This window comes from Curcuma longa, chromosome 21, assembly GCF_044706935.1.
Source record: "Curcuma longa cultivar G26 ecotype Majalengka, Jawa Barat chromosome 21, ITB_CL_G26_1.1, whole genome shotgun sequence".
Lineage (NCBI taxonomy): Eukaryota > Viridiplantae > Streptophyta > Magnoliopsida > Zingiberales > Zingiberaceae > Curcuma > Curcuma longa.
The window spans coordinates 13,059,163-13,161,361 of NC_133881.1; the positions used below are offsets into that span (position 1 = coordinate 13,059,163).

Sequence of the window (102,199 nt, forward strand, 5' to 3'; positions counted from 1 at the left end):
TGTCAGGAGGACATTGGATGATTCGGCCGGCGCGCACGTGATCGGCATGGTGTGCGTTACTGCGGCGGGGTGTCCGATGGGACAACCGAATCGTCGCCATAATTGCACCGTATCACGCCTCGGAAACGTGCATCATCAGACGGTCGCCAGGAGATCCCGCCTTTTTTCGCCTGTCTGATCGGACGGCTGAGCTTTGCTAGGGTTCGGTATAAATAGGGAAGGGATTGGCGCACAGCGCCCCTCCTCGCCGTCTTGCTCCTCTTCTCTGCTTTCTTCTCCGGTTCTCTTCTCGTCGCCGCTTCCTTCCTTCCTTGCATCAAGTAAGCACTCTTCTCTGGTTGAGTCCCTTTTTCCTTCCGTAGTAGCGCCGTTCTAGATCTTCTCTGGTCGGTAGCGATGGCTTCTGAGGGATCTGTGCCGTCGACAGACGCACCGTCTGTGAGTGCCCCGTCAATGGACGAACCCTCCGCGAGTGTTCCGTCCACTGGTCCCTGGTACGAGTCCCGAGTCACCACCTTCACCGAGAGGTCCCGCTCGAGGATTCGTCTGAAGTACGAAATCCCGAGCGAGTATAGGATAGAGGTCCCCGAGAGTCACCATCGTCTCCATACTCCCCCACCCGGATGTGTCACCTTTTTCCAGGGTCAGTTAGAGGGGGGACTCCGATTCCCGATTCCGGCCTTCTTCCAGGAAGTGGCCGAGTACTTCCAGCTCCCCCTGAATCAACTAGCCCCAAACTCCTTCCGACTCCTCTGTGGAGTCGTCTTAGTCTTCCGCATGTACCGAATCCCCTTAGACCCCGCGGTTTTCCATTTCTTCTTTTATCCGAAGAAGATGAAGAAGGAGGGCGTCTTCTTCTTCAACTCGAGACCGGGTCTCCCTTTCCTGACCGCGTATCCTTCTTCCAACAAGGGATGGCATCCCCAATTCTTCTACATCTCCCCCCCCCCCCCCCCCCCCGAGTCCTTTCGAGTTCCCGACTGAGTGGCAGGACGAGCTTCCGGCCTTGCCTGTCTTGAAGAATTACAAGAAAAACAAAGTCTACATAGAGGCTTTTGAAGTGCTGAAGGGCCTTCAATTTGACGTCACCAAGCTAGTCGGGGAAGAGGGGCTTCTCTTCCGGGCCGGCTTGAGTCCCATCGCTGCCGAGCTCCCGGCAACACTCGGTAAGTTGCTTATTTACTCGGACTTCTGTAATGACTAACTTAGCTTTCTTCTTCTTTTTTGGCAGACGACGTTTGGATGGATGCTTCAACGAACAAGTGCCTGAAGTGGACTCGGGCACACCTGGAGGCGCTGGTCACGCCCAAGAAATCGGCCACCGTAGAGGCAGCTGGGACTTCTGCTGCTCCCGAGCCCGAGCTGGTGGAGCCACTGGCGACGATGGTACCTGAAGGGGAGGGTCATCTTCCCGTATCTGCTGGGCCCGAGACCGCCACTCGGGAAGAAGAGCCGGTGATTGCGGAGCCGAGGGACGTGCCTCCTTCGGCCAGCAAAGGCAAAGAGACAGCGGAGGGGGAGGGTCGATCAAAGAAGTCCTCCTCTTCCCACAAGAAGAAGCATCGCCGCTCCCGCTCGCCCGACCGCGAAGGGAAGCGTTCGAAGAAGTCCAGCCCGATTCGCCGCGAGGAGAAGCGGCTCAAAAAGTCCAAGGCGTCCAAGGGGCATCTTCCTGCCTCGAGTGCTGCTGGCGCGAGTGTGTCCGACCGGGGCCAGGAGACCACTTCCTTGGTACCGCCGGCTCCGACTGAAGCGGCGACCGTGGAGTCGGGCGCCGTGGGGGCGCCGATTACTTCTGCTGGTGCGGTACCGCCGCAGTCCGAGCCGGTTCCGACAACCGAAGCCGCCGGGACGACTACGGCTTCCCAGGCCGAGGGGCCGACTGAGGGAGGTGTACCCCCGACTGGAGGATCTTCCTCGAGAGCTGCAATGCCGACCAGCTCGGGGTCGGCTGGCTCGGGGCTCCGACGCCCTTCGACGGCCGGAGCCGACTTCTACACGTTGCCTCTGACTCGAGTGGCCGCCGATGAGCCCTTCGACCCGGCAGAGGTGCAGGATCTGATGACCCGGGTCCGAGCGCTCCGAAACAGTGACTCCTTCCGGGGGATTAATACCTCCGAGCTGAGTTATCGGGGGAACTTTCACATTCTGCGGGTGAGTGTTTCTGCTTTCCTTTAACCTGTTGTTTTCTTGCACCCCTTGGTCACTAACCGCCTCACTTATGCAGATATGGGTTGAGCATATGGAGATGCACACCCGATTCCTTTATCTGAACCGCGAGGTCAAGGTGATCGACCAACAGCTGCAAGCCCTAAAGGCGCAGGGTGCCGCTCGCGAGCAGGCAATGGCGGAGGCAAAGGCAGCCGCGACCAAGAGTGGTGAAGAGGCCGCCCAGTATCGAGCCGAGTTGCTGAAGGCCCAGGAGAAGGCGGAGGCCTTTGAGCAGGAGACCGCCTCGGCTCGGGCTAAAGAGCAAGAAGACCTGAGGCAAACCCGAGAGCAGCTAATTCAAAGGGGCAAGGAGTTGTCCCGGGCACTCGAGGACTCGGCCACATGGAAGAAGCGGGCGGAGGACTTGGCTGTGGAGAAGAAAGCGGCAGAGGACGAGCTTGCCGCTTACCAGGAGAAGGAGCCCGAGCGCATAAAGGCAGCCCAAGAAGCCTGGCTGTCGTCTCGGGAATATTTTGACCAATATCAGGAGAAGACTGCCCGGATGTTGGAGTACGGATATGACGGGGCGCTGACACAAGTGTACGAGGCGGGCCTGTTTCCAGAAGGGACCTCGCTGGATTTCCTGGATATCAACAAAGTATGGGCGGCGCTGCCTGAAGAGGCTAGGAGGGGCCATTAGGACATGTAATTCTCCTCTAGCGCTTTGACGCTTTTTGTACTCCTCTTCTCCCGCGAAGTTGAATGAAACCCACTTTTGCCTTGTTATTTGCCGAGCACTCGTGTTGAATTTTGACCTTGACATTTTTGAAGTACTAATTCCATCCTGACTGCGTCTGAGTCGGGCGAACTTGTACCTTGCGAAGGGCGATTATCGACTAGGAGCAGATCCGAGACCTGATCGCTCGATCCCGACTATGTCCGAGTCGGGAGAGTTGGGACCCTGAGAAGGGCGATTGCTGAAGGAGCAGGTCCGAGACCTGCACGATCCCGACTATGTCCGAGTCGAGTTTAGACCCTGAGAAGGGAGATTGCTGAAGGAGCAGGTCCGAGACCTGATTGCTCGATCCCGACTATGTCCGAGTCGGGAGAGTTTGGACCCTGAGAAGGGCGATTGCTGAAGGAGCAGGTCCGAGACCTGATTGCTCGATCCCGACTATGTCCGAGTCGGGAGAGTTTGGACCCTGAGAAGGGCGATTGCTGAAGGAGCAGGTCCGAGACCTGATTGCTCCCGACTATGTCCGAGTCGGGAAAGTTTAGACCCTGGGAAGGGCGATGAAGGAGCAGGTCCGAGTCGGCTCGATCCCGACTATGGCCGAGTCGGGAGAGTTGGGACCCTGAGAAGGGCGATTGCTGAAGGAGCAGGTCCGAGACCTGATTGCTCGATCCCGACTATGTCCGAGTCGGGAGAGTTCGGACCCTGAGAAGGGCGATTACTGAAGGAGCAGGTCCGAGACCTGATTGCTCGATCCCGACTATGTCCGAGTCGGGAGAGTTTGGACTTTGAGTAATTGAGTGGCGCCTGAAAAAGTCATTTCATTATCAGCTTTGATTACAGCCGAAGATACAGGCGATCATAAGAGGAGAAAACTTCCGCTTAGTGGCTAAGTCCGGTAAGGTTGAAGGTGAGTGGAGCTCCAAGGTCGCACCAACTCTTTTCCGGCCGAGTCCACTAGGTAGTACGCGCCTGAACTGGTCTTCTTGACTACTCGATAGGGGCCTTCCCAGGGGGGTTCAAGCTTGCCGACGACATCTCCTACGGGCTTGACCTTCTTCCAAACTAAGTCTCCCACTTGAAAGGCTCGAGGGATGACTCGCCGATTGTAAGTACTGCACATGCGCTGTCGGTAAGCGGTCAACCGAGCGGCTGCTTGGTCTCGGGTCTCGGATATGAGATCCAGCTCCATGAGTCGCTTGCCGTCGTTGTCGGCATCATAGTGCTGCCGGCGGTCCGACTCGACTCCTACTTCCATGGGAACTACGGCTTCCCCCCCATACACTAGGTGGAACGGGGTAAGCCCAGTGCTTTCTTTCAGAGTGGTGCGGTATGCCCAAAGGACACAAGGTAGCTCTTCCACCCAACTGCCGCCTTCGTGGTCCAGCTTAGTCTTCAGTCCTCGCACTATTTCCCGATTGACGACTTCGGTCTGGCCGTTGCTTTGCGGATAAGCCACCGAAGTGAAGGCTTGCTGGATGCCGAGTCCTTTGCACCATTCCTGGATCTTTCTGCCTTGAAACTGCCGCCCGTTGTCCGAGACAAGCCGATACGGGATGCCGTAGCGGCACACGATGTTCTTCCACAGGAATTTGAGCACCGCCTCCTCAGTGATTCGGGCCAAGGCTTCAGCTTCCACCCACTTCGAGAAGTAGTCGACTGCTACTAACAAGAACTTCTTCCGTTGAGGTCCGGTCGGGAAGGGCCCGACTATATCCATCCCCCATTGGTCGAATGGGCACGAAGTGGTGGCCGTCTTCAATTGCTGCGTTGGTTGTCTCTGGAACGGCTGGTACTTTTGGCAGTGGAGACAAGTGGACACCAATTTCGCCGCGTCCGCCTGAAGAGTCGGCCAGAAGTAACCGGTTAGGAGGACCTTCCGGGCCAGGGATCGTCCTCCCGCATGGTTACCGCAACATCCCTGGTGGGCCTCCTTTAATACGTACTCGGCGTCTTCGGGACCGAGACACTTGAGTAATGGCCGAGAGAAGGCTCGGCGATACAATTGCTCTCCCTATCAGCGTGAATCGGGTGGCGCGTCTTTTGAGGAGGCGGGCTTGCTCGGGATCGCCAGGTACTTCACCGGTTTGGAGGAAAGTGAGTATCGGCTTCCTCCAGTCGTCCGGGTCGGTCGTCTTGGGGGGTTGATCTATCTGAGCTATCCAAGCCACTTTCGTGATCGACTTCTCTCCGTCCATTCGGTAACTGAGCTCGCCAACTTGGCTAGCTCGTCAGCTTTGCTGTTCTCGCCTCGGGGGATCTTGCTGAGAGTAACCTCCTTGAACTCCATCTTCAATTTTGCAAAGCCCTTCGCGTAGCGACGGAGCCGCTCATTCTTGATCTCGTAGTTCCCCTCGACTTGCTGGGACACCAACTGGGAGTCCGAAAAGGAGCTGCACTCGGGTAGCTCCGACTCTTCTGGCTGCTTGCAGGCCCATGAGAACTGCCTCGTACTCGGCCTCGTTGTTTGAGGCCCTGAAACCCAACCGTACGGCCAGCCGTATTTCTTCCCCTTGTGGAGAGACCAAGACCACTCCGACTCCACTTCCTTGCTTGTTGGAAGCACCATCGACATATGCTTTCCATTCTTCTTCGGCTTCGCCTTGGTGTGCTTCCGCTAGGAAATCCGCCAACGCCTGCGCTTTGATGGCCACGCGAGGCTGGTAATGAATGTCGTATTGGCTGAGCTCCATCGTCCATTTCGCCAAGCGTCCCGAGAACTCGGGTTGAGTAAGTACTTTTCCCAAGTTGCTGTTGGTCAAGACCGTCACCGGGTGAGAGAGGAAGTACGGCCGAAGCCGCCGAGTCGACAAGACTACCGTCCAAGCCAGCTTTTCCAAGCTGGTATATCGGGTCTCGGCGTCTTTCAACAGCCGACTGAAGAAATATACCGGTTTTTGGCCCTGCTCCTCCTCCTTTACCAGAACCGAGCTGACTGCTGATTCGGTAGTAGAAAGGTACATCAAGAGCGGTTCATCCGGGAGTGCCTTCGCCAGTCGGGGAAGTTGGGTCAAATAAGCCTTCAATTCTTCCAGGGCCCGGTCGCAGTCGGCATTCCACTGAAATTTTTGAGCCTTTCTGAGAACCTTGAAAAAGGGAAGGCTTCGTCCCGCCGAGTGAGAGATGAATCGAGACAAAGCCATGATGCGCCCGACCAGCTTCTGGGCTTCTCTCAGGTTTCGGGGCGGGGCCATTTGAGCTAAGGCTTCTAATTTTTCTGGATTGGCTTCGATTCCTTTCTCGGTGACTATGTAACCGAGAAACTTCCCGGCTCGAACACCGAAGAGACACTTAGCCGGGTTTAGTTTGAGCCCGTATTGCCTTAAGGTGCTGCAGGTTTCCTCGATGTTGGCTATAAGAGACTCCTGCCCGAGCCGTCTTGATCAGAATGTCGTCGACGTACTTCAATGTTTCTTCCTTGCTATTGCTGAACACCCGATCCATTAAACGTTGGTAAGTGGCCCCCGCGTTCTTTAACCCGAATGACATAACAGTGTAACAGAAAGTGCCGTCGGCTGTTATAAAGCTAACTTTGTCCTGGTCGATTACATCAAGCGGGATTTGGTGATAGCCTTGATAGGCATCCAGCATACATATGTACTCAAACCCTGCCGTGGAATCCACTAACTGATCTATGCGGGGCAAGGGGTAGCAGTCCTTGGGGCACGCCTTGTTGAGGTCTCGGAAGTCGACGCACACCCGCCATTTGATGTTCGGCTTCGGGACGAGCACTACGTTGGATAGCCAGGTCGGGAAGTGCACTTCCTTGATGTGTCCAGTGTAATACCCGCAATTTTCCTTCAATAATTCTTGGGTAATGATGAATGATTGATTTAAAGAAATTTAGTAAAAAAATTTCTAAATGGGCCTTGATGATTAAATGGGCTAATTCCATGTGGGCTTTGCAAAAATAAAAGAGAAAAATAATGGAGGAACCAAGGATTGATCCTTGGACCTCTAGGAATGGCAAGCCTAGTAGAAGCATGGGATAACCAAATGGGCTAGCAAGTTTATCTTGTTAGAGACATAAGGGGAAATAAATTTGAATGAGAGATGACATCACCCTCATTTAAATGGCAAGGAGTTACACATGGAAGTGAATCCCTTTGTTCCTTTTTATTTCATTTCCTCTTGAACGAAATGTTTATGATGAGGTGGCCGAAAATTCATGGATAAAGGGGAGGATAACTTCATCATGAAATGGAAGGTTATAGAGAATAAAGAAGGGATTAAATGGACTTAAAGAGGTGTTATTCCATACCATGTTGAGAGAAGAGTAAATGGTAACCTCCACCCCATCAATTCCTTATGAGTTTTCCTATTGCCGAAATCTTCATTCCTTCCTCATTTTCCCTCACCGAAAGCTCTCTCTTTTCCCCTCTCTTCTCCTTGTGGCCGAGAGTCTCAAGGGAGGCGGCTTCATCAACCAAGCAAAGGGACCAAAGGGAAAGGCTCTAGGAAGGCTAGGAGAGTCTAGGAGAAGCAAGGAAAGGGTTGAGGCTTTACAAAGGCTTCATTATCTTCTTCTTCTTTAGGGTAAAACCTCTCTAAAGGCTAAGTAAGTTCCCTCACCCTGCAACATAATGGCTAAGATGAAATATCCATGATTTTTCTAATGTTTTGTTGGTTGAAAAGCATGAAAAACTCTTCCTTGGAAATTCGGCCATGGTAGTAGGTTAATGTTTTCTTTTCAAGAACATGTTTGGATATATTATGTACCATGTGATTTATAAACATGTTAAGTAGAAACCTCGTTGTTATCATGTGTATGGTAGTAGGTTAATGTTTTCTTTTCAAGAACATGTTTGGATATATTATGTACCATGTGATTTATAAACATGTTAAGTAGGAACCTCATTGTTATCATGTGTTTTAAAGTTTAGGGTTTTCTATGCTAAGTTTCCAAGTTTCGGCCATGTATGTTTTAGTTTCAAAGATGTGTTTATAAGCATGATAAGGTTTAAAAGTTTCATGATAATGTTATGTGAGTTAGGTTTTGTTTTATGTGAATGAAACTTAGGGTTTTAAGCCATGTGTAAGTTTCGGATATAAGAACCTTAGGGCTTAAAGTATTGTTTTAACCTATCTATGGGTGAAATAATAGGTAAGGTTTTCCTATGGAATCTAGGGTTCATATGGTTGAAGTTGACAACATGTTTCCATGTCTATAGTATTCGGCCAAGACATGTTATGAGGTTTAGATTAAGTATCAAACTTGGTTATGGTACCATATGTCATGCAACAAATTCCTAACATGTTACAAGGTTTTATATGTCTTGGTTTGAGGTTAATCAATGGACCCATGTGGGTTGTAGGTTTCGGCCACTTGAGGTTAAAAGGAACAAGTAGGTTTCAAACCTAAGTAAGGTGGTAAATGCCTTGTAATAAACTTCTATTGTGGGTTAAGTTCTCATATGGTTAGATTTAAACTAATCAATGGGTTCTTGCCAAGTGGAGGTTTCGGCCAACTATGGAACAAGAGGTTAAGTGATGATTCTAACCCTAACAAATGGTCTCAAAGTTTGTGCATCTTGTGATTTTGACTTTGACTTTCACTTCCACCTTTCCAACCTGTCCCAGCGACCAGCCACGTGGCCTCTAACTATCCCGGCCATATCATCGTATTCACCGGCCGGAGTTTCAGTTTATTTTATTTTTAAAAAAAATTAATTGACGTGTATGTCTTATCCCATTTCCCATTTGTCGGACGACAAAATCTACCGATCTATATTTTGCTGTCTGCTGAACTGTGGAATGACCAATATGCCCTTCCTCAGTCAATGGGCACATGCAACGTCGGGTTTTAGTCAGCCAATTCCATCATCTCCTCGCTTTCATAGATTGGTCAACTGAACAAAAAAAACTCATTTAATTTCTTTTAACAGTAACTGCATGCATTAAATGCATGTCTTCATCCTCTCAAATGTATTCACTCAATAGTCGGTCAACTTAAATCTTCACATCTACATTGATAATGACTTAATTAGTTTCAGGACGCCTTCTAGCTACATACCTTTCCTTATACCTTCATCATACCAATAAACAGTTGTTGCTTCTCCATCATCTCTGCATTCTTCCTGCAATAGTAGCATTCAAACGTAAGCCCCATAAGTCTCTTCATCCAAGATTTGGTCAGCAACAGGAAAATCTAGGGAAATCTGAGAGAATCCACCAAGGATTTGTAAACATATGACTGCAGCACTGAACAAAATAATGATCAGTACTACTTCCTCAAGTTTCAATCAGGTCCAAACTAAATGTAATCTCATTCTCATTTGTTCCTATGTAAAAGTATATTCGTGACAGGATAAGTTTTAATTAGTTTGAACGTATAGTTGAAGCTATATCTATATCTGTCTTTCATTTTCTCAGTAGATCTGGTGCAGCAACGCATGGATTCTCTGAGAGGTACCATACAAGTGGAAGAGAATCTTACTGTATCTTTGCTGATGCTTGCCTAAGTCTAGAAGCAAGTTAAGTAGATTCAACATCTTTATAAATATAATTATATATAGAGATAGAGAGAGAGAGAGATTTGACAAAGATATTTTCACAAAAATTCAATCAGTTTGGTAGATTACCATCATAGACCTTTCTTTGTGCTTGTGAAGTCAATGTTTGCCAAAGTCTCCAATGGCGTGAAGCATCCTTATTAGTTCTGTTAGAACGTTGACTCCATTTCATCTCTAAAAATGAAATTATTTAAATTAAAAAATTAGCAGTACCTCTTTAAAGTCCCTGAGCAAACCAACTGACTTTTAAAAGAAGAAAAATACTATTTTCGGCCTATTAATTTAGCGGTGAATAATTAATTAAGGTTGGTAAGTCGTTATTTTTGCTATTTTTGCTATCATTAATAACTAATTCATCTTCTTAGAATTTACTTAGTAGCCAATTTTAATACTATAAATAGTCCCCGACTTCGGCCACTAGGCAACCAGTCATCGCCTTATTAATTAATTAATTAATTAGAACTTAAATGGCCGTCGGGATAGTAATTAACCGCCTCGTTCTCGTCGTCGCATACTTCGCCGGCGCAGCCGTAGTCTCGTCGTGGTTAGACGATGTCCCGCCCGAGATCGCAAGCAAGCTCGATTCCGGCAGCAACGCCACCGCCCGATTTGCCACCGACTACGGCGGCGTCACCCGCGCCGCCAATCCGGCGGCTGTGTTCCATCCCTCGACGGCAGACGACATCGCGGCACTCCTCCGTTTTGCGTACTGCGCCGAGTCGCCGTTCCCTGTGGCTGCCCGCGGCAACGGGCACTCCGTCCGCGGGCAGGCCCTCGCGCCCGGAGGCGTGGCCATCGACATGGCGGCTCTCGGCGGCGGGAGGAGGAGGATCAACGTGTCGTCAGCGGGGATGTACGTGGACGCCGGCGGGGAGCAGCTGTGGATCGACGTGTTGGAGGCGGCGCTGAGGCAGGGGCTGTCGCCGCAGTCGTGGACGGACTACTTGTACTTGACGGTCGGCGGCACGCTGTCGAACGCCGGCATCAGCGGGCAGGCTTTCCGGCACGGCCCGCAGATCTCCAACGTCTACGAATTGGACGTCGTCACCGGTATCGATTAAACAATAGTTTACATGCTTTCATGAATCTCTATTTTAAATTTTTATTAAAACGACAATCAATCTCAAACAGGAAAAGGTGAGATGATAACATGCTCCAGTCAGTCGGACCGAGACTTGTTCTACGGAGTCCTGGGCGGGCTCGGGCAGCTAGGCGTCATCACCCGTGCCCGGATCGCCCTTCGGCCGGCGCCGGCCAGGGTTAGATGGCTGAGACTATTCTACACCGACTTGGGCGACCTAACAAGGGACCAAGAGTTCTTGATCTCGTTGCCGGAGACGACCGGGTTCGACTACGTGGAGGGGCAGGTGCTACTGAGTCACCAACGAGTCGGCAACTCTACCTTCTACTCGAAACAAGACGTCGACAGTATCAATCGCCTCAAGGGCGAGTTGAATATCATCTACTTCCTAGAAGGAGCCTTGTACTATGACTCTCCCTCGATAGCAGACCAGGTAAGCACCTAATGATCTCGTACGTGCATGCAAAGATCAAAACAAAAATTACTGTCTATTAATACGAAGGGTTTTGCTGTTGTTGATCACAGAAAATTGAGGACTTGCTGAAACAGCTGAACTTTGTCCCTGGCTTTGTCTTCAGCAATGACGTGACCTACCTTGAGTTCCTCAACCGGGTGCACAATGAGATACAGAAACTCAACTCCACGGATGATGATGACTCCAGCAGTACAGCTCCTCTTCATCCATGGCTCAATCTCTTCTTGCCCAAGTCTGGAGTCAGAGACTTCCAACTTGGGATCCTTGAAAACATTAATCTCACAGGCCTTATACTTCTCTACCCCCTGAACAAGAACAGGTACGTACGTACGTACGTCCACAAGCACATGAATTGGTTAAATGATTATCAGAGGTTAATTAATTGATCATTTAATTGCAGGTGGAATGATATTATGACTGCCACAGTTCCTAATGAGGAGGTGTTCTATACCGTAGGGTTTCTCTGGACGGCCACAGTGGAGGACTGGGGGACCTTTGATGCCCTAAACAATGAAATATTAGGGTTCTGCGATCAGCATGGGATCGAGGTCAAGCAGTATCTGCCTCATTACACGTCGAAGTTGGATTGGGCGTGGCACTTCGGATCAGATAAGTGGGAAAAGTTTGTCCAGCTGAAGAGGAGATACGACCCAAAGGCACTGTTGTCCCCAGGGCAACAAATTTTTAATTAATGCATGCATGCATAAAAATATGACGTAAATATATATACATGGACTGGTATATATATGTACTTTAACAACTATGTATATGATTTATATATGTTTCATAATATGATGCAAATTAAGAGTTTGTTCTTGCAAGTAACGATAGCTTCTATGTTTGAACATCGCACTGTTTTTTTTTTTTGGATATTTTAATTAAATTAATTAGTTCGATTGTTTGATCAGCAATCGAAGATTATCTTAGAAATATAAACATTAGCTGGCGCCAAATAGTTGGCTGTATCAGTACTGGTGCCAGAAGCATCTTTCGGAATATTCTAGAAATTTCCACGTATTCTTTTCTTTCGATTACTTAGACGGTGGGATGAGGGAACCAAGCCAATCAACGGGGCCCACGTTGACAATTTGAAAATTGCAGTTCATGGTTTGGGTCCCAGTCTGCGGATCCGCTGCTGCTGTGGAACCCTGATCCTTTTGTGCGAGGCTGCGTGAAGGGTTGTTTATTGCTCCGAAGGGATGTACTGTGTTTGGATGCATGCATTGGATCACTAATCGCTAGCTGGCTAGCTCGTTATCTTTATGGTTCTCGACTGTTCACGCAGGGAATTAATTTAACTACTTCGCCTATTTGCTGTTTGCCCTCAATTGTGGTGGTGGATCGCGATCGATCGCCGGCGATGACGACCTACGGCACGATCCCCACCTCCACCGCCCCCTCCGCCTCCTCCTCCTCCTCCCCGCTCGACTACATCTCCCGCGCCAAGGAGCGCGGCCGATCCGCGCTGGCCACGCGGCAGCCATGGCGACAGTTCGGAGACGTGCGAGCCCTCAGCCTCCCCCGGAGCCTCGGCGACTCCTACATCCGGATCCGCACCAACGCCGCCTATTTCGCCATGAACTACGCCATCGTCGTGCTCGGCGTCGTCTTCCTCAGCCTCCTCTTCAAGCCCGTATCACTCATCGTCTTCATCGTCTGCACTGTCCTCTGGTGTTTCCTGTACTTCTTACGAGACGTGCCCCTCGTCATTTACGGCCGCGAGATCGGCGATCGGGCGGTCCTCGTCTTCCTTTCCATCTTCACCCTGGTGGCTCTCCTGCTGACCAAGGCAACCACCAACGTGCTTGTTTCCCTGATGATCGGCCTGGTTCTGGTGTTGATCCACGCTGCGATTCGGAGGACGGAGGATCTAGTGCTGGAGGGGGAAGCTGAAGGGCCCGGGAAATGGTATACCCCCCTGCCGTAGCGAACTCTCCAGGCAGTACTGTCTCAGCCGTGCCTAGTAATTTCTCTCCCCTCTTACCCCTGTCGATTCTGTTGTTGTATGACTGGATTGATCTGAAATCTGCGGTGTTTTGCGCGCATCATTTGTTTGTTAGTTTGCCTGTGTATGGTAAGATTATTTTGCCATCCGAACTCGTTTGTAAATTGTTCCTTTCCTGTTGATTTATCTGATAAGATGGCTCGCCACAACAAAACTCCTGCTTTTACCAGTATTGCTCAATTCATGATCTTTTTCTACACTAGCATAATACCCATTTGTTTGTTGTAATGTGACAACCATAATTCATTGATCATCTTGAAGGTTCAGCAAAATTAGCTGCGTAGAATCCCTATGCAATCTTCAGAACTAGGAATAGGGAATTCTAAAACCTAATTGTAAAGTATTTTGATAGGTTGGTATCATGAAGTCTTGGTTAGACAATCTGTCAATTGCTAAGGCATTTGTTCCTGTTGAGATCAGCTTCTGGACACCTTGCTGGCTTCTCAACACCAAGACGGAACCGAGTTGAGTGAAGAGGGGTCGGGAAGCTTGCAGATCCTGCGAAAAGAGCAACTGTGAGAAAGAAGGTTAGGGGTGCCCTGGCGCGACCACTCCGATGCTTAAGTCAGTAGGTGATGGAGGAAGAAGAAACAGGAGGAGAGAACAAGAAGCACAAGAGAGGTTATGAGCGTGTGTGTGAGCCTCTCTTTCTCTGGAGAAGAATGAACCTTATATCTCTATGAGATGGACGTCATGTCGCGTCATAGGTAATGATTTTGTCAGAAGGAATGAAGTGGTCAGAAGAGAAGTCCCATCGTTGACATGCAATTGTAGGGTCATATCGCATGTATCTGTCAGAGTATAAACCATAACTAGTGTCAGGGGTCTGTCAAGAGAAATAATGATGGGAGGAGCGATCTTAGATAGGGCAGGGCACCGAGGATCGTCATGAGGATTCGGCTCGAGCCTAGGAGGCGGTTTTCATGCGGAGTCGGCTCAACTTGAATCTAGGAGTCTGTCTCTCCGAGGTCTCGGCTCGGATTGGGAGCCCGTTTCTCCGAGGTCTTGGCTCGGATTGGGAGCCCGTTTCTCTGAGGTCTTGGCTCGGATCTAGGAGTTTGTCTCTCCGAGGTCTCGGCTCGGATTGGGAGCCTGTTTCTCCGAGGTCTCGGCTCGGATTAGGAGCCCGTTTCTCCGAGGTCTCGGTTCGGATCTAGGAGTCTGTCTCTCCGAGGTCTCGGCTTGGATCTGGGACCCTGTTTCTTCGAGGTCTCGGCTCGGATCTGGGAGCCCGTTTCTCTGAGGTCTTGGCTCGGATCTAAGAGTCTGTTTCTCCGAGATCTCAGCTCGGATCTCGAAGTTTGTCTCTCCGAGGTCTCGGCTCGGATCTGGAAGTTTGTCTCCCCGAGGATCTAGCTCGCTCGGACTTAGGATCTGGAAGTTAAAGTCGCGGCCAGAAGACTGATTCAGGTGACCCGTCGATTTGGCTGCTCAGGGCCGGCACAAGGGTCGGATCAAGTACTCCGAATCCGAAGCTTTCAACTCGGTCAACTCCTCACGGCCGTAACAACATTCTTGAAATCTAGATTGCAAATAACAGTTTTGAGATCTAGATTGCAAATAACAGTTTTGAGTTTACCGGTCCACTTTGCTTTTATGCCATGAGGAGGCTGTTCTGATCAATGAACTATACAATGAACACTCTTATCTTGTTTTAAATTGCAAGTGTACTATACAATGAACTATGGCAAAAACATGTTTTCATCTACTCTGTGTAGTGAAGATACTCCAATAGTTAAAAAGAGTGATTGAACAAAAGAAGCAAAGAAATTTGCTTCAGATTAACCCCTTGGGAAACAGCTTCTCATGAATTCCAAACTGAAACTGAAATGTCTTTCCCTAATCAACAACCTTGAGCCAAAAGTAGTAACCATAGATAGAAGAGGTGATACAAACTGTACAGCTACAATATCAACAAGGCTGCTACATATGACTTAAGTCCCCGGGGCAATGGTGCAACGGTAGGACATCCGGGTTGTAACTCAGGGACCCGCGGTTCGATCCCCAGCTACGGCGTATTTGCAGGAATTTTCCTCCAAATGGGGAACGCAATCAAAGGATGCTGGGCATCTGGATTGGCCGCCGTATGCGCTTCTCGATTTACCCTGGTGGTCGGTGGGAAACTTCTATGGGATCGGGCTGACCACCCCCAGAGATGTGGCTACTGAGATTATCATTTTTTTTTTTTGGCTACATATGACTTAAAGATCAGTTAAACATGATTTCAGAATAGAAAAAAAAAACAAACTGTTGTGGTAGAAGATTTTTAGTTGGATTTGTTGGTTCAGTAGTAGTTGTCCATATCTATGTTAGAGACAATCAAAGATGACAATGGAATAAAGTTCTGAGCTCATGGACAAGCACATTAAGGTGGATCACATGCCATGCCTCTACTGAAACAATTGCATGCTTCCAATGGTACAAAGCATAGATCAACATTTGATTTGTAAAATACATTTTGTTGAATCGATATTATTTACAAAAGGATTAAATGATTGGGCTATGGGATAAGAGCAAAACTCCAAAGCATGGAATCAACTAAGATAGTGGAGGCAAGAATCTCTGTTTCTACTATTTTCCCCTTCCATTTCCATTTGAATTTATCTTGTACTGTTCTTACCAGAAATATGGGAGGATATATTGTTGGTGTGCATTAATAAATTAAGGTCATTATAAATCTACTTATTAATAGAAAATTGATAATAAAAATATATTATGAGCAATAATAGAATTGTATAGTACAAATTGCTTAGCTATGCTACATTGTTAATATATTTTTAAAATAAAAATGTTACTAATCGGCATTCAATATATAGAGCTTAAGTTTTTTAAGGATCGATCTACCATCAATTGCACTAGAAGAGGGACAAGCATAGAATTCATTGCATGAACAATCTGTATGGAAACACACATCAACCAACAATGGTAGAAGCTGTAGATTTGTCCAATACATCATTCACTGCCTCCACCACAACTTCCTTGAATAACTCCTTATTGAAGTCACAGTCCTGCCAAAACATATTCGAATAAACAAGGGCATTATTGTTAAGTCGTAAAATTTGATGATACCTTAACCGACACTGTGATGCTTGCTTTCATGTGAATATTTGGTCGCGGAGATCTTGTGCTTGCCTCCATCGATACCATAGTCAAATCCGCCTTCTTGTTCAGATATTCAAGTACAGAAAGAATCAAATTTATCATGTTGCATTCGGTCCTCACTAGTATTGAGAGTGTGATTTGCTTGCTTGTAGATGTCGATTCGGATGTTGACTCGGCTACATGAACTTCCACTCTTTCACCATTTGAATCATGCTCATGCTCATGAAGTTTAAGTTGCATCTCTAGCTGTTGATTCCTCTCCTTGAGCTCGGATATTTGGGTTTTCAATGCGTTTAGAAAGTTCCTAGCATTTGTAAGCACTGATGCCTTGTCCTTCTATCAATTCCAGAACAAAAGTTAACAAGTTGACAATGCAATCTTAAAGCCTTTTCTTTTTCTTATGATAATCTCAGAAGATTTGATGCATACCTTGGTCCCTTGTGGGAGTACCATTCTAAGAGTCTCAAACTTCTCATTGAGTTTCTTGCGACGCTGACGTTCTGATATCGTGTGAAGCAAGTTGTTGTCGCTACTCGTAGCGGCTCGAACCTCTTGCTTTTGCACTACAAACTCTGCCTTGCTTATGTTCCTCAACAGGCTAAACACCCTTTTAACCATCCTCTGTCCATCAGTAATAGGTGCAAAACATGAACCTCTATCGGTATTATCGTAAGGTTTGAATGCTTTTGTAGCAGCCTTAGACGATAGCCTAGAAGAGGTATTAGTAGTCGAGGAGATGACAGTGAATATGGCTCTCGCGATCACTGCATCATCTCGAGAGGTGTTCGAGTAGGCCTTTGCAGTGATATGGTGTGGCAGAAGAGAAGATACATGCTCTGGGCTTTCTCCTCTGTTAGATAGAACTAGTGGCGATGATATGGACGATGAAGAATTCGATCGGTTGTGGCCTATAAGTGGTGTCATTGGCAGCAACTCCTCTCCGAGTTGCGACTGTTGTATGAACTCCCGAGTGAACACTTTTCGGGCATTCATATGCAAGTTTGCCTACCAAAAGTTACAAAAACTGAGTTCATGTTGCAGAGAAAATAAATAGTCATATTCTAGCAACTCAAGTTCTGAAGAAGTTGAGCATGTATCATATCTTTGGCATGCTAATAGAATTGGCTCAAGATTTAACAAATTCCTAGGACTATTAGATCTCTTTTCAACGAATTATGAACTTACATAATTTCTAGAGATCGTTGTGCCGATTTCTATTTCTCCACTCGGGCATCGCAGAAAAATTGCAGTCTATATCAAGGAAGAAGTGAGTTAGTTGGAACCTTAACAGATTAAACAGTGAGTTAGCAACAATTGATCGACAATATTCAACATTTTGTAGCCAACCTTAATTCCAGCTTCCTGAAACAAACAAGTGTATCAGTAATTAAGTAGTTGCAACCAAAGTAACACTGGTTTTTGAAGTAGTACTAGACCTGATAAGTTTTAGTATTTCACCTGATAGAATTGTCGTTGAACTCGCAACGAAGCCAAGTCAATGAGCTCCGAATCGCCAAGTTCAACATAGGGAAGGTTGTTCGTGTATGCCAATCCTGGAACAGAACTGAACAAGCACAAATGAAGTTATTGAAGATGGTCTGTCTGTTTCCAACTCAAAGCACTTGAACAGTTGATCGAAGATTTGTAGGCAGTCCTTTGTATGATCTTGTTACTAAGAACATCCAAACTCAGATGAGTTTTCACCTAGAGTGCTGGATGTCGATAAGAGATCCCATGTAGGCTTCGAAGAGGCTCTTAGTGTTCGAGGAGGTGCCCGAAGAGGAACTAGGCCGACCGCCATTGTCTTCATGGTGCCAACCATCCTTGGACGCCAAGTAATAGCTACTAGAGAGAAGTACTAGAAATACATTAGAACTCTTCATATAGTTGAGTGTAAAGGACTAAGGATTACATGTATCTGTAACATACTTGGTAGCTGATAAATAGTGAAGAGGAAGAGGAGCCCATAGGCAAATATAAGAGCATCCCAACGAGCCGCCGGCGATGCAAAGGAACCGCCGACGGGCATTGGGGCTGAGGAGAAAGATGGAGTCCATGGTGACATATACTCATTCTTGCACTAATAAGGCTGTGAAGTCTAGAGCTAATGAAGAAAAGTAGTCGTTCAAAGTCTTCGATACAGTGAGGTGGGTCAGACGATTCAAGTGGTTAACAAGTCTAGAATTAAAGAAAGAAAAGTAGTAGGTCAAAGTCTTTGACCATGTGTGAATCCATGTGCTCACTGTAGAGGACAAAGCTCTTGACATGGATCTTTAGATGCCATGAAAAATTTCCACGTTGACTGACTGCGAGTGTCCAACTCTCCACATTGACTGTAGTAGTCAATAGTTTTGTCGGATAACAAGAATTTGATTTAAATAACACACTCACACTCACTGCCTGATTAAGGTACACTAGTTTTAGTTTTCGACGATTTTCTTAAAGCTCTCCACTTTTTCACACAAACATATGCAGTAACTCCAACAAAATTCCAGCGTGAAGAAACAATAAAATTCCAACAAAAACTAAGCCAAACAAAAGGGCTGTGATCAAGCATTTGATTGAAAAATAGTAGCTAATAATATTTTTAGAACAAAACACAAAAGATATATATATAAAAATAAGCATCAAGATGGCGCCGCCATACAATCAGTATAAAGCTCTCCGCTTTAAGCAGAATGGAGTGGTGCATGAGAACATATTTTTACAAAAGGTGTGCTTGCAGGCAATGATATTAATAATGCGAGCAAAAAGAACAATCGAGATAAGCAAACAAAACAATGGAGGGAAAACAGCCTGAGTTTCTGAGCTTTAGTATACCAGCAACTTATTCATGCAGACATCCATGGAATTTGAAGTTGTGAAAGGAAATTAGTGTGCTGCCTCTCTGCTGTAATACTGATCTAAGGTCTTTGCAGGAATACGGTGGAGAAGCTCGCGAGGGAAAATGCGTAGTAGAGTCCATGCGAGATCGAGGGATTGGAAGATGTTACGGGTGTCGTAGGCCCCTTGTGCGACAAATTTCCTTTCGAACTTGTCCAGGAACTCCAGGTAGAGCTGCACCACAATGATTGAAAAATGGTAGTGTCATGGTTTCGGATGAAGGCCATACAAAACAGTGGAAGAGGAAGAGAGAAAAATACCAAGTCCTCAGATGAGAGAGCCTCCTCTCCCACCACTGCTTTCATTGCTTGCACATCCTTTCCGATGGCATAGTTCGCATAGAGCTGTATAATGAGGAAAGCAATAGAATGAATTGAGATTCAAATGCAAAAACATAAATGCAATCAGTGTAAGAATTTACGCAGACCTGGTTAGAAACATCCGCATGATCGCGACGAGTCATGCCCTCACCAATAGCACTCTACGAGCAAATTAATTAAATTATAGAGGAATGTAGAAAGAGTATGATCTCCATGATTTGGAAACAAAAATGTAAAATCAGTCAAGAAACTAACTTTCATCAACCGAGATAAAGAAGGGAGAACGTTGATTGGAGGATATATCTGCAAAGAAGAAAAGACTAATCAGTTTAAACCCCAACGGCAAGAGTATTAAGCTACACTGTAGTTCTGCTATTTTAGGAACAAATGTACAATGTAGCCACGTAAATTACCTGACGATTATGGAGCTGCCTATCGATATATATTTGACCTTCAGTGATATAACCAGTAAGATCGGGAGTAGGATGTGTTATATCTGTCAAGAAATACAAAATTTCAAACCTGACACTGTAGTTTTTCTGCCTAAAGATACTGCAAATGGGAGGAAGCATAGATGTTTCCAGAGACATTCAAAACATAATGAAAATGTAGAGTATAATCTCTTCTAGATATCACATCCATTTCTTTGCAAGAAATTTACTAGCCTAAACTTGCATTTGGGAAGTGAATGAGAAAAGAGAAACCTAATAAGTTACCAAAAGTGTGTAATTCTGTGCATACCATCATTTGGCATGGTTAAGATGGGTATCTGTGTAATGGAGCCTTTTCTTCCTTCTATGCGTCCAGCTCGCTCATATATAGTTGCCAGATCAGTATACATATACCCTGGATAACCACGTCTACCTGGCACCTCCTCTCGAGCTGCTGATACCTAAAAGCATTAAGACAAAAAAAAAGAGGCATTTATCTCATCATTTTAGTCACATAATAACAATAGGAAGGGCATGAACCAAGACAAGAATCATAAAGTTAATAAAAAAAGAAGTAATTTGCCTAAACACAAACTAATTGGAGCTAAGAAGTGCTTCATTGGTCGAGCAAGATGAATGAGGAGTACAGGCATTTGTACAGAATGAAACTCCACTTTGGATGATGCTTCAGAGATATGGGCTGAAAGTCGCTACATAGAATGCTATGTTTAAAGTGTGCATCTTCATACTCTTCAGGAAATAATGGTAAGATACAAGTAATGAGAGACAAAACAATCAAGGGCTTGCAAGATAGCCATGGCAGATAACAAAACATGAACTAAAAATCATGAAACACCAACTTCAAAAGTAAAATCAGAGGATGAGTGATTATGCAATCAGATGAAAGGCTTCACCCTTTTATCATAGATCATAAAACATTATTAAAAAAATAAAAACCTTTACGGACTTATGGTTTAAATTTAATTTCTAGAAAGTTTAACTAACTTTGCACTATATAAAAAAAATTTCAAAAAATTCTGACTATTTTCCTACTGTTTAGATGATTTTGGATAAATACAAAATAACACAAACTTATTATCACACATTTAATGGGTTACACCATAAGATGAATTGAGAGGCCATCACCAACAGATTTTGATGTGATAAAGAATGTTGTGAACATTCAGAAGAAGCACTAGAGTGGAGTTTTACCTCACGAAGAGCATCTGCATATGAGCTCATGTCAGTTAAGATGACAAGCACGTGCTTCCCACACTCATAAGCTAAATATTCAGCTGTTGTAAGAGCAATTCGTGGAGTGATAATACGCTCAATAGTGGGGTCATTTGCCTGGACAACATAGTATGAAAGTGAATACATCCTTAACCCATTTATTGTACGCAAAGCATTGCATGGCCAAGGGAAGATGTAGTAGCATAATTATAGAAATATCAAAAAACTTACCAAATTTAGAAAGAGTGTTACTCTTTCCATAGAACCGTTCTCTTCAAAGTCACGCTTGAAAAATTGTGCAGTTTCCATGTTGACTCCCATGGCAGCAAAAACAATAGCAAAGTTATCTTCTTCACCATGCTGATGGAAGGAAACAAATATATGAATAACTTACATCAAAATGCCTAAGCAGAAATTACTAGATTTAATGATGAAAACCAGTCATGCTTTTATGGTTATTGTAACTGATCTCATCACCTCCTATATTACCTATATCTGCAAGCTAAATAAATACAAACATAAAAGTTCTTCTTAACCATGTGGAAGATATACCCAGTAAACAACTCATAAATTAAGGATATGAAAAAGCATAATGGCTAGGGCTTACATGATGTATATCTAAACATAACCAACTTCTGATAGTTTGTTCATTGCGATTAATAGCCCAATCCAAGACAGTTTAGGATTTGTGCAACCCAAGCACCAAGCATATATCTTAAGCAACTGTGCAACTCATTTGGAATCTTAAGTTTGGTGGAGATGAGAAGTCAATATTATCAATTATTATATTGGATATTAAGAGATGAAAGGAAGGTGCCAGATGCAATGCAAATCAACTCTAATTCTTCAGCTCTTTATCAACTCATCCATACCCATATGAGACATTAACAGTCTGAATGATACCCAACACCTCTATCACGGGGAAACAGTTTTAGAACCATCATCTCAGATGTTTAGATCTGCATATTGTCTAATCACACACAATAAACAAAAAAAAAACAGAAACAATAACCAATCCTTGCTTTGTGAAAAATAAGAGTGAGACAAAAGCAAAGCCGTATAGAAATCTAATACTCCTGTAATATTGCTATAGTCCAACAACCATCAGCTGATAGAATTAGGTAGGTTAAGGCACAACATTATGGTCTTGGCAATAAACAAATTTTACAGTCTAGAATGTATTTGCATCAAGTGTCAATAGAACTTGTAACTTGATTACAAGATATCATATAGATCTCATTAAAAAACCAAACCAAGAATTACAGCATACAAAATTAATCACCTAAAAATGACAATAAAGTTGAAATACCTCCAAAAGGTTGTCAGTTTTTTCTAGACGCTTAACAAGACCAGCCTGACGACAGATTTGAGCAGCTATTTCATTGTGCGGGAGACCAGCAGCAGAAAAGAGGGGGATCTTCTGTCCTCTAGCAATAGAATTCATAACATCAATGGTCGATATTCCTGTTTGGATCATTTCTTCAGGATAGGTTCTTTCACTGGGATTGATGGAACTTCCTGGAACAAAATGTCAGTTGTTGGAAGTTAATAATCCTTTCCAATGAAAGAATTAGTGAACTGTCAAGGTTTAAAAGGAAAATCCATTTTTATATTATCTCACCAGAAATATCCAAATAAGCCTCTGGCAAAATAGGAGGGCCATTATCTATAGGCTTTCCAGAACCATTAAAAATGCGTCCAAGCATATCAAGAGATACAGGGGTCTTTAGAACCTGAATCAAGAAAAGATAGAAGTCAGCATTATGCAGTAAGCCAAAAAACACTTAAAAGTAGCATAAAAGAAGTAAAAATTCATATGGTTTTACATCATTTGACACAAACAGACATTCAAATTATGCAACATAAATTGTCAGACGTAGATAAATCTCATCTTCATGTGTTGTGCACATTCTTCAATAACAAATTAGTGAAGAATGATAGGTATGGGTGGTCGGGGTTGAGTCCGTTCAAGGAAAAGAGATCCCAAGCCATTCCTTGAGAAAAAATGACCCAGTCAAATTTTCCCGAATCAAGTTTTTTTTTAATGTGTACCAAAAAAATTAATTGTATGAATTAAAATAGATCATATTGGTAGATTTGGCAATATGGTAGATTTGTTTTTCTAATCTTTAAGTTTATTAAAAAATTTTGGAGATAAATACTTTTAAATACAATTTGGGTCTTGATAATTTTCAGGTTCAGTAGATCTTCTCGAAATTAGACCCGAAATGTGAATCTTCTTAATTATAAAACTTGAAAGCGACTAGAATAAAAACTACAGCCTAATAAGAAAGAGATGGAATAAAATAAACCAGACCAAGTCATTTGTAGCGCACATTGTGAGGAACAAGGGAGCAGTTTTTCAACTCAACTACACACGGGAATATTCCTATTCATTAAATTGATTTAACTAGAAAAAAGAATATCATATGTTCATAAGATAAATGTTGAATGGGCAACTAGACTAACACAAACTGACTACCATGGTAGTAGAAGACTCGCATATGTTGCCTTCTACTTTGTTTGTTTGAGGCTTGAAGCTATAGCATCATATATAGTAATCTGAATGACTGTAAATTTTGAACTTCATGAATGGAAACAGAAAAATCAAGCTCAGATTGTTCAATAACTAAAGCTCGAGTAAGTGACTGGAAGTAGTTGTATGTTAGCTTAAAATTGAAGCATACATAAGGCATATCAGTGAATAAAACTACTCGCCACACATATGGATTTCCCATCTTCTATGTGTACCAAATTCATAACTAAATCTAATACACTTTAAAAAACAAAATAAATCATGTTAAAACATATTCGTGCAGAAATATGCATGCGCAAAAATTTCATATAGGAGATCAAAAAGATTCACCTCCCCAGTGAATTGAACAGTGGTGTATTTGTTGTCAATTCCTGAAGTTCCTTCGAAAACCTATGCAACAGTGTAGAAAAAGATACAAATAAGATAAGCTTTAAAAACAGAAGTATTTCTTGATCCTCAACATCTTTGGTGAGTTCCAAAGCAGTATGAAATGTGGTACTTTACCAAACAAAATGAGACACCGGTGATTAACATGCTTTATGTGTAAGCATTGAGGAACAACAAAAGTGCTGATTTTCAAGCAAATAATGAATACTTAAATTCCTTGGAATATGAAGTTAAAAGATACCATTCCCATTCTAATATCTATAAAAATAATACCTTGGTAGAAGCAAAATCTCTAAGGTTCCATCTGCTATGATGGATTATTGCAATTTTCTACTCTTCTCTTTTGACAACCCAAATCCTGGAAATACTTCATCCATGTGATGCAGTTTAAACAAGAAATTTTCAAATTTGGAAGTACTGAAGTAGAAAATTTTAAATGTATATGGGATTTAAGTCCATAGAATTTGTAAGATATTATTTTGGTTAAGATATAGTCAACCAGATAGCTTTTAATTATTAGTTAGGGGAATAAGTTAGTTTAAGGACAATTTATTAGCTTACCAAGTTTGCACGGTTAAGATCATTTCCAAGATTGAGTCATCATTCACCCTTAAAAGCCCCCAATATCGCCTTGTTTGATTTTCTTTCAGTTGATGAAATCCGGGTCTCTTTATGAGTTTTGATTTTCCTATTTCCAAGTTTTGTTCACGTTAGTCCTACATCAAAGGGTAACAGAGCAGTTCACTACTCTATTCTAGTTCTACCTCTCCCACACAACTACCATATCCCTTTGAACCTTTATGATCCCTACCATTTAGAACCTGTCTTGCAGATTTGTTCCCCAATAGATCTGAAAACACCTGCACCTTTTCGTTTGGAACAACATCCCAGGATACCCAGATCCCTACTCCTGCTCCCTCTCCCACACCATGGCACCTTCCTCTATCATCTATTGTTGAAACTTCCCATCACCGCCTATTGAAGCCGACATTCTCTTAGCAATATGACTGGTGTACACCACCATGCATTCCCGAACCAACAGCTCATCCTCCACCATACAGGGCTATCACCTTGGTCTCTGTCACAAATAGTTGGCAATCTCGCTGCCACCATATCGTCTTCCAAACCAGTAAGGAGCCAGGAGCTACTGCCTCGACAACAGACAAGCACTCTCTGCACAGACAATAGCCACTAACACATTCTTGGTGGATCTGACATCATCACCAAATCATCTCCATAGATCAATACCTTCCACCTGCCGTTCTGGACAAAGAGATTGCACACCCTTCTCCCAACCCATTAGCACTCAGTGGCGCATTTTCCTCTTACAGAGTCCTCCTGCAGCATTGCTAAAAAATGGCCCCAACTTCAGAGAAAACACTCAAAACTCCTTAAACACGCTTTTTTTTTTTACTCCAGCAAAGTTTCTTTTGAATTATGTAACTTAAATTACGAAGGTGCCATACGATGATTTGATGCGAAATTTCAATATTTGTTCCCTAGTAAGCTTGGTTCGTTAATGTTCATGAACAAAGTTCATGAACAATTTATAACTTATTTATCAACTCACGTAAAATTTAATTGTAAATTTGTTTCTAATTTTTTATTCAAATACATAAAAGTATAATATTTTATAAATGTTTATAATCTTAAATTATTCTTAATATGTTAAAAATAAGAAAATAATATAAATTTCATGTATTAGATAAACTTTAATATAATTTATAAGGAAAACAATGTTATTAATTCAGCTCAATCTCAATAACATTTTTAATAAACAAGTTTGAATAAGCCCGATAAATAAAGCTTGAACACAGCTTAACTTGGCTCAGCTCGTTTACACCTCTAATAAAGTGTGATACTCAAATTCAACTTCCTCAATTTTGTACATACTACATGTTTACTGCAATATAAAGAAAACATCAATCAATTCTGCAATCTGTCTTCATGTGGATTTCTTTTACCATGATCTAAAATTGTATTAGTAACTCCTGCCAAAATTATGTCATACATAATGTAATATATTCCTAGGTTCTTAGATCGAAAGACACCAGCTAAGATAGAGTAAATAAAAAAAAGGGCAGCCCGGTGCACGAAGCTCCCGCCATGCGGGGTCCGGGGAAAGGATCCATTGTACGCAGCCTTACCTTGCCTTTGGCAAGAGGCTGTTTCCAGGATTTGAACCCGTGACCTCTAGGTCACATGGCAGCAACCTTACCGTTGCGCCAAGGCTCCCCTTCCTAAGATAGAGTAAATATTCAAGAAAATTGTTTTTAGTGACTCTAAATGCCCATTGCCATGCAGTTCTGCAAACAGAATTGATTAAGCAACTAATTTGTGTCTTTGCCATCCTCTGTTCTGACTTTTTTTCACACAGAATTTTTATCTTAGGGGCTAATTTTGTTGTTTCAATCCTCCGAAGGCCATAAGTAAGACAATAGATGCATGCAAAGATATGACAAATAAGAATAGGCAATGGTATCAAAAACTGATGAGACAGAATTATTATCAGAGCCTTCTACAACTTAATCCATGCAAGTGAGCAATGGACAGTATGTCCACACTTAGTCAACAATAATAATACAGAAAAACATAAAAGAAAAAAAATTATAAATGCTCTACAGAACTTAAATGGAGTGAATATCTAAAATCATACACACCTGCACAACAGCTTTCTCACCATCAACTTCCAGGACTTGACCACGTCGAATAGTGCCATCTCCTAGTCGAATATTGACAATCTCCTGGTACTTGGGACCCTGAAAGACAATTGTAATAATGAGAAAATTAAGTGTGGGGAACAAAGAATGGAAACCAACGTACATTTTCATAATGGAAAATACAAGAGCTAAGAGAATGTAAGACCTTCACTTTATCCAAGATAACTAGTGGTCCTGCCACTCCAGAGACTGTCCTGTACTCTGTGTCAACAAAAAGGAACATATAGGCCCACAATAATTGCCATTCTCAGGCCTAAGAATGAAGACTGAAGTAATATAACAAAGGCCATTTTGAGTTTAGAAGAAAAAATCTGAAGAGACCCAACTAGATTTCACATCTTGTATTGAGTTGAAATTTTATAAGCCAAATAATGGTCAATTCATAATATTTTGTATTACACAATGCATGTTTTAAATGTAAGAAACCAACACAAAATTATGCTTGTTATCATAAAAGAACAATTGATATCAATTTAAATGGTTAGTGATTTCTTTTATTTCTACTATCTTTAATCCTAATCGGAAGCAAAAAAGGAATCGTCCACTGAGGTATCCCCTAAGGTTTTTAGGTTGTCCAATAACATGGATATGAAGGAAATGACTCGTAATGGTGTTTATTATAAATTTTCTTTTTTTCAGGACGTAAAATGAAAATGCACATAAGTACTGAGGATTCAAATGCTTCTGAAAAGAAATACCAGCTTTAAAAGCAACATGAGTAAACTCCATGTGATAGATCAGCTAGCCAAGCAAAAATGCACAATCAATTATCAATCAATCAAGTAAAGTAGATACAGATTTTAAATATGGGGAGGCCAACAGATAGTACAACAACATCGAAAGGAAATTTCCAACTATTTATAGCAAGATATATGGATCTTATGCAGCCATTGCACTCTATGTGAGGCCATACACTTTGGTACAAGGCCCAAGGCAATCTCTCTGAAAAAGTGGTCATTTATATATCTGTGGGCATTGTAAGCAATCCACAACATGTTAGCCTCAAGAAGATTAAAATTTAGTGAAAGACAACTAGAATTGTTGAACTCTCTAATCCAAGATATAACAACATTTAACTCAAGATAGTTTTTAGTACACCCTTCATCCACAGTTTGCTGATGCAGTTTAGCCCTATTTTACCTTTTTTCTTAATTTCATAATGTAAAAAGATAGTCAAATCACCTGATCAAAACTATATGCATACAACTCTAGAATATAAAACATGGTTGAAGCACAATTATGGCAATTTTCTGAAGCCTCAGATTGGTGGGACTCAAAGGATGTTGATTGTTGATGCTATTCAATAGTTCAGACCTTTCCACGTACAGAAAACTAATCAACAGAAAAATACCCATCAAATTTCTTTATAGTTTATATGGTCAGCACAAATCAGACTATACAAAAGAAAATGTAAGCAGGTGTATGATGATATCTCCATACCCATGCCAATCTCCAGTGATCCCTCCTCCATGTCGACACCCTTCTTTTCACCCATACTTGAAACCTGACAAAGTTAAGAAGCAACAGCTGTTAGCATAACATTTATTAAATGTAACCATGTGTTTAGTATCCTATCATGCACTAATAGACGAAAATAAGTTTTGTTCTGAATTATAAAGAAAAATATAGAACAACAGCGCAGAATGGACCTTTTGGCTTAGGCAGTCAACTTATTATGATAACAAAAGAACAAAACGTTGAAAACTTTTCACACAGATCCCACCGAACTTTTTAACTCAACTGTCAGCACAAGATAGAAATTTCAAGAATAACAAATTACATGCTCTACAAGAGAAGAGAAAAAGGAAGCCAAGCATGATCTAATCCGAGGCTTACTTCTAAAAGAAAATTAATAATAATAATAATAATAACAACAGAAGAACTCAAATTCTACTACCTACGAGTTCAGCTTACACACGTGTGCGTACATGCTTCATCCAAAATCAAAATTGAAGAACTCTGCTAATAGTTATCAACTCAGATTTCGCTCTCTTGCCTCCAAAAAGTCCTCAAACGAGAGATATCGATCGAAATATAGCACCGTAAAGAAAAATAAAGAAGAATTGTCATATGCAGATCCAATAAAACGATATGCTAGGTCATTTCTCTTCTAAAACTGGAATCAATCGAGACGAACAGATGAAATCAATCCATAAATCCGATCCGCCAAACCAGAAGATCGTTCAAACGTATATATGACTGCAAAGATCACGAATCGGAGGACCAACGAGACGAGATTTCCTCTGAGGTGGCCAATCGGAAGCATACCTGAGAGTGGATCACCGAAGGGGGTGAGGAGGCAGAGCAGTGGGCGAAGAAACAAGGTGGGAATCTGATGAAATCCGATAAGGCCAAAGCCTAACTGAGGAACCGAGCCGGGTCCAGTCTCGCAGGCTAAGAAAATGGACCGATTGAATCTGAATACAAATCGCGGTCCGACTGTTAATTATCTCTACATGATTAAACAAACTTTGATAAAGGAATCAAAGATAAAGTAATACATGTGAAAATTAAATATTTATTTATGATATCCATTAAATGAAAAATAAAAAGTTTTATAACTTTGACTATATTAAATTAAATAATTAAAAAAAAATCCCACTAAATTAAAGACAAGCCTCGAGATTGATAAAATGGCCTCTAATTTTGTTGGAATTAGCGCACTGATTTTTAAAATTTAACATTTTAAAAAAATGTCAAATTTATTCAAATCTCAATCAGACATCCTTGCATTCACTTAACCAAACAACTTTGGTTTTAATCAAAATTAAGTCTTCACTTACTTACGAAGACTCAAATTATGAATTCGAGGATATCTCCTAAATGTCATTATCTCGAATTTGAGATATTGATCCACATGCATCTTGCGGCACAAAGCAATTCTTTAAATCGATTAATTCTGAAGATGATCTTCAAAATGCTATTTATCTTCATGAGTTAGATGAAATAAAAAAAATGAAACAAATATGAGAGAGGTCATTCATTGTTTTATTTTCCAAGGATTAAATAAGCAAAAAATCAAGCAATTCAAGCATTATTCATTCGTATCTTTGGATGAAAACAAGAGACAGGTGGCTAACATAGAGTGTTCCAGGAAAAGAGTAGTGAGAAGAAAAAAATAACTTCTACTAATTTCCGAAGTCATTTCTCTCAAATGTTTATATATATAAATATAAATTTTCCCATCGATCATAACTTTATATTACATCAAATACAAAAAATCAAAAAACATTTCTAAAAGGTACACTGTATGCGCAGCAAACGCGCTGAAGTTGCCCTGACACGTGAATGACAGCGATAATAATAGACTCGAAGATTTTTTGGTTTCTCAAAAATATACAGACAGAATCGAGTGCACCAGCAACTAAGTTCTGAGCTTTCGTACACCAGGAACTTATTCACGCAGACACCAATGGAGTTTCAGATCTGCGAAAGGAAATTACTGTGCTGCCTCTCTACTGTAATACTGATCTAACGTCTTTGCAGGAATACGGTGGAGAAGCTCGCGAGGGAAAATGCGCAGTAGAGTCCATGCGAGGTCAAGGGATTGGAAGATGTTACGGGTGTCGTAGGCCCCTTGTGCGACAAATTTCCTTTCGAACTTGTCCAGGAACTCCAGGTAGAGCTGCACCACAATGATTGAAAAATGGTAGTGTCATGGTTTCGTATGAAGGCCATACAAAACAGTGGAAGAGGAAGAGAAAAATACCAAGTCCTCAGATGAGAGAGCCTCCTCTCCCACCACTGCTTTCATTGCTTGCACATCCTTTCCGATGGCATAGTTCGCATAGAGCTGTATAATGAAGGAAAGCAATAGAATGAATTGAGATTCAAATGCAAAAACATAAATGCAATCAGTGTAAGAATTTACGCAGACCTGGTTAGAAACATCCGCATGATCGCGACGAGTCATGCCCTCACCAATAGCGCTCTACGAGCAAATTAATTAAATTATAGAGGAATGTAGAAATAGTATGATCTCCATGATTTGGAAACAAAAATGTAAAATCTGTCAAGAAACTAACTTTCATCAACCGAGATAAAGAAGGGAGAACGTTGATTGGAGGATATATCTGCAAAGAAGAAAAGAGAAGTCAAGTTAAATTCCGTAGGACAAGTACACTTCTGGTCCGCTATGCTACGAACAAATGTACAATGTTGCCATTTAAATTACCTGACGATTATGGAGCTGCCTATCGATATATATTTGACCTTCAGTGATGTAACCAGTAAGATCGGGAGTAGGATGTGTTATATCTATGCAAAAATGCAAACCGTCAATCCTGACACTCTAGTTTTTCTACCTAAAGATACTGCAAATGAGAGAAAGCACAGATGTTTCCGGAGATATTCAAAACATCATGAAAATGTAGAGTATAATCTCTTCAAGATATTACATTAGGATTATTTGCAAGGAATTTACTAGTCTAAACTTGCATTTGGGAAGAGAAGGATTCTTAAGCTACCAAATATTTAATCCCATACATACCATCATTTGGCATGGTTAAGATGGGTATCTGAGTGATGGAGCCTTTTCTTCCTTCTATACGTCCAGCTCGCTCATATATAGTTGCCAAATCTGTGTACATATAACCAGGATAACCACGTCTACCTGGCACCTCCTCTCGAGCTGCTGATACCTAAAACCATTACCATAAAAAGAACCTTAAACTCATCAATTTAGTTGCATAATAGCATTGGAAGGTTTGAGACAAAATGAGAATTAATGAATGTAATTTGCCTGAATATAGACAAACTAGAGCTTAGAAGTGCAACTTAATTGCTAGAGAAAGATGAAATAGGGAGTAAAGGATTTTGCAAAGAATGAAACTCCATTAGGACTACACTTCAGATGGCTCAAATTTGCTATGTGGAACCAATGTTTAAAATGTGCAGCTTCATATTCACCAGGAAACAATGATCGATACAAGTGAGTGAGATGATGGAAAGCTGGCCAAATAGCCAGAGATGATAACACAACATGAACACTAAATATCCTGAAACATGAACTTCCAAGAAAAATTTAAAAAGTGACATAGCATGAATATTAAACTGGTGACAGGACTCAATCCATTCATCATACGCCATAAAAATCATGACTTTTACAAACAAAAGATATATTGTGTGAATCAAATGCCATAAAAACTTTTTTTGATAGAAAGTGTGACTTTGGACTGTATAAAATAACTTTCAAAAAAATCTATCTAGTTTAATACTGTTTAGATGATTTTGTGTGAATACACAATAACACAAACCTATTAGGATACAACTGGGATGCCATTACATGGATGGCCAGTTCATCAACATCTCAAGGGATTAACAAAATATAACAACAAACAGTACACTTCAATAACATAAACAATTCCTTTAAGCATGCTACATACATTCTAGACATGATATACAAAACATACATATAGAAATAGATTTGATTATATAAACAATGTTGTGAATATTCAGAAAAAAGAATTAGAATGGAGTTTTACCTCACGAAGTGCATCAGCATATGAGCTCATGTCAGTTAAGATGACAAGAACATGCTTCCCACATTCATAAGCTAAATATTCTGCTGTTGTGAGAGCAATTCGTGGAGTGATGATGCGCTCAATAGTGGGGTCATTTGCCTGGACAATAAATTCTACACTAGTTTATTCATGTTAATCATTGGCAGGGGGAAAAGAAACAGTAGCATAAGGAAATTATATAAATAGTAAAGAACCTACCAAATTTAGAAAGAGTGTCACTCTTTCCATCGAGCCATTTTCCTCAAAGTCACGCTTGAAGAACTGTGCAGTTTCCATGTTAACTCCCATGGCAGCAAATACAATAGCAAAGTTGTCTTCCTCACCCTGCTGATAGAAAGAAGAAATATATGAATAACAATACACACCAAAGTGCCAAAGTAATATGGTTATTGCAACTGATCAAACTACATCCTATATTACCTATACATGTAAGTTAATTAAATACAAACATAAAGGGTAATCTTCTTAACTATTTGGCAGTGCAAGTTATACTCGTTTAACAACTCATTAATTAAGGATATGAAAATAAGCATAATGATTAGTCCCTGCATGTTAAATGAATATCTAAGCATAACCAACTTTTGAGTTTGTTCAATCAATAGCCTAATCCTAGACAGCTTAGGATGTCCAACCAAAACACCAAGGATATATCTAAAGAAACTAAGCAACTTATTTTGAATTAAGTTTCATGGCAATGGTAATCAAGGACTATAGTCTATTAGGTATAACATTTATGTTCTTGACAATAAAAAAAAAATACAGTCTACAGGATTTATTTACATCAGTGTCAATGGAACTCATTACTTAATTAGGAAATATCTTGGTACTTTTATCAAAAAATCAACAACCACAATTAATATATAGAGGTCAAGACAGGTCAGGCCATGGGCATCTGTGGTGGGGAATATTTCTTACTTAATTCTATTATGTAACATGGGTGTATTAGCATGAGCATGTCAGTGCTAATGTTTCCAGAAACAAATTTGTATGTACCCATGCTATAAACCTAAAAACCTTGCTCAGATAAAGTTATTTCAAGTCTTACAATGTGCTAAATTAGTCACCCAAATGATCATAGTACTAGTAGCTAAATAAGATCAGTGGGGTTGGGATACCTCCAAAAGATTGTCAGTTTTTTCTAGACGTTTCACAAGGCCAGCCTGACGACAGATTTGAGCAGCTATTTCATTGTGTGGGAGACCAGCAGCAGAAAAGAGGGGGATCTTCTGCCCTCGAGCAATAGAATTCATAACATCAATGGTTGATATTCCAGTTTGGATCATTTCTTCAGGATAGGTTCTTTCACTGGGATTGATGGAACTTCCTGGAACAAAATGTCAGTCATTGAAAGTTAGTAATCCTTTTCAAGGAAAGAATTACTCAACTGTCAAGGTTTAAAAGGTAAACCCATTTTTAATATCAACTCACCAGATATATCCAAATATGCCTCAGGCAAAATAGGAGGGCCATTATCTATAGGCTTTCCTGAACCATTAAAAATGCGTCCAAGCATATCAAGAGATACAGGGGTCTTCAGAACCTGAATCAATAAAATATTATGTGGTAAGCCCAACAACACTTGAAAGTAGTTAAAGAGTAAAAACTATAAGAATAATTAGACCACAAGCTACTGAAACTTTCAAATGTGGATAGAAACTAAAGTTGAATGGTTGCTGCACATCCACATGACATAACAACGTGACATGAATATGACAAAAAATTGAAACACAAACTATGGAGAATGTTGCAAGAAGATAAAAGTAGCAGAAGATTCAAATTGACACAACTACTGAATAAATTATTTTACGTTAATTCCAAGCAGCATGAGAAAGTTTGAACTTTTAACTAGATTAACATTTATAAATTTAAATTTTGGAAGTCTTAACTAATTTACATGGTTTGATAGAGAAAACTCATGTTTATGTGTTGTGCACATTCTTCATGAACTAATTAGTGCGAGTAATAGGTATTAGTCGGTAGGGTTGAGTTGATCAGATTTTGTGAAAAAACCCAACACAGTCTCATGGTTCATGGAAAAGAGATCACAAACCATTCGGAGAAAAAAATGACCTATAGAATATTCCTGAATCAATTTTTTTTAAAGCATACCAAAAGTTTTAATTATTTGAACTTCAAAATAAAGTAGGATGAAGTTGTAGCTTTGGCCATATGGTGATTTTTTTTAAAAAAAATCTCAAGGTTATTTTTCAATTTCTATATATAAATACATTTTATATTCTATAGAATTTGGATCGTGATAAATTTTTAAGTTTTTCTAAATCATGTCAAAATTTGACACCAAAAATCAATCTTATTGAAATTTGAAAGCAACTAGAAAAAAATTCTAGGGTTTGACAATAAAAAGGAATGGGGAAGCGATTTTTCAACTCCACAACACATCTAGAACAAAGCTTGCTCTAGAAATTCCTATCCATTAAATTGATTGGACTAGAAAAGGAGCATATCATATCTTCATAAGATAAATGTTGTGTGTACTACAAGACTAAAACAAAGTGATTGATATGGTAGAAGCCTAACATGTTTTGACGTTTGCTTTTTTTTGTTTGACTTGAAGTTATAGCATCATACATAGATAATCTGAAATGACTGTACATTTTAAACCTCATGAATGGAGACAGAAACATCATGCTCTGATTGCACAATAACTAAAGCTCATGTGAAATAACTGGAAATAGTATGTTGACTTAAATTGAAGCATAAAGAAGAACATGTTAATGCATAAAACTAGTCACCACACATAAGGATGTGCAACCTTCTATATTTACCAACCTCAGAACTCTAAAAAATATATATCATGCTAAAACATATTAGTGTAGAAATATGTGCATGCATAAATTTCATACAGGAAGGTCAAAAAATATCACCTCACCGGTGAATTGCACAGTGGTGTATTTGTTGTCGATTCCTGAAGTTCCTTCAAACACCTATACAACATAGTGTGTAAAAGAAGATACGATTAAGACAAGCATTAAAAACAAAAGTACTTCTAGATGATCTTTGTTCAATTCTAAAGCAAGAACAAAATGAGTTATTTTTACCAACCAAAAATGCGTTAAACTATGCAATTTGGATATTATAGTATAGCCTAAAGCATTGAAAAACAATAAAAAGTACCGGTTTTCATGCAAATAACAATTACATAAATATTTGGAATATGAAGTTAAAGGATACTGTTTCCATTATTCTCTATCAAATAATCCAATGGCTCAAGCAAAAGCTCTAAGGTTCCAGACATCTGTAATTTTTTTTACAACAACACAAATCCAGCAAATACTTCACCCAGGTGAGGAGTTTTCAATAAGGAAATTTCAAATTTGGAAGTTTAAAGTAGGAAGTTTCAAAATTTATGAGTTTTAGAGGTCTTAGAATTGTAAGATATATTTTGATCAAAACATAGATAATTTGATAACATTAATTATTATTTAGGGGAATAAATTATTTTAATAGTAGATTATTTGATTACCAACTTTGTAGGGTTCAACTTATTTCCAAGATTAGGTTATGGTTGTTAGTTTACCAAGTTTGTAGGGTTGGGTTTATTTCCAAGATTAGGTCATGGTTGGGCCCTTGAAGAGACCACAATTCCCTCTTGTTTGCTTATTTTTTAGTTAATAAAATTTGAGTTCTTTTCATGAATTTTGAATTCCCCTTCCTAGGTTTCGTTCATCTTTGTTGTTACATCAAGTGATATCAAAGTCAAACTTGGTGCCCTGTTCTCATTCTTCATTTCCTATACAATTACCCTATCCCTTTGAGCCATTCTGCTCCCGACCTTCCAGAACCTGTCTTTCTGATCTATTCCCCCATACACCGCATGAGGCCACCTGCACCTTCTTGTTCAGAACAACAACCCTATAAAACTCAGATCCTTAATCCGCCTCCATCACTTGCACTATCACCTAGTCATGTATTGCAAAAACTTCCAATTGCCACATGCTAAAGCCAACATCTTTTAGTGATGCGGCTGATGTAGGCTGCCATGCATTCTCATGCCAACAATTGATACTCCATCACACAATTCACAAAATGACCAAAAGGAAAACATAGATGCAATTATTCCTTTTATTTATTGGAAGAGGGGACCGAAGAAAAAGATAATGCATAATTATGTTATGCTTCTTGAAGATCAAAATTCAGATGATGTAACAAGAATTTCTTATTCGTTACAAAGAATGCCCAAATTGAAGAAGTTGATAAATCGCCTCAAGTTGACTTCTCTTTGGTAGGGGAGATATGATATAGAAAAATTAAGGGATTTTTAAAATTGGAACTTTGAAATTTTACAAGTTTGAGAAGTTGTAAGATTTTACTTTGGTTAAACATGACAACTAGGCTAATTGGATTCTTCTTTAGGGGGATAAGTTATTTTAGGTATGAGTTATTTATTTATCTAGGTTGTAGGGAATTATGCTTATTTCTTCTAAGATTGGTCATGGCTAACCCTTTAAAAGAACCCAACCATTCTTGTTATGTCATCTTTCAATTTAATAAAATTTAAGTTCTCTTCATCAGTTCAAGTTTCTTCTTTGTGAGTTTGTTTTTCCTACAATGTTATCACAAGGAATTCTCCAACAATGACAGAAAAATAATAAATTTCCCATTGTAGTCATTTCTTTCTTGGTTCTTGAACATTTGGGAATCTTCATGACAAAAGAATATATGTGTGCTCAACATTTTTATAACCCTAAAGAAATAACAGGAATCCCCAAAAGTGGCATTTGACAAAGTGTTACACATTCATACAACTTCCTCAAATTAGTACAGATTACATAGTTTACCCAAGATTTTGCAATCTGTCTTCGTTGTGAATTTCTTACCATGCTCTAGAATAGTATTAGTCAATTTCAGCCAAATTATGTCAGTCATAATGTAATATATGATATATCCCTAGGTTCATAGAACAAAAGACACAAGATAAGATCTAGTAAATTATTCTTAGTTACTGTTAAATACCTATTTCCTTACAGTTCTGCAAGGAGAAATTATTTAGTGATTAGTCTGTTCTATTACCTTCAACTGTTCTGACAGTTCTTCACACTCAGAATTTTATCTTACGAGACAATTTGGTAGTTTCAATCCTCCTAATTCCTGAGGTCATCAGTCAGATAATGGATGTATACAAAGATATGACAAAGTAAGAATAGGTAAAAGTATCAAAAACTGATGGGACAGAATTATCTTCAAGCCTTCGGCAACTCAAACCAAACAAGTGAGGAATAATGGATTAACTTTCATACTTGATCAACAATAATCATGCAGAAAACTGTAAAGGAAAAAATGACAAGTTCTCTTCAGATTTTAAATAGGACGAATATCTAAAATCATTCATACTTGCACAACAGCTTTTTCACCATCAACTTCCAGGACCTGACCACGTCGAATAGTGCCATCTCCTAGTCGGATATTAACAATCTCCTGGTACTTAGGACCCTGAAAGGCATTTGTAATAATGAGACAATGAAGTATGAGAAACTAACAATTGGAAGTTAGTGTACATTTTCATAATGAAAATACATCAGAGGTAAGACGATGTAATACCTTCACTTTATCCAAAATAACTAGTGGTCCTGCCACTCCAGACACTGTCCTGTACTCTGTCTCACCAAAAAGAAAAAGAAAATCAATATGAACTTCTAACACATTATAATGTTACAAAAAACTCATTGACACTTGAAAGCGTCGTGAAATCATTACAAAAAAAATGTGCAATAACAGAAACCAAGAATAAAGCCCACTGCACTTCTCTGTGTCATTAATAGCAAAAAAACTCATAGAAATTCACAATACATCAATGTAATTATAAAAAAATCTGCTAGAAATAGGTGGAAAAGTTCAGCATAATTGCTCATTCGCATGCTTAAGAATGGAAATAAAATATAATAAAATCCATTTTGAGTTTTGATGAATTAATCTGAAGAAGCCAACTAGATTTTGCATCAAGTAATCAGTTGAATCATCATATAAGCCAAATAATTGTTAATTCTTAAATTTTTTTTACACATATTGCATCTCTTTAACGTAAGAAACTACATAGTTTATTTACTTCTAAAAATAAGACTATAATAATTAGAAAATGAATTGAATTAAAAATTCTATTACATTATATCATACTGATATTCAATATGCTCCACATATGTTAAAGTGTATTGAAATGAATTTAAATGGATTTTACTCATTTAATCCCTACATTTTCTCTTTTGATAACACCATATCTATTAGATAATTGAATTTTTAAAAAAATCTTAATCATTTTTACTTTATGTATATTGAAACCAATTTGTATAGATTTTAAAGATATGATTATAACAATTAAATTACAATTTTGGAGAAAGAAACTACAAAAAGTAACAAATATTACTTGAATTCATCTTGACATATACAATGAAATATGCTAAAACATGTTGAGTGTCAGCATAGTAGAATCCTCATTAGCACAATCAATGTAGGTGGCACATAAGAGATTAACAAGGGTACATTTTGACTATGTCGCCTTGCATGACGCATAATTTCAAAACACAACTTTAGTAGACCATTCATCCTCAATTTGATAATGTAGTTTAACCATATTTTATTTTTTTCCCCTCTCAATTCCATTATGCAAACCAATAGTCAAACAAGCTAGTCAAAGCATGGTGAGCTCTGGACCAAAACTATATGCATACAACTCTAGCATGTCTATAATGATTGAAGCACAATTATCAATTTTCTGAATCCTTAGACTGGTGGGCCTTTAAGGTTCAAGCTCAAACAATGTTGATTGTTGATGCTACTCAATAGTTCAGACTTCTTGCACACAAAAAAACCCACCAAATTTTTAGTTTAAAAGCATAGATCAGATGATCTTAACAAAGGAAAATGTTCAGCTAGTATAAAGTCAGACTGATGATGATAGCTCCATACCCATGCCAATCTCCAGTGATCCTTCCTCCATGTCAACCACCTTCTTTGCCTCGCCCATGCTTGAAGCCTGAGGGAGTTAATAAGCAACAGATCTATCATAATTTTTAGTAAATGCAACCATCTATTTAGTATGACTAATGCACGAAGATACGTTTTCCTCCGAATTATAAAGAAAATATAAAACAACAGAGGAGAAAGACCTGGAAACCAAACCGTGATCTAATTCGAGGCCTTAATTTCAACTTTGAAAAAACAAAAACTCAAACTCTAATGCCAAGAAATCTACTAACAGTAATCAACTCAGATTTAAACGAGGAATATCGACCCAAAATATAGCGCCTTAAAAAACTAGCTAAGCAAGAGTCATCGTATGCAGATCCAAAGTAACGATAAGATAAATCGTTCCGTCTACCATTAATATCAAAAAAAAAAACCGATCCGCCAAACCAGCAGATCGCTCCCAATAAAAAGCACACTTGGCGACGAAGATCTCAACAATCATGAACCAGAGATCAACGAAACGAGATCTCCTCTGAGGAGACAGATCAGAAGCGCACCTGAGAGTGGATCGCCGAGGGGGGTGAAGCGGCGGAGAAGCAGGACGCGACGGGGACGAAATAATTAGGAGGAAATGAACGATTTCATTAAACTTCTCCCACCGCGGCGATGGCAATCAGATGGGCAACGAAATGGCTATCGAAAGCCGTCCGATCGAGAAAATCAAAGCAAGTAGATGATCCTAATCGTTAGATCTGTGACTCCTCCCTCGCGATACTGTAGACAACATGCTTCTCTGTGTTGGTTGTAATATGAAAATACATAATAAGCTTCAGCATGCATTATTGCTTTTTTTTTAATCGGGAAAAGAAAATAAGGAGAGAAAAATAGTTGAAAGTAAAAATTCCTTTCAACATTTTTTGTTTAGTGTGAAAACTATTTATTAAAAAAAATTGCTCATTTTCATTAGAGAAATTTGATTTCTCCTTAAAAATTCTCTCTTCGACATTTTACTCCCAAAAAAATAAAAACATATATACATATATATATATATATATATATTTTCACACGTATAAGAAATACTTTCATGGTCTTATCAAACTTAAATTGTTGATAAAATAATTTGATTGATTGCAAAATTCAAAAATAAAAAGAAGAATAATAATATCATAGAAGACATCCAACTTCAATAAAAAAAGTAAAATCTGCAGTTGACTATTACATAAAAGGATATTAACTAAATTTCGTCAAGATTCGACCCTTGTCCACTTCAGCAAATCTGCTCCGTAATAATCAATTCAACCATATCCCAAGAACTACATCCAACAAACATAGAGAATGGGAATACAGAGGCTGCTGTCTTTGACCAACGGCCAAAGTAAATATTTACAGCAAGTACAATTTAGCTTATGAATATCATGAAAGCTAACAACAAATGCAAGTTAGCGAGCAATTTTGTATAAATCGTTCCAAGTTATACTCATCAAATATGAACAATAAACAGATTATTAAACAAAGAAAACAAGCTCAAAGATAGGTTGAAACTAGTCCACAGTACATGAGACAAATAATGATACCAATGAAGTGAACTGACTCAAGGAAAAGCAACAATAAAGATGACAACGTACTGGCTGTACAAACTATTTCCATGAAGCTTGGTACAACAACTTATATGATACAGCATATGGATTTATACATTCAGGGGAATCACTAAGCGAACCCTATAAGAATATTATGAAATGAAACGATTTAATTATCAAAATTGGAGAAAAAGAATTGGAAGCCATAACTATAGCAAGAAAAGGAACGTTATATACTAAGAAATAGAACCTCAGATGAGCTACTCTTCTATAGCTTGAGAAGTCGACAGGGCTCTCTTGTTTAATCGCTCCCTGAGATGCCTGATCTTCGCATCCACCCTGGCAGTAAAACCAATCTTAGTCTTCTGTCTGGCCTTCGTCTTTTCTCTCTTCCACATGCATGCGTCCTCAATGTCCTTCTTATAATATTTGATTTCCTGAATCACATGCTGATCCTGTGGGTTGAAGGCCCTTTGGAATGACTTGTGTATCAGATATGGAAAGTTGCAGGCAGCTGTGACTACGACTGTTGCGATCCAAAATATTGGTGCTGGTCCAAGAGCCTCCAAGAGTATCTGATAGGCATTTCCAGAGATTGTTGGCGAGGACATTCCATAGGCAATCAAGAAGAGGTACCATGTAGCAACACTGCCCCACACGAAGAGATGCTGGATCCATGTGAAGTGGCTCATAATAAGGGCAATTTGCACATTGACAGTCCAAATAATTGAGGTGAACATTGTGGTTCCAACGACAGCCATATCTGCGATCTGCCCTCCTGAGCGAAATGCCTGATGATAAAGCATCCCAATGCTGAGGAAATATATGGCAATGGATGTATAGAGGCCATTGAACATCCATCCGATAATTCTGTACCAATCAAAAAATAGGTTCTTTTGCCCTTGTTGGTACAACGCTGGGAACTGCAAGACAATAGCCATTTATGCTGTCAAACTGGTTCAAGCTTGCAGTTGTGAATCAGAAAAAGTTTGCAAGTGAAGGATAAAGATGTTAGACACAGAAAATTGCTCTCAATAGGAAATTCTGAGTACTAGTATTTCTTTATCTGACATTAGAATACGGAAAGCATATAATTGTAGTATAAGAAAATAAATTTACAGGTATACCTGCAAGCAAACTTCAGAAGAGACGTCTTGCTCAAATACACCCAATGTAATGACTGGCAATGAAGTGAGAACGACATTGAATAGAAGCATATACCAGTCATCATATACTGACTGCCCAGAGAACCCCGTATATGCCTCAAAGAAGAATATTGTGAGTCCAAATGCTATGTTTTTGTAGAAGAAATAGCAAATCTGGGGGGAAAAAATGCTTAGTTGGTAAAGAGCACACTCTTGCAGTAGAACAGGTAACTAACAAATATTATTAAGTGCAAAAGTCCTAGGATCTCACCATGAGTGCTATTCTCTTGTAGCACCAGTGACCATGGACAACAAGAAGTCGTTCTAGGAATCTAAACTGAGAAATGGAGAAATCACTAGCCATAACAGCCTGCAAGAAGTCAAGTCATGTAAGTTCAGGGATTGTTAAATCAAGCCCACCTTTTGGTAGCTCAGACAATTTTGAAACAAGGGACCTCGTAGTTGCTGATAAGCAAGTGCTTAATATGTAACATTACCCACCTGCATCCCTTCTACACCACTTATACCTACACCAATATCAGCCTCTTGAATCATGCCCACATCATTTGCACCATCACCAACGGCCAGAGTGACTTTTCCAGTGCCTTCTTTTACTAACCTAGTAACCTGAAGCAAGAGAAAAACAATGAAAACCTGCAACACAATTTCTATGCATGTAAGTCAGCCAAATGAGATAAGATACCAATGCTTTCTGCCTAGGAGAGACACGGCAGCATATGACAGAAGCACAGTTGACTGCCAGATTTAGAAAATGATTCTTCATATCATCCTCTAGGGCATATGTTAGTGTTTTTCCATCAATTATTAAAGCAAATGCTTCATACGGGTCCTTCTCCAAATTGATCATTTGCGAGGCATTAGTTATTTGCAGCAAAAGGCTCTCTTTGGCTGCCTGGTCAGTCATCAAATATAAATTACAGCATACTGTCCGATGCTTGTTCACAAATCAGAACAGTTAACCTAACTCAAATAAAACACACACACACACACATTTTTAATTGAAATGTTAAAGATCTACCTTAGCATCCTGTGCTACAACATTGTTTATGGTGGATAGACAAATTTGTTTCATGCCTTGCCTAAGCAAACTGCAAGCAAATCTACAAACAAAAAAAAATAATGTCAACAGAATATTTCTTTGTGAATACAGAAGACAAATCCCACAATTATGGTATGTGGTTTTAAGTAAAACTAAATGATATAAAATGTAACTTCAATATCAGAAATGATATTAAAATTTTGACTTTGGAATTCAACTAGATATAATAAAGATCTAATTGATAGAATAAAAAAGGATGGTTGAACCGGTGAGGAGTTCCTGAATAATTTTGTGATTGGCATGCATCTCTTAAATTAAAAGATTTTTTATATGTTATAAAATGCCATACCTATGGCTCAGAGCAAATAGAAAATTAGGAAACAACACATAACAAAAGTGAGAATGCGAAGGTGGATGTGTGGAGTACAAGAAGGATAAAAAAAAACTAATTTCTGATAGCAACTTGATGTATCCGTAATAGATGATAATATCAGAGAAAATGAATTGAGATGATGTGGAAAAAGTTCAAAATGAATAATAATTCTCTTACTAGACAAATTGAATCCATAGGAGTTGAAAAGTAAAAGAGGTAGGATAAGACCAAAGAAAACTCTCAAGGGAATAGTTAAATATGATTTAATACAATGAATAATTACTAATGATATAGCATAAGTTCAGTGGATGAAAGATTCATGTAGCTGACAGCTGACCCCAAATAGATGAGTGGGCATATAACCCGAAATAGGTGAGTTAGCAGGTGATGTAATGAACATAAAAGACTTATAATATCCTGTCACTTAGGAAGACTGCATATGCATACCCGATATTAATAGCAGTTTCAATCTTATCACCTGTCAGCACCCAGATCTTCAGACCAGCCTGTGCTAACTTATCTATACACTGAGGAACCTACACAGGATAGAAGCAAATTAACAGACGAACTTTAAAAAAAAGCGAATGATATAGAGAATCCCATAAAAGAATACCCCTTTCTGTAATTTATCTTCCACAGCAGTTGCACCAACAAGAATCAAATCCCTTTCCATTAAATCTGAGATTCGCTCAACTTGAGCTTCTCTATCAGGTCCAATAGTAGTTTTTGCTTTTAGAAATTCTGCATTCCAATCAGAATACTCAGATTCATCTAGCACCCTATATGCCAGTGCTAAGGTTCGCAAGCCCGCTTCCCCATATTCAATTAAATGCTTGTTTGTTTCACTCTCGTACATTCTTCCATTTTTTGCCAGTCTATCAAAGATGATGCTGCTCAACAGAAATAATTTTTTTAAAAAAATAAAATATCAGTAACAATTCAATTCGTATTTACCACCTACATCAGTGATTGCAGATCTAACTAGGCATAATTCACACAAACAACATCTCCAGTCACAAAAAAAAATCCTTCGAATAAAAGTTAGGCATACCTATCAGCACCTTTGCAAAGAAGAAAAATTTTCCCACTCCCATCACGCACAATTACAGACATTCTCTTCCTTTTGCTGTTGAATTCCAACAGATTAAGAATCTTGAACTCCCTATGTCAAAATAAAATATTAAGTTGCCAAGATCTTTATTAAAAAAGAAAACCCGTTGATTAAAACATGCAAACTGAATTGTTACCTCTCAATAAGATCTTCAGAAGATGTATATTTCTCCCTAATGAATACACTAGATTGAGTCCTCTTACAAAACTCAAAGCCAAATTCCCTGGCAGCAACAAGAAATGCTGCTTCATCTGGTGATTCTGCTTCATAAGTAAAGCCACCAGTTGTCTCATCTGGTTCAGGAATCGCACTGTGACACAATGCAAGGATCCTGAAGAACAGAAGAATGGTATCAGCTGTGGGTTCCTTTGCCCAATTTCCATGCATAAGCCTGTCATCTTCAAAACTGAAACCTTTAATCGCAGGTTTTCTTGGATTATCACTATTGAAATTTATCTCATGATCCAACTCAACTTCATATGACCCATAAACACCTTCATCATCTCCAGTAGCTTCTGATTCCATATGCTTGTTAGCTGCAATTTCCACTTCACTAGAACGCACACCATAGGAAACACCAGCAATTGAACACTTCAAAAAGTCCATCTGATTGCAGGTTAAAGTTCCTGTTTTATCAGATAATATTGTATCAACTTGCCCAAGCTCCTCGTTCAAGTTTGAAGTTCGAGCCTGTGCATGATTTCCTGTATCCTCATCATACATGAGGATATCTCCATTAATGAATGTGGCTTGTAAGACCTTGACAACTTCTATGGAAACATAAAGAGAGATAGGTATCAGATATCCATAGAGAATAAGAGCTGTGACCAGATGGAAGACCCCAGAGAGTGCTGCTCTATCTGGATCATACAAGCTTGTAGTCTGATCTGGTCGCAAATACCACCAATTCGGCATCTTATCTTTGGTGATAACAGCAAACCCTATTGAGCTAATCACTGAAATGAGTACAAGAACTGTAAAAAGAACATATATGATTCGATCCATTTTCTTCTCTATCCTGCTCCTCTTAGAAGGTGACTTGGTTGCATTTTGCATAACTTTGCTATCGTGACCAGCGAAGATAACTACCCCATAGACGTAACTAGTGTTCCTTAGCTTTGAATCTCTGAGCAGAATATGATTTGGCTCGAGTGCATAGACTTGTCGTTCATAATCAAAGTTACCCACAAAAGTGTATAGATTAGGATTTGGGTCTTCGCACCTTATAGTAGCTGTAAAGTCCCTGAAAGCCTCATCATCATCCAAAGCTAAGGTCACTTCCAAAGATCTTTTGACTTTCAAATTAGTTTCACCATCCAAATTCATCGTCTCCACATAGCAAATTCCATCCTCATAGCTGGACGATAGCAGAAGTAAGTCAGCTGGAAAAAATTGGTCCTTCTCAACCTTCACAACATCTCCAACACGAATATTTTGCCACTGCTTGTAGCCAAACTGTCCCTCCCCCTTGTGAACATTGACCTTACGTATATTTACTTTCATGTCTTGCATAAATCTCCGCCAATCTTCCAGTGCCTCTTTTGCCATACTCAACCCTACAACGAAGGCTAAAGGAGCAATCATGCTCACCGGAGTGAATGGGGAAACAGGGGTAAGAGAGAGGGCCGCAGTCAAGAGAAAATAGATGTTGGCTACACGGCGGAATTGCTCAAATAGCGCTTTTGGAAGGAATGTGACGACATTATACTTTGTGGTGGTGATGTAGTTGCTAGAATACTTGAAGGGCTTCTTACGGTGGAGCTGGGGCTGGTTGCAGTGAACAATGCGGGAGGAACTAGGGCCTCCTTGGAAGGAAGCTTGCTCATCACCTGACACGGTGGGCCAGAAGCGGGCAAAGGTATAGATCTTGCTCCATCGTAGTCGATCCCTTCTTCTTCCGCCTGGCATCACTATATTTCTTATTTTCTTTCAGCTCAAGCTAAGTCGTTTCGTCCTTCAAAATATGGGAACTTTCTCCTTAATCTCTAAAAACAATATAGCCGACACAGCAACGAAGAAAATTTGCAGAATGTAATGTTGGGACGGAAACGTTCCAGAGATTATCTGAGAATTTCAAACATAAATGAATTAAAAGCAACTCAAAACACTGCGTTAGTCATTCAGACAATTGCTTAATAGCATTCATTCAGACACGACTGAAAAACATCAGATTTGGGCATTCCAATCGCTTAATAGCATCGATTACCAAATCGGACTTCATATTCACTGGCCCGACGACAAAAATCAAAATCGTGTAGCTCGAACGACAAAAAGCTGAAAACATAGCTACATCATCGATCTGCAAGTTAGACGAACAACTCACACCGGGACGGTATCATCCCAAAGCTCCGCCAGTAAGAAGAAAACATGAACTAGATGGAGACCACAAGAGAGGAAGCCAGAAGAAATAAGAGATCTAGGATTAAGCCGAAGCTAGAGGAGGCTAAACCGCACCTAGAAACGTCTTCCGTGAGGTCGAGCGCCGCGCAGATCTCCTCCTCCTCCTCCTCCTCCTCCTCCTCCTGCGCGATCTACCAAAGGGCGACGAGAAATCGAAGTACGTACTTGTGCAGAGAGACGGAGATCGAAGCACCAACAAACGAAGTTGTAGCCTCTCTCTCTCTCTCTCTCTCTCTCTCCGCGTGTTTGTCTGGAAGCACGCAGACGGAGACTAGTCTTCGTCTTCGCAGACGAAAATGTGTACGAATTTTAAACAGCGTGTTAGAGCCAGTCTAATACTGTAATTAGTAGATAAACTCAGACCATCTGAACGCGTACCCATCCGAACACCCAGTCTCTTTGACGGAACCCGGTTCCCTGACTCTAATCCAACCAAAACACGGTACTTTCTGAGTAGCAGTCTTCTGGTGACGATGGTAAAGCGGGACCCACCGACATAATCGGAGGTGGGCCTGGCGACGGTGATCGCCGAGGCGGCCCGCTACCGCTAGAATTAGACTTGACCGGGTCATCCAACTTTTCAAAGTCACCGACGGAGCAAAATCTAAAAATAGCATAATAATTAAAAATATAAATAAATGAACAGAAATTAACTAATAAAATTAAATTAGTTTTTGAAATAATTAACTTATTTAATAATTATTAACTTATTTAAAATTATTAATTATAAAGTATTTTATATTAAAATATTATTTATTAACTTAGTTAAAATTTACATAGGTACGATTTGTAGCTGTGTTATATATTGTTACAATTATACGGACGACAATTATCAAGAAGGAAAATAAATAAGTTTATGATTATTTGCTTGATTATGTTCATTAAGCCCCCACAAGACGTGCACTGCACTTAAGCACTTGGCCGCCGTGCTTTTTTATTTATTTATTTTTATTTTTTGGACTCGAATGCTAATTAATTCGAATTGATATATGGATTTATAGATTTGCTAGAATTTAATCTAAATTTTAAATAATGTGTATCAATATGAGCATATATTTGTGTTTTTGTGTACACAACGTTAAGCTTTGTTTCCCACGGAAATAAAAAAGGGCAATAGTCATTCGTATTTATGTTCGATAATATTCATGTTGTAACAATTATAATTTAAAATTTATCATATTCAATAATATTTATGTTATAATAATTATAATTTCATAATTATTATAGATTTATCATATTCATATAATTAATTGATTAGTTCAACATTTAATATGTATGATAGAAGAAAATAATATCGAATAATATATTAAAAATAATTATATTTTACGGATCGAGTGCATGGAGGAGAGAAGCATGCTTTATGTTGCTCCCTTTTCTTCTGTATAAGATGAAATCCGCCATCCATACGGTCGGTCTCATGATGATATGTGAGGAGGTAAATTGAAAAATTACAGTTGATCACGACAGAGAAGGGTATTGCTTGACTTCGTTGAGATTCAAATCCTTATCCTCTTTTATAAGTCTGTTTCATTGTAATCAATTCAGCTTATGTCTCCAAGAAGTTTTATGTTGCTTCAGATCGACCTTCCAAGAAATATAATCACCTGCATCGCAGGTTGAACCGGTCGATTCAGTTACAATGACTTTTCTGTCGCTCGTCATTTTAAAAAGCATTGACTCCTTGGCTTTGACCGACGTGCATGCTGGAAAACCTCGTTGACAAGCAATTAGTGTTTGACTTGCCTCGTCGTCTCGACGGTGGTTTTGACCAACTCAGCTTCCGAAAGTCCATTCCCGCACGGAATCGATTAACAAAACCGTAAAAATGACTGAACATTTGTTAGGTCTCGATTACTTGTTTGAGATGCAAAGGATTGAGATTGACCTATAATAAAGTATTTCTTTTTTTTTTTATGATCTAGATATCTAGATCCGATTAATCATGGTCAAAATTTTCATATCCTTGAAAGAAAATACTCTACAATATAACATAGCTAAAATACCGCTCTACTAGTACCTCTAACCCTAAACGTTGAACCTAATAAAGCGTTTCCATATCCACGACCTCCTCATATTCTAAGTGGTTGATAAGTTTTTCTAGTAGAATCCGTCACCCCAGCGACTCCATACAGTCGGTTCCACGACCATCTGTGAAGAAGTAAATCGAGAAACTGCAATTGATCCTGACGGAGGAGAATATTATCTCAACTTTATCGAAATTCGAATTCTTATACTTTTTTATAATTTTGTTTCATCGTAACCAACTCAGTTATATCATATGATTGACAAGTTCAAACAAACACCTCTTGGGTTAAATCAAAATACCTTTTAAGCAAGCATGAAATAATACGTGTGAACATAGATCAATTGCCTCCTTTCCTAAATTTCCAATGCAACATTAAAGATTATTAATTTTATTAATATATATATAGTATTAATTCTGATACCTTGTGTGTCTTATGTGTGAAGATTTTGAACCTCTAAATAACAATGTCATTTTTTTATTAAGTTATTTAAGATTTTTTTCTTTTAAAATTTAAGAGTTAGATTATATTATTAAGTAAAAAATTTAATTACTCATGAGTTGTGCCAGATAAAAAGTGCGAGATAATAATCTGACACACCGTCAAAGGCGGAGCCAAGCATGTTTCTACGCTTTAGCCCAGGGCCCAATGGGTTTAAAGAAGAACTATCATTTAAATTTACTGTAGAAAAAAAATGAAAAATAGATGTGAGAGAGGAAAATAGCCCGAAAACTTTCAATTAAATCGGGATTAGTCTGGAGACTATAAATTTTCTAACTTCGCCATTGCACACACCCATGAAGTTAATAATAAATACTATAATAATTTTATGATAATTTTAATTATTTTAAAATAATTTTAATTATTTTAAAATAATTTTAATTTATAAAAAATATTTTATATATATAAATTTTTAATCAGAGTTAAATCGAGGTATTTATAACCACTGTAGTTGCTATTTGCTACTACTACACTGACATCGAAATAAAATTATTGTTAAAAAAATATCCTTTTAATTTTTTTATCGAAAGGAGATTTTTCATTTTTTTTTTTCAAATTGCTCCTATAAAATTAGTTTAATTAAAAAAACATATTACTCAAACCCGGTTAGTTAGTGGATATTTTTTATAAAAATAAAAAGATTAAATTTAACTTCACCCAAAAAATAAATTTAAAAATTTTTAGGAATAATTTATAGAAACCAATCATTTAGAAAGAACGTTATGTTCATTAAATAGAATGAAAAGGGTGCTTTTGTTGATTTTGAAATTTAGAGGACCCTATTAGATTTCCATCAATTTGATTAATTAGAATTGGCAAAGGGCCTAAACGCAAAGAGGGAAAGGGAGGGCAAAAGAGTCATTTGGAGTTTCTTGCAGGAGTCGTCACTGGTCGGAGGGAGGCCGCCGATGGCGAGTGGCCGCTTCAAACCATTTGTCTTCTCCTTGTTCACTTCCTCCCGACCAGAGCCATCACATCGTGCAGAAATCTACTCATCTGACCGCTTCCTCCAGTCATCTGCATCGAGATTGCTGTTGGCGATCTTCTCCTTCAAGGAAAGGACCACTCCAATCCTCATGCTCTATTTCCAACTCTCCGACAATGCTTTGAAATCTTCTTCGTCCATTATTTTGGAGCTTGCAAGTCGCGCTTGACTCCTCTCGCCTTGGCATACGGCATCGCCATGTCTGCCTTCGACAGTATAAGTAGGAACGGATCAGCCGCCAGGTGGTTGTTCGCTGCTGTCGGTTTAGGATTAGCATTTCCACGCCCCTATTTGTGAGTGCTTCTTCTCTTGCTTGCCACAGGGTTGCTCGCCTTGTATTCTGGGATTCAGAGGTACCACCAAAGGAGCCCCTTTTCATGTTGTGTTCGATGCATTGATTTGCTGTAGATGTTAGGGATTGGACAGTTAGATTGCGAGTGTACCACCAAAGGAGCCCTTTTTCTATGAGTATTTCGAGTGATCCTTTTGAAGTTGACCTGTTCCTTGATACAAACTTTGAGCTTATTTCAGATTGCACATGCAAACTTTGAGTTATTCATACAGTGAAATCCTAGGATACTGATTATGCTTGGGCTACTTGTGGCAGGAGAATAACTGCTTCTTCACTATTGTTAAATCAAGGTTTTGGAATTCCTTTGATGGGCTTATAACTTTTCTTGCTGCTGAGTGTATGGGTTGAAGTCTTGAGAAGCTTTTTTTTTTTTTTTTTTTTTTTGCTTTGATACAAAAGGTGAATGGTGTCAGGTCTTTAAGCTGCACGAAGAGTGATGTGAAGACAACTAGTGGAGAGGCCAAATGCAAACAAAATGAGTCTCATAATGAGACTGGATCAAAAGCATCACTGAAAAAATCATTAAGCATCAAAATTTCAGTTCAGGATAAGCTGGACATACTGTTTCATTGAAGAATCAGGATATGGAATGTGTTACAAGGAAACCTTATTCCGCAGAGCATACCAGAAACAACGCATATATGAAGATGAACTCATCTAATTGTCATTTAGTGTCCCCAAGACCAACAAGAGACCTGGATGCAGCAGCTGTTAAGCTGCAAAAGGTGTACAAGAGTTATCGAACTCGAAGAAATTTGGCAGATTGTGCAGTTGTTGCTGAGGAATTATGGTTTGATTCTCTATTCTATGCTTCTGGAGTTGGTTTTGGTACCAGTTAATCAGGCATTCTCTCATCATTCTTTTCTTACACTAATGTTACAGGTGGAAGGCACTGGATTTTGCTTCTCTGAAACACAGCTCAATTTCATTTTTCAATGGTGGGAAACCAGAAACAGCAGCTTCACGCTGGGCTAGGGCACGAACAAGGGCAGCCAAGGTATCGCTTGTATTTTTTATGCCTTGAAAAATATAACTTTGTGTACTGATAGGTTCATCAAACTGTCACTCCTCTGTTGAAAGCTCAAATGCACTATTGTTGCCAGGTCAAGTTGTGATTCCTTTTTGGATTTTTTGCATAGGTTGGTAAGGGTTTGTCAAAGAGTAAGAAGGCACAAAAGCTTGCCATCCAACACTGGCTTGAAGCTGTAAGTTAATTATCTCTACCTTCCAATTGTTTATCTACCAAACATCAATACATTCACCTCCATAGTAAAGTAACAAACCAAGGAAAATTTATGGCTTAAAACCACAAGTTTTGATAAACTAACAAAACATGCTTTCCCCTCAATGCCACTCAAACAACTATTATGTATATATAATTTTTATAACAAAAATTGACATGTAATAAAAAAAACTTTATGGTGCAGATACAATGTTTGGCATTGATAATACAATGAACAACCATTGTTTTATTTGTTTACAGATTGATCCACGTCACCGATACGGCCACAATCTGCATCTTTACTATGATGTGTGGTCTAAAAGTGAAAGCAGACAACCATTCTTCTACTGGTAATTACATCTTTCCATCCATACTTCCACTTCCTCTTTTCTTATTAGTGGAATTGTTTTAGGTGACTTTAGTTCTGACATATCTTTTTGTTGGAAAAATGAAGGCTGGACATTGGTGATGGCAAAGAAGTGAACCTTACAAAATGTCCTAGAAACAAACTTCAGCAGGAGTGTATTAGATACCTTGGACTGGTATATTCTGTACTAGAAAAGAAAATCCCCTAACCAATGCTGAATCTTCATTGATTGTTTCTGCATCTTTTCATGTGCAGAAGGAGAGGCAGGCTTATGAAGTTACTTTGGAGGATGGAAAACTCGTCTACCAACAAAGTAGAGCATTTGTTGACACTACCAAAGGGTCTAAATGGATATTTGTTCTGAGCACAATGAGGGCATTGTATGTTGGAGAGGTGAATATCTGATTCCTAATTTTGGCATTCATTTCATTCATAAAGCATGCATCTTTATCCTTGACTATGAGGTCTCATAAAATTGTTCTTTATTCTTCAGGCTTCTATGCTTGCTTGTCTACGTCTTTGTTTCATCATACTTGGGGTTTGTCTTGGAGTGTTGTTTTTTTCCGAGCACCTATTTCTTAACTTTCTTTTATGCATGAGTAGAAAAAGAAGGGATCATTTCAGCACTCAAGTTTTCTTGCTGGTGGAGCGACAATAGCCGCCGGAAGATTGGTCGTGAAAGAGGGTGTTCTAAAGGTAATGATCCAAACTTTTTAATGCTTTTGCACCTGAAGAAAACATCCAATAAATTCATTCTTACCAATTATTTTTTGTAGGCTGTTTGGCCATACAGTGGACATTACCTCCCAACAGAAGAAAACTTCAAAGAATTTATCAACTTCCTTCAAGAGAACAATGTGAGCCTTACTAATGTCACGGTAAATTTCTCATTTTCCTTCACTGATTCTGAGGAAAGTAGTACTACTGCAACCGAAAATTTCTTCCGGCATATTGAATATATTCATAGATGTGAAAGACTTGTAGGAAAGTTCTTTAGCATCTTGGTTAAATCTATCAACAGTCCAAATGACTAATTGATCAATTTGTTCTGCAGAGACGTCCCACTGACTCTGAGGATGATTACTCTTCACTGAAGGTAACCGACAGTGGCTCATCGATGGATGCCAATAAGAACATTGAGGTATCAGGAGAAATTACAACTCAGGAAGCAGGAGACTTGAGTGAAACTGAAACAGAACAGGTTCTACTTTCTCCTTTGGCTAAGTTGGATGACCACTCTATTGGGCTGGTGACCCTCCACCGCCATCGGAAATGGATGACTGGAGCTGGTCCTCGAATTCAGTGTGTCCGAAACTACCCAACAGACCTCCAGATCAAGGCGCTTGAGCATGTCAACCTGTCGCCACGGGTTGTATCCTCCCCCATTGGAAACAATGATCCAATCCCCTCGCCTCGCCCAAATTCTGGCATGAGGCTATCCCCCACGCTTGCCATGAGCCTTCCTGCTCCCACAAACTGGTGAGTCATCTACTACATTCGCCACTGCCAGGTACCTACCTCCACATTGCAGAATGTGGCTTTGCCTATGTTTGTTGCTTGAAAGATGAGCAATTGCTGGATGTGTTTTTTGTATATATAATTTTTTGTCATTCTCTTGTATATATATATTGACTGTTCTTATTTATAGTGCATTCGTTTTCCTCCCTAAGGGAGATAGAAATTAGAATTGATGTAGATATACTTTTTGAAGAGAAAATAAAGCTCTTTTGTGTCTTTCAATTGTTCATTTTCGATGTTGTGTGTGACTTTGTAAAATGTAGAGAAAATAGGGGTAATTGCTAACCCACGGTAATATTAACATGATAAAGTTAAAAATGCCTCGATTAATTAAATGAGTTGATACTTAAGTAGCCAATGGACAATGATCAATTTCTACTAAATTCATTCTTTTAGGATTTATGTTCTCCCATCTAAGAGGTCGTTCGATATCGTGATTTATCTCTTTTCATCTTGTTATGGATCTAACAATAAAGAACATCCAAGGTGAGCGAAATTATTTTTTACTATTTCAGCAAAAAGATGAAATCCGTTATCTGCCACCTCAACGACTCTACACGATTAGTCTCATGATCATCTGTGAGGAAGTAAATCGAGAAATTACAGTTGACCACTACGAAGAAGGGCATTGTCTTGACTTCGTCAAAATTCGATGCTTACCTACTTCAGTAAATCTATCCCGCATCAACTAACTCACTTTTGCTATGATAATATGAACGATTGCAAATGAATATAATATCCATAAATAAGCTCAGTACTCCGACACTGATAAATAAACTTGATTTATTAATGTTCACAAACAAATCAGTAAATAATTTATTCATTAATTTGTATAAATGTTAACTATATATATATATATATATATATATATATATATATATAAATATAATAAATTTTAAAATTTTAAATTTGTGTATAATAGGTAGGCAATAAAAAACAGTATGAGTTCCATAATTTAAATAAACTTGATTTATTAATGTTCACAAACAAATCAGTAAATAATTTATTCATTAATTTGTATAAATGTTAACTATATATATATATATATATTAAAATATAATAAATTTTAAAATTTTAAATTTGTGTATAATAGGTAGGCAATAAAAAACAGTATGAGTTTCATAATTTAAATTAATATTTTAGTTCTAAATAATAAGAAAAATCAGGATAATAATGCCGAGCTGAGCTCCATAAAATGTTAAAGCTTACCTTGAGCTAAATAACTTTTTTAATAAAAATGAATTTGATAAAATAAATAAATAAATCTGCGCCGTAATTACAAGGCCTAAAAAACACTTGAGAACGAAGTGGGTTGTGTACGAGCGAGCATTCAGTGTGTTTTTTTAGCTCTGATAGTACAAGCAATAATTTTCATTAAAGCTATATAGAAAATGAGGCAGCATTAAACAGATGGGTAACTTACCAGGAGTCTGATATCCTTGGATTACACCAATACATGTAAAACGTCATCACACCACATTTAGAGAGGAAGAATTCGCGGTTCTAAGATACCAAAAGCAGAACACCATGGATTTCATTCCTATGGACGACCTACCAGACTATCAGGTTCCAAATGCCTTGGTTGCAGTTGCACTGCCATTAGAGGGGACTGTCAGGGTCGTCGAAGTATAAGTCCCTCAAGCCGCATTGTCACCAGAGTATGCAGGAGGCTGTGAATGACCACCACTAGCATGCGAGTCATTGTATGGCTGCTGCGGCTGCGGCTGTGGCTGCTGCGGCTGCTGCACATAACCTTGGTTATGTGGTGGCATACCATAGGGTTGCAGTTGGCCATATCCAGCCTGGACAACAGCAGATTGCATATAGCTACCAGGAGGGGCTGGAGCTTGCTGACCTTGTCCATGAACTGACTGAGAAGCTGGTGGCTTCTGGACTTGAGGAGATTGTTCGTAACTAGGTGGTGGCGCTTGACCATATCCAGTTGAGGCAGGGGGTTGACTCCCATATCTTTGCAGTGATGTTGGAGGAATGCCATAACCAGATGCAAGAGTTCCTGGATACCCAGCAGTAGTAGTATTATTTGGTGGTTGACTCAATGGAGGTTGTTGAACCGCAGGTGCTTGAGTTGACCCACCCTGAGCAGCATAAGCAGAGGTAGATCCATCTTGAGATTGGGTGCCATAACTAAGAGTGGATGCATAGGCCTGCTGATCATACCCACTCTGTGGGTTGGGTGCTGCCTCGGAATAAGCCGGAGCGCTGTATCCACTAGAATATCCATCTTGCCCATAACCTTGTTGTCCAGCAGATGTCTGAGAGTAAGTGGCAGTACCATAGGAAGCCTGATTATTGTAATTAGGAAGTGGCTGTCCGTAGTTGTAGCCTGCAGTACCATCAGTAGAGGATCCTCCAACAGTCTGTTGCTGCTGTTGGGATTGCTGATTGTAGTAATCATATCCAGAACCTGGTGCAGTTTGCTGAGTAGATTGATTGGAAGTTTGATCCCATCCAGATGGAGGATAGCTTCCATAAGTTGATTGAGGCATATTATACTGGGGTGGTGGACCAGGATAAGCTCCAGGAGGCATGTAAGCATAACCAGGTTGCTGCACAGGTGGCGCGCTAGGTGGACCCCAGCTTGTTGGAGGACGGGGTGCATGGTAGCCTTGCTGATATCCTCCAGAGGTAGCTGAATTTCTACCACGAGGCTGCATTTATATATTTATTTCATGTGAACTAGTGCAGCAGTTTCAAGTGTACAACAGAAAAAGCATTAGTTGTGATAAAGAAATAGCTATAGCATAATAAAAAGGCAAATGAAAAGAACCGGAGGAGCAATGCAAGCATTCATTAGATACTAAGAACAACACAACTTACCACGAGGAGAAATAAGTTCAAGGTACATTGAACGCCCACCTATCCACTCCTGATATGAGACCTAACAGACTACCAAAGAAATCCACAAATCTAGGCAAATAGTCTGAACACAGTAATTTATAATGCTAAACATAACAAAAGGTTTAAGTCTAAGGTTACAAAATATTTCAGAAAGACAATATCGGTGAGCAACTGGCTTTTTCAAAATAGTTTAGAAGTATGACAATTTTTAAAAGATTTACCAGTAGATCCGTTTCCAACAACCATATAACTAGAGATTGTGGAATAGTTTGCAACTTTGAATTAGAAAAGAAAGATCGAGCAAAGCCCTTGCACTAAGAAGCTTTGGACATTGTCCCTTCCTCTTCGATAAGGCAATAACCCTCCACATCATATGTAGGAAAAATCCTTGATCCAGAAGAACCATTCTTATACGGTTTAAAAGCACATTAATTATTTTACGTTTATATATAATAACAGATACCAGGATTTCATGTATGATAAATAAAAATGTCGCAAGCCATCATCATAAATAGACAAGCTCACACCTGACAATTAAAAGGTTCCAAAGAAGTTGCCTGCAGCAAACAGATTGCAATATGAAGGACAAACAAAGATCATTTATAGTTCAAACGGCAACTGAACACCTATAAGATGAGAGACAAATAATCTCATAACCAGAAATATTGCAACCCAACTGCCAGGTAACTATGGGAAAAAATTCTCAAATTTATTCCAATGTGGACTATCAGCTATAACCAACTTAAATGCACTAATCTTTGTGCTTCAAAATGTCCTACAAATTCTATGCCCACTCAAATTTTACCCTCCATTTTTCAGAAATCTCCATGAAAAGTTTGTATATTGACAATCAGATTTAAGAGAAAGTAATACACATGGAAATGATATCATGCCACCTACGACAATGCCATGCAAATTACCCTCTTAAATATGATTAAATTTGTAGAACTCTTGAACTTGAGAGGTATTCTGTTTTAAGGTATTCTGTTAAAAGGGTACCAAAATGCTAGTACAATAGAAAGGGTTAACATGAAATTCACCTCCAATATAAACTTTGGAGGAAACAATCAGATATCATCAATATAACGTGTTCAATAACAACAAAGCCTTGCAGGATGCACCTAAATGTCAATTAACAATCAAAGTGAGTTAAAGCTCAATACCATACCAGAGCCAAGCCAATTACATCCTCGCCCCACAAGTTATGCCTAATAATTAGAATAGTTCAATAACAAAGTTCAAATCAAGACACATAAGCACATACTTTTGTCCAGTGACCCCTTGATCTCCATCTAAGGCCTTGGATATTTAACCTGGGTTGATCCAACTAATTATGATATTAATACAACCTAGAACTATATCACAAAGAGAGGGGAATCTGACAACAATATGTATCAAATGAGTATAAAGGTTCAGTGACTAACAGATGAAATGGAAAAAGATTTGCCCTTTCAGTGCTCGAGCAGAATCAGAATCTCAGAAATATGTTCATTCTGATACCAATAAATCAATAGCATTGATAAACTCTATATCAAGAGAAATCTAAAGAGAAGAAAAAATCTCCTATGAACAACTATAAATTATTAGTCATATAATTACAGAGAGATGGCCTAATCTATTGTTCCCTTACCTGCTTAAATACAATGCAAAGCAAGAAAGAAAAAAAATGTATGTGAAAAAATGTATGTATATGAATATTTTTTAGAAAGACTTTTCCTCATCTTCTTTCATTTCATTGAGAGAGATTGTAAGAATGTTAAGCAACTACAATTAGGAACAACCCAACAAGATAGCTACTTTTCTTGTCATGTAAAAGGCCACTGAACAGAAGATCTGGACATATGAAATCTAAATATGATTCAACAACCTCAAGCCACATTGTGCGGTGTCTAGGAACTGATAAATGATAGGCATAGGAATAATAGATTTTTTGCTATCTTCAAGGAAGTTACTTTCTAGTCTTCCATCCAACAACAAGTTGTGCCTAGCCTTCCAGACAAGCAGACAAAATATAAAATTCTAATAATATCCAGACACGAGAGGCATCAACACTTGAGATAGAATTTAGTTATTTAGGACCAAGAAGTCAAAATGTATGGTTAATTTCATTCCATCCATATGACAAGCTGTCTCTAGACTTCCATCCATGACAAGATAAAATAAAATTCAACTGATATTCAGTCATGAGAAACATCATCATTTGACATATAATTTAATAATAAAAACCCATAATGTGCAGTCATTATTTCATTCATAAGAAGTATTATCTGATCATTGCTATTAAGATTTATAATCTCCTCATGATGCTCTATAAAATCAGGATCTTCGACAATAAGAATAAACTGAAAATTTTTACGCATTAACCAATGACACTTGCTCAGGAAAAATAACAAAACTGAATTAAGTAACTATTCTCAACATTGTCGCAATCCACAATTGAGGAAAATATTATTTTGACTACTTATAAAGAGGAAGGCTTGAAGAGAGACCAGCTTGGTACACACATATCTGTTGGACAAACTATCAAGCTAACAAGCTGAAAAACTCCAGGAGAATAGTACAAAGCGCATATTAAATCAAACTGGAGAACATCCTGGTAGTCTCAATAATAATATACCAGATATCATCACTTCACGAAGAGAACAACTATGCATGTTGCAATAAAAAACATAGATGATGCGAAAAACATTAGACCATATAACAAAACTACTCAAGTCAAATGCAATGACTCCAATTGAAGTTACAAACACCATATATGACAACCTGGTCATACAAGATAACTGATCCAAAAATACAATATGTACAGTGATTGGCCAAAGCTTCTGAAGCCCAAGGTGATGATAATACACATATCTAAATCTTAGCAACCTCCCTTATCCTTAACTTCCTAAATGGGACTAAATTGAGATTTGACCAACTCTCCCACTTCATGATGTCCTGCATGATTACCCAGCCTCATACATAATTCAAAATTATCCCTAACCAACCAGTGACATGTGAAGTTTAATCCAATGAAAGGTCCACCACAATAGGCATCCCGGAACTAGGTTGCACTGATTCTAACTATGTTAACTCATACAACTGTGAAAATATTTATTGACCTGACAAGACCAACCCCAATATGAAATGCTTCAACAAAAAGCTGGTGATATTTTCCTTTTTATCTAAGACTCTTCAACATCTTTTTCCTTTTCCATGTGTGACTAATCTGAGATGTCACGCCACATTTTCTACTAACAAAATGACAAATTCCATGTTTCTTAAACAAACATTTTGGAAATTAATACTAATATGGATGACTGTAAAATCAAAGGAGAAAAGCACAAACTAGAAGTTTACAGGATACGTGGTATAAATTTCGTGAAATGGTTTTATCAATTCAAAATTAGTAAAAAAGTAAATAAATAGCATTAAATAAAGCCAAAAGTTTAGAGTTAGTTACTGCAAATACATTTGAAGAACTAAACATGGAAATAAGTCATAAAAGGACAAGTGCAAAGTGGTTAAAAAGCCAACCTCACAACAATATCTGAAAAGTTATATCAAACTATCATAGGTCTTTTATCATAAAAATTTAGGAATAAGTCATACCTCACTAATAATAATTTCATTGACCAACTGTTTTGCTACTTCAATCTGCTCCTGCGTGCCATCTATATATACTGTTCTTTCAGTTGATGTATCACCAGGAGGCAGATGGAGAGGTATCACCTACACAACCAAATGTCCCAGATTATCATAGATACAAAAGCATCATGACTACTTAATAATTTCCAAAACATTTATCAAGCAGCAAGGAGCAACAGAATAATGACTTGCTAAAGTTCATTCCATATACTAGAAAAATCGAAAGAGCACACAAAGTGACTTGCTAAAGACAATGTAAGAAAATTGCCAAAAGCATCACAACTGAGAAAGGTTAAACAAGAAAGAGCACAAAAAGGTACATCAGAGCATGCATTTATACATAAGCAGCGCTGATATCAAGTGTATTTAGCAAATAGATCTCACATATTGACAGAAATTCAAAAATATTTTAAAGAGGCAACAAAAAGTCCTCAGGAGAGAAGAGGAAGACAATATTGAGCAAAGAAAGTGGTAATTTATTCTCTTTCTCTACAACTGCACTATCTAATCACAATCCTATTTAATTAGTAAAGAAAATACGAAAACAAGATTCCAGAATCACTGCATCAAAAAGTATAAAGAATTAAACAAGTCAAAAGCAAGATTGGAGCCAATAGCAATGATCCTGTGAGAACAGAAATATGTCCTCATGAAAGAAGAGGTTGAGCTAAGACTACAGGGAGGGGTGGGAGCTGGGTAAATATAAGAGATTAGTGTTGGCGGAAGAGAGATGGTCATATATTACATATAAAGAGAGAAGTTGATAGGATTTAAACATTTTATTGAACTATGAATAGGTAATGAATTAGTCAAATGTGACAATGTTACTAAACCAAACATGGAACATTTCTATGGAGGTCATGAACAGAATGACTCATTTATAAACTGAACATGATTGAACTCTAACCCAAACCTGTCAAGGGTCATGTCAAATAGTCTAAATTGATGATGTAAATTTCTCTCAACCTAGCATCAAAATAACTAAGAAAATCAAGGAAATGAGGCTCATACTGAAATAATTAAAAGGCAAGCTCAAAAGGCACAATCACATACTGTGAGTGAGGCAGTAATATTTACTAAAACCCCAGCACTACCTAACAAGATTTTGACACACAATGATTGAAGATGAAACAAGTCCTAAGAAGACATTAAAGCAACCAATCAGGATTTGGTAAGAGTTGAAAATTTAATCAACTATATGAACAAGTCCCTCACCAAAAGGCCAAAACTAATTTACAATAAATTTTGGATTTAAAAGTCAGATCCTCCTTGTCATGTACTTTTCACAAATAAAATAGAAAATTTTGAAAGATATCATTTATAATTGAAATCTGTTAGAGGGAAAGTGCTAAAAAGCATTAATTGGCAAAAGATGCAAACCTGGATGCGTGCACCAGATTTAGCTTGCATACTTTTTATTGTTTCACCGCCTTTACCAATAACCAGACCAACCTGAAATAATGATCAAACTAAAAGGTTCACAAACTGGGTAACAGAGAGTTTATATAACTATATCCTGACAAAATACCTTGTTGTTGGGAACCTTCATCTGAAATTGTTCTGCACCCGGTTGAACACTACCAAATTTCTGAGATGCAATGGTGGAAGAAGCCCCAGCATCAGCCTAGAAAAGTAATATTGTCATAAAAAATTTTGGTTAACGCAAAATATCCTCAATTGACCATATCAATCAATTTATAGATACCAGAATAAAACGAATACCTCAGCAAGCACATCATTAATTAACTGTTCAGCTTTGCTAATCTGTTCAGGCGTACCCACAATTTCCACTGGCCTAGTAAGTGAATTAGGATCGGCATCCATATCTCTAGTTACTTGAATCTTTGCCCCTGATTGAAGTTGAAGATATTTGATAGTTTCTCCACTCTTTCCAATAATTACACCAACCTGAGATGAAATATTATACAATAAATGTCAGTAACCTGTATATAAGATAGCTAAACAAATTAATTGCATGGCAAGACAAGATGACAAAAAAAAAGAGCAACAGATATCATACCCTTCCATTTGGAATTTCGATCTTTTTGTTTGAACTCTGAAAACCATAAGTTGGTATTGGATGAGAAGTCATGCCAATTTGAGACGTCACTGTTTGGCTCATATGCTTTAGTGTAAAGTCTGACAATTGTGGAAACATCAATCATTAAACTTATTATTGAAAAGAGCTAAAAGGCTCAAATATACTGCAAGACAATTGTGAAATCATCACAAAAGTTACATAAAAAATATTAAACCAAACTATCAAAAGATATTTTATGAATAAAAGAAATGTTAATGTACATAGAATAGTACAAATTATTTTGTAAATTGCATATGAAAAATGGCAACATGGTGACAATTGAGCAAATAGTCAAATGATTGCTGTTCAAATGTATTTGTTAAATTTTGTAGAGGGTTCAAGGTATGATAGCAAAGATCTCTTTTGTGGCTCCTAGATTGCAGTTGCATGTTCAAGCACCATGCTAAAGGACACTTTAGACTGACTTGACAGTGCACGCTATGCAACATAGCAAAAAACATAATAGTATAACTACTTAAAACGGTTAGTTCGGACACACATAGTTCGATGGTAAAATTGAAAAAGTTAACTAGACATAAATGAGGCTCCAAAGCCAGCCAACATATGGATACCATCAGTGAAGCAGAACAATTTGTGACACTGATCCATAATCCTAGGCATCTCCGTTTAAGAACACATGAAAATAGAGATATGGTGGCAGTCTAGCAGCTGAAGGAAAGCACCCTAGGCAGATATGGAGAAATCATGTTTTGTCATTGAGACTTGAGGGTTCTACTTAAGTATAAGCTAGCAAAGCAGATAACAAAAATTTTGTATTTCCAAAAAAGAACCAATTGGCACTTCTGAAGTAGAGTGCAGATGGGTAATGGGGGAAAAATACCACACACAATATTTCCCTACTTTTTCTTCCATACAAATATGTGCAGATGAATTTCTAGATAAGGTTGATCCTACTTGGTAATGATAAAACTATTATTTATCCTCTCCAGCTAACCGAGCTTATCCAATGCTCTTGAATCGCGTGTGCCTGAAATTAAATTGGTGTTGGCTGAGTTCTTTGTGTCAGGGCTTTTTCTTTCGAGCTTCATGATGCATCTGATGCCGTGCCCTGATCTTAAAATTAGAATGAATGTCCTGGAAAACTCTGATGAATGAAAAGATGCCCAACAGAAAGGCGAGTACTTTCTGTCCTAATTATGTTCAAACATACTCAGAAATTATCTTCTGCAAAGTCTATTGTTTCTGTATGACTAACTGAACACCAAGACACCAAAAAAGCTCCAATCAAACATACGGTTATATATTAGAAGAAACAAAAACATAGCAGATTCATTATGTTAAAAAATACAAAATAAAAAGTCAAAAAACACACGGTTATATATCAGAGTCGAATAAGGATCAGTGGAGACAACAGCCAGCGCACAGTCGTAAAGAGAAGAAACAGAAAGAACCTAAGAATCCACTCAAACCCATGACAACACTTACCACTCGGAGCAGAGGAAAAGCCTCTTTCCCTCAAATCTTCCGCGCCGCCGGCTGCCTCAACCCTCGGGCGCTTGGCCTCGGCGTCACTGAACAGCCTCGCGGCGATCTCCTGGGCCCGCTGTTTGGCGAGCTCGATTCCATCAAGGGGCGGAGGAACGCTATTGTAAGATAGTTGAGCCGGGGAAGCACCGCCCGAACCGCCGTCAGGAGACGAGGAGGCGATCGGCGCCGAGAAGCCTGACATCCTCCTCGTGGGCAGCGAAGGGGCGACTCCATCCGCCGGATTACCGAACTTTCGCTTGTTATCGGGTCGAGAAGAATAGTGAAGGTCGTCCGCCATGAGAGCGATGCCGGCTTAGCTATCGCAGAGATTGGGAAGCAGTGGCAGCCATGGACGTTAATTGTAAACCCTAAACCGTGGGCTGCTAGGGGCGGCGCATTTATATTGGGGCGAAGGCGAGCAGCTTTGGACGATTCTCTATGTGCGTCGGAACCAATGAGTGAACCGGGCGGACCCGGTTCGCGAGTGTGGGGATGAGAGCTTGTGTTCCAGCTTCGGCCCGCCCAAAGTCAATATTTGGAATAAATTTGTTGTGATAATAAATAAATTTAAATTTCTTAATTCATTAAATTTAATATTAAGAATAATATTCTTGAATTAGGTTTATTAATAAAATTTTTATTAATATATTAAATAAATAAATACTTTTAAAATAAATAAATAAATAAATAATTATCAAATTTAATAATCAATCAAATAAATTTAAAATATAAAAATTTTAAATAATCAAATAAAAATTTAAAATAACACTTAAATTGGTATTAAAAAAAAAAGAGACACCCTCGTTTTAAAAATTATTAAAACAATAGTTCATTCATAATTGTGATGTTTGATAATAGAAATTTTAAAATAAGTATTTTTGAGGTAATCATAAAAAACCCCAAAAATAACTTAGGCATTTGCTGTTTCGTCATTACGTAAATTAAATATTAATCCAAACGGTATGTAAAAACTTTTTGTTTATTTTTAAAAAAAGATTAAAAAATAAAACGTGCTTTTTATTGTTGTTTTTGTCAAAAATATTCATTTTTAAAATAACACTTTCACAATATTTATCATATGAGTAATGCTTCATAGCATAAGAATACCAGGATGAATGTATATGACACTCACAACTACATGCAGTGGGTCCCACTGACATACAGCGGATGTCATACTGTATTAATGCTGATATTGTTCATGCTATGAATCATTACTTTTATCATATATCCTCATTCCCGTGCTTGATAAAATACATTAATTCAATTTTATAAAAATTATTTTAATATGTATTAATTTTAAAAATATTTTAATTATATTAAAATAATTAATAATTAATATATTCACATATTATGTTAATAAATTTTTGATCCTTTTTCAAATAAAAAAAAATATAAATATTTTATTTTTATTCTTTTTTTTTCTTCTTTCTTCTCTTTTTCTCCTCCCGTTGTTGAACCTCCTCTCTCACCTGATATTAGTATTTTATCGATAAGGTCATCCAGTCCGTCCGATTCGATCCGGTCGATTGGATTTGAGTACTCATATTTGAAAACTCGCATCGAGAAGCTTCGAGATATGCAACGTCATTGGGTCTTCCTCCCGAGTACGCGTTTCATCGGTCATGGCCGGCATCTCCCACGAAGCCCTATTCCTCTGGGTCGCCATCCTCGTCGGGTTCGCCCTCACCCGTCTACCCTACGAGGAACTTCCGGGAGGGAGAGGCGGCCAAGTGCCCTCGGTGCTCTTCCGGGACCAACCGGTCGCCTTCTACACCTTCGTTCTTGCGCTCGTCCTCTCCGCCTCCTCCGCCGCTGGCGCCATCATGCACCGCCGAAGCTTCGCCGGTTACGCTAGGCTTTGCCGACGTATTATGGTAGGATCCACAGTGGTAGGGTTGGGCGCTCTCCTGTGGGCATTCTCGAGCTCGGCGCTGACCTTGTGGCAAGTAGAGAAGGCGACGACCGCCGTCGCCGACTGGTGATTCTCATACACCCAGCGATGCCTTACTTCTTGTGGGTACCGGTTGTTAGTTACTGTTGTATATACATATGCACATGTTATGTCTTGCATCCAGACTTTGCTGAAGTTCTCTGAGGAAGACTTGTTCTTTCTCAATTGTTTTGTGAATATGTATTGAAAGATATTCGAGTTTGTTTTCTTGCATTAGGTTTCGATGATAGTGTGCCCTATGCCAAATGTTACAGTATATATTCTGAAGATTGCTATGTTTTCAATCTGAATCAAGACCACCATAAAATTACTGTCGGTTCTTACTATTATTTCTGGTGGGTACACTTATTGTCCTGCAATTTGTGGTTGAGTACTGTTGATGAGAAGATTTTGTTTGGATGCATATTGATGTCAAATTGAAATATTTGTGCTATTATCGTTTTGTTAGCCACGAGCACTGATAACTTTGGGCTATGTTTCTTGAAGGGAGCGAAATAGAAGAGGGGAAAGGTTAAGGAGAATGTTGAAGGAGGGAAGGCGAACAAAAATGGGAATAAGATGTTTACATTGGATAGAAGAGGAGGACTAGGATGAAGAAAATATCAAGTCACCAAATTACCCGTCATCGCCTTCTTCCAAATTCCACCTTGTTTCTTAGTGCTCTGCCAAACAGATGCTGTGGTGCAACAATAGTAGTCTCTGTCCTTGGTCTTTTTCTTTGTGAAAGCATGTCTTATGATCTCCAAAGTTGCTTTGAGTCTTGAATTCATTTGCATGGACTGGAGCACTGATGTCCAATTGTTGGAGCATAGGATGTCAAACTTGAACCGCATCATGTTGCAAGTAGCTATATAGGGCCACAGTCACATACATAACTGCTACTACCACCTTCATCAACAACTTGCCTCTTATTCTCTCAAGGATCTCTTTAATCTCCCACCTCAAATCTTAGAGTTATTTGGTGAGAGTGATAGTAGATGATGCCTGAAGAACCAATATAAGAGTTAAAGCTTTCATGCGTAGCTTCCACCTGGTATTGGAGGCAATGCCGAGACAAAAAACTGCGTCTCAGATTTCTATACCTCTTTCTCCATGTTGTTGGTTGGAGTGAATAGTGGATTTCATCATCCATTGACTGTATTTTCATTGCCTCATCCAGGAAAGAATCTCCCTCTACGTAAACATACCCTTACTTTTAAATATACTTTAACTCTAGTCTACTTTACAAAGATGAGCAACTTTGAAGACTCGTCTTCCTTAGATGGATGGTTGACTAACTTCTATGACCTCCTAGTATGGACCTAACCCTATATTCGTTATGTTAGATTGCCCCACTTCGACCTTTGCATTCTCGATTGGGAAAATTTCTAGGTAAGATATCATCTTATTTAACTCCCATTTTAGAAGTTCTTTATTAAGATTGGGTGTCTACCTTTAAAACTACACATAATTGTGATGAATGGATGAGATTGGATTCATTAACATTTGGAATAAATGGAATTGGGGCCTAATATTTCTATCCCATATTAGTTATATCTGGGTCTTTACTAAGTTATACTTGTGTGTGTGGGATTATGCACATACTCACTTGGGGAGCACATTGGCTTGCACATATTTGGATTCTTGTTTGGTTTATATTTGAGGTGGTTAAATTTCCTTCTTGACTCCTTATAACAAATCCTTGGCATGAATTAAAATGTGAAAATAACATTATTTGCATATGTGAATTAATTTGTTCCATGAAATATTTGTTTTAAAAAGAAGAATACACGATGCTTAATTAGTGAAATGTTTTTTTAATTATAACATTGATTATATTGGTTGACAATGATGATTTTCTATGTTTATTATCATATAAATTTTATATATGCTAACATTGGGATATAATACTTAAACTATAATTATATACTTTGAGTTATTGTCCGCCAATTGGATTTTCACATGATCTACTTGCTTTATTCCAATTACTACTTAGCTTTTGAACCCCCCATTTTAAATACTATTTACAATACTTGTTAAGTGCAAGTGATATAAGTTAGTTATGAATGTGATAATTATAACCCATTAATCCCTTTGTGGATTAACTCAAATGAGAACATCCTAAATGAAATAAATAGTTGATAAATGATAAAGTATATTTTAAAAAGTGAAAACTTTGAGTTGAACCTTTTATTAGAGCACTTGATTGCCCATAAAGACGTGGTAGCATGGGTCGCCTGGAGTCAATACTTATTTTATCTGAGGATGTTATTTTGTTGATTATCACTAGTGAGAATTTTAGTCAACATTGCTTGTTTACTCCAAGAGTTTGGCTCTAGTGATTCACTTTTTGTAGATTTACTTGTTATAAATAAATGATGGTAATTAAAAGGGAATTTAGTTGTGATAAATAGGTGATAATTAAAAGTGAATTTACTTGTGATGAGTAAGTGATAATAAAACATGAATTTACTTGTTATAAATAAATGGTGATAATTAAAAGGGAATTTACTTACGGTAAATGAATGATGGTACGGTGATAATTAAAGTGGATTTATGATAAATAAATGGTGATAAATTGAATATAAACAAATGAACAATCATCTATAAGTGACAAAAAAAATTAGAGTCATACTTTCTGTTGAATAAAACCACAACTTAGAAGTTTAGTGTTGTAATGAGAATTATGACTCATTTGGATTCTTGAACTTGTAATGAAGGAAGATTACAATTTATGCACCTGTTTTCGGTTTATCAACGTAGCAATTTGTTTTAGTTCTTTTTTCCTTGTTAGATTCTGAAATTCTAGTTGGTTTTAATTGATATACAGAATTGCTGCAGAAATTTCCTGATTTTCTGATGTGCTGAAAATTGCATATTGTTTTACATGCTTTACTTCTTATTCTTCTTGTTTGACATTTTGTTATTATATTGTTGTTGTACTTTCTTTTGACCAAATGAATAAATGCATATTTTTGGTGAACACTCCGTGCTTATCTTGAGTTACTTATTATTGTTACAGTATTTTGGTTACCTTTTATTATATTGTCACTAAGTGGGTTACCTCCTAGTATGTGAAAGAACACTCCGGGGCTCATGGCATACCTGATAGATTGGGGGTCATCGTATACCTAATAATTCATGACATATTTTGAAGGCTTCCATGAGGTTAGTTGAATCTTCAACAGCTTTTCCTAACACAGTATAATTTATGATGTAGTCAAGAAACCTTTTCAAAGACTAGTAAATGAATAATATTCTGTGATAGTGCTTCTATTTTGTTTTAATATTCAAATTGAATTTACTTATATTATTTGGACAAGGAGATCCAATCATGGACAAGCATGGGCCGGAGCAGAAAGAGGCATCATTTGGGATTTGATATTATTAGATTTGAAGTGATTAATGTGTTTATGATGTTAGTTTGCTTCACGTGTATAAAGTTTAGCTTTGCTTATAATAGAAAATACTTGTTCTAACCAAAAGGCAAGCCTTTGATTCTGGTGGTAATCATTTAATTATCTGCTAAGGAATATTATACACGCAATTCCTTTTTTTGCATATTTTGATAATTTAATCATTTTTTTGACGTTTGGACTTTATTTTTTTGCTAGACATTTCATAAATGTTTAATCCCACTTACTCTTTTGTTTTGCTTCTTCTTGGAAGTATGGCATCCATGTAGCTTCCTCCAAGCTGGACCACTGGAGGCTTGTGTTCTTATGGCCTGCCATAATGTTTGGCACCATGCTTTCAATAATATAGCTCTTAATGGTTTAGGGCTCTGGTGGAATTTTTATTTATTCATCTTTAGTACAGACCAGTCATGATGCATTGTAATTTATATAGTCAATATTAGCAAAATGAAATATTAAATTCAAATTGTCAGTGCTGGTTCCTGATCTTTTCCAGTTGAACCAATCCAAAATCCAGTTCAACTGGGTGCCTTCTAAAACAAGAACTGAATCAATCTAGTCTCAGTCCTTAGTTTAAAAGCATTGCTTTCAACTAATCCAAAGGCCTACTCCACTCGGAAAATTTCACAGTTCTTAAATTTGGCCTGGAGATTGTTAGTTGCAGGAACTAAAGACATGGATACAGATCTTAGCATGTGTACTAATGTGAATCAATTAAGATCAGCTGAATGGATCTCAATATAAGTGTGGATGGCATTGATGTGGAATTATAAATTAGTCGATCTACTGTATTGTTTTTACTGCAGTCTGGTTAAAACTGAAAACTATAATCTATAATTCTACTGCTCTTTCAAATCTATGTTTCAAAGATTCATCTCAGCAACTAATCTGCTATGACTTTTTACTGCATTCTTCATATGCCTTTCCTCTTTTGGCCCTCTGTGAACAGAGACTAAGTAATTTTGGTGAATCGTATGCAGGACGAACAGATCCAGATCTTACAAACAGCAGCCTGCAACTGCATGCTTCATAAATCAGCAGATGTGATGCTGGGCTCCATCATTGGCTTTGCCCATCCCATTTCCATGGCAGGAGTAAAAAACTTGTCGGTGGCCTCCCAATCCGGACGAGGACGACGGTGCTCGTCCATGAACTCATGGGAAATGTGTGGGAGGTGGAAGAACATTCTTGTGGAAGCTGGAAAGCTACTTGCCACCTTCCTGCATTTAAATGTGCAATGCAGTGGGTGAATTATTTGTGTAGTATTCGCCAGAAAGGACAAAAGGCTTGTTCTTTTCTTCAGTATTGTTTTCCGTCGCTGGCTGAAGTAATTCTTGGAATTCGTCATCTTAGCGGTTCCACACGATCGAGAAGGACAATTGAGAAATTGCAGTTGGTCACGACGTAGGAGGGTATTATCTGGCTTCGTCAGGATTTTGAATTCTTGTTCTCTTCTACAAGTCTGCTGCGTCGTAACCAACTCAGCTATATTTCGAAGGTAAAATTTTATGTAATGAAATAATTCAGTATTTGGTTAAGCCGTATGGGTGGTTGTGTATCGCAACAAATTATACGTCATGTTGGAATCTCAGAAATGAGTAAGTCTGAAAATATACGTAGACTTTGGGAATACCTAATTTAAAGTCACGCCAGGATTAGGCACGGATCGCCTTCCACGAGCAGACACCGTTTATCATAACTGCCGCATTCATTTCTTCCACGCGTCCGACGCGCGGCGACCGGGCGCTCCATCACTTTCGCCGCTGCCCGCGCGAGAGCACGCTTTATCGCTGCGCCGAAGTCTTCATCCGACGCAGGAGCAACCATGGGACCCGCATGTGCCTGATCATCCGACGGCTGCCGTCGCTCTCATTTGTCTGGACCTCTAGGAATCCACCACCTGGCAGACTTCCTGCCGACAACTGTAATCAGAGGGTCCAGCGTTCCACCCACCTGGCGCCCCGCCGCATGCGAGATCTTCAGATGACCGTTGGATCTTCATCGTACGGGTGGGAGGAGTCTAAGGGTCTAAGGCTAGTTTCGTCAATTCGCGTAGCTGTCGGTTGATGTGGTGCTCGCGTTACTCGGGGTAAACCGGGCGGCCAAGGAAGGGGAGAGCTGCGTGGGTTTATTTATATGCGAATCCACCGGAGAAGGAAAGGCTCGAAAAGAAAAAAAAGAAAAAAAAATCAACGAGAAAAAGAGGGGAGAGGAGGAAGGAGGGTGGTTTTGGCAGAAATGGGAGAGTCGAGCGGCTCTGTCTCGGTCGATGTGGAGAGGATCTCGTTCGGAGGGAAGGCAAGGGTTCTTTTCTTCTTTGTAGTTCCTTGTGGGGGGGATTTTTTTTTTTTGCTGATTAATTGGGGGAATGTTTTTCTAGTGCTCATTTCGGCATGGAAATGCTTCTCTTTGATTGTATTACTTTTCCACCTCGATGTTATTGTCTCTGCTGGATTTAGTGGTCGTTTGGGGAATTTGAGATTCTCGCTTCGTTTGATCGATTGTCTTCGGATTTTAGAAGGATTTTAGGTTGCGTGAGAAAATATGCTTCCCTTTTGACATTTATGATGTTGTGGGTGAAAGGATTGTTGTATATCATATAGCTGCGAACAATTTGGTAATTAGGTGATGTTTCTGGTTTGCATTCGTTTTCTCTTCTTTCTTTTGTCGGTTGCTGACATTTCTTCTGATATTGCTGTCTTTTTCCTATTACATGTTTTGGTCATGATTGATGAGTTGTTCTTCTATAGGATTATTTCTTTTATGCTATGCACTTGTATCAAAGGAAACTATGTTGCGATTGCTTTAAACCTATTTGTTGTGATGGGAGACGTCAAAGATGTCAGTTTGCCTTTAAGTCCTTTGCTTAAATTTGAGTTAATCTTCTCTTGAAGCATCCCAGGATGTTACTTCACGAGTAGGAAAGATAAACTAACCAATACCTATTTTAATTGAGATCAACCATTGTTGACACAACACTTGAAGTTTGGTTAATCAAGAGACTCAGACATCTCAATGATTTGAATTGATTAGAGCATGTACCTAGTTAAATTTCAGTGCATCTCAATGACAAAAGGTTTATACTAAAGGTTCTGTTATTTACTATCTACAAACTGTCGGCTTGTTCCTTGAGGTTATTATTTGTCTTTAGGAATTAGAAAAGAATTGCTCACTCAATCTTCAGTCCTTTTTTTTCCTTTGCTTTTGCCTCCTTACTTACCTGCTTCACATTCCGCAAAGAATTATGAACTTGTTCATGTTAGTTATTTCTTGTTACTTCTGTCTCCTATCTCATAGATAATAGTCTCTGCTCACAAGTTATCTATTTCCTTTTGACAGTGAGACTCCAATTTAGTTTCTTGTTTCTTATCATTATTTTAAAAAAATTGTGACTTAGAAGGTCATGGATGCTATTTGTGTCAGTGCTTGCTAAGGATCCTGTCTACATTCACTTCCTTCCTCGTTTTCTCAATTAAAAATGTTTATAGTCTATCTTTGATGTAATCAACCAAGCATATTCTATGTTTGCAGTTAGTGTCTTTGTTCTTTTGTCTTATTTCTATAGTCCATTTCATCCCCTCAGGAACATCATGTGTTGACAAGTAATGGCCCTATCTCAGTTGCTGTATATGGTGATCTGGAAAAGCCTGCACTTCTTACTTATCCAGATGTAGCATTAAATCGTAAGTTTGATTAAATTACAGTTACTTTAGCATTTCTCAGTTTTTTTTCTCTAACTTACATTGCAATATTTGCATCTCGATTCATTTGATTATGTTCACCTTGTATTCAACATGAAGCTGAAAGGTGTTTTGTACACATTACAGACTCTTTGGTGGTTTTTCTAGTTTCAGTCTACTGCTCTTTTTTAGCATCCTTATCCTGCTATAATGTTATTTTTCAAGATTATGCTGCATTGATTTCTAAAGGCTGCATGATTTAGTGTGTGGAGTAATTACTTTGTCTCTTGGATTGTGCTCTTTGGCGACATTGTATCATATATCTCTCCCACAAATAATTAGCAGAATTCAAATTTTTGTGTTTGAACTCAAGGAAACAATAATACTTTTCTATTAGCTCTCATCTAGATATTTAAAAGTAGGCTAAATTCCTAGTTTTTCTCCCCAGATATGTCATGCTTTCAAGGATTATTTTTTTGCCCAGAAGCTGCTTCTTTGTTGCTTCATAATTTTTGCATCTACCATATCAGTCCTCCTGGACATGAGGTCAGTAATACTGTTGCAACTCTTTATGTCATCTACGAGAATGTTTAAGCCTGTCTCTGATCCATTTTCTGCTTATAATTTTAACATGATTATGTTGGTCCTCTGCCTTAAGTGTCCTGCAGTTAGGTGCTGCTCCAATTTCTTCAGATGAACCAGTGCTTTCTGTTGATCAGTTAGTCGATCAGGTGGCAGAAGTTCTTAATTTCTTTGGGTAATAATCTCTCTATTATATATATACTTTCCTAGGCCACATAATTGTTCATTTTTTTTTTCTTGTGTGACAATTTTGAATGGTTTTGAATGTTCAGGCTAGGTTCTGTCATGTGCTTTGGGGTCACAGCTGGTGCTTATATTCTTACGCTTTTTGCTGTTAAGTATTTTGTTATGAAAACCCTTAAATTGTCAAAATTTTGAACCTTTCAATTTGACCTTTGTATGCTTTGCTTTCAGACTAAATACAGGGACCGTGTTATGGGCCTCATACTTGTCTCACCCCTTTGCAAGGCTCCCTCGTGGTCAGAGTGGTTATATAGTAAGGTACCTTCTCATGTTTCATGTGACCATTTTTTTAGCTACAAAAAGTGAGTTGCTGCTAATATGATGCTGAAAATCTCAGGTAGTATCAAATTTACTATATTTTTATGGAATGTGCGGCTTGGTCAAGGACTACTTACTCCAACGGTACTTCAGTAAGGTAAACTCCATTATTTCACTTGTCTGCTAAGTTAATTTATTATAACCTTAATTATTCATCCATTTCAATATGTTGCCAGGAAGTAAGAGGAAATTCTCAGGTCCCAGATTCTGACATTGTGCAAGCTTGTAGAAGTGTGAGTAGCTTATTCTCTCTTTGTTGTTCTTTGGAATTTGTGGGAGGAAAAAAGCCATACTCATGAATATATCTTTAACATCCACAGTTGCTGGACGAGAAGCAAAGTGCTAACGTATGGCGGTTTCTTCGGTCAGTTAATGGGTATACCCTAATCTTTGCATAACAAACTTATCAAACATACACATTGAAGGTTACAACAAGTTCTGTAACCCATTCTTTAAACAGGAGATATGACTTGACGGAAGCTCTAAAGAAGCTACATTGTCGGACACTAATATTTGTCGGCGAGGATTCTCCATTTCACCCAGAGGCCATCCATATGGCATCAAAACTGGACAAGAGATTCTGTGCATTGGTTGAGGTACTAAAACTCCAAAACACACCCTTTCTGCTGGTGAAGATATATCATCACTGATCTCTCTCACGGCCTTCAAATGTTGCAGGTTCAGGCATGCGGTTCGGTTGTAACAGAAGAGCAGCCCCATGCGATGTTGATACCGATGGAGTACTTCCTGATGGGGTATGGGTTGTGCAGGCCAAGCCAGCTGAGCTACAGCCCTCGTAGTCCTCTCAGTCCGCTGTGTATCTCTCCAGAGCTACTATCTCCAGAAAGCATGGGAGTAAAGCTAAAGCCCATCAAGACAAGAGTATCCCCTTGAGCTTGAAATCAATCAGAGCAGTTGTGCAATACCAAAAACAATTTTGTGGACCATGAGATGTACTACTTACACACACAGGATTTTTGGGAGGGGTTTTGGTGTAAAGACCAGCTTCCTGGACTGTAGATATTAATGGAGAAGTTTGTCTCAAGGGTTGGTTGAAATTGTTAAATAACTTGTGTAAATTCATTCTTTAATGTTACAGACAATAAGGTGCTGTGTCTTCAGTTGTTACGATGTTTCTTTGTTTCTTGCAACATTTAGATTTAAGAATGTAGATTTAACAGTTAATGGCCGGGCATAATTGACTTTGTGTTAATGGCAAATGCAAATTAATTTTAAAAGTGATCTATCTATGCTATAAAAATTTTGTTTGTCAATTATTTTTTTTCTATTACATTTATATCACAAAGAAAATCTGAAAAATATTGCCCACGAAATCAACAGGCCCTTAAAAAAACTATACGTATCATTTGTACAAATCTTTGTGCAATGTACGTACAAATCTTTAATTATGAAAATTCTTTCTATTTGTGAACAGAAGTTGTGACCAAATCGTCTACCGCCGCTGCTTAATTTAGACTGCCTTGCTACTCCCGCTACACCGCACGCCTCTCACTAGATGATTGGCAACCCAAAGTGGGAGCCACTACACGTGGCAGGTACATTACCGGTCTCGCGCGTTAATTACGCATTCCCGTTGTGGCGTTGCGAACGCGAGCTGCTTTCGTCTTCCCCTCGCGATTTGTTTGAGTCCAAATTGTACGATCCGCCCCTTCCTCCCGTGGCGGAGGGTAGAGGAGGTGGAGTGCCTGCGGCGATGAAGGACGAGGGCGGAGAAGCGGTCATCCCGATCGCCGTGAAGGAGCTCGTCGCCGGGGGCGTCGCTGGCGGGGTCGCCAAGACGGCCGTCGCCCCACTCGAGCGGGTCAAGATTCTCTTCCAGGTGACGCTATCGTGCTTCTTGATGACGATTGGATTTTGAGGTCATCGCGGTACTATGCTCGGGATTTTGTGTCGAGTCTTGTTTGAGTTCGTATATCTTGTTTTTTTCCCTGGTAGTTGGAATGGTTTGGGGGTTATTATTGTATTTGTATATTGAGTGATTAAACAATTACTGCAAGTGCTTCAGGTGCCTCCTAAATGTATCTGAGCAAACGCGTGGTAGAGTTCAAGCGTCTTCAATTCTTGAACTGAGGTTTGATGAATGATGATGGTAGAGTTAAAGCGTCTACCTAAGCTCCCATTTAGAATCAAGAAAGCGTCTTAATGTTGATGGTGACGTCTTGAAGTTTGAAAACAAGTACAAGAAACAAACATTTCAAATCAGTTGGCTATTGCTGTTACTAGGTGAACTTAATGTTTGATATGTTCAAATGCTATGATGACTAATTTGACTAAGCTGGATATAAGCAGCCAGCTTATGCGGGATGGTTTCTTCTTTGGTTAAACACATGTCAGGATTAAGAGAAGTAGCTCCTTTCTAACATTTCTTGATTTATACTAGCATTAGTCCATCAGTTGAAGAAAAGTCCTGAAATAATTGAAACATCTTTATCCAATGCTCTATTTGTTCCATGAATTTCTCAGCGTTAATTTTATTTGAATATAAATTGAACTTAAATGTGTCAAAAATGATGAACCTTGAAGACACTTGCCTATTCATTTAAGCATAAAGTTTTTTTTTTTGATATACCATGAGATGATCTAGTAATTGGTTCTTGTCAATTTCTATATTGTTGCTTCTGAAGCAACGTTAAGCTGATATTCATTTCATTTTTGTTATCTTTTATCAACTTTCAGACTAGAAGAGCAGAGTTCCAGAGTAGAGGGTTGTTGGGATCCTTCCAAAAGATATTACAGACTGAAGGTTTGTTAGGATTCCACAGGTTTGTATAAAAGTTCTCAAGTATCGTGCAAATCAACCATTTCTACTTTCTTTTAGTGCTAGCTATTAATTACTTAATCCTGTTGTTGTTTTCCTTGTTTTTTTGCTCAGGGGAAATGGAGCCAGTGTTGCACGAATTGTACCCTATGCGGCTTTACATTATATGGCATATGAGGAGTATAGACGCTGGATCATTCTTGGTTTCCCTAATATAGGAAATGGTCCCGTTCTTGATCTTGTTGCAGGGTCAATAGCAGGAGGAACTGCAGTTATTTCCACTTACCCTCTTGATTTAGTTCGTACAAAGCTAGCTTATCAGGTATTTAGCCTGCCATATTTCGATATGCTAATTCTCAGCTTTTTATTCCATGTTGTCTCCACTGACCGATAGGCAAATATACCTTGTTCCAAAATCAGTTATCACCTTCTCAATCTTATCATTTTGTCATGATATTTGCTGTTATCTGCTGGTTTCTAAAGTCTTTCTATAAAATTTTTTCATGCTTTGATAGACCTTTATGAATGTTTGCAGGTTGTAGGACCATCAAGACTAAAAACAAGAAATTTGTATAGTTCCCCTGAACAGGTTTATGGAGGAATTCTTGATTGTATCTTGAAGATATACAGACAAAACGGCTTGAGAGGCCTGTATCGCGGTGTAGGTGTGTGTTACTTGCGGATCTGTTTTTGATAAGTAGTGCAATAATTGGGAATTTCTACAAAATTTCAAATACTTTAACCAGTAAGTAGAGGTATGAAAGGAGTATGTCAATATGCATATTCAGTTAATCTTTTCCCATCTTCATTTTTTTTAGGGGAAGGTAAGGTGGATAGCCTATTCATTAAGTTGGTAGTTAGGTTGAAATAGTGAAAGAAACAATCCCCAGACATACTTATGCGAAAAGTGTGGCACTAGATCCTAGCTATGCCATATCTTCTCAGAGTTACCAGCTGAAAATGCATGCCAACTAGTTTAGGCCATCCTCTATCTGAAAAAGGCATATAGAAGATGTTTAGATAACGTTTTGTCTTTGTTTAGAAAGAAATTGTATAAAAGTTGGTTATGTTGAATTTCTTTCATCTTGGGGTCCTTTTTCTTGTCGAATATTTGTAGATTAGGTACCTTACTTTGGATTCATCTGAAGTCAAATTTTACTACCATAATCTTTAGTGTCAACTTAATTGTTGTAATAGTAGTTTCAGTTCTTTATACTCCCCTTATGTATTTTTTTATTAGGTCCGTCCTTGTATGGAATCTTTCCTTACTCTGGTCTCAAGTTCTATTTTTATGAGGAAATGAAGAGCCATGTTCCAGCAAATTACAAAGACAGCGTTGCTGTCAAGCTTGCATGTGGATCTGTTGCCGGTTTACTGGGGCAGACGATAACGTATCCCCTTGATGTTGTTAGACGGCAAATGCAGGTAATTATCTGTTTGTCGTGCATAACAGGCATGTAAATTAGAGAAAAAGTAAGAAAGGTAACATGATTCAGGTAGAAGCCCTCTCAACAGCAAACAATGAAATGAGGAAAGGAACCTTTGAAAGCCTTGTCATGATAGTTCAAAGTCAGGGTTGGAGGCAGCTTTTTTCTGGACTGAGCATCAATTATTTGAAGGTCAATTCTTTTCTTAGTATTTACTTCATTCTAAATTTCAAGTTGTTGGTTCAGTTACTTTTCATAGTATTCTCCTCTCCTCCACTTGGTCCGGTAAAATCAAGCCTATATCAGATTCCTCTTGTGTCCATAAATGCAACAACTTATAAGGAACTTATTCAAGTTTTGTGCATTTTACTTGGTATTTCCATTTGCATTTTTATTAAAAAGAGTGGTCTAAGAGAAGTTGCTTAATGATTAACTATGTAATGATATCAGTTCCTCCATGTTATAAAAATTGAATCTATTGTTCTTATATGACTAAAGTAAAAACATGTTTTCTAGGTTGTGCCATCAGTGGCAATAGGATTTACAGTTTATGACTTGATGAAATCTTGGCTTAAAGTTCCATCTCGAGATGAAATCGCAGCCATTTCAGTTGTGACAAAGAACAATAGTAACCATGCTGAAGCCTGAAAGCAAGATTCTTGTCGACTGATTCTCCATGCCTCCCCTTCTTGTGAAGTAGTTCGCTTGATTCTCTATGTACACTTGACCTTCTCAAGGTACTAAACTTTTTTCCTTTTTAAATTCTAATTCTTTTTCCCATTAGAACAGATTCCTCATTCGATGCCAGTGAATGGACCTTCAATCGGTCCGTTTCCTGAAGGTCATTTGCATCGATGGAAAAAGTAGATTAGTATATACCTAGCTATAGGATAAGGATTCAATTCAAAGGCAAATGTAAAGGGTACCCTAAACATCTTCTGTTACTCGATGTCTAATCTCGTGATGATTTTAATATCAGACTACAATCGCCTCATTTCGGTATAATTGTTACTTCTCTTTGAAAATTACTTCTATTTATTTAGTTAATTAGTTTAAAATTTTAGAATTTAGTTAATTTTTCTCAAATCTTGTACCTGTCATCACACGTTATACATAAAACTTTTAAAAATAGAACGGCATACTGCATCTTCAATTCGGTAAGATAAAATGCCAAATTCAAAAAAATAAAATGCCAAAACTACTTTGTAGGCAAAGAAATTTAATGTCTTAAAGGTTTATGTATTATTCGCCGGTCATCATTAATAATGTGGCTCCAATGATTCTACCCACAATATAAAACAGCATAGTCGCAGGCAATGATTCATAGTTTTTTAAATTCTTGAAGCAGCGACCAATTATGAACTTAACTGCAATGTTGAGATAGTGCAGGCAGATCAAAATCCGGACTCAAGATTCATTAAGTTGGCGCAAGACGTTTTCAGACAAAGTTACGAATTCTCGCAAGCTTAGTTCATGTCACCTAGGATCATATTCTCAGGGCAGGCAGATCTGCATAAAAGCAAAGATCTTTTAGAGGTAAATTAACAATATTCAATAAAGGAAACAGAGTTACAAGGAATGCCTATTAGACTTTAGATCCAGCAGGCAACAAGCTAACACCTCTAGTCTACTACGATCTGAAACAATTATTTAACTGTAGAATGTGCACTCAAATTTGATTATATAAAGATTGGACTGAATCAATAAAATGACATTGACATTAAATTGTAATACAGACATGCATCGTAGATTCACAATTTGCATTTACAACTGAAAGCTACCATTGTGAATCCAAGCCCAGCACACTCTTAACAAACCACAGCTGCCAGATCCAATTTTAGCATCATACTTATGCAGTTTATGGAGAAAAACTTGAAGAACTCTGTTACATATCGGATAAAATTATACAACAAATCAAGACTTCAAATATAAAAAGAGGAGGGTAAGGTTTGAGTACAAAATGGATGCTGATGAATCAGCATTTCTAGGACTTGTTTGAATGAATATGAAGGGAAAAACTCAAATCTCAAAGATGCAGTATATCAACAAACTAAATATACATTATCGTGCGCTTTACACAAAAACTGCACCAGGGATAGGGTATGTTAAATCCCATTTAGTGCTAAAATTTAATCAATATAGCTTTCTGGAAGGCTTTCTCCCGTGGATAGAAAGTATGCTCGTTCAGATAATGCAGGGGAATTCATCCATGCTTTTGAAATTTAATATGCACCATGAAATAATCTGGTTTCAGTACATGTTCTCCCTGCGATACATGCTCTTGTTAAGTCATTATCTTCAGTTACTAATTAGCTGCAGCATGGACTCCCATGATTTTTCTTATCATGAATCATGAGAACCCTGAATCATTGAAGCCATGCGCTTATTTGCACTATCGGACCGAAGGCTATCACCTTTATGCCCTAACTGCAGATAAAACTTGTTTATTAACATGGACTGGAACATCCAAATGTCCCCAGAGGATAGTCAAGGATGCAATATCATTACCTCGATGCTATCGGGAGAAAACCATCGCAGCAAAACACCAAGATGAATGATTGCAGGGATAAACTTGAATAACAATGGAGTAGTTACCTAAAAACAAGCATGCAAAGACATGATTAATCCTTGATATTTCTTGACGAGGCAAGCTGTACATGAAAGAAACATCTTAATAGCAGTGGCTTCCTATCTCCTAAATCTCAAATAGATAAAATCTTGATTATCGAGAAGTACTTACCAAGCTAAGTGCAGTTGTACCCAGAAGTAAAAGGTACAATTTACCCTGTAAAATGGAGCAGCTGAAGTTACCATTTTGAAGGACAACTACTATAAAAGTTGGCATCTCAAATAGTGAAAGTATGTTGTAGTATGAAAACCTAAATTGTATATATGCATGAAATTAGTCAATTCTTGTCAACATGTAGCAGCATCATGATTCATGGATTGCTTATGGACCTATTATCTGGGAAGTTTCATTTTGTGCTCCACATAGAAAGGTATCAACGGATCACTATATTGTATTTACCAAGAAAAATTTTAAAATACATCTGACTGAAACATATGCTAACTTTTTGTCATTCTTCAGCTGCCCTATGAAACCAGAATTAAAGGTACAGATAAACAATTTCAGTAATGACTCGAGTCCCAAGTTGGACCTAGTGGCGATTGCAAACCTGACTGATGATGACTGAGCACAAACAAAATTAAGAATTCGAAAAGGTAATATCCATACAACCTCGACAAGATGAAGGTTTGAAGCACGACTTAAGAGGACAAATGCAAATTCTCCTATCTGCGCTAAGGACAAGCCAACCTACAAAGAAAAAAAAAAGTAAGATAAGCATAGTATGACCACATATATATAAGAATGTGAGATTTAGACTCTTACAAGAAGTGAGGTCTTATTATTGTATCCAAATCCTTTTACAACTAGTGTCACCACAATTGTTTTTACAATGATTACTAGGATTACGGCTGCCAATAAAATATCTACATGATTCCATAGGAATTGAACATGTATTAGCATTCCAATGCTAGCAAGAAAAAGAGCTGCAAAGAAGTTACGAATGGGTTCAATCTGCAAAAATAATAAACCAGAAGTAAGAGAATATAGAAGAAATATTGCAGCAATGAAGTGACAATGGAAGGAGAAATGATGTAATAGAAACTTGAGGACAACATTTTAGTACGAATAACCAAAACCTGAGCTCCACATAAAGAACAAAGTGATTATTGAATTTATTGATGCTAACTTCGTCATTTTGTTGGAAAGTCCCAACTATTTATGAAATCAGATTTCATCAATGACAAAGGTATAGTTTAACTTAAGTGATGACAGTATGAACAATCTAGCATAGCTTAGTAAATTTCCATGAGTGGTTACCCTTTAGTTTGCAGAAATTAAACAATTCAAGTTCTAGATCCTATTACCTCGATGTGTTTATTAAACTTCTAAGTTAATAATATAGTTGATTGGAGTGAACAAACAATACTCATAATATGCATTTGATCAATATACATCTTAGACTTGGTTGCATAGCCTAATGATTGTATATTGATGAGGAAGCAAAACACACCAGCTATCTGGGGTAGGTTTCACAGCATCTTTTTTCACTTGTTATAAAATGGGTTATACATAGGTAGTGAAACTAAAAGCAACTGAATTTCTGTTTCTATTGTTCAGCCTTCAGAGTTTCCAAATGCCTCAATGTCCTTTTCCACACGCCATTAGGCATTAACCTTGAGATTAACCCTCATTTAACATGGATATAAATATAGCTAGGTAAATCCAAGAGTTGTAATATGGTTGATCAGATCAACTCTAACTTGTGTGAAACGAAGGCTGGGGGCATCATACCTTCTAGTCTCTGAACCTGACTTTCGTTCTTGCACAATGAATAACTGAGGATGTAAACTAACACACAGCAGACAACGCTAACACACTAGAAAAATGAGCTTAATTAAAACACAGTATGGAAGTTGCCACATTCCTAGAGGGCAAAAACATGAGTCATAAGTTAATCATAAAAGCTTAACCCAATCATGCAAGTAAAAAAAAACAAAGTAGCAAGAAAAAACAAACAGCAAACTTTTTCTTTCTGAGTTTACACACACAGAAAAAAACTATATTTTAATAAAAAATAATCAAACAAGTAACATTAGCAGTATCATGAATATATGTAGTGCAAAAAAAAATTATATGTCAAAACACAGTGATAGAAAAGTACTGACTTGCTCAAGGGTATGTTGTGCAAGATCTGTTGTTGATATCATTACTCCAGCAGCAAAAGAACCCAGCTCAAGACTCAAACCAAGCTTATCACTACACTGAGATAAATAGAATACAAAAAGTAATATCTTGAGATAGAAACAACTTCAGATAGTAAATAGTTTATTGTAAGATAATTGGGCATTAAACTGCCAATCTGCCAAAAAGCTTTGTTGATTCCTCAACACGTATAGTTTCTCATTCTAGGATTGGAGGAATCCAAGGGAAAACCCTGATAGAAATACTTGTTAACAGGCAGAAAACACCTTCAATCAAAACAGAGATGACAACTTCTGAAACACATGGATTTCCAGCCAATATTGTCTATATAATATTTTGATTCAAAACCAGAAGTTTCAAATTCTTGTTTAGTTCTTCCTGTTTAAATAAAAACAATCTGCTAAAATACAAAGATGGGCAGATTTCTAACACTTGCAGTCCAATGTAGAAAATTTTCACAGATAATAAATATTCTGAACCAAAATCAAGCTATTTTGGATTTGGTCAATGAGTCGGTTCTAAAGAAATTAAAGCTCATTTTTTTTTTGGATTTGGACAATGAGTCAGTTCTGAAAGAATTAAAGCCCATTTTTTCTATTTATTCCAGTAAAAAAAATTGATATTCAACAATATTAAACAGTTATAAAGAACTCTACTTATATAGTTAAGAACATAACGTCAACCTAAGATAACAGATTAGGCTCAAATAGAGTAAATGCATTAGAGCAAGTCAAAGATCCCTCCTAGGCTGTGATGTAATCGCATCATAGCCAATAATTGAAGATATAAAAATTTGTGCTAACATGGAGAAATAATCCAATGATAAAGCTAAACAATCGGAGTAGGGAACAAACCCAAGCAACCAGCAGACAGAATGCAACAGAGGCCAATTGATAAAGTTCATTGGTCTGCACAAAAGACATGTGAATTTGTTAGCATATAATCAATCATGTCATAAAGCTTTGAGCATGATAACAAATGAAACTTTTTTGTACAATAGCTTGCTACTTGGTTGAAAGTACCTGGGATGAAAGACTGATCATCAGCTTAAGAAACCATGGAACTACAGTACGAGATAGTATAGAAAGAATTGCCAAAAAGGTGAAAAGCATAATCAACCTGGTGGCATTTTCATGAAGAGCAATTAACAAATCTATAGTTAATAAAATGTGAATATGAAGCAAAAGAACTAGGAAGAATGATTTCATAATTTTGGCATAAATTTACTACCAAATGCTAAAATCATTTTTGCTGAGCTAAAAAGTAACGTCCTACAATTACAATCACAATCTGAGCACAGTGTATATTAATCCCCTGTAATTCAAAATGACTGCAGAGACTAACCAAATAATTAATTCATTGGTCTAAACCAAATGCTAAGGTCATATAGTTATTAAAACCAGATCGAACTGGCATTTCAACTGGAAAAGAGGGGCAATGAGTTGCTTGCCAGATCGATTCCGAGGATCAAAAACCAGCCAAGAACAGTTCGATCACCAGTTTTCTGAAAACTGGAAAAATATGCAGGTTTTCAGAAAACTGGTCTAGTTTTTTCATTTATCTAAAAATAACAAAAATTCCCCATTTTCATGACTAAAATACAAAGGTCACAACATATGAGATTAGATAAATTATAACTCGACCATATTTTTATATTTGTGATTCTTTAGGAGTTTTCTTGCTATATAAGTTCTTGCATGTGCGTTTAGGTATAGTTAATAATTTATCTTATGACTTTTCCTATTCAGCAGATTTATTTTAAGTTTATAGGTTTTTGTTGTTTGGATACAAGTTATACAGCTTACTTTTGCTAAAAGATAATTTGATTGTTTACTTGAGACATGATTGGAGATTTATTTCCAATTGTCACCAACTTCTGATGTAATGGAAGTAATATATTTTCTTTTAGTTGGAATTTATGGCTTAGACAATAGATCTAGGTTTGTTTTAACTAATGGACTCAACCAGCTTGATGTTTGGGTCTACATGCAGTTCGACCAGTTGGCCCACCAATCTGATGACCAAACAAATGTCTTGAAACTGATCTGGTTCAACTTTTATAACTATAGTTCAAAATTTAAAAGCTCTTCAAATGTTTAACACATTTTGAGGGAAACATACAATTTGCCAACATGAGACGGCCTTTTTTACTTTGCCTCCTGAGAAGCAAATTTCATATTTTCGACCCCCTAGTTTTTCTTTCAGATTTCATGTTAAAGTTCTTTATTGTTGCGATAATTTTCTCTTTCAAATTCATATTTTTGACTCTTTTTTAAAAAAGAAAATGCTTCCTTTTGAAAAATTTAATGCCTCATTTTTTTCTCAAATTTACCTCTCCTTCTAGTTTTAAGTTCATTCAATTGCCCTCCCTCCCCTGCCAAAAATATAAACTCATTTTTCTTCAGAAAATAAATATATACTAGGTAGTAAGGCATCACTACCTAGGCCCTTCACGCATTAGACCAAGATTGGATCAAAAGAAACAGTGGAGACGCAGGGGGATCATCGATCAATCCCTAGTCAATCTAGGCATGAACTTGAAGCAGAAAACAAATAGATCTAATGAAGTTGTGAGTAGATTTATAGGACCTTCATTTCTTAGTTGGTAGGGAGGGCAAGAGATCTTGGATAATTGACTTGTAGTGGAAATGGTGATGGACACCAAATTAGCATCATTTCAACGGAGTAAAAAGTGAAGGCATTGATGGTTGTTCTCAAGGATGGAGGGATGGGGTGGAAACCATAGTTGTCAGCAATGGATGTGGGAATGCTGCTAGATGTGGAGAGAAGAGGCATAGGGATAGGGGGTGGAGGGAAGGGTGTCTAATCATATCAAACTTACATCCTCTCTCCAAGGGAAGTGAGTTTCTTTCCAAACAAACTTTTGAGGGAGCAAGAGTACAAATTCTCATGTGAGGAAAAGTGTAGCGAATAGTATTAATAAAAGGTAAACCTAAGATATAGGTGTTCCATAGAAAGAGGATAAACCATGATAAATTTTGAATAAGGAACCATGTCTCATCCTCCATAGATTTGGAAATTGGGATAAAATTTAAAAGGAGTTTCCACCTTTTATCTTTTTCCTTTTAAAAAAAATTGCAATGTTGTAAATGGCTTATATTTCATTAGACTACAAACTAGTCTGATCCCATATGAAGCCATCTTTCAACAACCAATTAGCAAGGAACCCATTAAAAAGGCAAACTCAGGAATAGTTTCATGTTTATAACTTCCAAGCAACTAACCAAAATTAATTAAATACTAAAATAGAAGCTATCTAATATTCATTTTTAACAAAAACAAAATGTTGTGTTCATAGGATTTAACCAATGTTCAAAATCTCAAGCTATCTAATATCAGTTTTGGTCTTTAACTGATATTTGTCAACATTCCAATGTATAGTGTCGTTGGTAAATTGGAGGAAGGGGATAAAAGAGGAAAAAGAATATAAGGCATCTATATACTTAAATTTTGACTTTGTGTTTCATCTAAAATAGTATAACTTTGACATTTTTTTGTATGAACACAACCTATAAAAAAATATTATCACAATTTATCTTGATCTCTGTTACAGCATGGCAAGGAGGTGTCGAGCATTGGTATGACAAACTACTTATCGACACAATTGACACAACGTCATAGGAGACATTGTGTTTTTTTTTATAACCGAGTATCCGGTTCTAGGAGTTGATTAATCTCAGGATGGACGGTCAGGCTTCACATTCTGCCCACCAAGTAAATCAGGAAGTACTCGCGATTGTCCAACCGGAGTGGTCAGCATCCTTAGGTTTGTAATCCCACTGGAGGAAAATACCCTACAATGCGCCATAGCTAGGATTCAAACCTTAGGTGTCTAGTTAACCACTAGAGTGCCTAACCGCTACACCAAAGCCTCGGGGCATTATGTGTATCAATGTTAAGTAGTATTGACTTTCAGTTATTTATTGGAACGACATATTTCAATTGTACTGCACAACATGATATGAGATTTCAAACCATGGATTTAATGCTTAACAAATTATTATCACACAACTAACAAATGGATCCTCCATACGTTGTCAATAACTGTGGATCATGATTATGAGCTCTAAGCAATTACTTAAGAAATAGACAATATAACTGGAATTCTTATACTGTATAAGGAAAAACCAGTAGACTAGACTTCAATCTTCGCCCTATCATTTGGATAAATTTAACATCAAAAAGTAAGCCCGCATAGAATAAAAAGAACATTGGAGAGAAAAAAAATACTGGATAAAAAATAAACCTATAGGACAATAAACTACTTACGACTTGGTAACTGACATAAGCCCCTGGAAAATACCAGATGTACCACCCAAAATGGGAAGCAGTGCAAACAGCAAGCCAACAGCACAATCCTAGAATAAGTTTCAACCACCACAAACATAAATTGAATGGTCTCAAGAAATGAGTGCAGCACTACTGAAAATTACTTAAAATTTTATTAATATCCCAGTTCATACAAACAGCAATTTTGATATGGAGCACTTGTCACAAAAGGACTAGAAGAAACTCTTTGTAGCACCTGGAGTATGAGTGTCCCAACAGTAACTTGACCATGAAGAGCACTGATATTGTTCTTTTCCATCAAAAACTTCAAAACCTGCATCACTAGGTTCGCTATTATCAAATGCTACTTGATGTGACTTATGACTCAACTACTTCCGATGAACAATTATTATCAAGTAAACTTTGTCTATATGGATGTATAATACTAATGTTCAGAAGAACATTGAACATCTAAATAATCAAAATAAACAAATTATTTCACCATGCTGCAAAGAAGCATATTATGAAAAGATACTTATTCAACACATAGGAGAGTGAAACTACTAATTGGAACAAATTATTTGGCTCACTACGCCAAAATTTTACATGAGAATATCAGTTCATCATCAGAAATTTCTGCTTGCTCGTTGCAAATTGTAAGCTCTCTATACCTACCAAGTTTGAAACAAAAGAACACAATAAAAGAAAGAGTAACCTGACTAATACATAGTTCAACAAGAATATTTTCATCTGTTGAACTATTTTCATCAATATGATTTGACATGTTGTAAAGGGTGTAACAAGAATTCAAAGGTTCCAGCCCAATCACAATGAAACATGCTTTGTTTGTGGGCCTTTAAACCCACCAGTTGACAATCGTGCAAACACAACCAAGCAGAGCCTGTTTTTAGTATTAGCTTCTGAAATATATATAATTATATTCACCAAGAGGAGAAAAAAAGAGTAATTAACATCTTGACCTACAGCAAATGGAAACTAACCACAGCAGTTGAAGACATAGACAAAAAGGCACCAACAAATATTCCTTCTGAAGTTTTGCCTCCACATAACTGAAAAACAGCACATATAAAGATTATACCACTAACCATTAGTGTATGCAGGCAAGCATTATATATGGTACTATTACATGTACCATGAATTTTTGGTTCCAATTTTTATTAATTAGATATTCATATAGTTTCAACCCAGTAATTTAACATCTACAAAACAAACAACATATACAGAAAAAATAATCGGACAGACAGGGCTGCATAGACATTAAACTATTAAATTAATATTTTCGTCAATTACTGAGACAGAAAAAGCAGCTAATTGTTAAATGATATGTTTATGACAATATACCAAGCCATATTGCAAAGATGCCGTGCATAGAAAAGAAGAAAAAAATCATTGAGATTCTAAGAGTCCACTTTGTTTATAACATCAAAATTTTGATACAGAACTAAGCACAGCAAAATTCTTCTGCTCAAGTATATATCACATGGTATAAACTAATGAACTTACCTCATGTTGCTGGTAGATTCTTAAGATTGAACTTTTGTTGTTATATACACCAGCTCCTCAAACAGATCTAATCCATATTTAAATGAAGATCCCATAGGAGTATGGAAAATAGACAGCAGGATGGTGATGGATGACAAACACAAAAGAATATAATTTAGTCTAAAGGATTTATTTTTTTAATTTTTTTTTAGTGTACACACATTTTTATTTGGGATAATTTAAGTCAGTATGGTATCAAAAATTATGAATATATCTACTTTTAGCATGGTGTTAAGAATATAAAGTTATAGATTGAGCCTTTTCTAACATAGCTTTATACTTTCGAAAAGGAAAAGGAAAGAAATGATTTTCCTTCTGCAGTTAGTGTGCATAAGAAGCTAATGTAGGTAAAAGTAGTATGAAGCATTTTTGATAGTAGAAAGGATGATTCCAACAAAAAATAGTGTATGAGACTTGTGAACGTACTGATGCAATTACACCACATAAGCACATGAATAGTAGAATTTGTAGAAATCCTCCACCAATAGCCACAGCACGGACAACTCTAATCTGTAAAGGCAATGGAAGAGCAACTACAATAGCATCAAGATCTATGACTTCCAAGTGCCTTCTAGGTCAAGTAAAAAAGATTTTGGCAAAATACCTTACTTATGGAGAATTCCAGGCCCAAAGCAAAAAGAAGAAAGATTACACCAAACTGAGCTACTGTTTCAACCTAGATACAGCAATGCCAAAGATGATTTCTAAAAAGTACAAACAACATAAATAGTAGTCAATGTCCTAATAAAAGCTCAACAAGTAGGATAAAATCATATAACATAACAAAAAATATTAATATTAATTACTACCACAAGATGTTTGCAAATTTCTCTTTATGTTGCTTCAAAGCAATGTTTGTTGGGTTTCATCATAAGTTAATTTCACAGCCAAGAATAAAGTTTACCCAAGAAAAAAAATACAAGAGCAGAGTTTGTTTCTTTTAATATATGGAAGTGGATTGTCATAGTTCGATACCAATAGCATTGGTGAACAAATGAGATAATTTTTTGGATACAATATTGAGTCATCAAAGTAAATCAACATTGTTGGCTTAATTTCAGATGCTTTACAAGAAAAGTGAAAGCAACTTACTTGCACCATTTCACTAATAAAGCGAAAGCCTCCTGGTCCAATTATAGATCCAGCAAGCAAGTAGCCAGTTATTACCTGAAATACTTCATGATTAGTAGATATCGAACACATAGTAATAAGAACTGCAAATGGAGGCACAATAGAAGAAAATATAGATGGCTAAATTTTAATAATTACTCAAAGTAAAGGAAGATGATCCCAATAAAAGAACACTATTTTCTAATACTTTCAATACTCACTGGCTGCCCAGCGCAGGCAAATGCAATTCCACCACATGTTGCAGACACGATAACCACCACAAGATCAGAAATCAACCTGCACAGCTTGTCTACAGTATGTAAGACAAACAAATCATTCTACTGAAACCTTCACAGTCATAATCTTGTGAATTTACCTTAGGTCTAATTGTAGCACTGGATATTTTGACTTTGGATTCGATATGATGAAAACATTATCCTATCATAAAAAGGTTCATCGAAAATTGAGTATCCCTAATGATAAAAGGTCAAAATAAGCATAGGAAGATTTGATAACAGAAAAGATTCACAAGTTTCGTGTGTATACAAAAAAAATTCCTAACATTCACACTTTGGAGAGTTGGACAGGTATTTGTCATACCTTACGATCTATTAAGGTAGGAATGTCTTCAACTCGGTTCTCATTATCCAGATTAAAAACATCATGAAATTGAAAAGACCTGGAAAACACATATGATGGTTTAAGGGAGTCGGTTATAATTTCTGTCAAGTCATTTTAAAATACAAGCCATGATGGTCCCAACTCCCAAGTATTTGGAGTCGGCTACCTTCATCTTTTCATCTTGTCCCTCCATTGAACTTTATAGAAGCCATAAAAAAATTTTAGGAAAAAAAAAAGAGAAATGTAAATAAAATATATATTAAAAGAAAGGAGCACATACTTTTCCTCTTTGGTTTCATTCTTCTTCGTAGTGACTCTAGCTACAGTCTCCAGAACTGCCTAGTAAACAAAAGAAGAATAATCATGAGCTGCTCAATTATCACCACCATTAAGTTCTAATAACCAAAAAAATATTGCTAGTGCTTTAGTTAAAGAAGTTAGGTAAAGATTCAAACAATAAAAATGAAAAGTTATATCTGTTTGAACTTCATGTAATAATCTACAGTGAGTTCAGTATCATGAATCAATACAATTGTTAGGAAGCATAGCAATGATGTGAACAATTCTCACAAAAAAACTTGAGAAATTTTAAATCTTCTGAAAGGATGAACAATTATGAATATAGTCAAAAATATCTACATCCAAGAAACTCCTGACAGATATAAGCATCATAATGGGAGCTATAGCAAAGAACTAAATAGGGACAAAATAACTTTAAACGGTGAACTAGTTTTATTCTTGTCAATGATTGTTAGAGATAATTTTCCATGTTTTGTCTAAAATAGTTGTATACACAAATCAATTGTTTAACAAGGTTTCTGTCATCATTTATTCTTTATTGCACACACCAGTCTGAAAAAGGCATGTTAAAAATGCCTATCAGTATTTCCAAGCTTGTTATGTTCAACTTAGGCAGCCCAAAAAGTTGCAATGTAAATCAGAATCACTAGGCACAGAACTTTCAAAATTAACACCTAGATATCTGCAATGTGTTTCTTTACATATTTAGCTCCACCTTCAAGATATAGCTGACAAGATAAGATAGTTGACACATAAGGAATAATATGCTATCCGCACAACTTAAACTTGAGCTTGGTAACATGCCTCCTATGAATATCTAGCTTGATTATGAAACAAAGTTCACTCCAGTTGAAAAATACTTAGCATAGCAAATTTTATGGATAAGATCATCATCCAAGACCTACAATTAACTTGACTGAACGTTAAACTTTTATGAAAACATGTTGACATGTGCTTCATACGTTTCGGGAAGAATGACAATGAATAAAGATGCAGGAAAAAAACTAACTCATTTATAACTGAAATGAACAAGTTTAAAGACAGCAAATCTAATGCATAAAGCTCATTTTTATGAAATCACTCAAATATCTAAATTTTTTATAAACTATACCTGATTTTCAGCAACACTATTGTTGAAGCCACCAGGGTCAGTTTCTACAGGATAAATAAAACCGTTAGTAGATTGATAAACTTTTCCTTTGCAATATAAAATTTCAGTTTTAGTAGAAGTCAGTATGTACAGTATATCTCACAGAAATAAAAAGGCAAACAGATATTATGGCTACAAGGATTAGAAAATTCATATCATGAACTACTAAAGCCTGAGTTACAAGGAAGATAAATTGACTGAATTAACATATGCCAATTGAAATAAGCTTAAATCTGAACCAAATTCCCATAACCCACCCTAAATTTCGAGGTCAATTAATCAGATCCCGTAAATTAGCAACAAAATGAGCTTGGAAAGCAACTCCTAAAGCAGACGGACAGCCGGACTGTCCAATACAAGGACCATAGTAAGCTCAATTGGACAATTTCAGCATCGAACATAGTGGAACTTCCTACTAGAAAATAAGAGCAAAATAAAAGAGAAGACGCGAGGGACCTTAAAAACCTAAAATGGTCGTTTCTGAATTCATGGCTATATCAAGGACCAAGTAACCAAGAAATAACGAAACAGAGGTCCAGCCTCCAAAAACCCTAACGATCTACCTCCCAGATCACATCTCCACACGTCGGCAAACCCATCCGTGGAATAAAAGTGCGAGAGACTGAGAACTCAGATCTGCACAAACCTCCACCATTCTGCTCGTTGTCGGGAAACTCCTTCTCGAGCGCGCGGTCGATCATGTCCGCGAAGCTGCCCTCCTTGGCGGAATCCCCCTTGATCACCTCCGTCGCATTGACTACCTCCGCGTCATCGGCTCCGGCCAAGCAGGCCAGGCCAGAGAAGCAGACGGCGACGACGAGCACCGACGTGAGGAGCCACCCGGCGGCGTGGAGGGCCCCCATCGACGCCCGCGGATCAGGTACAGGCCAGAAGGTCAGAAAGCGAGAGGGGCGACGGCGAGGTCCGGTCACCACCCCTTCTCTTCTTCTTCTCCCCTTTGCGGTCTTTGACTCCTCCGCTGGATCTCTTTAATCATCTTACTGTGATTCGGGTGGGCGGAGCACCGGAAGGCCAAGCCGGAAACGTGAGATCCGACGGATGAAATGATCTCGAGAAATATCTTAGGCTGTTCGGACCCGTACGATGGCTCCAAATTAGACGGTTAGTAACCAAGTACAAATATTTATGCGCGTTTATGTTTCTAATTTTCTAAATTATGCTTAAATTACTTACCCACAAAATGTTTTTACATATTTATCCTTTCGAGTTTAATTCAAATTAATGATATTTATAAGATATTTGCATTTGCTGTGTCTTTTCATTATATAGGAAATTTTTATTTAATAACTAAGATCCACGTGTTAAACCGATGTTTAGATATAACTTTTGACTTTCCCACCATCGGACTCCAAGCTACTTCCAAATCCCATGACATGAAAAATAATAAGCATTAGAAACTCCTTTTTTTCCACCAATAAATTAATCTATCATAGTCATATTAGCCCTCCCCACACCATTCGATCTCTGGACAATCTTGTCTCAGATTTCAATAAGTCTTTTAATTAGAGGAGAATCTAAAAGCTTTACATTCCATGCTCAAAAATCTGTATTCTTAACATAATGATGATGCACCCAATTCACCCATAGAGAATTCTTCTAAGATTGTATGTCCCAAAGTATCTTACTTAGCAAAGTTTCATTTCATGCGAGGAGATCCCGAAGACCATAGCCTCCATCCTCTTTGATAGATAAATTTTAGACCAAGGGATAAAAGGTCACTTAGAAGACTACACAAAACTTCGACAAATAGTCTTGATATTTTCAACTTGGAATTGGTAGCCTAAATAGCCAAAAACATATCATACCTTAAAGAATTATGCCCACCAATTCTAATCTATCAGCATAAGATAACGTGTGCTTGGGCCACGCATTAATCCTTACAATTGTAGCATTAAAGAAAGTGGTTTTTTTTTTATTATCCCACATGAGAATGGAAGATAAATCACGCTATTGCGTTGGATTGAGGCCGTCTATGAAACGTTCCGATTACATCACAAAAACATTTCAAAGAAATATGAGAAAAGTAAATTGATAATTATGATTAATTTTGAAATGAGAGTTTATTTACGACAGGATGAAGAAAAGTTTTATTTCTATATTATCACATGACAGTGATAAATATTTATTAAAAATTTTAGTTAATAAACAAATTAATTTTACCGGTTTGAAATTTTTTATTGCACATTTAATTCACTTATAGAATCGGGCCGGATCAACTGGGTCCGATTTCTTGGACCAGTTAGTCCGGTCCAGATTTCATAACCATCATATAAACAAATACAATCTAGCTTTAATAAATTATCTAATATTTATTTATTATTAACTATATTTATAATTTATTTATTTTAATTCCCTCTTGGCCATCGTTATTTTAATGTCAAATGCCCATGGCCCAGAGAGGATAAGCCATCCACGGTCTCCTTCGCCCAGACTTATTAATCAAACAATTAACTCTCACAATTAATTTTTCCCTGGTCCTAATTAGTAATTACTATTCTTGTTAGTTTAAATTGAAATGTTTTATCTCCTAATCCACAGCACAGCACTAGAAAGGGAGGGTGCTTTTTATATAATCCACGGGTTGAAAGGAAAGGCTTAAACTTGGACCTTATGCTTTTCTGCCGTAGTTTGGATGTGACTGTTTAAGTGCTTAATGAGCTTTTCTTGCTTTAGACTCCAATCCATGGATTAATTATTAATTGGAGTGATGATGAAGTTTGTTGGTTCTTATCCGAATGAATCTTTCGCGTCTTTAGATTTTGTCTGATTAATTAATTGCTAGTGCGTTCTTATGATAGGTCACGAATTCATTCGACACTCAAAAATAATCTTCTACGAAGTAGAATAAGATTGTGTACAAAATTTTTTTTTAATTTCACGTTGATGAAAATTTTAAATATTAGACTGTGTAATGGAGAGGGATTGATTTTCAAGAGATGATGATCTACATTTTTGACTCTTGAATTAATCTCTTTCCATATCCGAGAGACTCAATATGTATTTGATAAGATATTTGAAGAAAATATTAGTTCTTATTTCAATTTGAATATGAGGATGAGTCAAATCTTTGATAAAGTATGTATAATTAATTTTTAGGGTGAATAAATAATATCATGGAGTCGGTTAGAAGAATCGGTTACTCGGGCTTTAGCCACCAAGAAATTTGTGTCCAATGAAAATATTCAACTAGAGGTTAGAAAGGAGATCAAGGCGCACTTTGGTTTACCCTTTCGATGCTCTAGTCAGAGTGATACAATAAAAATGAATGAAAAATATAAGAATATTACTAGAATATTAAAGATTGCATACTTTTAATTAAAAAAGTAAAATACTTTTTATAAAGAAGAAAGAATCTACCTCTTTATTAATTCAAACCTTATTTACTTTAATGAATGTAACATTTCCTTCCACTCTAATAGTTGAGGTATATTCAAATGAATTATGACATCATAACCTTTCAAATGCAAAGAACAACCACGTCCCTTAAACACTCAATTATGATTTAAAATAACCAATAGCTACCTCAATTCAACTTTTTTAATAATAAATTTAAATTATGAAGAGATAATCTGACTTCTTTCTAATTGATCTGAATGATTTAATGTGATAATTCGACTTCTTTATATAATAAATTTAAATCATGAGACCGATTTCTTTCTATAATATTTTTAACCACGTCAATTTCTAAATATTGACATAACCCATATCAGTTCTAATTAAGATCACATGGTTTTTTTTTTCTTCTATAATTCCATCCAAGAGGTGGTATTGCCCCCGACGTGCCTTACAAATTAAAGATTTTTCTTATTATAAATTTCTAAATAGTGAAACTTTGAATATTTTATTAATAAAAAAATTTTAAAAAAAATTGAATTGGTTGGGTTCGCGGACACAGCCGGGAAAGGAGAGGGCTAGCGAGAGCGTCCCCATGCAGAGGGCATTCATTACGTTTTAAAGTCATCGACATTTGGCGACTCATGATTGGCTCTCGATTTACTCGGACCCATCCGCTTGCTGGATCGATTCGATTCGTTGAACCAGTTCCATTATTGCTTCTGCGCCAGTGGGCTACATGTGCAGGCGTACCCCAACGGCCGGACTGACAGCTAAACCGGACCGAACCGCACTGGACCACCTATTCTTGTCGATCGTAATGATACGGAATTAAGAAGGAATCGCTGGACCAGCACACGCGGAGGCACCTGCTTCGTCCACCCGTCCAATTTACTCGGTTCGTTCGGCGGTCGAACCGGCTCGGGAATCCAGAACGAACCGAAGTGGCAGAAGCGTGATTTTGAGAAAATGGAAGGGCACACCCTCCGCCAAATGAGAGTACGTGTCCTGTCGCTGGGCCCGCCTCGATACCACCTCGCGCTGCGCGCATGGCTCCGCCGTTCTCTGCTCCCTCCACGCGTCCCACTTGCCCCCTTGTCTATCAGTGCACTGGCGGCACCGTTAGTTTGGACGCCGTCGACACCTGTCGAACAAACCGTGGTTACCGCGTTACTCGACCGTGGTTAGCTGCATGTTTATATGGACCCTTCCCTCTCACCGCCTCCACTACCTGCCTTGCAAACTGAAATAGATAGCCGGGGAGGACGTCGGTTGAGCATCGTGAAAGCGAGAGGAGGAGAAAATGATGGTGGGAGGGGAAACTGGTCGTCACCGAGATCCGTTGGCTCGCGTTCCGCCTTGGTCTTCGCACTTGGAGGATCCGATCGGCTACTGCCGGGCCGCCTGTGGTGGCGGGGTTTACTCGCTCGGCGACTCGGCCGCCCTCGCCGCGGCGATGCAGAGGTACCTGCCTTACAACGGCGACTTGGTCGAGGAGGAGGAGGAGGGGGAGGTGGAGGATGAGCCTTACCGCGACGTGGACTTGTACTCGTCTGACGAGTTCCGGATGTATGATTTTAAGGTCCGGCGGTGCACGCGCCGCCGCTCCCACGACTGGACGGAGTGCCCCTTCGCGCATCCGGGGGAGAAGGCGCGCCGCCGTGATCCCCGGACGTACCACTACTCCGGGACGTCCTGTCCCGACTTCCGCAAGGGTGGATGCAAGCGCGGCGACGCCTGTGAGTTCGCGCACGGGGTGTTTGAGTGCTGGCTCCATCCCGCTCGCTACCGCACCCAGCCGTGCAAAGACGGCACCGACTGTCGCCGCCGCGTCTGCTTCTTCGCTCATACCGCGGATCAGCTCCGAGTCCTCTCGCAGCAGCAGCAGATGACGCCGACGAAGCCGGTCTCCGCGGGCATCGAGTCGTACGACGGCTCTCCGCTGCGCCAACATGCGGTGGAAAACTACATATCCAACCAACGCCTCTCGTCTTCCCCGACCTCGACGCTACTGTCAGACTCCCCTCCGGCGTCGCCAAGCACGGCGGCGTTCCTGAGGGCGTCGTGGCCGCCCGGCCCCGGCACATCCATCAGCGATGTCGTCGCTTCTCTGCGCCAGTTGCAGATCAGCAAGGCAAACTCTTTACCCAGCTCTTGGGGACTACAAACAGGTAACGCTTTCTTCGGCTCGCCCAGAGGCAAATCCGGGTTCAGCAGTCTGCCGACGACTCCCACCACGTCGACCGGCGAAATGGGGTGGTTAGAAGCCGCGGATGCCACCTACTCGAACCTCGAAGAGCCGGCGGAGAGGGTGGAATCCGGGAGAGCTCTGAGGGCCAAGATATTCGAGAAGCTGAGCAAGGAGTGCGTGGTGGACAGATCCGGCGCTCCCCCAGCAGCAGCAGCAACAACGCCGAACGTCGATTGGGTTTCCGAACTGGTCAAATAAACAAAATCCCAATTCCAAATTCAAAAAAGGGCTCCGTGTAAATACCGAACTCACAAAGCTCGTTGTGTTCAGTAGACGTGTGTACAAACTGTACATAGCAAATGGCAATCAAGCAAGCAAGCAAGCAGCAGCAGGAAGAGCAGGTAGGGTTTTGTTTTTGGGAGATTTGGGGGCAAGAAGAACACTTCAGATTTGCAATTGTTAAGAATTCTCTTCTGGATTTCAAATTCCATGTATTTTGTTGAATCAGCAAGAACTACTGTGCGAAGGCCGTCTGTCTCGGGCAGCGGGGACAGCGACCTTGTCGTTGTTTTTTTACTTAACTCCCCTCCCTCCGCACTGTCCTCCAAGGCAGCAGCAGTGGCAGGAACAGAGTTCTGTGGATAAGGCAGGCACGTGAGAAAGAGAAGGTCGCTTCTTCATCCTTTTCTCTTAAAATTTTTCAAGGATTTAATATTTTATTTAACGAATTGATAATTTCTGAAGACTTTTTGAGGTTTTGATTAATTACGATAAACTTTTTCATTGACTCACAAATCTCCATCAATCTTCCATCCTTATCTTCTACTAGACAAATTAATAGTTTAGAGATTGGAACTATTCTATATATATAATCAGAAGAACACAGAGACGTAAGATCAAAACTTGTGGCTTTTTTATAATTTTAAAAAATAATAATTATGTCAGAGAGGAAAAATGGGACTGAGTTACAGAAGACCTGGTTCATGGTTATGTCATTGTTGGCTATGGGATAATGAAATTTAGTAATTAATGGCTGAGCCATTGCCTCGTTGGTCTCTTTCTGGGCAAAATTGATCACATCGAGAAGAAGTCGATTTGTCGTTTTCATGATAAACATTGACCGATCGATTTAAATTTTATTTAAAAAAAAATGGTGAGAGGTGCATGTTTTGTAGGTTTGCTTAAGGTCGTTTTAAGTAAATATATTGTATAGTGAAAAAAAATAATTTAGTAAGATCTTTCGTCTTCTTGGATGTGAAGTCTTATGCCTTATCTGCTTAAAAATGGTTAGACCGCACATCGTTTTGACGTTTGATGGTATGGAAATTATCATGTCCGGATATAATTGAATTGAAAGTAAAAATAAATTTAATATAATGAATACAAGATGAATTTTGATGAAAATAAAATTTAGTTTTTTATAATGGATCATAATTTTTTTGATTTAAAATTTTATGGATGTAAAATGATGAATTTTATCTTATTTTTAATATAAAAATTATCAAACTAATTAAGCTCTAAATTAATTAAAGCCATGAAGGTCATACAATGATAAAAGCACTACTACGAACATAAATTAAAAAAAAAAGGAATTTGAGTCTCACTAAAATTAAAATTTTTAAATATGGACGTTTGAATGTTCATAAGTTTGTTTTGAATTTATCTATTTACTTTCAATATTGGTTGAACAAAACTTAAATTATATAAAAATAAATTAAGTCATGGTGTATTGGTACAATCTGACTTCTAATCAAAAATTGATCAAGTTTGTTATGATTTGAGTTTGAATTTTATTTTTTGATCAATAAGTTAGTTGATAAATCATGATTAATTAGGCACTTATAAGATTAGTCCAATAGAAAATTGATATGAGGTTTGAAGTTTTTATAAGTCAAAAATTGATCGGATATTATAATAAAGAAATTTTTGATAGATCGGTTGATCGAATGTCAAGTGACAATGAAATCTTGATAGATTAAGGTCGATCAGATGTTACACAATGATAAAATCTTTATATGTTAAGATTGATCGAATGCTAGGTAACAAAAAATCTTGACAAGTTATTTGGATATTTAGTAGAGAAAGTTCTAGTAGGGTGAGGTTAATATTGTAATCGAACCAAGAGAAAGTTCGAGCTAGCTAGGGTGAATTAATCAGCTTTAATTCTTAAGCTCGAGCTCGGCTCGTAATGAAATTAAATAGTTCGCGAACGGCTCGAACTCGGCTCGAAAAAGGCTCGTTTTAAAGTTAAACGAATTTAGTTCGAGCTTGGTTCGAAAATAGTTCGTTTAAAAGTTAAACGAGCTTGACTCGTTAACTTCTTTGGGAACTGCACAGGATTAAAAAACTGTCAGAACATAATAGAGAACAAAAAATGCTAGATAATAGCAAACAAAGAAGATGTTTTTAAGTAAAATGTGTTGCTGATTTAGTGTGAACTTGGTTTAATAATTGTTTTGCACTGGGTGGCATGCATGCTACAATTACACACCAATTAGTCAAAAGCCTGATTTTCTCTTATTTTGCTACTGAGATCAGAATAAGGTCCAGATAGTTCCTCGTGTCCTTCTAGATAAAGACCAATTCAACTCTCCTAACTATAAAATTTCTTACTCACCTTTGAGCATGTTGGTAGCATCTCATTCTATAATTACAACAAGAGATGCAGATAATAATATTATAAAGAAACAAAATACTAACAGTGACAGATAGTTCAAGCAAATTACTAAGAAGAAAACATAAGTTTTGTCATACCAAGTTGGATCTGTTGGTGAATTCGAACCACAAATTATCTTTGCGAAACAAAATAATGCCTCAATACATTATGGCAAAAAGAAGGTAACAATATACCGTGCACTCATATTAAAGAACTCAAGAACATTTGGACTTTGTCAATGATGAAGCATATGGCACACTCCTCGTCCTCCTAACCTTCTCTTCTTTTCTTCTCTTATTATTTTATTCTGAAAATTTTTCCCAGAGTCAACTGAAGTATAGTATTTTTAATCTCCTTTATAGCAGTTAACTGTATAACCTTTTAGCATACAAGTGTGAAGAAGAATGATAAGAAAGAAGCTAGATCATTTTTTCCAGCTTAAGTAGATGAAGAATTAGCAGAAGAAATGGCTGAAAGTTTGTTTGTTCTTCATGTTTTAAGATATGCCCTAGGTCTTCTAGCTTGAACATTTTGCAGTTATCACACAGCTTAATTCAGCACACAGGAGACTGATAGCAACAAAAAATCAGTAGCAACCAAGCAGCATCGATTATATGGAATACTAGACAACGAAATTAGAAAAATACAGATCCAGTAGGGTTTCGGCAGAGGAAGGCGGCTGTGAGCAGTGCGAGTAGCAGGGGAAATCGAGCAGCACGAGTAGCAGGGGAAACCCTAGTTCTTCTCTTCGGTAGATTCGGCAGAAAAGGGTCGCTGTGACCTTCATTGAGAAAGAAGAGGGGCGGATCTTCGGCGGTGGTCGAGGAAGAAGAGGGGCGGATTTTCGGCGGTGGTCGAGGAAGAAGAGGGTCGATCGACAGCGAATCTCACGAGTGTCGGGTCTTCGGCGACGGTCGAGGAAGAAGAGGGTCGGCGTTCACGAGTGGAGGTTCCGGAGGTTGCGAGTGGAGGGTCTTCGGCGTGTGGTCACGAGTGGAGGTCTTTGTCGAGGAAGAGAGGAATGCGATGAAGAGAGGAAAACCTAGCTTTTCTGTCGAATCTGCGGTCACGAGTGAGGAGCGCTATTTTCTGACGTGGAAAATCCAGATCGGATGGCGCTCACAGGCGCTCACCGAACGGCGCTCAGGATAGCCGTTCTGTATATATATATATATATATATTCGTGAATCTCTTAACAAACACGTTCGTGAGTCTTTAAACGAACATGTTCGCGAACACGTTCGTGAGCTTTTAAACGAACATGTTCGCGAGCTCACGAATCAAATACTATTAAGCTCAAGCTCGGCTCGATAATATTTTCGAGCTCGAAATCAGGCTCGAGCTCGGCTCGTTAACTTAATCGAACGAACTCAAACGAATTTTTTTTCGAGTCGAGACTCGAATAGTTCGTGAGCAGCTTGGCTCATTTACACTCCTAGTTAATCTTAATCTTAATCAGGTAGATAAGATAAGAACTCAATTTTGGTAAAACTAAAACATAAATATTAGTTGATTGATACACCGTGTATCAATCAATTGATGAATTCTAAATTTCAAAATTAAGATTCGAGATATTTTTAAGATTTATTATAGTAACAATACTATGAATAGTAATTATAAATGGTAGTTTGCTTTAGTTGTTGTGACCAATAATGTACTATAGTAACAGTGATATTGTAGTAACAAATAAAGGATTGAGAAATCAACTATTAAACTTGATTGATTTCAATCAGTCAACTAATAGAGTTTATCAGTCAATTGATATCATTATTAAGTGAACAAATTATTCAAAACTCGACTATTAGATTTGATTGATTAAATAATAGTCGATTGATATTGAAATATATGGAATCGTTGAGTTAAAAGACAGAGTAATATTCGAATCTATAATTAATTAATCGATTGATGGGAAAATAATTGACTGTTACGTTGAAATTCGTCCGAATAATAATTCTATAAAAGGATATTTTAAAATATTTTATAGTAGTCGGTTCTTAGATACATTTGAGTACGAAATAATGTTATATTTTTAGACCATAGGCAATTCCAAACAATAAACAAACATCCAAATTAAAATTTTTATAAAATAATTTATTTTTAGTTATTTAATTTTTATT

At 38.2% G+C, this 102,199-nt stretch overlaps 13 protein-coding genes across 15 annotated transcripts in view; 7 read left to right on the forward strand and 6 right to left on the reverse strand.

Annotated features, from left to right (window-relative positions):
- Window positions 1–9,863: 9,863 nt before the first annotated feature.
- On the forward strand, window positions 9,864–11,644 carry LOC141815542 (cytokinin dehydrogenase 6-like). The gene is made up of 4 exons (XM_074703491.1): window positions 9,864–10,446; window positions 10,528–10,910; window positions 11,003–11,271; window positions 11,353–11,644. Exons 1-4 carry the CDS (start codon window positions 9,864–9,866, stop codon window positions 11,642–11,644), a joined length of 1,527 nt encoding a protein of 508 aa, XP_074559592.1.
- A 607-nt stretch (window positions 11,645–12,251) lies between these two features.
- LOC141815400 (PRA1 family protein F2-like) lies at window positions 12,252–13,061 on the forward strand. The gene has a single exon (XM_074703350.1). The coding sequence runs from the start codon at window positions 12,313–12,315 to the stop codon at window positions 12,877–12,879; it is 567 nt and encodes a 188-aa protein (XP_074559451.1). The 5' UTR covers window positions 12,252–12,312; the 3' UTR covers window positions 12,880–13,061.
- Window positions 13,062–15,827: 2,766 nt separating this feature from the next.
- Window positions 15,828–18,116, reverse strand: LOC141814154 (putative transcription factor bHLH041). The gene is made up of 8 exons (XM_074702111.1): window positions 17,989–18,116; window positions 17,764–17,904; window positions 17,518–17,623; window positions 17,407–17,421; window positions 17,245–17,310; window positions 16,489–17,064; window positions 16,027–16,395; window positions 15,828–15,965 (listed from the first exon to the last, which is right to left on the reverse strand). Exons 1-8 carry the CDS (start codon window positions 18,114–18,116, stop codon window positions 15,870–15,872), a joined length of 1,497 nt encoding a protein of 498 aa, XP_074558212.1. The 3' UTR covers window positions 15,828–15,869.
- A 537-nt stretch (window positions 18,117–18,653) lies between these two features.
- Window positions 18,654–28,937, reverse strand: LOC141815365 (V-type proton ATPase subunit B 2-like). The gene is made up of 15 exons (XM_074703317.1): window positions 28,838–28,937; window positions 28,010–28,073; window positions 26,715–26,770; window positions 26,510–26,608; window positions 23,793–23,852; window positions 22,548–22,659; window positions 22,236–22,444; window positions 21,158–21,286; window positions 20,906–21,043; window positions 20,004–20,154; window positions 19,676–19,758; window positions 19,518–19,565; window positions 19,370–19,423; window positions 19,203–19,286; window positions 18,654–19,116 (listed from the first exon to the last, which is right to left on the reverse strand). The coding sequence occupies exons 2-15, from the start codon at window positions 28,062–28,064 to the stop codon at window positions 18,931–18,933; spliced, it is 1,464 nt and encodes a 487-aa protein (XP_074559418.1). The 5' UTR covers window positions 28,065–28,073; window positions 28,838–28,937; the 3' UTR covers window positions 18,654–18,930.
- Window positions 28,938–29,698: 761 nt separating this feature from the next.
- On the reverse strand, window positions 29,699–39,649 carry LOC141815364 (V-type proton ATPase subunit B 2). 2 transcript variants are annotated; one of them, XM_074703315.1, is made up of 15 exons: window positions 39,570–39,649; window positions 39,013–39,079; window positions 37,651–37,706; window positions 37,444–37,542; window positions 34,977–35,036; window positions 33,520–33,631; window positions 33,207–33,415; window positions 32,290–32,415; window positions 32,053–32,190; window positions 31,059–31,209; window positions 30,744–30,826; window positions 30,595–30,642; window positions 30,447–30,500; window positions 30,279–30,362; window positions 29,699–30,194 (listed from the first exon to the last, which is right to left on the reverse strand). In XM_074703315.1, the coding sequence occupies exons 2-15, from the start codon at window positions 39,068–39,070 to the stop codon at window positions 30,009–30,011; spliced, it is 1,464 nt and encodes a 487-aa protein (XP_074559416.1). In that variant the 5' UTR covers window positions 39,071–39,079; window positions 39,570–39,649; the 3' UTR covers window positions 29,699–30,008. The 2 variants fall into 2 exon arrangements, with proteins under 2 accessions (XP_074559416.1, XP_074559415.1); XM_074703314.1 differs by having other exon boundaries at window positions 32,290–32,418.
- A 934-nt stretch (window positions 39,650–40,583) lies between these two features.
- Window positions 40,584–46,786, reverse strand: LOC141814310 (putative phospholipid-transporting ATPase 4). Its single transcript, XM_074702245.1, has 11 exons — window positions 46,733–46,786; window positions 44,415–46,342; window positions 44,219–44,329; window positions 43,781–44,057; window positions 43,615–43,703; window positions 42,774–42,855; window positions 42,438–42,647; window positions 42,236–42,361; window positions 42,006–42,104; window positions 41,717–41,908; window positions 40,584–41,512 (listed from the first exon to the last, which is right to left on the reverse strand). Exons 2-11 carry the CDS (start codon window positions 46,184–46,186, stop codon window positions 40,850–40,852), a joined length of 3,621 nt encoding a protein of 1,206 aa, XP_074558346.1. The 5' UTR covers window positions 46,187–46,342; window positions 46,733–46,786; the 3' UTR covers window positions 40,584–40,849.
- A 4,211-nt stretch (window positions 46,787–50,997) lies between these two features.
- Window positions 50,998–53,756, forward strand: LOC141814341 (IQ domain-containing protein IQM1-like). Of its 2 annotated transcripts, none has more exons than XM_074702283.1 (9): window positions 50,998–51,330; window positions 51,423–51,537; window positions 51,680–51,745; window positions 52,024–52,112; window positions 52,217–52,304; window positions 52,385–52,522; window positions 52,733–52,825; window positions 52,906–53,007; window positions 53,184–53,756. In XM_074702283.1, the coding sequence occupies exons 1-9, from the start codon at window positions 51,125–51,127 to the stop codon at window positions 53,610–53,612; spliced, it is 1,326 nt and encodes a 441-aa protein (XP_074558384.1). In that variant the 5' UTR covers window positions 50,998–51,124; the 3' UTR covers window positions 53,613–53,756. The 2 variants fall into 2 exon arrangements, with proteins under 2 accessions (XP_074558384.1, XP_074558385.1); XM_074702284.1 differs by having other exon boundaries at window positions 52,906–52,986.
- Window positions 53,757–55,056: 1,300 nt separating this feature from the next.
- LOC141814601 (uncharacterized) lies at window positions 55,057–64,056 on the reverse strand. The gene is made up of 7 exons (XM_074702539.1): window positions 63,660–64,056; window positions 62,154–62,272; window positions 61,856–62,041; window positions 61,662–61,757; window positions 61,514–61,585; window positions 60,098–60,217; window positions 55,057–56,316 (listed from the first exon to the last, which is right to left on the reverse strand). The coding sequence occupies exons 1-7, from the start codon at window positions 63,997–63,999 to the stop codon at window positions 55,285–55,287; spliced, it is 1,965 nt and encodes a 654-aa protein (XP_074558640.1). The 5' UTR covers window positions 64,000–64,056; the 3' UTR covers window positions 55,057–55,284.
- A 7,152-nt stretch (window positions 64,057–71,208) lies between these two features.
- On the forward strand, window positions 71,209–75,005 carry LOC141815413 (protein NDL1-like). The gene is made up of 11 exons (XM_074703364.1): window positions 71,209–71,345; window positions 72,631–72,730; window positions 73,176–73,273; window positions 73,396–73,484; window positions 73,582–73,642; window positions 73,724–73,810; window positions 73,890–73,967; window positions 74,047–74,103; window positions 74,191–74,246; window positions 74,331–74,466; window positions 74,549–75,005. The coding sequence occupies exons 1-11, from the start codon at window positions 71,286–71,288 to the stop codon at window positions 74,762–74,764; spliced, it is 1,038 nt and encodes a 345-aa protein (XP_074559465.1). The 5' UTR covers window positions 71,209–71,285; the 3' UTR covers window positions 74,765–75,005.
- Window positions 75,006–75,520: 515 nt separating this feature from the next.
- LOC141815012 (mitochondrial carrier protein CoAc2-like) lies at window positions 75,521–79,070 on the forward strand. Its single transcript, XM_074702973.1, has 7 exons — window positions 75,521–75,710; window positions 76,568–76,653; window positions 76,764–76,971; window positions 77,185–77,314; window positions 77,890–78,074; window positions 78,146–78,268; window positions 78,593–79,070. Exons 1-7 carry the CDS (start codon window positions 75,585–75,587, stop codon window positions 78,722–78,724), a joined length of 990 nt encoding a protein of 329 aa, XP_074559074.1. The 5' UTR covers window positions 75,521–75,584; the 3' UTR covers window positions 78,725–79,070.
- Window positions 79,071–80,082: 1,012 nt separating this feature from the next.
- Window positions 80,083–92,852, reverse strand: LOC141815412 (K(+) efflux antiporter 4-like). Its single transcript, XM_074703363.1, has 20 exons — window positions 92,528–92,852; window positions 91,843–91,886; window positions 90,712–90,770; window positions 90,411–90,489; window positions 90,187–90,248; window positions 90,032–90,107; window positions 89,793–89,867; window positions 89,305–89,376; window positions 89,127–89,210; window positions 88,139–88,207; window positions 87,394–87,471; window positions 87,138–87,226; window positions 83,870–83,966; window positions 83,702–83,755; window positions 82,811–82,906; window positions 81,468–81,656; window positions 81,315–81,392; window positions 80,817–80,861; window positions 80,585–80,671; window positions 80,083–80,503 (listed from the first exon to the last, which is right to left on the reverse strand). The coding sequence occupies exons 1-20, from the start codon at window positions 92,742–92,744 to the stop codon at window positions 80,420–80,422; spliced, it is 1,734 nt and encodes a 577-aa protein (XP_074559464.1). The 5' UTR covers window positions 92,745–92,852; the 3' UTR covers window positions 80,083–80,419.
- Window positions 92,853–96,478: 3,626 nt separating this feature from the next.
- Window positions 96,479–98,007, forward strand: LOC141814988 (zinc finger CCCH domain-containing protein 2-like). The gene has a single exon (XM_074702947.1). The coding sequence runs from the start codon at window positions 96,539–96,541 to the stop codon at window positions 97,682–97,684; it is 1,146 nt and encodes a 381-aa protein (XP_074559048.1). The 5' UTR covers window positions 96,479–96,538; the 3' UTR covers window positions 97,685–98,007.
- Window positions 98,008–101,194: 3,187 nt separating this feature from the next.
- LOC141815207 (E3 ubiquitin-protein ligase ATL23-like) overlaps window positions 101,195–102,199 on the forward strand; it is a 3,398-nt gene continuing 2,393 nt past the window's right edge. The window contains exon 1 of the mRNA XM_074703125.1: window positions 101,195–101,236. Within this exon, the coding sequence (XP_074559226.1) occupies window positions 101,195–101,236 (42 nt within the window). The remainder of the gene's footprint in view (window positions 101,237–102,199) is intronic.

Bases quoted from the DNA above. Each gene is read 5' to 3' on its own strand.
- LOC141815542 (XM_074703491.1), top strand. From the start codon at position 9,864: ATGGCCGTCGGGATAGTAATTAACCGCCTCGTTCTCGTCGTCGCATAC. The intron at 10,447-10,527 runs GTATCGATTAAA...AATCTCAAACAG, and splicing joins CGAATTGGACGTCGTCACCG to GAAAAGGTGAGATGATAACA. The intron at 11,272-11,352 runs GTACGTACGTAC...ATTTAATTGCAG, and splicing joins TACCCCCTGAACAAGAACAG to GTGGAATGATATTATGACTG.
- LOC141815400 (XM_074703350.1), top strand. From the start codon at position 12,313: ATGACGACCTACGGCACGATCCCCACCTCCACCGCCCCCTCCGCCTCC.
- LOC141814154 (XM_074702111.1), bottom strand. From the start codon at position 18,116: ATGGACTCCATCTTTCTCCTCAGCCCCAATGCCCGTCGGCGGTTCCTT. The intron at 16,396-16,488 runs GTATGCATCAAA...TGGAATTGATAG, and splicing joins TACTCCCACAAGGGACCAAG to AAGGACAAGGCATCAGTGCT. The intron at 15,966-16,026 runs GTATCATCAAAT...ATGTTTTGGCAG, and splicing joins GCATCACAGTGTCGGTTAAG to GACTGTGACTTCAATAAGGA.
- LOC141815365 (XM_074703317.1), bottom strand. From the start codon at position 28,064: ATGGGTGAAAAGAAGGGTGTCGACATGGAGGAGGGATCACTGGAGATT. The intron at 23,853-26,509 runs GTGTGTATGATT...ACTGTTGCATAG, and splicing joins GTGAGAAAGCTGTTGTGCAG to GTTTTCGAAGGAACTTCAGG. The intron at 22,445-22,547 runs GTGAGATAATAT...ATTTTGTTCCAG, and splicing joins GGCTTATTTGGATATTTCTG to GAAGTTCCATCAATCCCAGT.
- LOC141815364 (XM_074703314.1), bottom strand. From the start codon at position 39,070: ATGGGCGAGGCAAAGAAGGTGGTTGACATGGAGGAAGGATCACTGGAG. The intron at 37,543-37,650 runs GTATTACATCGT...AATGCCTTTCAG, and splicing joins TTATTTTGGATAAAGTGAAG to GGTCCTAAGTACCAGGAGAT. The intron at 30,827-31,058 runs GTATGTATGGGA...ATTTTTGCATAG, and splicing joins CTTAACCATGCCAAATGATG to ATATAACACATCCTACTCCC.
- LOC141814310 (XM_074702245.1), bottom strand. From the start codon at position 46,186: ATGCCAGGCGGAAGAAGAAGGGATCGACTACGATGGAGCAAGATCTAT. The intron at 44,058-44,218 runs GTATGCCTAACT...TCTGTTGAGCAG, and splicing joins CTTTGCAAAGGTGCTGATAG to CATCATCTTTGATAGACTGG. The intron at 41,513-41,716 runs GTATACCTGTAA...ATTGTCTTGCAG, and splicing joins CTTCTGAAGTTTGCTTGCAG to TTCCCAGCGTTGTACCAACA.
- LOC141814341 (XM_074702283.1), top strand. From the start codon at position 51,125: ATGGAATGTGTTACAAGGAAACCTTATTCCGCAGAGCATACCAGAAAC. The intron at 51,538-51,679 runs GTATCGCTTGTA...TTTTTTGCATAG, and splicing joins CACGAACAAGGGCAGCCAAG to GTTGGTAAGGGTTTGTCAAA. The intron at 51,746-52,023 runs GTAAGTTAATTA...ATTTGTTTACAG, and splicing joins TCCAACACTGGCTTGAAGCT to ATTGATCCACGTCACCGATA.
- LOC141814601 (XM_074702539.1), bottom strand. From the start codon at position 63,999: ATGGCGGACGACCTTCACTATTCTTCTCGACCCGATAACAAGCGAAAG. The intron at 61,758-61,855 runs GTATTCGTTTTA...TTACTTTTCTAG, and splicing joins TTAATGATGTGCTTGCTGAG to GCTGATGCTGGGGCTTCTTC. The intron at 56,317-60,097 runs GTATGACTTATT...ATATAAATGCAG, and splicing joins ATGAAATTATTATTAGTGAG to CCTCGTGGTAGAAATTCAGC.
- LOC141815413 (XM_074703364.1), top strand. From the start codon at position 71,286: ATGGGAGAGTCGAGCGGCTCTGTCTCGGTCGATGTGGAGAGGATCTCG. The intron at 72,731-73,175 runs GTAAGTTTGATT...TTTTCTCCCCAG, and splicing joins TCCAGATGTAGCATTAAATC to ATATGTCATGCTTTCAAGGA. The intron at 73,968-74,046 runs GTAAACTCCATT...ATATGTTGCCAG, and splicing joins TCCAACGGTACTTCAGTAAG to GAAGTAAGAGGAAATTCTCA.
- LOC141815012 (XM_074702973.1), top strand. From the start codon at position 75,585: ATGAAGGACGAGGGCGGAGAAGCGGTCATCCCGATCGCCGTGAAGGAG. The intron at 77,315-77,889 runs GTGTGTGTTACT...TTTTTTTATTAG, and splicing joins AGGCCTGTATCGCGGTGTAG to GTCCGTCCTTGTATGGAATC. The intron at 78,075-78,145 runs GTAATTATCTGT...AACATGATTCAG, and splicing joins TTGTTAGACGGCAAATGCAG to GTAGAAGCCCTCTCAACAGC.
- LOC141815412 (XM_074703363.1), bottom strand. From the start codon at position 92,744: ATGGGGGCCCTCCACGCCGCCGGGTGGCTCCTCACGTCGGTGCTCGTC. The intron at 90,249-90,410 runs GTATGACAAATA...TTTTTATGATAG, and splicing joins CTACCTTAATAGATCGTAAG to GATAATGTTTTCATCATATC. The intron at 89,868-90,031 runs GTGAGTATTGAA...GAAGTATTTCAG, and splicing joins TTGCCTGCGCTGGGCAGCCA to GTAATAACTGGCTACTTGCT.
- LOC141814988 (XM_074702947.1), top strand. From the start codon at position 96,539: ATGATGGTGGGAGGGGAAACTGGTCGTCACCGAGATCCGTTGGCTCGC.